At 38.5% G+C, this 143,089-nt stretch overlaps 8 protein-coding genes and 1 long non-coding RNA gene across 19 annotated transcripts in view; 6 read left to right on the top strand and 3 right to left on the bottom strand.

Moving 5' to 3' along the window:
• The window catches only part of LOC148853846 (protein CLAVATA3 INSENSITIVE RECEPTOR KINASE 1-like), a 6,469-nt gene extending 642 nt beyond the window's left edge, over positions 1 to 5,827 (top strand). Inside the window, exons 1-11 of one of the 2 annotated variants that reach the window (XM_088986818.1) lie at positions 1 to 607; positions 983 to 1,115; positions 1,244 to 1,315; positions 1,494 to 1,637; positions 1,910 to 1,981; positions 2,091 to 2,150; positions 2,241 to 2,338; positions 2,458 to 2,607; positions 3,364 to 3,705; positions 4,201 to 4,592; positions 5,334 to 5,827. The exon at positions 1 to 607 is cut by the window's left edge and continues 642 nt beyond it. In XM_088986818.1, the coding sequence (XP_088842944.1) occupies positions 508 to 607; positions 983 to 1,115; positions 1,244 to 1,315; positions 1,494 to 1,637; positions 1,910 to 1,981; positions 2,091 to 2,150; positions 2,241 to 2,338; positions 2,458 to 2,607; positions 3,364 to 3,705; positions 4,201 to 4,592; positions 5,334 to 5,651 (1,881 nt within the window). In that variant the 5' untranslated portion in view covers positions 1 to 507 and the 3' untranslated portion in view covers positions 5,652 to 5,827. The remainder of the gene's footprint in view (positions 608 to 982; positions 1,116 to 1,243; positions 1,316 to 1,493; positions 1,638 to 1,909; positions 1,982 to 2,090; positions 2,151 to 2,240; positions 2,339 to 2,457; positions 2,608 to 3,363; positions 3,706 to 4,200; positions 4,593 to 5,333) is intronic. The other variant, XM_088986820.1, reaches the window with a different exon arrangement.
• A 12,485-nt stretch (positions 5,828 to 18,312) lies between these two features.
• On the bottom strand, positions 18,313 to 19,599 carry LOC148853845 (uncharacterized). Its single transcript, XR_016112909.1, has 2 exons — positions 19,303 to 19,599; positions 18,313 to 19,097 (listed from the first exon to the last, which is right to left on the bottom strand). It is a non-coding gene; the product is annotated as an uncharacterized LOC148853845 (long non-coding RNA).
• Positions 19,600 to 33,929: 14,330 nt separating this feature from the next.
• LOC148853844 (homeobox protein knotted-1-like 6) lies at positions 33,930 to 44,100 on the top strand. The gene is made up of 5 exons (XM_088982642.1): positions 33,930 to 34,638; positions 35,488 to 35,607; positions 35,701 to 35,836; positions 42,901 to 43,139; positions 43,693 to 44,100. The coding sequence occupies exons 1-5, from the start codon at positions 34,303 to 34,305 to the stop codon at positions 43,849 to 43,851; spliced, it is 990 nt and encodes a 329-aa protein (XP_088838768.1). The 5' UTR covers positions 33,930 to 34,302; the 3' UTR covers positions 43,852 to 44,100.
• An 11,902-nt stretch (positions 44,101 to 56,002) lies between these two features.
• On the bottom strand, positions 56,003 to 58,787 carry LOC148853843 (lanC-like protein GCL1). The gene is made up of 4 exons (XM_088984495.1): positions 58,666 to 58,787; positions 58,360 to 58,565; positions 58,150 to 58,262; positions 56,003 to 56,483 (listed from the first exon to the last, which is right to left on the bottom strand). Exons 2-4 carry the CDS (start codon positions 58,483 to 58,485, stop codon positions 56,363 to 56,365), a joined length of 360 nt encoding a protein of 119 aa, XP_088840621.1. The 5' UTR covers positions 58,486 to 58,565; positions 58,666 to 58,787; the 3' UTR covers positions 56,003 to 56,362.
• An 895-nt stretch (positions 58,788 to 59,682) lies between these two features.
• LOC148853842 (polyribonucleotide nucleotidyltransferase) lies at positions 59,683 to 84,618 on the top strand. 4 transcript variants are annotated; one of them, XM_088941964.1, is made up of 17 exons: positions 59,683 to 60,009; positions 60,097 to 60,445; positions 62,657 to 62,812; positions 63,129 to 63,299; positions 64,241 to 64,366; positions 64,448 to 64,609; positions 64,786 to 64,905; positions 69,347 to 69,484; positions 69,626 to 69,788; positions 73,072 to 73,197; positions 73,648 to 73,778; positions 74,659 to 74,878; positions 75,654 to 75,737; positions 77,707 to 77,786; positions 81,357 to 81,500; positions 83,060 to 83,776; positions 84,131 to 84,618. In XM_088941964.1, the coding sequence occupies exons 2-17, from the start codon at positions 60,113 to 60,115 to the stop codon at positions 84,233 to 84,235; spliced, it is 2,976 nt and encodes a 991-aa protein (XP_088798090.1). In that variant the 5' UTR covers positions 59,683 to 60,009; positions 60,097 to 60,112; the 3' UTR covers positions 84,236 to 84,618. The 4 variants fall into 4 exon arrangements, with proteins under 4 accessions (XP_088798090.1, XP_088798088.1, XP_088798089.1 ...); XM_088941962.1 differs by having other exon boundaries at positions 59,685 to 60,009; positions 84,118 to 84,618; XM_088941963.1 differs by lacking the exon at positions 59,683 to 60,009 and having other exon boundaries at positions 60,016 to 60,445.
• Positions 84,619 to 90,443: 5,825 nt separating this feature from the next.
• On the top strand, positions 90,444 to 95,713 carry LOC148853841 (cysteine-rich receptor-like protein kinase 46). Its single transcript, XM_088940884.1, has 8 exons — positions 90,444 to 90,974; positions 91,081 to 91,414; positions 91,541 to 91,669; positions 92,572 to 92,696; positions 92,814 to 93,024; positions 93,818 to 94,052; positions 94,147 to 94,297; positions 95,322 to 95,713. The coding sequence occupies exons 1-8, from the start codon at positions 90,564 to 90,566 to the stop codon at positions 95,649 to 95,651; spliced, it is 1,926 nt and encodes a 641-aa protein (XP_088797010.1). The 5' UTR covers positions 90,444 to 90,563; the 3' UTR covers positions 95,652 to 95,713.
• A 17,234-nt stretch (positions 95,714 to 112,947) lies between these two features.
• LOC148853840 (cysteine-rich receptor-like protein kinase 42) lies at positions 112,948 to 120,920 on the top strand. Of its 2 annotated transcripts, XM_088984221.1 has the most exons (8): positions 112,948 to 113,431; positions 113,940 to 115,688; positions 118,480 to 118,497; positions 118,656 to 118,769; positions 118,901 to 119,245; positions 119,529 to 119,763; positions 120,065 to 120,209; positions 120,333 to 120,920. In XM_088984221.1, exons 2-8 carry the CDS (start codon positions 114,914 to 114,916, stop codon positions 120,639 to 120,641), a joined length of 1,941 nt encoding a protein of 646 aa, XP_088840347.1. In that variant the 5' UTR covers positions 112,948 to 113,431; positions 113,940 to 114,913; the 3' UTR covers positions 120,642 to 120,920. The 2 variants fall into 2 exon arrangements, with proteins under 2 accessions (XP_088840347.1, XP_088840346.1); XM_088984220.1 differs by having other exon boundaries at positions 112,964 to 115,688.
• Positions 120,921 to 125,795: 4,875 nt separating this feature from the next.
• Positions 125,796 to 128,049, bottom strand: LOC148853839 (uncharacterized). Its single transcript, XM_088983484.1, has 5 exons — positions 128,012 to 128,049; positions 127,017 to 127,075; positions 126,751 to 126,885; positions 126,379 to 126,596; positions 125,796 to 126,232 (listed from the first exon to the last, which is right to left on the bottom strand). The coding sequence occupies exons 1-5, from the start codon at positions 128,047 to 128,049 to the stop codon at positions 126,020 to 126,022; spliced, it is 663 nt and encodes a 220-aa protein (XP_088839610.1). The 3' UTR covers positions 125,796 to 126,019.
• Position 128,050: 1 nt separating this feature from the next.
• Positions 128,051 to 137,696, top strand: LOC148853838 (serine/threonine protein phosphatase 2A 55 kDa regulatory subunit B beta isoform-like). 6 transcript variants are annotated; one of them, XM_088984223.1, is made up of 15 exons: positions 128,051 to 128,229; positions 128,320 to 128,433; positions 128,870 to 128,973; positions 129,157 to 129,252; positions 129,338 to 129,457; positions 129,667 to 129,861; positions 129,965 to 130,056; positions 130,321 to 130,439; positions 133,348 to 133,471; positions 133,646 to 133,769; positions 134,752 to 134,820; positions 136,279 to 136,370; positions 136,516 to 136,593; positions 137,236 to 137,309; positions 137,389 to 137,696. In XM_088984223.1, the coding sequence occupies exons 2-15, from the start codon at positions 128,349 to 128,351 to the stop codon at positions 137,520 to 137,522; spliced, it is 1,506 nt and encodes a 501-aa protein (XP_088840349.1). In that variant the 5' UTR covers positions 128,051 to 128,229; positions 128,320 to 128,348; the 3' UTR covers positions 137,523 to 137,696. The 6 variants fall into 6 exon arrangements, with proteins under 6 accessions (XP_088840349.1, XP_088840348.1, XP_088840353.1 ...); XM_088984225.1 differs by having other exon boundaries at positions 128,081 to 128,229; positions 134,735 to 134,820; XM_088984222.1 differs by having other exon boundaries at positions 128,052 to 128,433.
• The last annotated feature ends 5,393 nt before the right edge of the window (positions 137,697 to 143,089 follow it).

The following is a 143,089-nucleotide window of genomic DNA, read 5'->3' as shown; positions in this document are numbered from 1 at the left end:
TTTCTCTTTCTTTTCGGTCCAAAAGGTGCTGACATTAAGGAGTTTGATTGAAACCATTGTTCTTTACTTGCTTCTTTGTAGCTGAGCACGGGATTTCTTGGGATTGCCTTTTGAATCTCAACTTTGATCTGGAGAGCTTTATGAAAGAGTTCTTTGGGAATGTTGTTTTCTTTCTGTTAGTTTCCCGCTCAAATGGTGGTTATGGGAGTGAATTTCGTCTGGTTGCTTTTCCTACGGAGTAGCGGCGGTTCTGGCACGCGTTCATGGACAGTGATAGACTGTTGATTGGGTTCGTTTCAAGAAATAAGAAGGCGAAAGTACTATTTCCATTTTATGGTAATCTGGTTGGGCTTGTGAGAGCTCTTTCATAAGGTTGGTTTGAATTAAGCAATATTTCCAATTGCTTTATTCTGTTGTTATGGTGGTTGCCTGGATCTGATTTCATGCCAGAATGTCGGTTCTGGTTGTGAGAAGGCTGTAAGTAGAGTTCTGCACTGAAAACAGAGCATGGAAGGGAGTTTAGCTTTCTGGGGAGTTGGTTTACTAGTTCTGTCTTGGATAGAGGAGTCCTCTGCTACTCTTTCACCTTCTGGAATAAATTATGAAGGTCTGTATTATCTTTCTTATTTAAATTTTGTATTATTTCCCCCCTCTCTCTTCTTTCTCTCTCTCTCTCTCTCTCTCTCGATGTACTTCTCTTTTTGATAGCTCTTTGACAAGCAAACCAATCTGGATTCTAGAGTAATCGTTTCCTTGGTATGAGATTCCAGTTTTAAGTCATCGGACGTTTTACCGGGAAACTGCAACCAAGGCTTTTCCCGCTTTAATACTGCTTGAGCTTTATGTTATGTAATGTGCAATTCCGATTTAGTCTTTTACCCGCATCTGGTCAGCCTGTAAAAATGGATCTAAAAGAAAAGAAGACGACTATACGAGTCACCCTATCTGTTCTTACACTTTTCTTCGTTTCATTCAAATGCAGTTGAAGCCTTGGTGAACATAAAAACTGGTCTAAGAGACCCGCATAACGTATTGGATAATTGGGATAGTACTTCCGTCGATCCTTGTGGCTGGAGGATGATTACCTGCTCCCCTGATGGCTATGTGTCTTCTCTGTAAGATGCTATAACATTTCATCTCCTATATGGTTCAAATGCATGACTAAGAAGAAAATAACCATTGATTTTTAGCCAGATTTTTGCTCGGAACCCATTTGTTTTTTTACTCCAATTTTTTTCATCAGAGGATTGGCTAGACAGAGTTTGTCCGGGACATTATCTCCAGGAATTGGAAACCTCAGTAACCTGCAATCGGTGTAAGTTAGAGCTACCCTTTTTTTTTTTCTGTTGCATCCTCTTAATCATATGCTTCAAGTTAGTTGCCTTGGTTTCAGACTTGGAGGCTGATTTGTTTGTGTTTCTTTATTATGTTTGGGAAATTTAGGAAACATCCTTGCTAAGCACCACTCTTGAAAGCCTTGTATTTTGATGCAGGTCGCTGCAGAACAATGCCTTATCTGGCCCCATTCCTGCTGAGATAGGAAAGCTGGAGAAGCTACAGAAACTTGACCTCTCAAACAATAGGTTCAGTGGTGTGATACCAAGTTCTCTGGGGGACCTTAAGAACCTTGATTATCTGTAAGTTAGGAGAACGTTTTCACTTTTAATTTTTTAACAATACAAGTCTAAACCTTAAGGTGCTTTTAGTAATCCATTGCATATTGAGAAAATAAAGTGGCTAAAGAATTTCTTTTACTCTTAATCAAGGAACATAATGAAATGTTTCTTTGCTTACAAGCAGACTACCTTGGATAGTTATTTTCTTCATGCTAAACTCACTCTTATCCAAAAGCTAACTGTTATTACTTCTTCCCCCTCTTCCTCTTCTTTTTGACTTTTGAACAAGTCAGGCGACTAAGTAACAACAGCCTTACTGGACCCTGCCCTGAGTCTCTGTCCAATGTTGAAGGTCTCACCCTGGTGTATGTCTATATCATTGGCTCACTCTTTTGATATTTAACTTTACAATCGTTTTTTTTTATATATCCATAAACTTGTGAATTCACCATTTTAAGTTAACTTTGCTTGTAGGGATCTTTCTTATAACAATTTAAATGGTTCCTTGCCAAAAATATCTGCCAGAACTTTCAAGTACCCCTTTTTCTCAGTCTTATAATGTTTTTGTTTTCTTTTCAAGTTACGTTGATTCTTAACATTATATATCTTTATTTCCTACTACAGGATTATTGGGAACCCTTTGCTTTGTGGGCCAAATACTAAAATTAACTGTTCTGCCATGTCTCCAGAGCCACTTTCTTTCCCACCAGATGTTCCAAGAGGTAGCACCTACAAATCCACAATTAGCACATATACATTTGTATTGCACAATTAAATAATTGTAAAGATTACTTACTTGAGTATGCCAATATGTAAGCTATAAATAACTTTGGCTTTCCAGATCAGTCAGATTCTGGAGGAGCAAAAAGCCACCGTCTTGCTATTGGATTTGGGGTAAGTGCTGTGTTAATTTCTTTCATCATTGTTGCTGTTGGGCTGCTTCTCTGGTGGCGACACAGATACAACAAGCAGATTTTCTTTGATGTTAATGGTCAGTACCTATTTCTATTGTAGTTTTTTTTTTTTCGTGGATCACATCTTGTACTAGTATGTGAACACATGCAGTCTTTCCAGATCTATCTTCCTTGCTAGATTCTACTGTTTCAACTGGTGCCCGCATTACTGATTGGGTATCCTTAGATATGCTTTGACTGACTTATATCTGAACCCATGTCCTGATCATTGGCTGCACATTTTGTGAGCTGTATGACTGTAAAAATGGCAAATTGAGGTCTTCTGATTGGTTGGCTATTTAGCTATATATTTCTACCTATGAGGTAGTTGATCAATTGTATATTGAGCCATGGTTGCATAATATCGTGGAGTCCAGTAAGAATACTGGCCCTTAATGTGCCACATATCTGGTTCAGAAGGTGTGCATGGAAGTGTTCATGTGAATGCCTGGGACAACTTGTAGAGCAAAAAGTATGTTTGAGCAAGATCTAACAAATAAATTACGGGCAATTTAAAGCCATTATTTTTGCTTTCTTAATTTGTTAAATGAATATGATGGATTGGATTGTGATGACTATGTACATGACTTATAATGCCCCTCCTAAATAAGATTTTTTTTTGTGCATTCTGTTTAACTCCTTTTTTTTATTTGGTTAAATTAGTTTGTTTATGTTTAACAATACTGAATCACTGATAAGATTTCATTTATTGCAAGGAGTTATTTTCCTCTGCACATATCAGTGTATTGTTGTATAATGTGCCTTAGTTTCTCAGTTTAAATGTTCCATGGCAGACCAGTGTGATCCAGAGGTGTGCTTGGGCCACTTGAAGAAGTACTCATTTAAGGAACTCCGATCAGCCACTAACCATTTCAACTCAAAGAACATTTTAGGAAGTGGTGGCTCTGGAATTGTTTACAAGGGTTGTTTGCCAGATGGGAGTCTGGTGGCTGTTAAAAGGTTGAAAGATTATAATGCAGCTGGTGGTGAAGTCCAATTCCAGACAGAAGTTGAGACAATAAGCTTGGCTGTCCATCGGAATCTCCTCCGACTTCGTGGGTTCTGCATGACAGAGAATGAACGGCTCCTGGTTTACCCTTATATGTCAAATGGAAGTGTAGCATCTCGATTAAGAGGTGAGTGGTTTGGTTAGATTAAAAACTACACTATTGGGGACTCAACTTTCAAGAACTTCTTTTCAACATCTGATAACATCAGATATTTTTCCATTTGTTGATTTTGTCCTCTGCTATCATGGGACCTGTTTTAATGTGCCATAACCATAATAGTAAAACTTGGCTCTGAAACATGTCATTTAGTGACTCATTGAAGCCAGGATTTTCTTTATTTAAGGGAGTACCTCTCTGTAATTTTACACCGTTTTGTTCTATAAACAGCACAGCTATTTTAGTAAATTCTAAACTACATTTGTGACTTGTAACTGAGTTGGCTCGGTGAAGTTTTGTAGCAGAAGATTGCGTCATCTAGGTCTGCATTATTTCATAATTTTATTGTTTGAATTGATTTTTCAATTCCTCAACTACCAAGTCAGAACAGATTATTGAGATAGTATTTTTTGGTGGTTTATTCCAATAGCCAATGATTGTTTGAAACATGTTTTTCCATACCAGATCATATTCATGGAAAGGCAGCTCTAGATTGGTCAAGACGAAAGAGTATAGCTTTAGGGACTGCTAGAGGTCTACTTTATTTGCACGAACAGTGTGACCCCAAAATTATTCACCGTGATGTGAAAGCAGCCAACATTCTGCTTGATGAAGATTTTGAAGCGGTTGTTGGAGATTTTGGATTGGCAAAGCTCTTGGATCACAGGGATTCTCATGTCACCACAGCTATCCGTGGGACTGTTGGCCACATAGCTCCTGAGTACTTATCAACAGGTCAATCATCAGAAAAGACAGATGTATTTGGTTTTGGTATCTTGCTTCTTGAACTGATTACAGGTCAGAAGGCTCTGGATTTTGGACGGGCAGTGAACCAGAAAGGTGTAATGCTTGATTGGGTACTCTCTCTCTCTCTATATATATATGTGTGTGTGTGTGTGTGTGCATGAGATCATGGAGGAATGCCCATTGTCCACAGGGAAGGTTTCTCAGATACGTATTAAGGGTGCGGCCAACTTATTTGTTGGTTTAAAGTTTCCATTCTCATATTCCATGTTCTTGGCACTTGTCTTCCTGGGCTGAAATTTGATCCAATTGGATGATTTTTCCATACAATGTACTTTATTCTTCTTGGTTTGCAATCTTTGACTGTTTATGGATTGGTTGATCCGACTTCCATACCATGTGTGCCCTTCTGAACTCTTGTTCTAGCTCTGGTGGTAGACTTGAGCTTTAAGGGAAATCGAAATTTCCCCAGATTAAATGTAAAGCATAGTTATGATGGTGGAAATCCAGATATCCAGTGCTGTGGATTTTTTGTTGGATCAGGTTTTAGCATCTAAACCATCCAAAACTGTGCCACAGGTTGGTATGGTGGTTCACCAATCTCAGAGGAACCAATTTGGATAAGCCCCAAGTGATGCTCCTTGGGACTGGCCTTGTGCACTCTTAATGATGGGGCTCCTTGATCTTGGATTTAACTATGAAGATATACTTCTGCACTAGAAGAACTCCAAGAAAGAACTCTAAAGAATACTTTACAACCGAAAAAGAATTTTATGCCAGGACTTTAGAACGAGCCAATATACAAAGTTGATATCTTTCTAGTGTCTCTGATGTTGTTACTTTATTTTGTGCAGGTGAAGAAGCTTCATCAGGAGGGAAAGCTCAATCTCATGGTGGATAAATGTCTGAATAACAACTTTGATAGAGTTGAGTTAGAGGAGATGGTTAAGGTTGCTCTTTTGTGTACACAATTCCTTCCTTCTCAGCGTCCAAAAATGTCGGAGGTCTTACGGATGTTGGAAGGTGATGGTTTAGCTGAGAAGTGGGAGGCCTCACAGAGGGCTGAAACACCAAGATTGAGATCATCTGAAAACCTGCCTCAGAGATATTCAGACTATATAGAGGAATCTTCGCTTGTGGTAGAAGCAATGGAACTCTCTGGCCCGAGGTAATCTAATCTTATGATAAAAAAAGATGGAACTCTCTGGGCTTAGAGACACGGCTTTGGTTCTTATGACCAAATTGAAGAGTTTTTGAACTGCAATTATATGATTGAGTTCATAATCCTAGCAACTGAATGTGTGTATTCATCTGTACAAAAAGGAAAGTAATCTCTTCTGTTGTGTAATTACCCATCTCAAATTGGTTGGCCTGATTGAGCTTTTGCTTGATTTTTTTTTGGGGGAAATAGTCAAGGAATGCCAAGTTTATCTGCTTGTCATTGAACAAGTTAATCTGGTTAGATCCCAATGCAGATCATTATCATTTGATCTCACCGTGCAATCAGAAGTTCAATATCTAAATTTGATATTTTAACGGCTAAGATCGTCGATGATGCACTGCTTTTTCTTACGTGCTTAAAAAAGAAGTTTGATTGCCACCTGGATTGCTGCTGGTAAGGCAAGTCATTAAGTTTAGTCAGCTGCCAACCGGATCTCCTAAATCCTAACCACAAAAATTCTACCTACAGCCGTGCAAAAAGACATGATCTGAAAATTTTGCATGGTTTTCAAAACCGGACCGGACTGGACGGGACTGGGAAAACTAGTAACCGGTCACGTCCTGGTAAGGCAAGTCATTAAGTTTAGTCAGCTGCCCAAAAACATTGATTTGGTTAGTAAACCGGTGATCCAGGCGTTTGAATCGTTCAGCAGTTTTGGTGTTTTTTATTTTTTTCAGAACGAACTGTCCATTTGGTTCAAACGGTCGGACTGGTGGACCCAGGAACTGGACTCCTGACCAATTCGTTGTCCAGTTCAGTTTTAAAAACCTTGAAATTTTATAACCAATCAACAGGTATCATAAATGTGTTTAACCAATCAGGTGGATTTTGTTAAAATTCATGGGTTATTTACATGTGTATCTACTCTCAAAGCTATCTCTTGCTTTCGTTATTTGTTGCAAGTTGGAAGTAGGATTCATTAGTGAAACCATGGTTTTTAGAAAATGACATGGAAATGGAACCGTTTTGGCCACTAGTTTTCAGGTCAATAGTTCGACCGTCTAATTCGAATAGATGGCTTGTTTTGATACAAAATAAAAAATAATTAAAAATAAAAATGTCAAAAACCATTGAACGGATCGAGGGGTTGATGGTTTGACCACCTGAATCAATGGGTCTTTGACTAATTCAACGGTTTTTTACCAGAGACCTTGTTTGGGGTAAAACGGAATCGGTTGCTTAAACAGTAAATAGTCTGACCGTTTGAGTCAATGGTGGTTCAAAAACTGAATGAAACTGCACCACAAACATTGAACCCCTCAGCTGTAAGTCATTAATATTTCATCAACCAATAGAAGCTTGACACACGTAGTTAAATTGTATCGGCATTTACTTTAGATTTGGAAGGAGTACAAATACTAATATATAGAATGCAAAACCTTATATTTTGTATTATTTTGTATGTATTTACATTTGCACTCTTTCCAAACTAAGTCTTATTGTCAAACCAATTTTGTTGTAATGGGTGCAAATATGAACCCCAATATTGAAATACACCTTTTTAACATTAACTAACTTTGAGTGCAAAGTTCATATGCTCTCGGTTTGGATGCTATACTGAACCAAAGTGCGTATGTGCACTCACTCATAGATCTAGCAAAAAGTTGATCCAACCCGCGAACCTGACCCAACCCAGCCCAAAAGAACAGGATTAGGGTCTCATATTTAGCTGCATGAATGGGAGAATGACTTGACCCGACCCAACCCGAAAAAAAATTGGGTTGCGTTAGGTCATGGGTCAGCGATCAGGTCTAATTGGGACTAATTATGCATTGTTAGAAGCTTCCACTCTTTAATTTTTCTATTTAGTCTTTAGTCATTATTGTTTATTCTTTGAATTGTTAAATATTCTAGCTTTTTTTTCTTATATTTGGAATTTTAAAGTTAATTCCTTTAATTTTGGAAAATTTCATGTATTTTTTCTTTATGTTTTTAAATTTCAATATGACCTGAATTGACCCATAGGTCAACCCTAACCTGAACATTTTGGGTTAGGGTCTAGCATTAGACAACCCAACCCGAAATTCAACCTGAAGTGTCTTGACCCAATCCGAACCCGACCCACCCAACCCAATTGCCATGTCTACTCACTCGCATTTGTAATCTTTCAAATGGAGCATTAGGGTCATTTCTTTAGACACCCCTTATAGTTTCATATATTTTTTTAAACTTACCCTACTAAAACACCCCTATAGTTTGCATGTATTTTACTTAATTGACCCTCCATTGGAAACCATTTGTATTTCCACATAGGACTGATCACATGACCCTTTAAGTTAAGGGTGTCAATGGACCAGTTTTGGATTGAACCCCATCTAGTTCAGAGTCAATTTGTACGGATTGGATGGACCAACAAGACATATTGGATTGGACTTGTCAATCCGTAACAAATTTATATTGGATTGGGTTGGATTAAGCGAATATCTGATCTATTGATATATGATAAGAATATATGTGTCAATGGATTGGATTTGGGTTGAAATCAATCTAAATCAAAATGAATTTAAACAGATTGGACGGTCTAGACATTGAATTGGACCGATCCAAATTAGTCCAAAACATTCATTGGATTGGATTGGATTGGACCTGATCCATTTATAATGAATTCACATTGGACTGGATCGGATTGGACCAAATCCTTTCCAATTGGCACCCCTACTTTAAGGCATGCCAAAAACATGAAGAGCTATTAGTCCAAGGCTTTTATTACAAAAAATAGCCCTAATAATTCTTTTATTAACCTTTTAGGAAACAGATGAATCCTCTCCCCACATTATAACTTTGTTTGGAAAAGGGATGAACTACAAAAATTATGGCATTTTTGAAATAAAAAATCTTGCGTTCATACCTTTTCACATTTTCCACTTGCTCAAGGAGTCATGTGGACGTTTCCAAAGGGTAACAAGTCATCGCAAACTATAAGGATTGTTTTAATAAAATACAAACTAGAAGATAGATTGTAAGAAATATGTAAAACTACGAGGGGGTGTCTAAATAAATAGACCCTTTTTATGATCTCGCTGCATTCAAACGAATCTGCTGCGAACACAAGCGTCTAGTGGTGAATAACTAGTTGCGAGTGAACAGGAGTTATTTACCTGGCCCAGATTTTTCCAAAAATCATTGAATTAGTTAACAAACCACGGATCAAAACGTTTGAACTGTTAAACCATTTAACTCGGAGAACAGTTTTTAGGTTATATTTATTTTAATTATTTTATTTTTTTAATTTCAAAATGTCATGGGCTGATTGTTTGGACTAAATGGCCAAACTGTTTGACCTAAAGCCGATGGTCAAAGTGGTTCTATTTTTGGATTGGTTTTTAAAACCTTATCAAAAAAGGGTCCGGATATTCTACCCACATAAACTCTGTCACGTTTATCCATATAACATTGCAATCATGCATGGAGAACATCTCATCTTCCTACATAATATTATTGCATGGGGAGAGTGGGAAGAGTTAGAGTGGGCAAGAGATCCCAAATGAAATTGCCAAAAACCACCTAAGCTTCATAGTTGATTTTTTTTATTGGTTTCATGTAGAAATGAGAACGGGGTAGGTTCTGAGTGGAAACCATACTTTTCCTCCCTAATCTTGACTTTGAAACAAATCTCTATCCTCAATCGAGTTCACATCTGCCCCCACAGAATGTGCCTAAAAACGTCCCGCATGCATATCTCAGCGTGTACTGAAAACATCTTCGTACTTGTCATTAGAAGATGTCCCCAATACACAATTGGGATGTGCTGTGGAACGTTTTTGGGACGCATTCTGTGGGGGGGGACAGATTTGAAGTTTCCTCGATCCTAATCCCACTAGCGATAAAAATGACCTTTCATCCTTGGGGAATTAGATCCTATTGAGGGCTTAAAATAAAATTATTTTTAGAAAACAAAATTTACTTAATTAAAAGAATGGGGAAAATTATTATCCCTAATTCAAGGGATGGAATTCTTTGGAGTTTCTTACCAACTCATTGTCTAAGAAGTTTTCTATTTGCATACCATCCTGCACTGTTAAGCTACACAATCTTTCTTAAATCTGTTTTGCGTGCTGTTATAGCTATATCACAGCTTGAATGCAACTCATATTCTCGAAAGAATGAGAGGGAAGAGTGGTTTTTGTGGGGAACTCTCTGAATAGGAATATGTGGGAGTCTCTTGTATGTACTCTTCGTCATAGTCTCCCAGACGAGCCGACTGTATGAGATCTTAGGGAAAATTTTCGAAACAGAAGGCTTCTATGCATTCAGATATGAGGCAAGTTTTCCAGATTTTGTTTCCACATTAGCAAGAATCTTTTTTAACATACTTGGTATTTCTACTTCTAATTAGTTTATTTTTGTATGAATTTTCTGTACTGAAGGACTATATAACTAACTGTTCCTCGGATTTTCTGAGGATTCCATTTCTGGATTTGATGGATCGGACAATATCAATGTACCATGAAGCCGGTGTTGTAGTTTTCAATACAGGCCACTAATGGAGTCATTAAAAGACATCTTGAGGGTGAATTCAATTGCTCTGTTTATTATAAATATGATTTTCCGGATTGTTACAAACTGTCACAGCACTATCTTTCTATCTTTAATTTTATTGAAAGTTCACATTGAGCTAAAGCTTTATGGAAACCAATGATGAGGGCGGATTTGTCCCTCCAATGATTATTATGACATCCTGTCACTTATAGGCAGTTCGCCATCAAGCAGTTTGGCACTTACAGGCAGCTTGCCATTAGGCAGTTCGCCACCAAGCAGCCTGTCATTTACAGGTAGCTCGCCACCAAGCAGCCTGACACTTATAGACAACCCGACACCTCATAGGCAGCCTAGCACTTACAGACAGCCCAACACCTCACAGGCAGCTCGGCACCTGGCCAGCCTGGCACCTCACAGGCAGCTCGCCACCAGGCAGCCTGGCACCTTACGGGCAGCTCGCCTCCTAGTCAGACCGACCACCGCATGGCAACCCCGAGGATCTCATCACCGTACTCCGTCTCTTCCGGGGTCGTACCTTGTAACGGCTATCTTAGCTCACCCACTCCCTGATTCAGACAGAGATGAGCAACCTTACCGGTTGGTGGTATTATCCCCACCTAACATGGAAACAGATCCCATCACAGTGGGAATCCAGGAACTGTTCCACCAAACCCACAAGGACTCCAGTATATAAAGGGCTCACTCCCCAGGGGCAAAAAGAAGGAGATGGGTAATCTCTGCTCTCTAGCTCTCTCATTTTCTAATATCATTTTCAAGCTCGCAACTAAGTGCTAACTTAAGCATCGGAGCGACCCCGCCGGGTAAACACCTCCAGGTTCTCTGATTCATCTTTTGCAGATCAACCAGGTCCGCCGTCTACAAAGATGAGTAGATCATCTCCTGCAGGGAGCAGCCGGGTTGCATTACACTAGAGAGATCTACTTCAGCCTTTGAGTCATCGGCCACTTGGGAGCAGACGAGATGACGAGGTAATTAGCCAAAATATGATACGTAACCAAAAATCGGTACAACGATTGGCGCCATATGTGGGAATTATGCTACAAAAAGCTAAGTTCTCATCCTACAAAAAGCTAAGTCCTCACTTTTTAGAAAATATAACTCTCGTTTTATAGTTTCCATTTTTTATGAAATCAAAGACTATGTAGGGAGCTAACAGACTAAACAGCTCTACCAATTTTACTTTCAATTTTGATAAAACCTCATGAGTCCTCTTCGCGAGGTCCCCTTTACAAAGATGAGCTCTTCGTGGCTTCTATGGGAGTTGGCGGCCAACAGACTACATGGGCGCCCTTGCTAGTCGAGCCTTCCAAGGCTCCCGTGTGAGCTGACGACCTAAAGTTAGTAGTGCTGCCTTCGAAGGTTGAGCTCCTAGTAGCTTCTTGTAGGAGTGGATGACCGGCATTACAAGGCTGATGCAGCGCAATCATAGCTCTAAGGCGCCCACCTGGCGGCCTAGCGACCTGCGTGCGGCCTGGCGCGACCTAGTGACCTGCGCGCGGCCTGACAGCCCAACACTTGCGCTGACTTGGCGTGGGCGTCAATCTGGCGGCTTGGCCTAGGCGCGAACTGACGAACTAATAAAAGACTTCCTTATCACAGACCCAGTCGCCTCTTCGGCATGAGTGAGCTAGTCTCAGTCGCCTCCTTGGCATGGGCACTTAAGACCGAGTCGCCTCTTCGGCATGGGTGAGCTAGTCCCAATCGCCTCCTTGGCATGGGCACATAAGACATAATCATCTCTTTGGCATGGACAAAATCAACAAAAGTGGACTATAAGTCGCTCACAGAGTCTAAGGGCTAAAGTACCAAATTGGCAGAGACCTCGGCACCTTGCAGGTAGCTCGCTTTCAAGTAGCTCCCAGAGCCTAGGGAATTGAATCGGCGCTTATGACTCATCGAATTCCGGGCCAAAAGGAGAAATCTACTCCCTTTGCCGAGTTATTTTCAGCTCGGGAGTGGGGGAAAAATGATGAGGGCGGATTTGGCCCTCCAATGACATTATGATAGTCTAGAACTTACAGGTAGCTCACCACTAGGAAGCTTGCCATGAAGCAGCCTAGCACTTACAGGCAGCTCGCCACGAAGCAGCCTGGCACTTACAGACAACCCGACACCTCACAGGCAGCTCGACACCTGGTTGGCCCGGCACCTTACAAGTAGCTCGACACCTCACAGGCAGCTCGACACCTGGTCAGCTCGACACCTGGTCAGCCCGGCACCTAACAGGCAGCTAGACACCTAGGCGGCTTGGCACCTCACAGGCAGCTCGCCACCAGGCAGCCTGACACCTTACGGGCAGCTCGCCTCCTAGTCAGACCGACTACCGCATGGCAACCCCGAGGATCTCGTCACCATACTCTGTGTCTTCAGAGATCGTACCTTGTAACGGCTATATTAGCTCACCCACTTCCCGATTTAGGCAGAGATGGGCAACCTTACCGGTTGGTGGCATTATCCCCACCTAACACTAAAACGGATCCCATCACAACGGGAATCCAGGAACTGCTCCACCAAACCCATGAGGACTCCAGTATATAAAGGCCTCACCCCCCAAGGGCAAAAAGAAGGAGATGGGTAATCTCTGCTCTCTAGGTCTCTCATTCTATAATATCATCTTCAAGTTCGCAACTAAGTGTTAACTTAAGCATCGGAGCGACCCCGCTGGGTAAACACCCCCGGGTTCTTTGATTCATCTCTTGTAGAACAACCAGGTCCGTCGTCTACAAAGATGAGCAGATATCTCCTGTAGGGAGCAGCTGGGTTGCGCTACACTAGGGAGCTCTACTTCAGTCTCTGAGTCATCAACCACTTGGGAGCAGACAAGATGACGATGTACTTAGCCAAAAAATGATACTGACCAGAAATAGGTACATCAAAAACCTATCGAGGAAAAGAAATTACATAAAATTAACTTCTTTAGTTGACTATCAGGAAAAAGCAAAAGGTATAAAAAGAACTTCAGAATTTATCTGCGTCTTATTTGGAAGCAAAAGGTTTGTACAGGGAAGATTATTACCAAGAGCGTAAGTATGTATACCCCAAACTCAAGGCCATGGAAGCATACAAGAAGGCATTTACCACTTGGGCAAGTTGGGTTACCATGAATATTGATGCCAACAGAACTCAGGTTTTCTTGAGAGGATATTAAGTCACCCATTTCAGGTAAAGGACTGAGATATAAGGGGGTATGTGTGTGTATTCAATCAGTAATTTACATGTAAAATCTCTTATTCAATTGATCATTTCCATGCTTGAAATATAACATTGGACCAGATTTTGGTCTTATTGGGGATCTCACCTTTCGATGGGAAACAGGGTTTAGGGATGTAGGTTATATTTGGTAATATACCTCATGGTATTATGGTAGTCTTATATATTGAATGGCTAGAACAGGGTTTAGGGATACTTTAATGACTAAAGATTAGATGGGGTTGAAAAAGGTTTTGTGTAAAACCAGTAATTCTCCTAAGAATGTGGAAAATTTAAAAAATCAAAAGAAATAATTATGTGGAGATTGATTGTTTTTTTCAAATGAAAATTTGTGGGCGAATTTATAATGGTGGATGTTATAGATTGATCTAATTGGAAGTCATCTTGAGCATATTTTTCACGAACGGACAGAAAATTCCCTATTAAGAAAAAATTGCCAAATTTCCTAGAACTAGGTTTTTGAATGGAGTTTTGGGATGAACTTGGTAGGATGAAAGATGATGAAAAGTTATGGGAGGCCACCAAATATAAGAACAATTGGAGATTGTTTGGCAAAAAGGATGAAATGGAAATTTTCAATTTTAGATCTAAACCATAAAAAAAAAAAAAACATGCTTGGATTAATTTCAGTAGAAATTGTGGATTGTTAATAGTTGTAATAGTTGCTTGCAAAAGTTGAGAGAAGATACACAGAGAAAGGAAAAGAAAGCTGGATGTGCAAAATCCTTGGCGAGGCTGAAGCTGAGGTAACCTTGTTGAAGGGGCTGAGATGTGTAAAATCCTTGAACATCTCTTCGGTTATGGTGGAAGGTGATTCAAAGGTGGTCATAAGCTGGATGTTAAATCAGCAGGAGGGGCCATGGAGATTCTCTCATCAGATCAATGAAATCAGGGTTATTGAATCTCAGATCCATTGTGTCTTCAGGTGGATTCCAAGGAATTTGAACTCAGTAGCAGATGCTCTTGCGAAATCTGGGGTGGGGTGGGCAGGGACTTTTTGTACAGCAATATAGAGCTTCCTCTGTAATGGGTTGAGAAGGCTTTTTGTTTCGTTTTTTTGTTTTGCTTCTGATTGATCATTCTCATATTCATCTTATATATCCTTCCCTCTTTTAATGAAAGTTTCCTTTTCTCAAAAAAAAAAAAAAAAGAAAGAAAATTTGGAATCACTCAACAGGCACCCATATATAACCACTCTAGGGTTTATGGGAATCACTCACAATAAGCATAATATGCAGACAAGTTAACTCAAATATCATTCACTATGTTTTTCACTCAAAAAAAAAAAAATAATAATAAAATACATACACCTGCAAGAATCACCCTTCACATTGGAGTGGTCAATTCTACCGCTAGAAATAAGAAAAACAAAAATTACAACCATGTTACATATTTCAATGAAGCAGTGTGGAAGCAATAAACCGGGCTGGCTATGCAAGCATCGGGCAAAGCGAGCTTCTAGCGAAGCAAGAAAAAAAGAAAACTCTAGAGGAGAGAGAAAAGGTGGCTAAGATTGATGAATAATTCTGAAGTGTCCATTAATTGAAAGCAATAGCAGTATTTACAATACATCTTGAAATCATAGAATAACTAGGAAAGAACAACTAAAATAGACATCAAAACATCTAATCTGGATAGGATCGGATTCTTTGCCATGATCTTCACCGTCCGATCTCCATGCATGAATCTAGGAAGTCTGGATTATCTTGATCTCTGGAATTCTTGATTATCTTGAATTCTTGAGTTCTTGATGGATCTTGAATCCCTTCTTTACTTATCTCTTTCTTGGATCTTGACTTATCCTTATCTTAGGAGCTGCCGCCCCTAAGGTGATGTGGGCATTGGGATGGCATCAATCAACAAAGGTAACTAAATAACTCTTAAACTACTTTTTTTTTTGGTTTTGTATTCTATACACATCTTCTTCAAGGGAATCAGAGGTGGGGCAGAGAAGGATGCACGTGAGAGCCTGTGTTCCATTGGTTTGATCCTGCACCACCGAGTGTTTTTTCTTTGGTCACCCATGAACCATCCCCCATCCCCTTTAATCCCCTTTACTCCCCATTCCTGGTGGCAGCAGGATTTGATCCCAGGTCTCTTCCATGAGTCATAATCCACCCTACCGAGTCACCATCAGTTGGTCTGTGCCTCCTAGTTGAAGGGGTGCCAAGGGACCATCCCAACTACTGCGTCATCAGCCTAAACTACTTATTTAATGAAGAAGAAATTTTAGACAACTAAACTATATTAAACTAATCAAATTACTATGCCAAATAGCACAAATGATCATAAAATGGCCAAAATACTGTTACTGTGCAAAAAGATAACAATGCATAAAAATTTCAGAAATTTTTGTTTGAATCTTTGACTCCTGCATCAACAATCCAAACTGGTTAACCACCATATTTGTGCCAAGGATTTGCGGAATAATAAAAGAACACCCTTTTAGACTTAGATCATTAGATGTATGTGTGTAGAGGTGCTGTCAAAATGATCTTGTGGTCAGTTTATCATGGAATTACTTTCTATGTTGATTGAAGTTTGAATACTCTTTTGTTCCAAACGTGGGCTGCGGGCTCTTGGATGCTAGAAGACTAGGAAAAGCAATGGCATGGTTGTCTTTTTAGAATGGCTTTCTGGCTGAACTATAAATTCTAGTTGGATGATTAGGTTTTACCATCGCCCAAATTCAGAAAAGGTCATACTTCAAAGGTGTTCCATTATTAGGGCATCTCCACATGGTTTTCTATGATATATTTTATTTAATGAACCCTGTGGTTTCTGAATTGAACTATGCTGCTGCATATTCTATGTTGCAACGACTCCTAAAAATTCTAGAAGTTGGAAATCTAAAATAACTATTACTGAAGAGTCAAGACCCTTTTATATTCAAGATAAGATGTTGTTTCCTCAAAAGTTTTATCTGTTGTGTTCATTTTCTAAGTAACATATTTTGTATACCTATAGAAGATGAAGAAAAAGGGAATTCTTGTTCCTTGTTATCTATATTTACACAATAAATAAACTAAGTTTATTCTGTTTGTAGAGGTGGGCAATGGAATTCAGTAGGGCATCACCATAAGGAAAGCGAGCCAATATTCAAAGATACATACCTAAGAAAGTACCCATCAAAGATGAAATGAGTTGCTACAATAAATGAGAACTCTTGCGATTTATCTGAATATCAGTAGATTTACAGGTTACAGAAAGGATGGTCACCCTTCTATATAAAGAATGGAACGGGTTACAGCAAGAGATATCAAGATTGCTGTCACTGGCGGCTGCATGAGTACTTGATATATGGAATTTGTTGCTGTATGTTTCTCTTCTCAAGGCAGGACGAGGATCATGGAGAACATGAATACTGTGATCACACCTTGTCTATGAATCCCCATCCTGATGCATAAATTTGTTCTTTTATTTATCTTTTATTTTTTCCCCTTTATGTTTCCTTATCAATCACAGCATGTGTAAAACAGTGTCTTTGTTTACCTACCAAGCTATTAGATTGATTCAGATGCAGAGTTTTAATCTTTTTTAATTACTCTCTGTAAGTTGGCCTATAACATTGTGGTGAAAAAATATTTGCTCTCACTTCACGCCGATGTATGGTGTGGTATAAACTTGTCTGAGCGATTAGCTTGTTGACTGGGAAAGGAGGATGCAAGCACTCCACTTTCTAACGTTTGAGGACTTTTCTGATCAATGTCTTGTTCTCATAGTGAAGTTAAACGCCTTTTATTTACTCAAGTAAACCATTTTTCTTCAACAGGGAAACCAAATCATTACTCAAAACTTGCTAAGGTGAAAAGCAATCTGTGCTTCTTTAGACTTGTTTTTTTTTTCATTTCTTTTCGTGCCACTGATAGCTTTTATGATCCACAAGGAATGATACCAGTGCTTGCGTCACTACAGCATCGAAATTGGAACGTGGCTTAAGATCCTATCTCGTCCCCACTGGTTGTGTCGATGATAGAAGGGGAGGGCTGAGGAGGAGTCCAAAATTATTAAATTAGAAAGAAAAGTGCAAAGCTTTATTCCAACTGCGTTTACTGCTAAATATTTTATCATCAAATAAATTTTTCTAATCGGAAAAAAAAAAAAAAGAAGAAACCAAATCAAATCAAAATGAAGATAAAAGCCACGAACAAATTCAATCCGGATATTTTGCCAGTTGCTACTAATCACTATCATCAAAACACCATTGCCCATGTCCATGGCGGACTGAGAAATTAATCTATGGAGAACGACACTTGCTGAAACTCTTGAAGTAGAAGTTACCCTTGATTCACCTTGGCATATATACATAGCAAATGACGAGAGCTAGCTGTTTGATAACAGCAACCAACCCGGCAAACAGAATCCCAGACCCAGAGGTATTGAAAGCATATGCTTTAGGAAATGCATGCTGGTTGTGTTGGGATTTCGGAAGCTGAATAACAAGCAAGAAGCAACGTTTATAAATTGGGCGTTTGCAGAAATTTTCATGGATTTCGATTCCAGTAGTGAAAATGAAAACACTGGCCAGACCTAGGACTTTGTCACGTGTTATAAATTGGGGAGCCAACCAAGGAGTAGGATGAATATAGCGCTGCGGGCCAGCCGGTGATTCCACACTTCCTTCTTCAATTCTTCTGCCATGTCTAGTGTGTGTATTAGATCCCAGCTGCCAACCAGACTGAACTGGGTTGCTGAATCCCTTGATTTTATAATGTTTTCATGTGGCTTTATTATTGCATTCTTACCTGCAATTTCCAGCACACCACTTCACTTCCCAGTTCAGTTCCCAACTCTTATGGGTTGCCTTCTGCATGCAGTTAGAGAGAGAGAGAGAGAGAGAGAGAGAGAGAGAGAGAGAGGTATCAGTTTGAAGGTTCCATTCATAGGCTACTGGATTATAATTTATAGCAGAGAAAGGATGACCAGAAAACATATATGCTGGCCGAGTTATTATTTCACACACATAACACGTCAAACACCATATCAATCTGGAGTGAGGCTCCAAAAGAGCAAGAAAATAATCTCTTATTACTTCCTCGTACAAGAACTACATCAAGCAGTAAATGCAAAATAGAAAGAGAAAAAGGAAACCAGAGCGACCCGTTTCATGGAGTCATCTGAGCCGCCATTGCCGTTTCGTGACTTGCCGGTTTGTGCTATGCCTCAAGCCAATAAAGCTGCTGCTCTAGTCTCTAGACACCTTCATCCTAAGTTTGATTTGACGATGGTCGATGGTGTTCTTGAGGAAATCAAGGGAATAGAGTGCAGGAGCTGATGGCCCAGAAACATATACAAATTGACAGAAGATTGGAGGAGGGTGTATTTGAATTCCCCTCAGTACTCCAACCTCCATCATCCTTTTCATCAAGACCCATGTATAGATTCCTGCCAGCACAAGAATTCCATTGCTTCCCAGAAGCCAAGAACACACTAACTGTTCAGATTTGTATGCTGAGATGAACCCCCCCCCCCCCTCTCTTACTTCAATAAGAGAATGATCCAGCGCAAATACAAGTTGGAGAAGTTGGATTCTGGTTATGGGTTTTAAATAGCTGATAGATCGTAGATGTTGGAACTGTAGATCGGAATGGGCATCAACTTAACAACTTGATATCCCCATAATGCCCCTCATTTTGCAGCTCTAGACTGGAGCACCCTTCAATTCCATGTTCATTCTGGATCATATCTGGCGAAAGATTTGAGAGCAGAGATTAATCCCAGAACAGCAGTTTTTCCAAATTTACCTTCACGTACCTCTGATTTGCATCAAACAAAGTAAATCTACGATGAATTCATAAAAAGGGCAATGTGGTAATGTTAAACATAAGATGGTGCATACAAAATCTCATTCTGTGACATCAATTTAAAAAAGAAGGGAGTGCAGGAGCTACTTTTCTCCTGGTGCATTTCTTTTTTAGTGTGGTTGGGAGTCTTCTCTTCTTTTGGCGTTGCATCAGTCATCAGTGGATCCACATCCACTAACTCGTTCTTATCAACAACCTTTTCTCTACTCCTTATTCTGCACTAATCCCGTCTACCCTCCTACAGATTACAGTCAGAGCTAGGCCCTGTTGATAGTTGATACATGATACTTGATACTCCACCTTCATTCGGATCGAACTGGGTGCCCGGAACCAAGCCCCAGTTGTACAGTATAATTATTATCTCTCTACAGAAATACAGAATCCTCTCCATTCATGTCCTATTGCCATTATCTACAGATAGAATAAGGAAAGAAAAAGAAAAGGTAGAAAAGCGTGCCACCAAGCCAAGTTGCTGGCTACTTGTCGTGAAGTGAGGGGATGGTAGTTCATGATTTGATGTGTTGGGTTTGAATTTGAATTTTTAAACGATTACTGTCAATTCTCTTTCATTCTTTCTTTCAACCATTCAAGTCTCTAATGGATTCTTGGCAAATGGCGGTGGCCTCCTCCTCATAAATGCACCCAACTGTTTACACTTGAACCATCCACTACTCATGTTTTCCTTTTCTTTCTTTAATGGAAACAGACAAACAATCAAACACCCATCACTTCCATGTTTCTGAGAATCTCACTTTTCCCAGCCCAGTTGCTTTACTTGTTCATGTCATCCTCCTGTTAACAACGATGAGGAAAAAGAGCTTTTTATATTTGTAAGGTTGATGTAGGAACTGGGAGCAGATCGGTTCAAAGAAAATTTTTATGTTGTAATAATTAGTCAAATATACGCTGATAGCCTGATATCAATTGAATCGGATCGGTCTTGAATCAATTATCCAGGTCTTCTGGTCGCTCTGCTCAGAACCATAACCATATTCATCATTAATTACTCGTCTTTTTACAACTCTAAGTTAGTATTCTCTTTGGATGTGTCAACTGTAAATACTGTACCTCCGAGCTTCGATATGGGATTTTCAGACAAAAAGCTTTATAAAATATAAATAAATAAATAAACGAGAAGCAGAAAGGAAGATCGATTATTCGGGAGAATCTGGAATCATTCCCAATATAGAATGATGGATGCTCTCCCTTTCATGCTAACGAATCCGCTAATCCCATATAAAGAATTTGCAGAAGAGCGAATGCGAATCTTGAATGTTGGCGATTATATTCCCAAAGAAATCGATTTCAGAGATTCGTCTTAAGCTATCGAGATAAGACCAACTACCCGAATCTTTTCGCAACTTTATGAGGAAGGTCCATCACCTTTTTTTTTCTTTAACTTCAAACCAGAAGAGCTATCAGAATATTATTGCTAGCATGACATCAAGCTTCATTCTACATTACTACAGCTGTGCTGACCTCTAAATTAAATTAAATCACTAATCCATCTCCTCAGCATGGCTTATTATGGAATGCCACCAAGATGTCTGTTTCTCTAACCCTCTCTAGCAACCTTATTACATAGAGTCCATGCACACCCACTCACCCATCAATCCCGAACTCTATAAGAACAATTTAGGTAGTGGGAATTCAAACTTTGGCACATAAAAATGCAAAATCCCCCCTGACCTTATCCTCTTTGCTCACATGGATAGTGCGGAATGAGTTTAAAATCTGTTGTTGTTAAATACAGAGTCGAGGGTAACAACGTAATTTTCTAGTGTTCGAGTCCAGTAGGTCATAAAGATGATGGTGTCAGAGGCCGTAAGAGCTATCCTAAGGGCAAAGACTCCGATAGTCAAATTAGAGGAGGGCTGTGAGGAATCTAACCAAGCAAATTTATATTTATACTCCTTCCAAGGTGAGCGTCAAACAGAAACCCATCCTCGATGGGACCGATAGGGGCGGATACCTACACTGGATGATTGCCATCCCTATGAGCATTGATCTACCAGGCCTCATTTTTTCCAAAGGTTATATCCACTTTATTATGCTTTTGCTGCTGCTCTGATTAGTTAGTGGACCTTCTTTTCTAAGAATTTTAGGTATTGAAGTGACAGCATGTTTGTCGTAATCATTCTTCAATTGCATGCATGGACCATTCATTTATTTACTTATTTATTTTTTAATTAGAGTAAATTACAGCTTATAGATAGATACTCTGGTCGGGTCATACCGGCCTCACCCGTTTCAGGCCAGTTTTGAGGCCTGTAAATATTAGGCCCGTCGACCCGATAATAACTTATTACCATTTTGTTTTTTGTATTTTGTGTGTTATTTCTTTTGCTTGAATTATATGTTCGATATCAAAATAGAACAAAGACCCTTTTGAACTTGTAGATGTTAGTACTTTGCTCCATTCAAGATTATATGGGTTGATAATAACAAATATCAAATAGATGAAATGCCGTTCAAAGTGTTAGTGAATTGGTCATTTTGGAGACATTCTCAAGGTAAACCTTGTTGAAAGAAGGTTGTGAAAACATGTGAGATTTCATAAATATATATATATTAAACTAAAAGGGTAAAATGGTCTCAAAAGTGGTTTACAATTTTAGAAATGATTAATGGAAGGATCGGGGACAGTTTATCACCAAACAAAGTTCAGGTGGGCTAAGGAGTATTACAGTTGAAACCAAAAATTTTGATTTTGATTATTTCAGTTTTAGGGTAATCCAGTTATCGGTTTTGGTTCTCATATTTGAAATTTTGATTATTTCGAAATTTCCTTAATTAGGTTTACTCCATAAATACAGAATAGCTGTCTTCAATGTATTCGGTTCTAGACCTCTAAATTAATTAAATTATTTTACTACATTAAATTGATCACCATATATATTTATATAGCAATTCCAATTCCAATTCCACCAAATAAAATCTAGTCTAACATTGTTTTGGGATGCAAGGAATTTAAATTTCAATATGGCTGCAGTACCATAGAATTTTCGAGAAATCAATGAAGCGCTTCAATTTCATTCCATCTAGCAAAAATGCAAAATAGACCCCGTCGAACATAGCGTGCTTGTAGGAGATCCCACCTACAACTCTACAAGCTTAAAGCGCGTGGGTTGTATCTATCCGATCAGACCTGCACCATCGAATAACACTATAACAGAACCATTGACTTCTATGATTCGCCATAATGGGCTGCTCCACTGATGGGCCACAATAGTCGCATTCTTTTTTTTTTTAATTGGCTTCTTTCAGAGACCTCCCAATAACAAATAAACTGCTACTGCTAATAAATGATTTTTGAGTTGGAGTGGACTAAAGAAAGGCCTTATTTCTTCAGTTGGTGCATTAGCTGAAGGGCACCCGAAAACTTCCAAAGTCGAAGCGTCATGGTGATCCACTTACTCTTAGTGGGTTCTGAATGTGGGTCTAGAATTGGCTCAATACAGAGCATGGCCCCGGTGGGGACCCAACCCAAGTTCATTACTTGGGCTCTCAGCATCAGTTCCATGAAAATCAGCCTATCATTGTTTGCTACTGTGCCTGTGGGATTTATTATTGGATCTAAGGGACCAAAGAAGATTCATGGCTGTGTCAAGCGAGAACAGCTGGGAAGTGGGTAAAGGGTAGGTTTGGGATTTCACTTTCAAACCTAGAGGGTGAATTTGGGCCAATTTTAGAGCCCATTTCTTAACCATCCAGATCTGGATATAGAACCACCCAACTCAAGATTGGCCAATGCTCACCCCTAAAATAAAAGGATATGAAGTTCTTTGTTGAATGGTGGAATCGGGTTAAAGATAGATGGATACATATATGTGGGGCTCAGCTTGCTGATCATGCCTTTTCTATTGTCCATTGAAGAAACCTAAACAACCCTGAATCTTTCACATGGCAAGTTCGTTTCGGGCCCACTGGGGCCCAACTTATTTGTACAGGTAGGTTTTATTTACATGGCAACGGTGTGTTGGATCTCAGATCCCAATTCGTGTTTCAGACTAGATCTTACATCAGAGTTCATGCGCTTCTTTCTTCTTTGCAATTTTTTTAAACTATGAATCGATGATTCAACCGTTCAAATCAAATTTTTTTTTTTAGAATTCAACGATTTTTTACTCAAAAACAAATTAAGAGTAAAGCGAAATCGATTGCTTAGACGATTTTCAAACTGAACGATCTGACCATTTGGATCGAAGATGATTCAAAAACATTGGTTAAAAGGGTGTGGGCACAGATTTGCCCTGAGCCGATCTCGCCTACAAGGTACAGAATGGGCCCGGTACCGAATTTTGGTGTTTCATACTTTCATTGTTGTATTGTCTAAATGTCTAGAGACTAGAGTGTTACTGGAAACAGTAGACCAATCATGATATAACACGTCAATTTGCTGTCACGTGATACTGGCGATTTGTGTCGATCGGTTTATCCTCACGAGGAACTAAATGACGTGTCAGGTACTTAATGTTGACGAGGATAGCTGTACAGTGTATACGGTTTTTGGGGGTTGTTTTTTAGGCATAATTTGTTGTTTTTCTATGCTTAAGGTAAGACAAAGTATATATGATTTAGGGTTCATTGTGTTAAGTGCAAACTGCAAAAGGAGATCCAATTGTTGTTGTACGTGCATTATTCTCCAGTACTGGGTCTAAGGCTGAGGGTGATGGTTGATGGAGTGATGACAATAGGCAACATCTTTGGCGGATTGAGAATCTGATTCTTTCTTTTTTCTTCTTATTTATTAATTCATTAATTTATTAATTTGATTTTGGAATGGGATTTAGCAAGGCTCGAGTCGAATCCATGAATTGGGAGCTTGGGACCCTTATGCAGTATTCCAATTTCCAACAAATAATTCAGTTGCCTACGGACAGGAAATTATACGTCTTTCACATGTAATCAGCAATCCTATTACTTTTCCTTACACACTAATAAAAGCAAAGGTTATGGTTCAAGGTTGTGCATGCGAGCTTCATAGATCTTGTAACAATTTTATTTATTTATTTTTTTTTTTTTGGGTGTGGGGGCGGAAGTAAATTACAAAGAATCCCTTGTATTATGGGGTTAATTACAATTATCTCTGAATTTTTCATTTTGTGATAAATATCCCTTTCTAAGGAGTTTCGTTAGTTAAGTTGAAAAAAAAAAAATCTCATTCAACTATATAAATTTTTTTCAATTCCTAAACTATCATTTTTCTATTTATTTGTATGGTTTATGATTTGGTTAAATTTCTAAAAATGATATTGAAGTCCTCTTGATTGTTCTAATAGATCCTTGTAAATTTATGGTTAGATTCAATATTCAAATGAAATGGTAGTGGTTTTTTCTGATGGATATAAATTCAAGGTTTTGTTTTTTGTTTTTTTTTTTCTTGATTTATTGGAGAAAGGAGTGGATAAGTTTTATATTTTAAGATGAAGAGAGACATTCATATCAATGAAGTGAAACAAGAATTTAAGAAGCTTGTTTTTCTATGTCAGTGAAATAATTCTTGTTATTTTAACTGGTTTCATTTGTAGAAAATGGAGGTATTTTGAGGTCAATTAGGGTTTAAGAGAAAATAGCCAAATAAGAAGATAAGAAAACAAGAAAACATTTAGGCAGGTATTTTGGTAATTTAATGCATTCAATCATTTGACTTAACAACTAGGCGTATTTGTCACAAAATGAAAGTTTAGGTGGGCCTTTGATGCACATAAATGTTCATGGGGATAATTGTCATTAACCCTATACTACCATGGCGGGGCGTTGTAATTTACCCTGTTTTGGTAAATAAACATCTCAGAACAATTATTTTGGTTTTATTTAGTATCATTGTTGTTTATGCATTGGTTGAGAAATACAAATAAATAAATAAATAAAAAATATGTATTGTCACATGGGATATGAGAATAATTTTAGCAAGAAAAATGCATGAATTGGATTGATCATCGAGACTTGGTTTGGAAGGAGTAGAAATAAAAATATATACAGTACAAGTACATACAAAATATTAGGAAAAAAAATCTCTCACAGTAATTTATATTGATCAATCCAAAACATTTCAACTAAAAAACGTCCCACAGCACATTTAAGCTGTTTATTGGGAATATCTCCTGATGATGGTACCAGAAGTGATGATGCCATCATCAGGAGATATTCACAATACACAGTGGGAATCTGCTGTGGGACGTTGTTGGGGGTAATCTGGTGGGAACTGATTTGAACTCCTAAAAAACAGCAATAATGCCAAACACAACATTACTTTTTCAAGGACTAGCAGATCTGGAGTACTCCAGAGAAGTACCATGAAGGTGTCAACATACATGACTTGTGTTCGGATGGTTTTCACTTTAGTCTCAGCAGAACCGAACTCGCAGCCCAGACCCAGCAGAAACTCCACTAACGGGCCGTGTTGAACAAGTGCATCCGTTGGGCTTCTAACGGTACCCTAGCCCAGTTCAATACACAGAAATGGTCCGCTGATGCAATTCCAGCCTCTCGTCCACTCTCTTGGTTTGGCTGTTGCAGAAACAGAAAATAACAGAAAGTTAAAGGAAAGCGGCCTGATGTTTACTCCACGTGCACAATAAAGAGGCCCATTTTGTACTTCACAAAGCGGTTGGGTACAATTTGGTTTTTATTGTTCTTTCTTCGGATGGGTCAACTGTTGGATACCCCAAAAAAACAACAATTACCATTACTTTGACGATCCAAATTTGCCTTGTTGAGGCAAAATCTCTTGAGCCTAGCCACCCTGGTTGGGCTCTTTTCCCGTGTCAGGACTCAGGACTGCCCAATCTCTTTTGGGTTGGGTGTGGCTGGTTTCTCATGTCTCTGACCCGCAGGAGACAAACTATCTGTAACTTCTTTTGGTCCTCTCGCATATGTGCTTTTTATGTTTTGATATGATATCTTTAGCCATCTCGTCTCAAAGATTTTTTTTTTTCCTTTCAAATTTCAGATTCTATATAACCTTCTCCCAAAAGATATGTCATTATTAGAACTGCAGCCCAATAGTTATGAGCAAACACACTAGCTAGTTGTTTTACTGTTGCTTTTCTGTTTTGCTTACTGTTCTTATATTGTATTTGCCAAAATTCAACCTTATCGGATGACTATAGTCTATGGCAGCGGAATTTAATGCAAAGATTTCTTTTTTGCTTTTGTTATATCTTTCCAAAATTTCTTTTTATGATCTCACCAAGATTTCTGACCTTTCTTTTAACTTACTCAAGAATATCATGTTAAGTATGTATACTTTTGTAGTTTTAAGCAGAAGATAAGGGCATTTACGTAACATTAAATACATGAATTAAGTAAAGGTAACTGTATAAATATTACAAGGGTCTTCTAGGAATTAAGATATCGTGTTCCTAGCTGGCGTTGGTAGAGAAAAATCATAAAACACTGATTTTATGGATTAAATAACAAACTAAGAAAGGGAGAATAAATGAATTCATATTAAGGTGTGAACACACAATGCCAATAACAACTTCGGTGTGTAATGAATGACTAATGACTGCCCGAAGGAGATCGGATTTGGTTCTTTCAGGACCGCTCTCATATTGCTTCGCAGCCGTGCATTGGGAAACCGTATAATTGGTTTGGCTTTGATAAGTTAAATTTATATTTGTTTATAGTAGAAGTAATAATTAAAAAAGTTTTTTGATTAGGAGTTTTTTATCTTAATTTGCAAAGAGTATAAATATAAATATGTATAGTTTAAATACATACAAAATAGAAGAATTTACACTCTATATATTTGTATTTGTGTTCCTTACAAACTGAGTCTTAGGTTGTATTTAGTTAGAATACAATTTTATTTGTACTAGTGCAAATGTATGAGGAGTGTAAATGAAAAAAAAAATATAAATTCTTATTTAATTTTGTTTTAAGTTTTACTTTTATTTATTTATTTTGTTTCATATCTTAATTTACTTAATTTATACTACAATCAAACTAGATAAGCTAAAATTTGAAACAAAAATAAATTAAAATTTACATTAAAATCGTTTGCACTGTCATAGTTTTGCACCAGTGGAAATTTATTGAGCTCCCCAGCTAACTACGTACCATCCGTTGGAGCTGGTGATGACTTTGTGATCCAAGACCACCATAGTAATGACATGTTTTCTACGGGCAATCCCTTTCCTGTTTGTTCATCTATTGAAGCAGACTGCAAGTTGCTATAGATCTATCACTGCAACAGGATATTTTAGAAGGTAACGCGATGATAGTTACAAAGCTTTTATTGGTGACTCAGGCTGAGCTGCTGTGCATTATCGATACTATTGTAGCTGACTGCAGAAGACTCATATCTAGCCTTTCTTTCGTCTCGGGACCGGAAAATTTGGGAACCGATCACTTAATCAATTTCGTTTTACCCAAAATCGTTTTTGACCAAAAACCATTGATTTGATTAAAAAATTATTAATTCATGAAGTCGAACCATTGAATCGTCAAATCGGACAGCAATTTTTTACCTTTTTTTTTTTTTGTATTTTCTGTGAAAGCAAGTCATTCATTCGAACCAAAGATCAAACGGTTGAACCTGGAAACGGTCTATTCTACACCTTTTACATGGTCAATTTGTCCTAATTCTCTTGTCTCTGTTGTATCAACTAACAAAAAATTCAGAAATTCATACTTCTTATGGCAATATAAATATAGATATACGTATTAAAAAAAGTAATTTATTATAAATTGAAAGGCCGAAAAATATATGAATAAGCAAGAAGGGACTTAGAAATAATAAAATTTGTTTTTAAGTGCCCATATCAATTTAATGATGAAATGACAAAATAGGATTAAGGTCGATGTCGTATAGTTGGAATAAGGCTTAATTGATTATGATGATGATTCTCTTCTTGATAGTTTCTATGATAATAATGTTTTATCAACAAAACAATATTAAAATGTTTTCGTTTCCTTTTACAAAGTTGTAGATCTAGTTGTGACAGTCTTAATTTCGAAAAATGTTAACTTTAAAAGTGAACGATTTCTAAATCGATTTCCACGTTTTTTTTTTTCAGTCGACCGATAGACTGTTGGCTGTGGGTCTTGTGGCCTCCCAAGGCAATTGATTTTAAGGAATTCCCGTGGGTTCTCCACACACTGCAGTCCATACGTGCCCAGCATGCACATCCAATCGTGCATTAGGAAACATCTCCTCATCACAGGTATATATGGGGCGTGTGTGAAGTGGAACAGAGGTGGATTCAAGTCAAGTTGAGTCAAATAGTTTGAGATTTGAGTTTGGTTCGAGTTTGAATTCGAGCTCAGTTCAAGGAAGAACCTTGAACTTAAGTTCGTTTGAATAAAAAATGTATAAGTTTGAATTCGATTTTGAGAAAAAATATTTTATAAAAAAAAAATTATAATATTTTTATTTTATATATATATATATATATATATATATATATATATATATATATATATATTCGAGCCAGCTCGCGAGCCTCACGAATTGAGTTCTAGTAGGCTTAAGCTTGGCTCATTTCATAATTGAACCAGTGAATTAGATTCAAGCTTGGCTCAAAACTTGATTGAAACCAAACTGAACCGAACAACTCGTAAAAAGCTCTGTTTGTTACCACCCCTAAGATTCAGGAATCGGTTTATTGACTATTTTCTTTTTTTTCTTTTTGTTTGGATTCTAAACTCGAACCCCCAAAGGCCCAAACCCATACCCCCACCTCACACAGAGACACTGGTGCAGAAGCGATTCGCTTGGGGAAATGTTTCCATGGTGGGATGTGCATGTGGGGCGTACTCTGTGGAAAGCCCATCTAAGCTCGGTTTCAAGCCTGACTATCTTTTTTCCTTTTTTATTGAACTCCATAGGTCTATACAATGGGATAGCCCCAAACCCATGCCCCCACGGCCCACCTCAGACACTGACACACTGGAGCAGATGCGATTATCTCCCAAACCTCTGCTACAGTCAACACAAGATTTTATCAACGAATCCACATGACGCCTCATATGGTGTGCCCCACAGTATCCCATAACACATTAGTATGGAGCATGCTCTGGAGATATATATGTAATGCGCCTGTGATGCGCTGATGTTATCTCCTCGTTTAACTAGACAGTTGGCAATTTACATTTTAAAGCCAGGCTTAAGACAGCAGCACGCAAGGGAAAGATTTTGGGCCTGTTTGACATGTCTTTCCGTGCGTTTTTTCAGCTATTTACAGGTTGAAAAGATTGAAAATCGGTCTATTTCGGTTTAGTATGTAAAAAATTTAGTCGCTAAAAGATGAAACATCCAAAATATTCAATAAACCTATTTTGGGCTGATTTCGGAAAGCTTTAAATGAAACTTCTCGCATCTTCCATGTTTTAATCTTGTGTGAAAAGATCCAAAATAATACACGAAAAGATGTTTATCTGCCAAACGACCTTTGAACTGTCTAAATCTTATGTTGAAAGCTCAATATGTCTTATAATTGTCAGAACTATAAGAAGATATTCTTAAAAAAAACTTGCCAAACGAGCCCTTTATTTGTCAAATTCCCCATTCGTTGAATTAGGAAAACATGGTAGTTTCCTGATCAACACCTTGTTATTTGGGCCAGCCCAATTTGGTTCATTGTGTATGGTTTCGCTCTCCTTGAAGTGTCCACGAACACAAATAAATTATGATATTTCTTATTTCTTGTAGTGGGACCATTCAAAATCCGGGGGGAAATACTGTTCTTCTCCACGGTTATTTCTGAAATTTATTTGATAATCCCATTGATCTCAAATGATGAATACCCCCACGAGTAAAAAAATATCAAAACAACTTTCCGGTGTATCTGGGAATCTGTTGAATTCAATATATGTGGATGCCACTATTATTTTCCCTTGCTGACCTTCACATAGCTGGCGTGAAAAATACAATTTGTCTTATATTAGAAAGAATCCTATTGATTTTCACAGATTCTCTCATGGGACCCAAATATCTTGAATTCGAGCCTCCCAACATAATCGCGTCCTCACAAAATTGATTCTCACATCGTTTCACACTTTTTAGCCTGTATGAAAAAAATCTCCCCAAAAAATGAAATATGCAAGTATGGAGATATTTTCAATACACCGTTGAAATTGTTGTAAAAAAAATTATGTGAGTACGAAATCTCTCCAACATGTTCACGTTAGCAAACATCCCTTTGATTTTATCGTGGAAGGGAACTTGACCATAAAAAGAAAAAAAACCGATTCCGAAGACATTGCAGCATTTTAGTATTTTATGCAGCTTTTTCTTTTTCTTCTTTTATTTTATTTATTTATTTATTTAGCCTAACGCATTAGGCATACTACAGCAAATCACTCTTTTGTGACCTTCTAATTGCACCATAAGTCATTTAACAGCCAAAAGTCAAAAAGCCCAAAAACCAAGTGACAGGATTCTCCATTTTTCCGTTTGAAAAGGCTTAGCTTAAGTAGCTGTTTTTGAAGAAGTTGCTGAATGAGGGTTAATGGAAGAACGGAAGAAGGTAGGGATTATTCAATCGGATGTCTAACTCTAACTGAGAAAATCGAACCGAAAACCAAATAAGCTAAAATCGAAAATCAATTAGGTAACTGGTTCCCGTTTTTTACGATCCAGTTCGATTTTTAAAATCATGGGTGGGAGTCTTCTTCAATTAGTTCTCGTGCGGTCGTGCCAAGTCAACCTTGGTAGCTGAAGCCCAGGCATATCGCATATCGCATCTCTCGTTCGAGTCGGATTGCAAGCCTTTGATTGGAATATCGCATCCCTCATTCGAATAGGATTGCAAGCCTTTGATTGGCATATCGCATATCTCATTCGAGTAGGATTGCATGCCTTTGATTGGCTACCTCAAGGGTATTGAGTATTGACTGTTCCATATCTTGGGAAATCTGTTTTTTGTATGCAGACATTAATGCTATATTTGGTTTGAAAGAAAAGATAAACAAAGAAGGGAAAAGTAAAAGAAACGTTTTTCAAAATTTGTATAGATTTTCCTATCTTTCTATATCTTTTCCTTCAATCCAACCATAGCCTAAAAGTGAAGTCTAAACTCTTAGCGTTCTATCGTGGTCGTTTATTGATAGAACTCTAAACTCTCAAGCCCATCAGTTGGCTAGCTGCTCGTGGCCCATTAGAACGTCGTGGATAAGGGATTTCCCTTCCTGTGTTTTGTGTTTTAGGTCTGTTTTCGTCCTTCCCATGGGCCTTTTAATGATATTCTCTGGGCTGCAAAAAAAGTTTTAAAACGATACTGCTCTCACAGTCTCACCCCTAGAGGAACGTAACGGCTGTTGAAAACAACCATCCAAATTCCAACTTTTGAACATGAGAATTGAAGTGACCCACCCCATGTCCCATACTCCCATACTCCCATACTCCCATGATCATGGTCCATGATCCGTTTCCCCGAGTCACAGTGGTATGAATTGTAATTTCAGGTTGAGAGTGGTCCTATTGTTATTTTACATTCCCGTAAGAATAGAAAGATTAAAGATACATATATTTTTAGGGGAACTTGTAAAAGTTCTTCTCCGCCTGAAGGCCCTGCATTCCTCTTTTTCAGTCTTCCCCCGTCAATCAATCAATCAACGAACGAATTTGACACAGTGAGAAAAGAAGCCCTCAAGGAACATGACGACGAAACGTATCCCTCCGGTCTCACCTTCCCGGCTACACTGTACGGCCCAGGCCCAATAACCACTGTGGCCGTAACACGTTAGTAAATGGATTTCGTGTTCTCCTTCCCCCTACCACTGCAACCCTACTCCCTCCCCTTCCCTCGCCACAACTCATTCAATATGACACGGTGCACCCAAAGGTTTCAGAATAGCCCTTCGATCGATAACTATACTAGCATATGAGCATATCCCATTGTTTTAACCACCATAGATTGAAGTTCACGTTAATATCGTAAGTTGAAAGATATAATGTATTTCCCCATTCCTCAGCGTAACAAAAGTATATATATATATATATATTTTTTTTTTTTTTGTTTAAAAATAAAAACAGTTAGAACTTATTACTTAGCATTTACGCGTAATTAAGAGTTAAAGTTGGCCTGAATGCACGTTATACCTAGGAGCAAATGGAAAACAAAAAAGCTGTGTATTGTGTAGTGTGTACAACAAACAACGCGATGAAAATTCATTTTGGGATCCTTTTTTTAGTAATTTTTTTTAATAAATATAAATAAAGTCCGACAAATAACATGATGACATGAGACCGAGACCATGTTCTTTCTTTCTTATCTTTCTAATTTCAATGTGGCCGTGATGGAAGATTTTTGGTTCAGAATCTCTACGGGAATCCGTTGGATTGGAATCTTTTTCATTATAGAGGGTGCTGATAGCCCTCTAGGCAGCAAGTGCATTTTAGAGCTTGAGCTGTTATGCACCGATTTGAAAAGACTACGCCACTATTGAGTTTTTTCTTTCTTTCTTTATTTCCCTCTTCCTTTTCACGTTTTAGACAACCATGGTGCGGATTCTTACTTCTACACAATAGTACGAGCATGCAAAATGATTCCAATCCATCGTTGCTTGTTCCGATCAATGGAGGGGAGTCTGCCCTGCCTACATCAACATCACTGCTATTGGAGCCTGGTGAGTGGCGAATCGGCCTGAATGGTTGAGTCTTGAATGAGTGATAATGCTGCAGGCCAGAGCCAGAGGCCAGAGCTCTGGGCTCATGTTTATACATGAAAGAAAGCTTGAGTATAAGAAAGAAGAAACGTTTATTATGAACAAGTTGAGTTGGATGCGAGGAACATCAAGAATCGTGTCGGCCACCGGAAAAGTCTCAGGTATTGTCCAATCATCGCCCTCGTAGGGCCCCACGCCTGTGTGGTTCCTCAACGTTTTTTTTTTTTTACATTAAACCCTTGTTTTTTTTTTTTTAATAAATAAAATTGTTTCCCCGAGGTTAAATGGCGGGACCCGCAATTCACATATTCCAAGCCGGCGGTTGTAAAATGCGATGCTAGATGACTCCGGTGCGGTTCACTTATTTATTTATTTCCACTTTCTTATTTCTATTACACCATTGGATGTTAATATGTTATGTTTCTCTCCGTGCACGTGAAGTATATAATCTTGATTCTTGACTATAGAATGCGTTGAAGGATTTCTTTTCGGTCCATTGGACAGTTTATATTGTGGGAAAAAAAGAAACGATTCGAGGCTCATGTTAGGAATGCAATTGGATTCATAAATGATAATTGGAATTTGAATCTCATAAGGATGTATTCGATCCATTCGAAATTTGAAAATTTTAATAAATTATTAAAAATACAATATTTTATATAAAAAATAGCATAAATAAATATTTATTAGATCGGATCGAATCATTTTGGATTCTCTCCAAAATTTAGACAAAAATAGGATCCGAGCCGATACATTTGCACCAGTAACCTTGGTGGGCAGGGGAAATAAAAACGGAGAGGGAACCGCGAACCGGGAGGGGAACCGAGTTTGAATCCTCTATGGTCCTGCTCGTAATACAGGGCTAATCACATGAGACCACGTCATCTCCGTACATGTGGGGCCATTAGATGATGACATGGCATATAATGATTAGCCTAGCTACGTCCAGTTCCTCAGCGGAATCGCACACAAGTGAGAGAACCAAAAGCCGGGAGAAAAACTTGAGGGATGGAAGGGTAATTCCGTAACTGGAGAAAGATATCCGTGCGTTATGTTTCTATTTTATTGCTTTTTTATATATTTTGTCATAAGCGAAAATATTGGGGGACTTTTTTTTTATTCTTCAGAAATCATAACTCTTCAAAAGACAAATAAAGAACAACGAAAAGAGGAGCGGAAAACTGGTTGGGGCCTGCCGGCCTGGGGAGTGGAGAGAGAGAGAGAGAGAGAGAGAGAAAGAGACTTAGCATCACCAGTTCTTCAGCTTCTCCTTGTTTGTACGCTAAAATCACACTCTCCAAGAACACTTGCAGTTCCTCTCTGCAACTCCATTTTCAGAAACGAGATCGAACATAGAACTGAGAAAAGGAAGAGATAAATATTCACGACATATAGCGACCTTTGAGAAAATCCATCCGTTCATAACCTATATAGAAAGTTTGCCCTTCTCTCCAGAGAATTTGAAAGTTAATGGAGGAAATGTATGGACTGTATCCTTCTATCGAATACTCGGAGCAAGTTTCAATGTCGTCCGGCAATCTGGTTTCCCCCGTGGACTACCAGAGCTTACTTGCCGCGGGATCTTTTCGCGATCGGATTCCGATCTTCCCTCCGGATCAGTTGTTACCTGCAGCTTCGGTGATTTCGGAGGCTGCCTCTATTGCCCCTGAAATTCAAGGAAGACGGGAGGATGGTGGTGGCGGTGTTGGAAGTGTATTAGAAGATGAGCTATGTGAGATTAAAGCAAAAATCGCTTCTCATCCTCGTTATCCAAGACTTCTTGAAGCTTACATCGATTGCCAGAAGGTAAATAGTCTTTTCCCGGCAACGATAAAGCTTCTATATTGTGCAAGATCACCAGATAAAAGAGGAAGGATTAATGGAAATGAAATTTCTTAATGGAATTTTAATGTTGTTGAATTTTGTTTCTTATTATCTCTTGTTCCACAGAAACAAGAAGACCGAATTTGCTTCCTGTCCACGTGGGTTGTAGTTTTTACGGTTGTTTTAGCCTAGAAGTTTCACGTAGACTCCAAGTTTAGTTTACAAGCCTTGTGTAGTGATATATACTGCGAGTCGATCGAATATCTTGGTCGATGAAAGTTTCGGTTCTATTTGTTGTCCGATCGTTCTTTTCTTCCATTTCCTTTTAGCAAATTAACGACGTCTTGGCAGTCATTTTGCCAAAAATCGGTATCGTCATTTTGTATGTAGTAGCTTTAAACTTTGTTCTTCGTTATTTATTTTTTTCTTTTCCTTCTGTGCACTGGAATGAACGCGAGAGCGATATGTGCTTCAACCTTCAGTGATCGTAAGAGAAAGACAAAGAAACGAAATTTCAGTTTGCCTGCTCTCCTCTTCTTTGACAAATGCCTTCTCGCACGGCACTATCAGTACAAGTCCAAACAAGGATGGCTTTCGTGGTTTCAGGCACTAAAAGATGTGGAAATCGTTGAAACTTTCTTGCTTATAACCAGTTGCTATTGTGTACTCTATAGTAATTTATATTTTTCAACTCTTTTTACGAATCTATTATGTTTCACCGGAGATTGTTTATTTTCCGCGGTCTTTCTACTGATTAGTTTACTAACTTGGTTTCTCTTTAACTTTTAGTAGGGTTTTCAAGGTTTTCATTCTATCCGTTGCTGATTTCAGGTCGGTGCTCCTGAAGACATAGCACTTCTGTTGGATGAAATCCGGCGAGAATACATCGTCTGTAAGAGAGACGCAGTATCATCGCGCTTAGGCGCTGATCCCGAGCTCGACCAATTCATGGTCTCCATCCCTCCCTCCCTCTCATTACATACACAGCTAGTTTGAGTTCTTATACTTAAAATTCCCTATTTTCTTCTTACTTTGTTTTATTAGGAAACCTACTGTGATATGTTGGTTAAGTATAAAACAGATCTCGCAAGGCCGTTTGATGAAGCAACTACGTTCTTGACCGAGATACAGATGCAGCTCAGCAATCTCTGCAAAGGTCCTTCCAGAAGCTCCATTTCGGGTCTCTCTCCCTCTGTCTCTCTGATAATCCTTTTACTTTATTTAGATATCGATATCTGTGCAATATGTGTTTCCTTTTCTCCCTTAATGTGCATTCAATATCTTGTTTCTGCGAATTCTGTTGCCATGTGTGGGCATTTATTTCTCGTAGCTTTTAATAGCACGCTTCTTGATTTTGTTAGCTTGCACCTAATAATGTTTCTATGTTACCTGAATGACGAGCTGAGCAGATTAGCTCTTCACTTCGGGGCATGGTCTTCCGGCGCACGTTAGCAGGATAACGAAGTCACTGTTGTTACTTTCATCAGTCCAAGTCGTGTGGTCTCTGAACAAAATCAACACTTTTGCACTGAAAGAACAACAGTTTCACATATAGCACTAATGGCTAGTAAACCTTGAAATTAAAGATATCCTATCCTATGTTTTTCTACTTTAGTTGCAGTATGGAAATTTTAAATTTAGAAATGCTGTTTTGCTGTTTCTGGTCGGAGGGTTTGGTTGGACTTTGGAGTCGTACATGCATCTATTTCTTGGCTGCTGGGATAGAAGTTTGTAATTGTCTATGAAAATAACCCTAACGACTAGGTCTATGGGCAGTAATGAGCCTTGTAACGGAACAAACTTTTTCCTTTTTTTCCATCACTTCTGATATATATTAATTTGAGTCTGTTTCTTTCTTCTTCTTGTTCTTAGTTGTGTGTGTTTCTACTGCTGACATAACCAACTATTTCATTCGAGAACTTGAACACTAGGATGCTTGTATTTTTGGTCCGCCAACCCTAAGATGCGTTCAAACAAAATAAATAAATAAACTAAGACGCGTGAGGAAACAAAGAATAAGCACAGATCTGTAATAAATAACTTCCCTGGGATTAGAAGACTGTTATTGCATGGTCATAGATGCGCAGGGTGGAAAGGGCTAGTCCAAAATTGAATTTTACGGCCTTTCATCCTTCAGAAGAATGCAAAGATAAGTTCTTGTTTTAAGGAGACATTGGTGGTTGGAGTGGGCATAAGTTGGTTCTGTGGTATCAGATATACATTTTTTTATAGTTAAGAAAAAATTATTCTCTATTTAATATCAGAATTAATCTGGAATACTTTTACAGCATGTCCCTATAAATGATTTCCCTTGTATACATACTTGTCTGTTTACATTTTTAAATTTCATTTCTGTTAGTTCACACATTGTCCTTTTTTATTTTCATTTTTTTCTTGTGCATGCTCGTTTTTGCTTTTGTAAAAATGAATCTTTGTATTGAATTTGGTGGCAACTGGGTAATAGTGTTCTCCTTGTTTGTTTGTCTTTGCGATAAAGTGCTTCTTCTGAACAGATATTTCTTTCGGACTAATTAGCAAACTTAATACAAAGTTATGTTGTTTATCGTCTGGCAGACTATTTCTCTTTCAGAAACTCCAGCTTTAAGATGCATTAGTACATCTCTTGTGTTAGTAGACATCCTTTAATTTTTTATTAAAAAAATTATACACGAAACTACACTCTATGATTGCATTATCAGAAATTATGTCTAGTGATTTTATGTTTCTAGTAAACATTCTTACTAGGTGTTAGAAGATGTAAATAATGAGCTGTTGTTAGTGTAAGCTTTCTTTCCTGAATGACCCTGATTACAACCAAATAAATTGTGGAATTTTGTGATAAGCAGCAATGTTTTTACAAGTTATTCATTTCAAGAGTTTCAAGTTTGAACATTGCTTGACTTTTGGTGCAATCCTAGGGGCAATGGGAAATTACCCTTGAGGAAGTTCCAATGCCTTGGTTTGTGATGCCAGCCAGCCATTAAAATTATTTGAAAATACTTTTTTTCCTTGGCACAGGAGAAGGTCTCCTTGGAAGTCGTTATGGGCACAGTATATATGTTTATAAGAAAACATGCAGAGAATGAAAACTTTCTTTTGTATTTTGCCTCCCCCTCATTAGCAAGAGGAATACACTTCTGAGAGAATCTCTCTACTCACACATGCTCTCATTGCACATTCAAGTACTGAAATCTCTTCTTTCAAAAGGATTGTTGGTTGTGTTTCTTCTGCAATCTTTTGTTACTTTGTTTTTTTTTTTTTTTTTTCTTTTATGGATCTGTTGCTTTGTTGGCTGTTTAAAACCTTAAAATAATTTATAAGGTTATTAGAATATAGATTTAGTACAGATGCATTTTTCCTACAATATTGTTGTTTTAGTGCTGCTTATTTATAAGGTCAAGACCAAGGGACTTAAATTATGGTACTATAAAAGTTTTATATTATAAGAATCTCTTTTGGTGAAAGGCTGCATAATCCTCTGTTGCTTCTGGGTCCTTAATTATAACTTTTGGAACTGAGGTGTGAATAACAGCCTTAACTAGGTGGTGTGCAATGTTATATTGGATTATCAAATCATGTCAAAACTCAAAAGAGAACATGTCACGGTAAGCTGGTTTGCTACATTCTGCCCACTGTATTTTTCTAATTCCTAAAATACACATCCTCTTTTTAGCGGAGTTGCTTCGTTAACTTGTATGCAGGATTCTTTTTTGCATAGGTCCACTTAGTTTTATGTTAGATCTTGTAACATCTGCTTTGTGATAGCTGTAATCTTGCTTCGTGGACTTCTTTCTTCATTTATTTTATCAATACTTCCAGGTGTTTGCTTATCATACCCTCTTCTATTTAGTAATGATGTTATATGCTGGTTCTAATCGATTACTTCCAGGTCTTTTGTCGTACCTAGATCTCTAAAGTCTGGTCACGATAATCCTCCTTAAAACTTGTGTTTGTTTTTGGGTTGCATAATTGGGGGTAAATTTGTGTGAAGGCTAGCTTAAATTAAAGTTGAACTACTCCATTGTTGTCATTTATATATATATGGGTGATGAAATGACCATGGGGAGGTGGGGGTGTTAATATCTCATGTTTTTGGTCATTTCCATTGCGTGGCCCCTATTCAATGTTACATTGTAAGGGGGAAAAGGGCGTAAATTGTGTTATATTTTGTATAAATATGGGTAAATGGGTGCTTATAGTCTGGCTATTGTAAAAGACAAATTATCAATTTAAAGGGGAAGATGTGTCTGGGTAACATAAGACAATAGTGATAGGTAGGCATCATGTTCAATGTTATAACTTGAACCAGTGGCTTTCATCCTACATTCTCTCTTTTTGTGCCTAGAAACTGTAATAATGTAGCCCATACCACTTCCAAAATTTATTGATTAAAAGAAAATACTACCAAAATCGCCGTGACTGTACAAAGATCTGTTACTGCTTTACCACATCCTACTCTTTTTTGTTGCTATTATTTTCAGGAAAGACCTTATTTGAATGAATAAAAATTCTGAGTCTTTGCCATACAAAAAAGAAAAAAAGGAATTACTTTGTCCTTTCTCATTTTCTATCAGTACGTGGCATCATAACTCTATCTAGGCTGGTTAATGGCTTTGCTCCTAGATTTTTTTTTCCTCAACTGTGAGCTTGTGGTCACTCCATTTGTCTTTCTAATCTGAAATAGGGACTTATCACTCAGGCACACAAACCCCCATTGAGTTTCTTTTTAACCTGCAGTTGGCACCTCTGAGCACATTTTTCTTTTGTATTATCTCCGGTGCATTCAAAATGACTGCAAGTCTGTTCCTTGGTTTCTCTCAATCCTCTGCTTTACCACATGCACATAGTGGCTCCTTTCCCCGGTTCTTTTTATAGGCTATAGAGTTGAAGGCTGGTTGGTATTAGATTAAGGGGCTGAACTGTTGGATGATATGTTCTCTCTCTCTCTCTCTCTCTCTCTCTCTCTCAGTGAATAATCTATTAGGGATTTTGTGTGTTTTTTCTAATAGTTTAAGATTTAAGAAGAAGTTGGATTAACCATCATACACTGTAATATTTTCTTAATTATTTTATCTACTAACAGACATAGCAACTAATGATTAAGTTCAGCCGTTATCAGACAGTACCTTATTTTGTTATTTGGCATTGTGTTGTTGTTGTTTGATTTCTGCCATGCTGGTTTCTACTTGAAGTAGGAAAACAAGTCCATTCATAGAAATAATAGGGAAACAAGATAAAATGTTATACCTCTTTCATACAAGAAATTATCGCCCAAGTAATGCCTGGTTAGGTGCCGGGTTATGGCAAGGTGCTGTTCTATCCCCTTACTTGACTACTATAAATAGATGTAATTGGTTGAGTATGAATTTTGCTGTGTGAAGCCGATCAAGGAAAAACAATAGAATTGGAGTTAATGCCTTCGATATAAAGATCTAATTAGGGGTAAATGAATCTGGTTAAGCTGCATTTGGCATTCCTTATTTCAAGGACTTTTCTTTTTGCAATTAAATCTCAGTGTTCAAAAGGACATTTTAACCGTGAATTGGAGACAAATCCTTAGAGTAAGGAATTCCAAATGCACCCTAATTAGCGGTTTAAATTACTTTTTTCTACCCTTGCTAATAGGGAGGGCCTAAATTCCTAAAACCGGGATATCAATCTTTTGTAACCTAAAGATTAGGTTAAATAGGAATTATCGTTCATATTCATGTCGTAATTTTCTTCTAGGAATCATGCAAGCAAAACAGAAGGCTTGACTACCGTACTCTAAGGATTGTGAGGGATGTGGATGGAGGCTGTGTGACGTTTCTGGGTGTAGTATTTCGTTGTCCAGGACCTCCAGGTTAGTAGTCATCATCACAAATGAATTCCGAACTGCTGGCTCTCAATACATTGCTAGCCAAGGTCATCCAACAACACATTGGGACATGTCATGCACTTTATTATTGCCAATTTGCCCAAAGCGTGACTGGGGTAATCGGGGCTGGCAATGTGTTGTGTTGTGATCAGCAGATCCGGGCTTAATGTCATTTAAAGCTAGTACGGAGAGGGTAATGCATGGATCTGGATATTGTTATTTGATATGTTTTCTTGGGAGACAGCAAGAGAAGTTAAATACTTAAATTTATGAGGTTTATCCTCACTGTTTCCTTAATCCTACCCATCCAGGCATCCACTACTCCCCGTCCTTTTTTCCAATATTGCTTCTTTTATGGAAGCTGGATCATTGTAAGATATTTGGTTTTATGACCAATTTATACTATTTTTTTCACGTTTCTTGAGTTTTCGAAGCTTCTTATTGAAGCATAAAAATATGTTAGTTGCACTGTTCTAAAGAATGTCAATCCACTCGTATTGGGTGGGAAGCCATTCCTCGTTTTGAGAATTGGCTGTGTCCTCCGTGCTCGTTCGCTGGCCCAGTTAATAAGAGGAAACCCTTCCTTTTTCACAGTTTTGACTTGCGCCTCAAAACGAGGTCTAGCTCTTTTGAGAGGGGGTTATTTATATTTTCTTCCTTCAAAGTTCTGAGTCTTCCAACTTGATTGTTTGTTCTGGATGCCCTAGTATATAGAGGAACTGATGGACTAGGGTTTACTTTACACTAATTTTAATTAGATCATTTTTCTGCATACTCGAATAAACATATGCTGGGTTGCTGATTCGCCGACTTGTCAAATAAACATCGACTGTAGATTGACGGAATGATCTTCATTTAATATTCCGACGTTTTTTGTCATAGAATTGCTAGGATAAGACTTTTAGTCGGCGACTTCTAGAATGCTGATGTTGAGAAATATAATGGGTTGTTAGTTACAATGAAATTCGTATGCGTATTTTCGTCAACCGAATAATTGGTCTTCTCTGGCCCTATGTTTGGTCAATGGCCGTATAGGTCGTGATTATTAAATGGCTAGAGTCCTTTGTCTTTCATTAACAAACACGTCCAATTCGTTGGGTCGCTCCTGGTCCCAGGAGTACAACTCGTATTTGACTCCCCGGGGTTTCCGCTGCCACAAGTCTTTTTATTGGAGAACTTGGCTCCCGTGTTACTTCTACAGCCTAAGGGCTGTGTCCGTTGAATGGCTGTTTATGACATTTATGTTTTCATCGGGGGCTTTATTGTCCATTGGTTTTCCTCTTACGCGTTATATTTGCCGAAATCGCTAACCAGGTGACTGATATTTCTTGCTTCATCTGTACCTGGTTGATTTATTGCCCACCTTGGTTTGCACCCTCAAACCACCTTTTCATGTTTAGTTCTTTTTGGTGGATTTTCATGTCTAATTCAGTTTCTCGTTCAAGAGTGTTACCCAGAAAAGAACTCAAGCAAGCGTTGGTTTCTTGTTTCTTGTTTCTTGTTTCTATTTCTGCCGTTTATTTCTAATTGCTGGTTGTTGTCATTTACATTGTTCTGAGGCAACTTAAATATCTTTTCCGATAAATCCTTTGATTTTTTGTATCGGAAATCCCTGCCAAAGGATTTCCATTAGTGCAATGTATCTGGTTCGACTCGGAGATAATTTCTAGTTGCAGGTACTTGTAATCTGCTTTGCATGCTTTCAGTAACTTTTTCCTAAAGACAAGGTGCGCTTCATTCATTTACACCAAAAATCACAGTTGCATTTGTTTAAGTGCCTGTAACACCCTTTCAAACTGCCGGTACACTATCTGAAAATTTATCTCGAACTGCCAATCTGCATTCTGCGCTAATTTTTAGCTTAATTTAATTTCCAAGGATTATAACACCAAGCATTTTGGGGGTTTTCAAATGCGGGAATCAAAATATTTATAACAATATTTATAGAGAAGAGGGAAAGGAATCTGCTAGTGATCTCGATTCTCTTATTGCTAAATTATGCAATGACAAATTGACTTTGTATCATTTATGTGAACTCTTGATTTCCAGTAATCAGTTTCATTTGCCCTGGATTATATGAACCCCCTAAAACTTAATACATGCGTCTATACAGTCTGATGGCTGTATTTATGTGAACTCTTGATTCCCTTTTGTGGTTGAAAATGATTAAACATGTGCTTTATTCTTGTGTTGCTTTGAAGGATTTCTTGCATGTACAAATTATGCTTTTGTAATACATTGTTGTTCATTTTGCTTTCCTTTATTTGCTACATACTGATGGTCTTGTGGATGGAGAGAAATCATGCACTTTCTATCTGTTGGCTGTATGTTTTGAAATTCCAATTTGCATTGGCTGGATCAATAGCTTATAATGAGTTTATGGTCAGACGACGCTGCTGGATCATCGGACGATGAATTTAGTGGAGGAGAAATCGAGGTCCCAGAGGTTCATACTGGAGCTGAAGAACGAGAGCTGAAGGACAAGCTCTTGCGTAAATATAGTGGGTATATTAGTAGCCTGAAGCAGGAATTTTCAAAGAAAAAGAAGAAGGGTAAATTACCGAAAGATGCGAGGCAGAAACTACTTGACTGGTGGAACATTCACTACAAATGGCCATATCCAACGGTAATGCTTCAAGCTTACCTTTGTAAAGTATCTCCTAGTATGTGTTATTTCTTTCTATGTTTTTTTTTTTTTGGAAATATTTTTCATTTATCAACGTTGTCATTTTCTGTGGCAACATATTTCATTATGTTTATGACCAACTAGACTTTTATATGTTCATCTACAAGTTTTATGTATTTTGTGTTGGAGAGTGAAAACCTGTTCATGGACCTCACCAAACAGCCTAAGTATGAGAGTTTGTTTAACTAAGTGGTTTAGTGTGTGATCCTGATTGCCCCTATTATAATTAATTAAATTTCAGAACAAGGTATAGATGGACCCGTTCTTTTCCGCGCTTCAAGCCCCTTGAGATTTCGCGTGAGGGGCATGTTAAGAGAATAAAAACCTGTTCAGAGACCTCACCTAACAGGTTAAGATTTTAGGTTGAATGGTTAATTGAGATTTTGTTCCTCCCATAACACGTGTTTGGTGTTGTCCACTTTAAAGTGAATTGCGTGGACATTACATTGCCTGGAGTTCTATGTCCTTAAATATACATTTGTTATTCTTCCAGGAAGCTGATAAGATTGCACTAGCTGAATCAACGGGCCTGGATCAGAAACAAATAAACAATTGGTTCATAAACCAAAGGAAACGTCATTGGAAGCCATCTGAGAATATGCAGTTCGCTGTTATGGAGAATCTTTCTGGACCCTTCTTCATGGGTGATTGAGATGGGCGGCTCTTACCCTAACTGAACATGTACATTCTTAAATGTAACTTTTCGCTGATACTAAATGTAACGCCCATTGTTATGTTGTTTCATCTATTTCTTTTTTGCCTTCGTTTGCTTGTCTGCTTGGAGACATCTACGCACATTTACTCTAATTCTTAAAAAAAGGTTTACTGATTTACTCTAGCGTAGATATAAAACATTTTCTAAAAGTTAAAATTTTATGCAAATTTTTGTAGTCTGTGCATATCAAATTTCATCTGTATTATGTGATTTAAGCTCCCATAATTTATCCGGCTATTCTCTTCTTTTGTTTGGCTATTTTTTAGTCAATACGGAAACCATTGAAATATAATCTGAATACATTGATTATATATTTTGTTGTCATCTTCGACGTTTTATTTCCGGGGGTCGAGGCTTTCTATTTCAAATTTTTTGTTTTCATTGTCGGTTGGCTATTTTGCTCTTGATAATTTCTTTTGCTTTTCTTGTTTGTTTATTCATATCTAGAATCATTCTCTCTCCCATCAAGGTTCAAAATATCAATATGTATCAGCCCATTGTTCCGGTACTCTTTCGATATGCCCCTATAGTGGTGTACCGGTGATTTGACCAGTTTGGGGGTGGAGGCCTAAACCGGCTCCCCTGAACCGGTTTCAGAAAATAAATAAATAAAAACTAAAAAAAGCGTATCAATAAGCCCATGGCGTATCGGGCTATAAATATTTTTAAGTTTGCTCCCAATTGCTCTTACATCGGTCTACTACTGGTTGTATAGGCCCTTGAAGCAAGAAACAAAAGACCTGGCTCTGGGATCATGTGTGATTCGTCTTACATGTTGTCCATGTCTTGTGTTCGTGCCTTCTGATCTAGTGTTCAGTTGTTCAATTTTTTTGTGGTGGTGCTATATTTGGCCTATTCTCCCACTTCACATTCTCCACATCTGCCATTCACCAACTCAAAACCGAACGATCACTCTTGGTGCCCCTCTCGGGGGAATTTTTGTTCAGATATTTGGTGTGTTGCGATATGAGCTCCTTTGGCGCTGGTTTAAAAACCATTTGTTTTCTGTGTCCAACCCTACCTAGGTCTCTGATTGAATGCAACACAAAAGTTGATTTGATGCTGGAGTTTCTGGAATAACGGAGCTTCTTTTCCAATCATTCATAACATGTCCCCATAAATAAGAACATACAAGTACTGAATTGAAAAGACTGATCACAGTGTAAGAACGGTTCTGTATGGACTAAATCCGCTGTAGGTTCTTTTATGTAATTTGGCCCATCTAGTGCCCATGCTCAAAGTACTACTTGAGAGGGGTGGGTTTCTGTTTGTAATAGCTCGGTTTGACATCGGGGCCCATTCTATCCATTGGTTTTGTGCAAATTGTACACGTGGCCAGTTGAGGCTCACTCTGACTAATGGTCCCTATTCAGCCCCATCTCTTTCCGTACGGCGAAGGTGGTGAGGTATACATGGGAAGGTAAGCGGGACCGTCTTGCACTACCCCCTTCCCAAATACTTAATTTATATTTTAAAATTTTCAGTAATTATTTATTGTTTTTTTATAAATATGTTTTCAATAATTATTTATAAATGTATTTTTATTTTTATTATTTAATAGAAAATTATCAATAATTATTAGAGATTAAACAATTATTATTTAACTTTTAAAATTTAATTTATTATATTTATTGTATTTTTGTTATAAATTTATTTTTAGTAATTATATATTTTTTATAATTTATAGATTAAACTATTGTTGAAGATTACAATATTTATTGACTAATTTAGGATATTTTCAGTATTTATTACATTTTTTGCAATTATTGTACTTTTTATTATATTTTTATTATAAACTTATTTTCAATGATTGTGTACGTTTGTTATAAATTTTCAATAATTATTGAAGATTAAACTATTGTTATTTATTAGAGATTAGACTATAAATTTAGTTGAAATTGGCCAACTCCACAGTTTGACATTCGAAACCGATTGACCATTAGCGAAAATCCACCAACTTGGGTTGTATTGATTTGGGTCTATTTTTTGTTTAGTTTGTTTTTTTCAAAAATTTAAACTTAAAAATTAACTTTAAGTTTCATAAATTATAATGATATTATTAAAAATAAATTACAAAAATTAAATCTATGGTATAAAATATTTTAGACTAACAAATATGGGAATTTTCCCTTTTCCATATTAAAACATGAAATATTAATATATATTTATTCAACCAAAGTTGATATGAAATACTAGAAAATCGACCAACTCGGGTTGAGTTTGATCGGATTGTTTATTCAAAAATTAAAATATAAAACAATTATATACTTTTATGTATTTCTATTGTTTAATTTTCGCTTAGCAAAGCAAGGGTCCTCGTCAGCATGCCTCTCCTTGCTCCATTATCCCAACCCTGCATTCTCTTTGACTTTCTCTCCCCTCCCCTTCCCAATACTCCCATTAAGTCATGTCACCCAACTACCTAAAAATATTCCTATAATCCTTCTCTTGAGCTTTTTCATTTAAACCAATTGGAAATTATCATTGTTGCCCCACTCCCTAATCAATTCCTAAAATGTATCCCTCCCCCCCAATCTATGTCCACTCTCCTCATTTAAAATAATCATATTAATTAATAAATAGTTAAGCATGGTTAATATTTATCTCCACCCATACTCAATGAGTATTGAATAATATTATTACCAAAAGTTAATACATACAATTAGTAAATTATGAAAAATTAAATATTCTTTTTAGTATGGTTAGTAAAATACCAAAAATTAAAAAATTTTGTTATCAATTAATTCATTAACAACATTTTATAGAAATTGAAAACTCTTTAACTAATTTCTATAAATTTGAGAATTATTTATAATAATTATCAAAAAGTAGAAAATTTTGGTTATTGTTATTATTATGATTAATAACCAAATACAAATGAGGGAACAAAATATTATAATGTTAGAAAATGAAATTATTAATTATTTTATATTAAAAATAAAAGGTAAAATAGTGTAATTTTGTTAGTAAACTACCAAATAAATAAATATATATATATTTAATAACAATTTAAAAAATCAATAAATCCCCATAATTACACGAATGTAATAAATTTTTCATAAAACTACATTTTTGTATAGTAACATTTTTGAAAAAGGAAATCATTTGTTAGTTTATATTAGAAATTATAAGATAAATTGGTATAATTATGTAAGTAAACCATTTAGAAATAAAATAATTTATTTAATAAAAATTTAAATAATTTTGAATAAATTTGCAAAATTACACAAGTATAACAAATTTTCCAAAACTTTCACAAAATTACATTTTTAATATTAAAGATAAATTAGTGTACTCAATATATCATTTTGATCATTTCTATCATCAAATTGAATATTGGGTTGACAGGGATAGTGTTTTCAAAACTGGATCAAACCATATGGTTAGACCGGAAAAATTGGGAACCAGACACTGTTTCACCTCAAAATCGCTTTGTCCAAAAACCGTTTATATTTGGTTAATGAACTGTTGACCTGGGCGGTCAAAATATGAACCCGGATAAAAGTTTTTGGCCTATTTTGTTTTTCTAATTTTTTATTTTTTTTTGTTAGAGCGGGTCAACCAGAACGGTTCCCTATCCGATCCAATTTAAAAAACCTTGGACGAGGAGTGAGTGCCTTGCCTTGAACTTGGCTTGGTGTAACGCATGGCCTGGCCTAAGGCCCGACCCACGGCACAACACAAGCCCATGCGGGCTCGAGCAGTGGACCATGCCAAACCGACCCCCCAAATTATCCTAGAGGAGGGAGGCACAGCCTGGGATGCCTCATGCCAGCCCAGCATGACCCAATTTACACTTCTAATTGAACCCATCCAATATCGGGGACGGGGCAGGAAAATTTGATGATTCTCTATCCTTGATGAGGAGTGGGGTGCCTTCCCCTTGAACTCACCCGACATTGAAGAGTGGTTACCTTGCCCTGAACCCGTGTAATACTAGCGACGGGGCGGGTTGGGGTAGAGTGTCTTGAATATGGGGCAGAGAAAGGGATGGGGTGCCCTGCTTTGACCCCACCCTATTGTCATTCTTATATAATTGTTAATTATTAATGGAATTAATAAAAATGTTAGCTTTTATAACTATTTTTATTTATTTAAAGTAAATCAAATTTTCATTTAAAAATAATAAAAATTAGTACAAATTATTAATAAACTAAATTTAGTAAAATTTGTTGTTCATATTCAATTAACAATAATTACTTTTTATAAATCATTAAATGAAAAATAAAATTATTAAATCTTTCAGATTTTTCGATGCATCGCACGGGTCCCTACTAGTATATATAGCAAGACAATACACGTCACCATGCCTCTCCTTGCTCTATTACTCCCACCCTCCATTCTCCTTGACTCTCTGGTCTCTCCTTCCCACCATTCACATATTGCCAATTCAGCACGCTTTCTCTCAATTTCTTAATTAATTCAATATATTACCTATAATATCTCCCCTTTCTCTCCCCACAATTATTCACGTCTCACAATCTCTTTACCCACATAACTAATCTCCTTATTTAACTCATCTCTCTCTCTCTCTCTCTCTCTCTCTCCATGTAAGCACTCTCATTAATTAGCTCAATTCTCTCTCATGATGCCATGTCACCACCCTTTTAATATTGGCAATCAATTACATTTCCATATTTGGATACTTTATCTCATTAGTGAGATATGCATCTCACAGACCATAACCAATTACTATACCTTACAGAATTGGATAAAGTATTTTGGGAAGATTTTGAACAGTCTTCCATTTTCATATATTCCTCTTCCATTGACAAGAACAATATGAACTTCATTAAAATCTTGAGTCAAAACCTTCCAGACCTCATTCTTGGTTGTATAACACCATTGATTTATATAATTAACACTAATTAATGTAATTAGCTTTATTTACATAATTAACACTTTAAACCTTTACTTTATTATGTTGCTTAATAAAACTTAGTTAGATTATTTAATTAACAAAATTACTAGGGGATGACAATTTTCCCCATCTTTGGTGGGTACTCAACCTCCCCGACCTATTGGGGAGGGTGGGGATGTGGATTAATAGGGGATGAGGATGGAGTGTGAAGTCCCTGCCTTGCCCTACCCCAACCCTAATTATACATATTATACATTATTTACATTATATATACATCCAAATATATTAAATATATTATTTACATTTAAAAAATGTCCTCTGTTTATGTGAATCTATTTTTCTAAAATACTTTTAATTAACTTTAATTACATAATTAACAGTAATATGGTTAATTTCATTATTTTACTTAATTAAGAAATGAAGAGAAAGAGTGTTGAATTAGCAAAATGGGAGTGGTGGGAAGGGGAAAGGAAGGGGAGTTAGGGAGGAAGGGGATTTGGAGAAAGGAGAGGGTAATTGACGTGGACTGCTTTTCTTTATGTATATTATAGATTATTTACAATATATATATATATCAATATATATTTAAGATATAATTTATATTTCAAATTATTCTTTATTTTAAGTAAACTTATTTTCCAAAAGATACTTTTAATTCAAAAAAATGGGTGATTCGGGTCCTACGGAAAACTTGTCTTCATCAGGGATCAAGGATGGAGGGTAACTTTGTATCTCTAGCAGCGGTCGGGGTTGGGGTTGGGGATTCGTTTCATAATTGGGGTTGGGGTTGGGGATGGGGAATATGGTCTTTGTCCCGAAGCCGCTCTGCCGCCATTCAATTATTTAACATAAAACAATAATTTACTTATTTTAATATTAACTAACGACAATCATTTAAATTTAATTACAAATTAATAATGACTTATTAACAATAATTATGGTTTAAATAACCTTTAATTAACAGTAATGATGCATTTATTATTTTACTGTGAATTACTTCCCTTCGATCTTATTATTTGGTTTTAAAATTTTACCTCGCATGGGGCCTTGCTAGTACTATATTATAAAGTGATTAGGTTCCATGTCAGCAGTCCTCTCCTCTCTCCTTTCTCCCTTAGCCCTTCCATGTAGCCACGTGGCAGCCTTCTCTTCTACAATATAGTGTCACTCCAAATCTCTCTCTGATGTTCTTAGTCAAGTAGCCAATCCCCTCATAAAATTTCTCCTAAACGATCTCTCCCACCTAAAATTCTTCCTAAAACACCCCTTAATCTATATTTCCACATGGCAGCCTCTCTTATTCACTAGGGTTCCACTCCCTCTCTCTCTCTCTCATGTTACCAATTGGCTTAATCCCCTCATAAAATTTCTCCTAAACAATCTCTCCCACCTAAAATTCTTCCTAAAACACCCCTTAATCTATATTTCCACATGGCAGCCTCTCTTATTCACTAGGGTTGAACTCCCTCTCTCTCTCTCATGTTACCAATTGGCTCAATCCCCTCCTAAAATTTCTCCTAAACAATATCTCCCATCTAAAATTCCTCCTAAGACACCTCTTAATCTATATCATAAAAAAAAACGTGGATAAATTAATTTGTGAATTTTTTATATTTTCAATAATTACTGATATTATTGAATATTCTTTTGTAAATATCAACATCTAAACTATACTTTTTCGTAATTTTGGTAAATTTAAAATTTTAATTACTAAGAATTACTTGCTCAAAATTACTGATTTTGGTAATTTAATTTCTGATTTTTTTGAAAATTAATTATTAAAATCAATAGTTTCTAAAAATTAATAATTAATTTAAGTATTGATAAATACAAATCTAATAATTAAAAAAAATCGATAATGTTTAGCAATAAGTATTTATTGCTATTTTCATAATTTTGGCCAATTTATTAATATTTAATGATATTATCAGGCTAAAATTAAAAATTCTCAGTAATTTTTTAGTTAAAATTAACTTCAATAAATATAAATTTGTTTTTTATATTTTCAGTAATATTGATATTTACTATATCTTTCGAGCAATAATTAATGATTTTATTAATTTAGTGAAACTTAAATTGTAAAACTTCTTATTTTTCAAATAAATAATTGGAAAGTTTTAATAATTTTCATAAGTATTTGGATACTACATTTATAATTACCATAATTAATGGAACTATATTTATGGGTTGGGGGGTGTTATAGGTTTAGGGGATGACCCCAGGGTAGGAATGACAATGGGTGGGTTCAGGGCGGGGATCATACTCTCTATCCCAACCTCAAGTTTTAAATTAATCATTGTCAAAAATTTTAGCCTATGTCCCCAATCCTTAATAGAGAGGGCTTCTCCATCGGGGACCTAAATCCCTGATTTAATTAAATGTTTGTTACTTATTTAAAATAAAGGCAAAATTAAATTTTAAATAATATTTTTAATGTATTTTGATATGTATAATATACATAATATTATAAATAACATAAACAATATTATATTTAATATAATATATACACATATATTTAATATATATATATATATATATAATTGGGGTTGGGGCAGGGTGTGGACTTCACTCCCCTTCCCGGCGTCCCCAATCCGGCATTCCTATTAATTCCATTCCCCACGCTATATCCACCAAGGCAATTCTCCATCACATTCATGCCTAATCGAGGAGGTTGGGTACTTGGTAGAGATGGAGAAAATTGCCATCCCTACCCCTGGATTGTGTAACTCCATAGAACAATAAGTTTTAAGTCAAATTCTATCATTTAGTACATTGCACGGGGCCTCACTTGTAAATAATATTAGAGTTGTAAAATGGGTCGTCCCAGACCGTGCCTCCTCCTTTGGGATATTTTGGGGGTCGGCCCAGCACAGCCCACGGCTCGAGCCCATGCGGACCCATGCCTTGTGGGTCCATGCCATGGGTTGGGCTAGTTCGTTGCCAAGTCTTAGGTCTGATCAGGCCAAAGCTATTTATTTAAAAAAATTAAAAATCTTAACATTTTTATTTTATATGAATTTTGATGTATATAATTGTTCATATATACAATAATTAAATAAAATTGAAAACAATTATTTATTTTATTAATATTATATATATATAGAGAGAGAGAGAGAGAGATAGATAGATAGATAGATATAGATAGAGAGAGAGATGGGTCATGTCACAAACCGACTGGCCAGGTTTGTGAAACTGAAATCCCAAACCCAACATGACCCATACAATTGTAACGTACCACAGCAAAGCCTATAAACCATCAGGCCAAACTAAATTGGGCCAGTTCAAAATCATACCAGGTGATAGATGGCATCGCCCGATTTACACTTCTAATTATATATATCATTTAGCGCGAGGCCTATCTAGTCATGTGCATCTCTTAATACTTTCGTTATTCCGATATATGATTTGATTGAACTGTTGACCCCGGAAGTTAGCAAATTTTGGAAAGGTTCACAGACTCACAAGTCGTCATTCGCCATCAGGTTTGATGGACGAAAATGACCAAGTAGTAAGGACCAAGGACGCGCCATGATGATCCGAACTCCCAAGTTTCAAGATTAACCCCAAAACGTCTAACAGCACATCCCTGTATTAAGAACATTTGCTGCTGATGATATTATCATTTCTCAGTATTAGATATTCTCAATACACGGCGAGATGTGATGTGGGACGTTGTGGGGCTCTGATTTTGAATGGATAAAAGAATAAAGACGATGGAGATCTACTTTCTAGTTTCTACTAATATTGCTTTCTTTTTTTTTAAATCTCAAACATACATAAAGGCCAAATGGAGATGTTTCAGTCGAGCTATCAATGAATTTGAACACTCACTCTATCATCTCCGTTGGTTCATTTCATTTTCATTTTTTATGAAGTTATAATATTTTTTATTTTCATTTGAATATTGAAATCAGCAAAAAATCTGCAAGGATTTATTGGAGAAATTGAGATGGATTTAATGCAATATTTAGAAAACCAATCAAATCATAAATCATTCAAAAAAATAAGGAAAAGGTAATCTGTTGATTTAAAAAATTTAAAGACCTTAATGTGAATCTTTATCAAAAAGTAACTAATGAAATTATAATAGATGGGGGTACTTGTCGAGATCGGCTTTAGTCAGTGCAAGGCCCGTTCGAATACTATTTCGAACAGCCTTTATAGTCTTGCATTTGGGAAGAAATGGGATTCAGTCGGTGCAAAGCCCGTTCAAACAACCATCATAGTCTTGCATTAGGAATATCTCCCCATGAAATAAAGCATAGAAGTGCAGAGATGTTCCTGATGCAAGGCTGTAAAAGCTGTTCAAACAGTGTTCAAACGGGCCTTACACTGACTGAAGCCGATCTCCATAGAGAACATCTCTGTACTTTTGTGCTTTATTTTATGGGGAGATATCTGTTGGAATGGATTTTGCACTGACTGAATCCGGTTTCACTTATTGCATAGTGAAATTTCATCAAAGTGGAAGCTCAGGGAGTATTTGTCACTAATCCCATAGCACAAGGAGTATTTATAATTTACTCATTTATCTATTATTTTGGCCTTCGGTGTTTTAGTTGCAGTCTCTTCCCATGTTGGTTTTTATGCTAAAGACACTTTTTATCGACAAAAAAAAGGAGACAACGGTTGGAGGACAAGCAAATACTTGCACGATCAAGTTGGTTTTTGGGAGAGAAGTTTAGATACACTTGGGCAACGATGAGTTATATTCCTTGCTATTTACATCGAAGCAAGAGAGAGAAAGAGAAAGAGAACTGAATATTTCAGTTCAGAAAATTTGACCTAATTGGAATGGGATTTATCAATTCCTTGAATCTCTAGATCCTTTGTTTGGCTTGGATTATTTATAAACGGTTTATCTAAATGGTCAGACCAATTGATTGTGGATCAATACTTTGGCTCGGATATATAGTTGGCTGGTTGCATGGTTTAAACAAAACGGCATATGAATCTTACTTGTAATGGTATTGTTTAGGCTCAATTTGGGGAAGAATGCAAATACAAACATATACAATACAAAAAATAAGGTTTAGAAGTACCATATACAAGGTTTTGCATTATACATATATGTATTTGCATTATTCCGAAACTGAACCTTAGGGCCCAAACGATAACTTATGTCCTTTGTCTTGTCATCATACAAGTTTCTGCCAAAAATGTCATGCCACATGTCTAAAACAAGCCCTTATATGAGTTGATTTTAAATCAATAAATTTAATATTAATTGGCTAATATCATCTATTTATTCTATACTATTTACAAGGCGGATACTTGTCTTTAAATCATAAAAATTGAATTTAACTTTTTATAATGACTTCAATTTTTATTTGTACACATGCATGATACGTACCTTTTATACTAATATTATATAAAGCTAATATTTACCTTCCATTCTAACTTCCATACCATTTATAACATTAAAATCCAAATAACATATATTATATATGATTAGTGCTTATGTGCACATATTCTATGCACGCGCTTTTACACTAGTTCAACAATGGTGTTAAGACTAAACTAAATTGGTTGATGTTAGGGCTGTTCATAAGAAGGCCCACCCGATCAAACCGATTAATTTGGATTGATTCAGTCTAAGTCGATCGGGTTTTCGTTAGCATCGATCGATTTCAGGTTGTATAAATTCATAAATCGATGATTTGGGTTGGTTTTGGTTTTCACACAATAAAATCGAAATCGATTCGAACAAAACCGACTTAGTTCCTACTTAATTAAAAACTGAAATATCTAAAAATATATATTCCAATATATTTGTATGTATATTTTTGTTTATATATATATATATATATATATATATATTCTAAAATATATATTTCAGTTTTAAATATATTTCCAGAAAACTAGGTGACCATGGGGGGCATGGATGAACTTAGAGCCGAAACTGACTCAAACCAACTCAAACCGACTAGGTCGATTTTGCTTAACACTAGGTCCGTTTTGATTTCTATCTCAGATAACCCGATCAAGTCGGATCAGTTTTTCTAACTACAGTAAACTAATCCAATCCGACCCGTGAACAACCCTAATTGATGTGATTACCGAAAAGGGCATGGGTGAGTGGTTGATCCTTGCAATTATACATCTCAGTCATTTAATCCTCTATGTTGTGGAAATAAGAGACTGACTGCTAGAAATAAGACTCAACGTTGGCTAATTACAAGTAAACACTTTAGCAATCTAGGTAGTTATGGCAACCGATAGTGATACGTCAGCAATTTGTTGGGTTCGCATCTAGACCCCACATACTTGCCCCCAAAAACGTCCCATTCATGGCCCCCTTTCGTAACCCACTCACCATAGATTAACCCGGTTGAGTTCCGCCAGCCGACGCCGACAGTTATATCGGTAGAAGGTAAGTACTCCGTAAAATTTTTCTCATTCGTTTTCTAACATTCACAAATCTGAACCCGCTCAGAAGACAAAATTATAGTGTTGCTGCTGCACCACCAGTACGGGCTTTTGATCCAGTGGGGGAGCAGAGGGAGCGGAAGAAGAGGACGCTGCTGAAGCTGAGAGATTAGTACCAGAAAGAGATCGTGTTGGATTGATCAATTACATGAGAAATTGCACCTGTACATTTGATTGAAAAAATCAGTTTTTCTCTTATAAAATCCGATTTTGAATTTGTCCCATATTGGAAAATTATAAGTTTTGTTTTCAGTATTTTCAATAGAAGTTGATTTACACTCTTTAGAATTAGTAGAGGAGAGTATGGAGATTCGATACCGCGCAATGTGCGCGGACGCGTGTATGCGACCCAATGAGTTGCTTTAGAGTCGCACTTTGCTCGCACCCGCATGGCTCGCGATGAGCGGCTTTGATTTTGGTGCGTTGTTGACCATTGATCACCGTTGATGAGATCAATGGTCACGATTCAATCGGGTGTTATCAAAAGGCATAATTCAAAGTTAACAGTCACCAACTGTCAACTACTTTTTAAACAATCATAATTCAAGAGACTCTTCAATTTTGTTGGTTGCAGATTATCGCCCAAGGCACTGTTGTATCATGGGAATGAATTTGCTTGTAACCCAACAGCAAATTCAGTAAAACTGAGTGGGAGCAAATAACGTTCTAAAGACAGTGTCTTCAGAAGTGCCTCAGAGCTTCTCCTCCAAAGTTACAGTGACGCCATCTTCTTCGCAACAAATTGACCACTGGGAACGCTTGTCAATCATATAACAGGAGATGGAGAAAAGCACACACTAGCAACAACAGCAACAAACTTTGTTGAATTTCCTTTGTAGTCATTGCAGACCTCAAGTTCCGTTTGCCAGCCATTGATCGATGACCTCTTATTACAGGCACTCTTTCCATATTTTTCTATCTAGGGAAAAGTTTTAAAATGTATGTTATCCCTCTCTCTCTCTCATTGTTCGGCAGTTCTTAAGCTCTTGAACAAGACTCCACAAAAGTAGAAAAAACCTAAACCCAGTGGGAGCAAATAAAAAAAATCGATTTTCTGAAACATACTTTTTCTTTTTGGGAATTTTAAACTTTCAATTGTATTGCAAATTTTACATGCAGGCGGAAGCCCAAGAAGCTATTATTCAGAATCTTGCGAACCTATGTGATGTGGCCGAGGCTATGTGCAAGGCGTCTGATGAAGGCTTGAAGCAATCTTTCTTCGAACTTCCGATATGGAGCACTCCCTGTGGCCTCATGGCCTCTCTGTCCGACGAGTGGTCTGTTGCATAAATGAATTTGATCATAATTCTTTGTAATGATTGCCATGTATTCTCTCATGAAATATTCAAATTAAAGGTTCTCTGTCAACATTCCATCTTTCTTTATTAGTATCTACACTGTAATACCATTTCTCTCTCCCTCTCGGAAGAGGCAGTTGGTTTCAGCAATGGTAAAAATTTTTAAGTCTTAGACTGCATTTGTCTCTCCTTATTTTACGGACTTACCTCTTTTTGCAGTTAAAAACTCCGCCTTTAGCCATTTTAACCGCAAAAAGGAGATACATGAATGTTAGAATTTTGGAGGGATTTGGAATTCCAATTCCAGGGGTGTTAAGGGTTTGAAACCGCATCAGGGGGCTCCCACTTTGGCAGGTTCAGATATGTGAATGTTAGAAAACGAATGAGAAAAAACAATAAAAAATATATATAAGAAATGAAAAAAAACTTACAAAATACTTACCTCCTGCAGGTATGACCATCGGCATCGGCCGGCAGAAATCGACCGGATTAATCTCCAGTGAGTGGGTTAAGAAAGGGGGCCGGCGCCAAGGATTTCAATTCGAAGTAGAACGGAATATGGGAGAATAAACACTTTTGGGCAAGGGAGAAATTAATGGAGGTACATTTCACGGCGTGAAATGAGTTTCGCACGCATCTCGCTTAATGCGCGGGTGTCATGACATGCGTCGCGTTCCAATTTTGTGAAACGTTTTTGGGGGGCAAGTATGTGGGGGTCAGATGCGAACCCCAATTTGTTTCTCTCTCTATACGTTAATTGGCTTCTAATTTTTGGGCCAGCCTAATCTTTATGAGCCTAAAATTTTCAGATACTCGACCTGGTCCATATTATGTGCGGTCTCGATGCAGGCCCAAACCGGTTGGAAGAAAAAGCTTTAGCATGAATATATCTGGGCAGCAGGGCAGGGGCCAGGCAGACAGTGCATTTTTTTCACGATCTCTTGAAGCTTTGCATTGGGAATATCGCTATGAAAAAAAGTATATGAATAATTTTCAATGCACCGCTGTAAAAGACTTTGCAAATAGTGTGAACTCAACTTGTGAGCATTAAGTCGGTCTCAGTCAAGAGCCCGTCATTCATTTCTCCAAAGAGGGAAATGGAAGAGGGTGGTAAGTGGTAACCCGTATCGGATGACTTCAAATCTGCGCCCCACTGACTCTCGCCCCACAAATGCCCCACACGCCCGTTCGACGCCATCTGTCCCTTTGCACGATATTCACTTATCCCGCGTGAAACTTCCAAAACATATGAGTTCAAATCTCAAAACACTATTCCCACTCCCTCTCGAGTTCGTGCATCTGGTCCCCTGATCCCTCGTTCTTCTCCCGTTATCCGAGTTCTCTTCTCCTTCTCCGGCACCGGCGATCATTTGGAGGTACTCTCCAGTTCTCGTATTTGAACTTTTTCACACATTTCTTATTGTTTTATATTTTGGTTTTTCAGAAACCAGAGAAACCGGCGGCAACAGTGCCTTACCGGAAAAGTCAATTATCAGAGGCAATAGCATCCATTACCAGAAAAATCGATTCAAATAAGGATGCTTATTACTCAAGTGGCTGACCAGATACAAAGATGAGTATTAGCAATTGAGGCACATAAATCAAATGCTCATGCATGTCAATAAAATATCAGAAAGGAAGGCATACGCATTGCCGCTAACTCCGTCGGAAAGCCCCACTTTTCTCGCCAACCCATTCTTCCATACAACTTCCCCTGCCTCCATTGCTGCATCACGGAATTCCCTGTCACACGAGAACACCTACAAACCACACAGTACACATGAACGAGTCAGTCTGGTCTCAAGTCTCTGAACCACAAAAACAAAAATCGTTGCCTTTTGAATTAGCGGTACATACCCAGGCTGCATTGCATAGGGTGATGGCCATGCCGGTGGCACCATGTGACCACTGCACCAACTTGTCCCCTGAGTTGTCTTCACTAGATGGGTAATTGCCGCTGTGGGGAAATCTGTTCTTCCTCATGTACCTAAAGGTGTCCTTAACATCCTCAGCGTCTTGCACAGGCACATCCTTGTTACCCGGATTATCCCAGAGAAAAAGCACTGTTGCCGATGTTTTATTTTATTTGACATAAAAAACAAAATATTAGAAAAAAAAAAGAAAAATGTGTGAAAGAGCGATGATATGAGAGATGGAGAGTACCTCTGACAATGAAATGGTTGGATGATCGATGGTGGTCGTTGTAGATGGCCAGTGGTTTCTCTAATTTGAAACGAGAAAATGAAGTATCAGAGAACAGAGGTTTAGCTGATTTGAAATGAAAAAACAAAATAGCAAAACAAAATATGAGTATTGAAGAATACCTGGTCAAGGTGAACTCACTAGAGCGGTCGCCAATGCCGGAGAAGGAGAGCTTGGGTGGAGGGGAGAAAAACAGGGTTAGGGGACGACCAATTCAAGTAGAGTTATCGATTGAAGGAGTGGGAGTGTAGAAATGAGGGTTTTGCCCTTTTGGACTAATGGGACAAACTAATGGCTGTTCCATTAGCCCCGCATGTGGGAAGCATTCTCACATGTGAATGAACTCGTATCAGATATCTAACTATTCATGACTGCACCTTTGATCGCTTTAACATATAACTTAACACTTTAATACCATATATCAGCATACACCATATCATCTAGATGTGCTAATAAAGAAAATGCTTATTACACAGTGAGGAGATCACGAGCCTAATTGGCATGTCTTTTTGGAAACATCTTTTAGTAGTTATAACAGTCAAATGATGCATTGAGCTTTTGCATGGAGATTTGAGTAGTTTGAAGTACATTTGGTAGATGTGCATATTTCCATGTTTTTTTTTTTGCATGATAACAAAACATAAAAGACTTGAGAAGCTTCATTTGAATTGAAGTTTCTTGAAATCAGTCCAAAATGGGCTTTTGGTGCATTTTTGGCATTTCGTCTTTTAACAGGTAGATTTTCCATGTACCAAATAAAAATTTATCGAAAATCAATATTTCCAACTTATAAATAGCCGAAAGACAAAAGACACGTCAAAAGAACCCCATATCTATGGAGGGCACCCCACAACATATCCATGTATTAGGAACATTTACCCACCACCTGTTCTCATATCTCTACTAATGATACACAGCTGTGTATTAAGAATATTTCCCCTTATCATTTATTCATTTATGGGGATATTTTCAATACATGATGGTGGTGCTCTACGGGCAGGGATGTGGAAGAACTAGTGCGTAGCAGATTCGGAGTGACCTTTGGCGTTTCCTCATATCGAAACCCCATAAAGCTATTTTCAAACGGGCGCCAAAAATAGCTTCACCAGCTCACTGCAAAGTCGATTTCTCGGCTCACGTAAGCTTAAGTATAGCTCTCCGAAATTTTCACCAAATACGGTTTCACAGCTTTCCGTGGGAGGCTTTACCAACGCCAGAAGCCGCTGCGTTATTAACACACTTGACAGTTTTGTATCGCAATTTTTTCATTTTTTTCAACGCGCTCCTTTAATTCGCGCTAAATCGGTAAAAACCCTTAAACCCTAAACCCTCGAATCGTCTGCGACCTCCTTGCACCAGTCCCCTCTCTCTCACTCCTTTCTGTTTTCTCAGGTTCAGAGCTGTTTTCATGGCAACTCTAGCAAGCAGGAGCAACCCTCTCCTCACATCCATACCAGCCTATCTCACTTGGAGAAGGTTTGGGTTCCGTAGCATCTGTAGTGGCCGTCTTGGATTCCTCTCTTCGTCTCCTACCGACGCAGAAACCCCGTCTGCCGGCACGAAATTACTAGAAACGTTTAAAGAGGAGTTTGAGATCGGTTCGCACTTAATTACTTTCGAAACTGGGAAGATTGCTCGATTCGCTAATGGTGCTGTTGTCATGGCAATGGACAAAACCAAGGTCCTTTCCACCGTTGCCTCATCCAAGGGAGACAATGTCAAGGATTTCTTGCCCCTCACGGTATGCGTCAATTTCCTTGCTTTCACTCTTCTTCTCCTTTTTCTTTATTCCTCTACTTCGTTACCATTTATTTGTTGCTTATCAACGCATTTTATCTTCCATCTGGGCCATTATTAGTTCGATGCAAAAGGGCTGAAAATTAGCTAAAATATTTCACGGCGCCTTAACTACAAAATACACATAAAGAAATTGAGTTCTCCCCTTTCCTGCATTCTCCTGCAAGTTATGTAGCAAGTTTTCAGATAACGAGAAAGAATTAGCTTAAATAAGTAAAGGAACAACTGCCATACAGCGAACTGCTACTAAATAGTATTATGAACGCCAAATTGATGCAATAGCAATGCTACGAAGTCAGCTAGCATGCAAAATGATACAGTTAAACAAGTATTGTACAAAAAAATTATTAAGAGAAGTAGCCCACAGAAGCAGCACATAGAACCGAGAAATCTGAAAACCACAATTGATTAACATTAAGAAGCTGCATGCATATGCCAAATATGCACTAGTGTTGTTCATGTTATAATATGTGATTGCCTAGGTGGTTGGCAGTTGCCTTGACTAAAAAACAAGGTGATCATGCCTTTTTAGATTACCTAGGGATTTTTGCCTAGCCTTCATTGGGTTGTAATGCATTGCTGACTATGGATGTCATTTTTCTTTGATGAACTATGTTGCCTGTGCACCTCAAATGGGGCCACATCTATATCTGATACTTAAAATTTTAAGTAGAAAAACGCCCTACTGTCCTGGATTGTACACGATTGATGACCTAAACGTCAGGGTCAGTGAGAAGTTTGACTCATCTGTTAGAGAGAATGGAGATAAGAAATGAAAAAGAGTAGGAAGTAAGGTTAGTAACGTTTGGTAATAAAAAAAAAAGAGAAGAATGGTTGATGCATAGAATCATGCCAGTGATCAAAATCACCAAGACAAATGAAAAATACCAATGGTCATTAGATGAGTAAGAAACTGCACAATCAATATCTTTTCATTCAATATTCATAAAAAAAAAATTCATTCACTATACTTGAATCTTGAGACATAATACAATGGGCAACCCCATTGAATTCTTGCTCTATTTAGAAGGGGACTTGAATAGAAGGTATCTAAAATTTGTTATGATCCAATTTTTTCATCAATCAACTAAACCAACCAGTATTTAGTTAATTGCAACAAAGATCAGAGCCACTTCACGCATATTGGTGGCTTACATTGATTCCCTTATTCTAAATTGTAAAAGTGATCAGTTGATGGAATGGATTGGAGGGGCAGACTGGCAGAGGGATTCCTTGCTGAAGGTGTCTGCTTAACAAATGGGATTGTCTATCTTGTATGGTTGTTATGATGTGACCCCTGGTGCCCATAATTATTACCAAGATGGTTTTTAACATTCTATTTCCTATCCTTTAAGAATTTTTTGTATGAGGTTATTTGTTAATAACCTTTGGTTTCTAGCCTCAAAGAGAACCCTAAATGCAACTAAATAATTCATTTCTTCTCTAAGGAAAGATACATTTTTTTCCTTGCAACTTTGTTTTCTCTTGAGAAGTGACTTTACAGCTGATTTTTTTTTTTTTTTTTGCCTTTTATTTGTCCTTCTCTTTTCATATCTTATTTCCATATCTTGTCAAATATCCTTTAGAGCTTCAGTGACCTATGTTACATGTGATCTTCTTTGTCATTGGATTGTCCTGTAGTACCATATCTTCTTCATAGATAAATCCATAACATATTGTACAACAAGGTAATTTTAGAGTTTGGGCATCATTTTGGTTCTCTCACTTTTTTTGCAAATTCGACCACTTGTTATTTTTGCTGTCAATGGGTCGGGGCTAGGTAGAACCAATCATGAGCCTAATTAATCAGTACAACATCACACAGGATCGTCCTGGTTAGTAGTTGGGTCTATTGGGTCCAGACCCGATTATACTGAAAACTATATTTGCTTATTTAAATAATAACTTAAAATTCAAGAACAAGAACTGACCCAATTATTAATTGGGATAAAATCATGGAACCAAAACCATTATAATCAGTTTGGTCAGTTTGGGCCCATCGGGTAGACCTGACCCATTGACAGCCCTAATTCAGAGAATCTTTTACATTGACTATGTTTGTAACTATTCCCTGTTATTTTTCTTGGTTTGTTAAGCTCTTTTACGTTGACTATGTTCACATGGCTAATTCAGAGAATCTCTTTCTTTTCATCAGGTTGAATATCAAGAAAAACAATTTGCCCAGGGGCTGATTCCTCATACATTCATGCGGAGGGAGGGTGCTCCGCAGGAACGTGAACTTCTGTGTGGTCGTCTCATAGATCGACCAATACGACCTTTGTTTCCTGCTGGATTTTACAATGATGTTCAGGTGTTTTTTATTGTCTAGGTTTTGATAATTGGTTTTTCCAGTATATTTTTGTCAAGCACTTTTTTCTTTTCGTTATCATCTTGTTTTTACTATTCCTTGATCAAGATCACTGGTTTTATAGGTAATGGCAAGTGTTCTTTGTTCTGATGGGAAGCAAGATCCAGATGTAATGGCAGCTAATGCCACATCTGCTGCTCTTATGTTATCAGATATATATATTGATAATTGGTTTTTCCAGTATATTTTTGTCAAGCACTTTTTTTTTTGTCATCATCTTGTTTTTACTGTTCCTTGATCAAGATCACTGGTTTTATAGGTAATGTCAAGTGTTCTTTGTTCTGATGGGAAGCAAGATCCAGATGTAATGGCAGCTAATGCCACATCTGCTGCTCTTATGTTATCAGATATTCCTTGGGGTGGTCCCATTGGAGTGATACGTATAGGAAGGGTATGCGGGGAATTTATTGTTAATCCAAGCATGGATGAGGTAATACATAAATCTTTTCCTAGTTTACTTGGCTTTTAGTGATCCTGCTAATAAAGTGATGTAAATAAATTATAAAATTATAATAAAGCGGTCCCATTATCATTGGACACAAAAAGGAATAATCAGAATTACAAAGCTAGCCATGTTGACCAAAGTAGTGGTAGCATCAGACTTACAAGGCCAGGTTATCAAAAGTATTGGTAGACATTGATTATCTCAAAAAATGTGTCTGTATTTGGAAGGGGGGGGGGGATTATTCGATCTTATTCAGTTTTATGTTACCATTGAGGCTCTCCTAAGAGGTGACAGCCATTTGCCTTTACTGCAAAATAACCAGAAGAGGGTAATCACAAAAAAAACCCCAAAAGAGGGGTCTTTTTCTCCTCTCCTCTTCTTCCATAATCTATAGATTTATAACTGGGAGGTGTTGGGATCTGCTGGGTTATGCTGAGCTCTGTCAAAGACCTACTGTGATGTTGGAAGATCCGGGGTTTGAAGTAAAAAGGAAAGCTGGTGTGGAAAACCATTCCTGCGGCTGTCCTTTGGTCTGAAAGAAACAATATAATCTTCTGTAACAAAATGAAAAACTCAGATGAGTTAGTGCAGTGTGTGGTTAGCAAGCTGATTTCTTGGGTGTCTGTAAACTCTGAATTTAAGCACCTGAATGTCCCTCAGTTGCTCAGTCTGTAATCTGAGTCGATCCTTGGCTAGTCCTCTTCTGGCTAGGATTCTGTTGTATCTTTTTCTTCTATTATTAATAAACTTTTGCCTTACGTTTCAAAAAAAAAAAAAAAAAAAAACTGGGAGGTGAGCATGAACTTAACCTAAGTAGGTTTAGAATTATTGGAAAATTGCATCAGTATCCTGAAGGTGTAGTCAGCCTCAGATATGCCTTCTGTTTGCCCTGTGTAAAGTTGATACTAATTTCAGCTATAATGCAGCTTAACTTAAGTGATCTCAACTTGGTTTATGCCTGCACACGAGATAAAACTTTGATGATAGATGTACAAGCCCGGGAAATCACAGAGAGAGATCTAGAAGCAGCATTTCGACTAGCACATCCTGAGGTGGGTAATAAGACAACTTGTCAATAGTGTCTCTTGCATTTGAAAGATCCTACTGAGATCTTTTTTTTTTTCTTTGTTTAGGCAGTAAAATACCTTGAACCTCAAATCCGATTGGCTGCAAAAGCGGGAAAGCACAAGAGGGATTATAAAGTATTCCTTGTCTCAGATATGACACTGCAGAAAGTCAAGGACTTTTCAGAGGCACCTATAGAAGCTGTTTTTACAGATCCCACGTATGGCAAGGTGCACCATAACCATTTTATTAATACTTTTTTACAACTCTTTCTCTCTCTTTCTCTCTCTCTCTCTCTTGTTTTCTGTTTTCTTCTTATCCATATGTTATTGTATCTTTGATAGTTTGCAATTTATGCATCTCCTGTCAAGTGTCAATTACTCTTTTATGTATAATGTGCTTTCAGTTTGAACGTGGAGAAGCCTTGGATAAAATTACACAAGATGTAAAGAGAATACTTGAGGAGGAATGTGACGAAGACAGCTTAAAAGTTCTACCAAAGGCAGTTGATGCAGTTAGGAAAAAGGTAACCTCTGCTGGTCATTTTATGGTAGTATCCATATTCTCAAATATATATGAGTTATTTATTTGTTTATTTTTTTTTATCTCATCTGGGTTCTAGTTTGCAACGTTGCATTTTGTTTTAATTTCTTAAATTATGACCGTATGTAAACCATGAAATATTCCACTCATTGTTGAGAATCGAGTTGGAAATTTTAGCATTGGTTAAGAATGACTCTCTTCAACCAGAATGAATTAAGAACTGATCTGCATCACCAAATCTATTTTGTTCATGGAGGTTTTTTGACACAAAGTATCATAGAACCTGCATGGCTTTTGTAGCTTTAATATTCTGCACTTAAGTTTTGCTATGAGGTCACTGTTTTACATGGGAAGAGAGTTGGGTGAATGCTATAGATTTATTGACTTTTCTCACATGGCTCAGATAATCTATTGGCTTTTGTTATTACCAATAAAAAAACTCATGGCTTTTCTTTGTAGTCATATGGGTAATTTGGTCAATTTACATATTTGATTGGAGGGGGGGTTGTCTGGTCATTATTTGGGTTCATTTAACATTTCAAAGTCATTGGATCAGTAGCAATTCCATAGTGATGCTGATTGCTGAAGGATATTCTGAGCTACAGTTGTCATAATCTTACAATTTACAACATCATTCATGATTCAAATCATGAATCCCAAGTGCTCCAATTCAAAACTCATGTCTAAATAATTTTCTGCAAAAGTTTCATGGTTACTGCTTGAAATCCTAATATTCGATTGTAAATCTTACTATTTATGTGATTCATGTAATCGAAATCAATTAAACTAAAGTTCTCTATTTTGTCATTTCTCTGTTTCTTTTAATTTTTTTGAAAGGGGTTTTTATGTTAAAATGCTTACTACAATATAATTTATTTAAGTTATTCAGGACCTATGTAGAAACCATATTGAATTTATTTCCATTCATGTGAAGTTAATGAACCATTGTATGTGGATTTGTTGACATTCAAGTTGATGTTGATTATATCATATTAGGATTCTAGTGTAATCAGAGGTGGGAGGAAGAGGTGATGACTCTTAGTTTTGATGGAAGTGCTTTTGGAAATTTGGGTGTGGCTGGAACTGGAGGTGTAATCAGAGGCGGGGATGGTGATGTCTATTGGTCTCACAGTGGACTAATTGGGATTGCCAACTCCACAAGGTAGGAATTTTGGCTGCTCTCATTGGACTTCTTAAGTGGCTAGGAAATTTTGCTAATACTATCAAGTGGCTAGGGGAAAAGGAGGATGGTCCTTGGAAACTAGCTCACTACCTGACTGAAGCTAGCGACATTCTGAATTCTATGGTTGTAAGTCTGTATTGGATGCCTAAGCAAAACACAATTGTTGATGGTCTAGCAAAGTCTGGTGCTAATCTGGAGTGTTTATGTAGTGATAGCTCTCTACATGTGCAGCCTTTAGTGGCTGGTGTCTTTTTGTTTCCCCGTGTACATCATATTATGTACTATTCCCTTTTAATGAATTTTAGTTATCTTTTTTCAAAAAAAATCCATGTTATATACATATATAGTTTTTAGGGAGGCTAATAAGTTGGAGGGATTAATGAGAAATTTTCTTTGGGAGCCAGGGGAAGAAAAAAGGATCATTTAATTAATTGAGAAATAGTTTATAGGAGTAAAGAGGAAGGTGGACTGGGTTTAGGAAATCTAGTTCTTAAGAATAAAGCTCTTAGGAAAATGGCTGTGGAGGTGGCCCATAGACAGGGAAAGGCTATGGCATGAAGTGATAACTAGTATACATGGCAGATTGCAAAATGGATGGGATGCTGGTGTATCGTGTCGAGCTATATTGGCAACTCCTTGGAAAGCAATTTAGAATGTCCTCCCTCAATTCCTCAATTTTGTCAGGTATGATGTTTGCTTTGGTAACTCTGTTTTGTTTTCGGATGACATTTGGGTGGGTAGCTTTGCTCTTAATGAGCGTTTTCCGTCCCTTTATTCATTTTCCCTCTAGAAGGAAAAAAAGTTGTCTCTCATTTTCTTTCAACACCTATCTCTTCCTTGAGCTGGGACTTTGAATTTCGTAGGGGATTAAGGGATCATGAGCTTATTTGTGTTTCAGACCTTTTGTCGCTTCTTGGCAGTGTTTTTTTGGGCCCTCTTTGATCAGATGTGAGATTATGGTCCCCTCATCCAAAAGGTTACTTCACTTGTGCCTCCTTTTTTAAGACCCTTTGCTCTTCCCCGGGACTGTTGGGTTTTCCAACTAAGGAGATACTATACCTGTTCCACCTAAAATTTATTATTTTCTGTTGGAAGGTGTTTTATAGAAAGATCAATACCTTGGACTGCTTCTAGAAGAAAATGCCTTTCATGTGTTTGTCCCCTAATTGGTGTGTACTTTGCAAGGCTACTGTTGAGGATTGCTCCAACTTACTTTTATCCTGTTCTTTTTCTGTTGCTCTTTGGGGTTGGATTTTGGCTTTGTTTGGGTGTAGGTGGAATCTGACCACAAATGTAAGTCAGCTATTTGATCCTTCCTTTTTTGTGTGGTCTACATAAAAGGTAGAACTATGTCGAGATGTGTTAGAGTGGCTGCCTTGTGGACAATTTGGGAAGAAAGAAATGCAAGGTAACTCCAAGAGAAGGAAAGAAGCGTTCAGGCTGTAGAGGAATGCATTTTGACTAGGGCAATCCACTGGTTGAGAACTCTGGACTCCTTTAACAATTGACACCTTTTCTTTTGATGATATTTGCAGAAACTGGATAGTTGTGGATAACAGCCATACCAGGAAGGACAGGATACCGGCAGTGTGGGTGCCTCCTTCTGAAGGTTGGGTAAAGCTGAATTTTAAGTAGCTAAGGCAATCTGGGCCCTTTGGGGATAGGAGGGGTTTGAGAGATAAGGACAACAGCATTTTAGCCTTGTTTTCAGGCCCCATGGGAATAGGAGACTCTAACAGAGCCGAGTTATTAGCGGTTGTACAAGGTATTCAGATTGCAGACCAACTAGGGGTTCATAATCTGGTAATTGAAGGAGACTCCAAAGTTGTTGTGGGATGGTTGACAAATCCAGGCTCAGTTATATGGTGATATAGGGACTTTTTAAGGAATGTTAATTGGTTTCAAAGGAGTATGACTATTACCTCACTTTGGGTGGGCAGAACAACAAATACTTTAGCGGATGGGTTAGCTAAGCAAGGGGCCTCAGGGGAACATTTATTTTGGGCAGCCCTGTAATTTTTTCTTTTAGTTTGATGTAAAACTTTGTTAGGAGAGGTAACAGCTCTTGCCTCTCTGTGGGTAGTCTGTAATGTTTTAACCTCTTGATCTGTTCATTAATAAAATTATCTTCATTTATCAAAAAAATATAAAGTTTTTAGTATATCTGTTTTTAATTTTCTGGCAATTTAATAAAAACAGAGATAACCTTATGATTTGTGATATACTTCATTATTCAATTTGATTTAATTCAACCTTCTTTACAATTTTTATATGCTTACAATTTTCAGAAGGCTCCCCGATTAATTATGTATTTTTGTTATATTTTTACTTTGAAGCTGAGTTGAACGAGTAAAGGAAAGTTGAAGTGGGATTTTTATTTCTCAAATTCTGAATTGCTTTTCCGTTTATCTTATTACTATCTTTTTTTTTTTTGAAAAAGGTGAAGTATAAGTGTATTACTTCCTCAAAGAATCGGCTGATTTACAAGTGTTGCTATTAGTTTTATACAGTAATAAAAAACCCATAGAGAGCATAATCAGGTAATATGTAGCTCTTTTTTAAACAACAGCCATGGGTAAGCATTTGCACTATTGCACAACATCCCTTGTTACTTCCGAAGTGTCTGCCTCCTTTTTGTCAAAAATTCTTTTATTGATAAAAAAATTCTTTTATTTCTCTCACCCCAAACTACCCAACAAATGGCTGAAGGGATGACATTTTAAATCCATTTTTTGTTTCTTGCTGAGGCCCTTCACTTGCCAGCTTTGAACACTTGCCTGCAATTTTTTTTTTGGGAAACCCCACATGATGTTAAGTCCTTTCAGAAAGTGTTAACACACCTTTGCACTAAATGGGCAGTGTATGGATAGATGATCCACCTGCGCCACCTCTTTGTGAAACAATACACAGTCATACACTCATACTGGGGTAATGCCATTTCTCTTCTTAAGAGTTGTCATCTGTTTATGCTTCTGTTCATTATTTCTGACCACAACATAAAGGCAACTTTTGATGGAATAGGGACCTGTCATTGCTTGTCCTGTCTGTGCCACAAGCCATCAGCTGTTTTGTGAATGATTTTACTAAAAAAACCTTAGTCTTATTCCATTTCCATTCCTCATATCCTTAAGGTTATCTTATTAGGTTGTTTTTTTTGAGCTAAAAGAAAACAGATTTCATTAAAAAAAGAAAGGGGGACATGAGAGTATGTGTAATCTGTGTGAGTGCCTCTTCTTATTAGGTTGTTCGTAGAAGGATTATTGAAGAAGGGATTAGAGTTGATGGGAGACGCCTTGATGAAGTTAGGCCATTATACTGTGAAGCTGGTCATCTGCCAATGTTGCATGGATCATCACTTTTTTCACGTGGAGATACTCAGGTTGATCTCTCTCTCTCTCTCTCTCTTTCCTTCCCCCCTCCACTCCCCCTTCCCACTTGGGTTTCTTTTGTTAGTGGAAAATTCAACTATGCAGTAGTGCTCTATCTTGCTGTATTAACCTTTGTGAAATTACATTTATAGGTATTGTGCACTGTTACACTTGGAGCACCGGAAGATGCACAACGGTTGGTTTCCTTGGTGGGTCCTCCAACAAAGCGCTTCATGCTTCACTATAGTTTCCCACCATTTTCAATTAATGAAGTTGGTAAACGTGTTGGCTTGAATAGACGTGAAGTAGGACATGGTGAGTTATTTTTTCTGTTGTCTTTTACAGAGCAATGCAAAGTAAAAAAACTGAATAATTGAGATTTTTTTTTGATAAAATGGGAAAGGGAATAGTTGAGATTGATAAATCAAGGATGCTTCCTATGATGGGTTTATTCTCTCCACGAATTTATGAGTTGATATTACAACTTGTACTGTCAATATATATGGCGCCAAACTTATTTGCAGCTCTATTCTGATTTGTAATGCCGTTTTTGGAAAAATACCAGTATCTCCTTTTGTTTACTTCATGGTTTTAAACTTCCACCAAAACTGAATTAATTCCATCAATTCCACTAGGGATGCAAATTAGGTTGGGCCAACCTGAACCAAGCCCAAGAAAGTAGTGCTTGTTTGAAGAATGGATTAGGGTTAGGATTGGAAAATGCAACCCAATGTAAAGGTGGGGTTGGGTTGAGGTTGATGCCTTGGGCAATTTCATTCAACCAAACCCAATGTATTACACTTGATATATTCTTTTTGGTTTTGTATGATGCATGTACTGATTTGTGTCTATAAATATATGTGAGAGGGGAAGGAGAGGATGCTGATGAAAGGTGGTATATTGTACTATAGTATTTTGTTTGCATCATTTGCACCGATAATTTCTGTACTTGCATGAGTATGGAGTCTGTGTCATGCATGTTATTGTACTGAACTCAATCTAATCTCATGGTTAGGTTGGTTTGCAGTTAGGAACCTTGGGTTGAAGATAGGATTGTGTTAGGGTTGAGGTTTTAGCCCACTGGGTTGGGCTAGTTTGACCACAGCCTGAGCGGCTGAGCCAATCTGGCCTGTGTTGCACAATTAACTTCCACCTTTATGGCTGTAGAAGTGAAACTTACCCCATAAAGCAGCATTCACCCATTTGCTATTCTTCTCACCCATTTAAAAGTTTTCACTCCTCATTGAGAGTCCTAACTCCAAACTGTGGTTGTCAAGGCGTATAGGCGATAATGGACTGCCTAGCATAGGAGTTACCTAGGTGAAAACTTGGGTTCCTGAATTTGCTCTACTACTATCCAAAACCGAAAGTGTCCAGTACTTCAGTCTTCATTGATAGTCATAGCTGTGGTTGTCAAGGCATGTAGGCAACAATGGAATACATGACCTAGGAATTACCTAGGTGATAGAATTTGACAGAGAAAAACAAACTAAGTTCTAGTTTATTCGCTAATTTTATATACCAATCAACATGCATATAAATTAAAAAACAACAATTCTTTTAACTAAATAACACTGAAATTTATTTAAAAATGACATAGTAACATTTTATATTTATTAGTTTCAATGTTTAAAAAGCAAAATTATAATACATACAACAAGTGTTAATAGAAAATTTGCAGGTAACAAAAGCTATTAGCAACTAAAGAAGGCAATAATTTTATACCAATAAAAGATGTAATAGAGAGAGTGAGTGTTATGAATTGCAGAAAGAGTGGGTGTTATGATTTCTGTGGACATGCTACCCCCCGTCTTGTGTAGCACCTTTTCCGTTTTGACTCCGGATTTCCTACCCACTACAATTCCACCCATACCTACCCACATACATCTTAGCCACATATGGGGAACATCTCATGCTCTTACATATTATTATGCATGAGATGTTCCCAATGCATGGAGGTAATGTTTTGTGAGTAGGTGTGGGCAGAGTTCTTGTGGGTAGGCAATCCAAAGTCTTCCGTTTTATCAAAATAAGAAAAAAAAACAAAGCTGATTAAAATAGCGGAAAGCAAACTAAGGAGTCCCCCTTGTTCTATTTCATGTGTGTATTTTTTTTTGATGAATCTATTTCATGAGTGTACAAGACACAGAAACTGCAGAAACAAGAAAAAAAGACGAACTCTCCTTCTCTTATTTTCCTTTCTTTGTTTAGAAAATCCTTGGATATTTTATTTTTCAACAGTAAATCCTAAAATACAATAAGGTGTTTGTCTTGTAATTTATGTTGCATAGGCAGGCTCTTGGTTGTCTAGATAGATGCCCATTTTATATAACTCATGGCATTTTGGCTAGGCACCACACAGGGTGCCTTGTCGCTTAGGTAATGTGTTGATAACTATGGTCTTAGGTGATTCAGCTAATGCTTTGATGTAGGAATCTGGATCTGGACCTTGGAGATTGGAGGCATTTTCACTTTCTTATAAGTTCTGTCATATTTATCCCATATTCCTAGGGAGCTGTGGCCTGTGTGTGGTAGCAGATGGTTTGATTGGGGCCAGTTTGGGAACTGGGAAGAACCTTTTTTGTCTAGTGAAAGTTCTATGTCTAGCTAATTCTTTTGCTTCAAGGATGGGGCTGCATAATACATTTTGCACTCATGTACATCTTCCCATTTACATCTCTTTAAGGGATGGTCCTTGGGAGGGTCAGACTGGATATGGACCAAACCCTCAACATTTTCTTTTCTTTTTTTTTTTTTTTTTCCTAACCACACAGTGGCTGTTCTCAGACTTGCATTCTCATGCTTGTCAGCCCAAATTTTACTATTGCACCAGGCAATAAGCCCTGTAGTTTAACATCTTTCTGACATATCTAATTTGATTTCTTGGTTACATTATTAAAATGTAATAATCTATGGTGATGTCTGATTTCCATGTTGACTATATGAAAACCAGACGTTGAATGCAAAGTTCAAAATTTTGACATGATACACCCCATATTGGGTGTATTGTATCGTCTTGGCAGGTGGCCAATACAGCCTTTTCAAAGCATTTTAAGGAAATTAAATAACATTAAAAGAAGCCTCTTCTGAAATTTTGAAAAGAAAACTAAATAAAATGATGTGTTAGGTACAAAGTACCGATACACCTTCCGGCGTATTGGGGTGTATCGATACTTTGAGCCTTTGGTTGAATGCAAGGTTCAATGTATTCTCGGTTATATTACTTTAAACCTTTGTTATATTACTGATTTAGTTGCCCTGTTTATTTTCAGTTATACTGATTGTTATTCTACAAAAAGCTGTTTTACTTTCAACTATATATTACTTGATATTAAGTTCAAAAGGAAGAGCTACGTCCTAGTTTCCATAAGAGGCTTAGAGGCCTGCATTTTTCATGCATGAACAAACATCACATTGAGAGAAACATTAGCAAATTTATGTGCTTTGATGGCTCAGAGATATTGAAACATCTTCTTTTGTTTAAGCATTTACACTATTTAATAGTTGTGCTTATATGCTGCCCATAATTTCTGAGCATTGTGGAGTATGTTTTTAGATTTTTGATAACTGTTAAATTTCGTTTTTTCATTTAATTTAGGAACCCTTGCGGAGAAAGCATTGCTTGCTGTTTTACCTCCTGAAGATGATTTCCCATATACTGTTCGTGTCAATTCTGAGGTCATGGCTTCTGATGGCTCTACCTCAATGGCAACTGTCTGTGGAGGTATCCTGTTAAATTGCTCTCTTGTGAGCTTCCATCAGATGTTCAACGTTTCATTGTTATGTATTTGCTTATTTATCTTTGTTATTAAATAGATTCGTTCTGTTTGCTCTTCCATTGGTTGTTAAAATTTTATGGTGGGATCTCTAAGAATTATAACATGGATGATGTGATTTCTCTAGTGATTCACTGAAGAGAATATGGGATAATGTGCATGTTTTCGTCGGTGGCCAATAAAACAAATATTTTTGTCGGTGCTGAGAAATGATTTATGCAAAATGTCAGGTTGCTGAGATATTTTCTAGGGCTCTTATCACTGGATGACTTTAGATATATCTCATACACCTGTTTTTTTGGTTTCAATTCTAGTTGTGCTTCTGTTTTCCTGATCATTTATTGATGTAAATATTTGAGATGCGGAAATTTGGCTTACAGTTATTATGTCCTTTGTAGGGAGTATGGCTTTGATGGATGCTGGTATTCCATTACGAGAACATGTTGCAGGCGTTTCAGTGGGTCTTGTTAGTGAGGTTGACCCATCTACTGGTGAGATTAAGGATTATCGTATACTAACGGATATTTTGGTAAGTCTTTTCTGAGCTAGTTTGAATTAATGTTAAAAAGAAAACCCAATTTAAACCTTCGTCTGCATAGGCTGTTACAACAAAAACAAGTGCATCTACCAGACTCTTCCAATCAAGAATTAGCACCCGTTTAACTTCAGCACCAAAAACCACTCAAATGTTGCCTGACCTGTGAATCCAAGATGTGTTTGAGAGGGCATCTTGAAATTAGAGAGGCGTACCTATTCATCACTGAAAGTGAAATATGACAAGATTGACAATAAAAACCTCCAAAATCCAAAGAATGACTGGCAAATAACAGTAACCAAAAGCCTCTTCAGTCATTCAAAGCATGTTCTTTACCCCCTAGAAGTATTTCCCTTACTGTTACTAACTCTTCCAGTTAGGATCTCGAGGGAAAACTATCTATATTGTGAGATTCATCCATCTTAGCTGAAGGTTAGACTCTTCTGTTAAAGACAATGGATGAGCAAAATTTTCTGCTATCAAGTATGTATGTTATTGGTGTTAGAATAGAAGTTTCAAGACATTTATACTGAGCACTGTTATTTTTGTTTTTTCTATTTGAAATTTTAATACCATCTTTTGTATGGAGAAACATTTGAAACTATGTTAACTGGACAAGTCAAGCTCATCACTGAACAAGGTTATAGACGTGGAATTTGTTCTAAAAAATTGGGATGTCCAACATGGCACTGAAAAAAAACACGACACTCATGTAAAGGTATCTGGGTTAGCTTAGTTTGCAACACACACTAGGCATAAAATTGGTCCTTAAGTTTTGAGTCATGCTTTTTTGTTTCCAATGAGCTTGTAAATGATATGTCTTGTAATTCCTGTTATTAGATGCTATGTGACTTTTTGCATATGAATTCTATAGGGTCTGGAAGATCATCTGGGAGACATGGATTTCAAAATTGCAGGCACAAGGAAAGGAATAACAGCAATTCAGTTGGATATTAAACCTGCTGGAATACCCTTGGATATCATCTGTGAGAGCTTAGAAGCTGCACGCAAGGGACGCCTTCAAATCCTTCAACACATGGAGCGAGAAATAAATGCACCCCGTACTCAAGATGATAGGAACTCTCCCAGATTAGGTTGAAAGCTTCCATTTAATTGGAATTTGAAATTGGTACTGATGTGTATTAGATGGAACAGCAACTAGGGTGGGCCAACTCAAGCCTGAGCTTTTGCACTGGCTGGGCTTGGAAAATTGGGTGTGATCTCAACCTGAGGGTTGGGCTTGGGTTGAGGAATTCGGTAGGCTACTATGACCAAGCCTGGCACCATGCCAACCTGAACCTGCTTGACCTTCTATAATAGATTTATCTAATCGACATCTAAATTGTGTATCAAAGCCAAGCATGTATGTGTAAATCATATATTTACACTATTATGTACACTGTAGAGTACTCATGCACACACATGTGCAAACACATGCGCATGTTATGCATGCTATGTGTATTCTTATATATTTTTTTTGTGACTATACATAATACATATACACGAGTTCCTGTGTTATGTAGTAATATTTATATTAGTTTTTGTTTTTATTTTTCTGATTTGGAGTATAAAGTCCCAAATGAAAGGTAGAGGTGCACAACACAAGTGAGAAAACTTTCAAATCCAATCAACCTGCTCAGGTCTGAGCCCAATCTAAGCTCTATTGTGCTTAGCTTAGCATGGGCTTTGGTTGTCCGACTTGGTCTTTTATCTTGGGTTGGGCCTGATCCAGGTCTTAGGGTTGGGCCTGTATTCAACGTTAAACCTGACCCAACCTGCCCAAGTTGCACTCCTAGTTTTTGACCCCACAACTTGGCTCTCTAAGTTTGCACTTTGATTGACATATTGACAATGTCTATTCTTCTGCAGCTACACTGAAGTTCAGCAATGATTCAATCCGGCGCTTTCTTGGGCCTCAAGGTGTTCAAAAGAGAAAGATTGAACAAGAAACAGGTCTACTATAAACTTGATCAGGCTTCTTATATGTTTCCAAAATTCTGAAACAATTCAAAAGAGTTCCAAACTGCTTATTGAACTTCAAAAGGCATTGGTTTTTGGGTCAGTGGTCGCAATGATGTGCTGAGTGTACTTGCTCATTGACCCTTGTATATAGGAAATCCTAAAGGCATAAAAATAGAAAAACGGAAAAAGAAAAACAGGGCAGATTGTTTTGCTTTGATTTCTCAGTTTGTTTTGTATTTGGGTGATGACTTGTCACCCTTCAAATTGTAAACCTCATTTGCTTTAATAAAAAAATTTCTTCACTTATCAAAAAAAGCAGGGCAGACTGTATAATAAAAAAAGAAAAAGTAGTAGTGGAGAAGGGGTTTGGTGGAAGATGCCAGTCTAAGTTGATGGATGCCTAGCATGTCTGTATGTAATTCATTCTTTGTTCTTTTTCATATTGAAAAAAAGTTATCCATCAAAAATAAAATAAGGAAAATGGGGAAGGCTGTACTTATCATGAAACTATGTGTAGCTATGCAAACAGAGAAGGAAAACAAGGAAAAAAGGGAGGTATGACTAAGGGGCTGTTTGATAATTGCTGATCTGGTTGAACTGAATTGCTATTTTCTTGTCTTTTAGTGGACAAAATATTCATATGTAGGGTTAAAGTAGTCATGCTGACATGCCTTTCAGCTCAACCTACCTAGTGTTATAAGGAAGCAAATGTCCCCCTAATCCTATCTAAAAGAGGAAAGAAAACTAAGCAATTGAACAAGAAAGCTTCAGGGAAACTGTCAAAAAAATACCAAGAGATTGCTAATAATGATATTTTTTTATGGGTTTCTTCATTTGCATCTCTGTTCTATATTGGAACTTCTTAAAGGTCTCAAGGTTTTGGTTCTTGATACCTATGTTCTAAATTGCTCCAATGACGAGCAACACCTTTGCATTGTCATCTTCTTTCTGTCTTCAGGTATATTCATGTCATTACTATTGATTAACCCATTCACACAATTAAAGCTCTCAATCCAGTAGAGCACTCATTAGAAGGCTTACTTGTTCTGGTGGTTCAGCTGTTCATTCCAGTCATGGCCTCTTAATATTTGTTCAAGGATCTCTAAGGCAGATTGCAGCAGCTTTTTTTTTTGGTGCATCTGGCAGGAGAGAAATGCAAGTTTATTCAAGAACAAAAGTAGTGGCTCTACCAGCATGGTGTATCAGAAAATTTTGACAAAAAATCTCTTGGCTTGCTAGTTGCTATGGGCAGTGTGTTTAAGGATAGAAATTAAAATTCTTTTTTGTTTATGATAACCATTTTGTAAAGCAGGGTTTAGGGGTATAGGATTGCATTGTCAGTGTTAGTAGATCCCTGTGTACCTCAACTTGTTGTACATGCTCTTTGTCTATTTAGTGATACTATATTATGTCTTGGAGAGTTTTCACCTGTATGTTGATTGTGATTTTTGATAGCTTCCAATCCTTTTGATCTATAAAATTTCTTGTTATTTCTTTTAATCTTGTCATTACTGACATATGTATGTTAATGCTTCTTAATACAGTTTATTGTGCTTTTCCTGTGTATTTTGTAAAATAGAATGGTTCTTTGTTTTTTATCATGAATATATGTCTGATTTAGTTTTTCATTTATCATGTCTTTAGCACCTGCTTTCATATCAAGTACTGTACGTTAGACTTTTACCTCATGGTGGCACTGTCAGACAAAACCACTTTTAATGCTTGCTACATGCCAACATTTATGGAATGCCTACATAAGTATATTATTCAAGTTTATTCTCATGTAATTATGTATGCATGTTCTTTAGTCATAGCTACAACTTCCTGATTGCGCACAATTGGGTGAAGAATCAACATGCTGAATTGCTGATGCGGTTTTATATTTATAGGTCATTGCAGTGATTGGGTTATTTTAATTACCACTTTTGCGGTTCCTTTAATGTATGCTTTTCGAATTTAGGTGCAAAGATTTCTGTGAGTGATGGAACACTAACCATACTTGCTAAGAATCAAGCTGTCATGGAAAAGGCACAAGAAAAGGTATTTTAGTATTTATTTATTTTATTTTCAGAAAAATTATCTAAGTTTTGGTAAAATTTGTTTAATTTTTCCTAAATGAAACTAAAAAATAACATCCGTTTAAAAATATCAATAGTAATTCTGCATTTCTTTTGGACACTACTTATTTTCTTCTTTTCCTCAATTTTTTTTTTTGCATGCTTTCGTTAGATTTATTTGCATCATTGTAGATTTGTTCCTTTATAAATATATTAATTATTGATTAGAAAAGTATCCACGCTGAATATTGATAAAAAAATCTCCATGCTGAATTTATCCATTTGTTCTTATTCTGGTAATACATATTGACAATTGATGATTGTACTAGTGAGGAGTGAATTCGTATATATAATTCCCCAATGATTCAGCTGAAGACATGGTCCTAGGCAGCATGAAATGGCGAAGAAGTTTTCGTGTAGCTGTTGGGATGAGGCTTAGTTAACTCATTTTAGTTAAGCATTATACTGTTAGCCGATTCCACTGGTTTGGACAACTAAGAATGCTGTGTATGAAAAAGGTATTGCAAGGAAGGATTTTGAGATTGATGAATAGAGAAAAACCATGAGAATATTGATGCTTATAGTATTTTAAAGTCAACCTTAGCCATGCCTAGGCTCACAGGTGATACTAATTTTGTGCAGTGTTTTCAAACTACTGTTAACCCAGACAATCAGGCTGTTTAACCTGCCACTTGGCAAAAATACTGGTTCTGTGTTCTGCTCAAACCTACTAGAAGCCCAAAAGCTATTGGCTTCGCCAAAAAATCGCTGACCCAGGCTGGGCTAAATGCCAAGAGTTCAACACCAGAGCTGGGCTAAATGTTCATTATGATCATGTTTTTAGAGAAGCCAACACTTCAGCAGACTGGCTTGCTAACCTTGGTCATGAGGGTAGGGAAGAAGTTTCTAGTTTGTTGAGCTGGTTTTTTGATTACATCTATTTCTGTGATTTCTGGGGAAGGGCTACTCCCCAGTTTGTGTAGCCTGATTTTTGCCCATCTTACCAAAAAATGATCACTGAACGAGACTGTTAACGAATTGGTCAAACCAGCCAATGTGTCAAACAGAGCAATCCCTTTCTTAATCCCTCCATGAAAGTTCTTGTGAATGTAAATGAGAGGGGTGGGGCCGGTTGGCCCATTTTGGCATGCTTGGCACTCATTTTGTATATACCATATTCTCTATTCATATTCATAAAAGTCACAATGATAGTAGCGGAAAAAAAAAACTTGAATAGGTAATTTACCATATTATAGGTTGTAGCTATGGTTGTTATTTTAAACAGTTTAGCCTATGTAGAACTTGTGTCTACATGACTGCAACCTGTGTTGATAAAAGATGCTCTAACCAGTTGATCCAACAGAGTTTTATTTCTTTTAGAATTAAATTTGCATGTTGTGTATATTCTATTTATTTCTTTTCATAGGTGTCACTTCTTTTCGTTTATACATATTGCCTTGTTCATCATTCGTTAGGCTCTAGTAATCCCCTATGCTTTGGCAGTACTGTAACTTTTAAAACACTAGATGAAGATTTGATGAACATCACATGTTTGGTGGTACTTGGTAGCAACTGTAGCATGCTCAATATTCTGTTCTTGTCAAAAGAAGAATATGCAGTTTTTCAGTGGAAGCTACAATAAGAGCATGTCATGAGATCTCTAGGTGTGCTGCTATAAGATAGATTTGAGTGTGAACATGGTGCTCTTCATCCCAAGTAGCAAGTAGTTCAAATTTTGATGATGTTCTTTGAGAAATACAGGGAATTCAGCTATAGATGGAACTTTTGGAGATTCATAAGTTGTATCAGATGAACAAATTCTTGTTGTCTTCTTCTGCAAAGAAGGAAAGAAACTAAGAAAGAAGGAAAACAGATATATTAATGGTGGAGATGAATAATTTTGGCAGGTGACGTGAGACATTCTTTTGGAGAAGGGCTAGGGGTAGAGTAAAAAGCATATGGGTAGAAGTAGTAAGAATGGACATGACATTAAACAGAATGGAATGGTGAAACAAGATTCATGTGGCCGACCCCTTATAGTTCGGACAATGCTTGGATGATGATGATGACATTCCATTGGAGAAGTTTGAGATCTTGCATATCTGGTGGATATCTCAATTCACTTGGATCAGAAGTTTCACAAATACATCAACTGAAAGCTTTAGTGTGGCCTCGAGGGGGCACCCATTCATTACTCAACATGATGGATTAAGGGTCTAGTGTACATTTAAGGGTTTCTTTCTTTTTTTTTTTTTTTCTTTTTTATGAGAGGAAGGAGGACCTTTAGACTAGGTACTGGTATACATGTATGTCTGGCCACTTTTTTTGTCATCTTTTTCTTTTTTACGTAACATTTCTTGTTTTCATTTTTATTTATCATTTGTAAAGAGTTAATGTTACTGATATAAAGAAGAGAGAAAAAACAATAGGTTCATAAAACTGATGTTAACAATGCAATGAAGTGATGATTAGTCATTTGTCTCTAGTCAATGCAACGACTAATTGGTATTCGGTGCCTAGGTGCTGACTAGTTGATGAAAAAAATATGTTCTAAATTTAAGATATTGATGCAATCTTATAAATAAGTTGTTTCGGACTACAATTATGCAATAAAAGAATGATATCAAACATTTATTTTATGGTCTTTTTTTCGCAAACATAAGAAAGCTAGATTGGATAGGCTAGGATAAAGAATTACAATTTTTGTTTTCCAAAGAAAGACTGCAACCATAACTATTCAATGAGCCCTTTGTTTGTGGCAATTTTGTACCAGCACACCATTGATAGAAAGAAAACTTGAAAGAAGTCTTCCATTGCCTTCTTTTATTTTATGTCTTTCTCTAATTTATATCCCATTGGCCAATCATGTTCCAGCAGAAATACTCACAAATGTATAAGGCAACAGCATGGATATACCGAAGTATAAGCATATTCCATATTATTTAAAATATTGCCTGTGGTTATCAGGTTGATCGGTTGACCTAGTTGATGCTTAGTTGTGCTAAGTGACTGAGTCATGAGTATTGACCTGTTAGTTTGTGATGTAGTTAGTCTGTCCCTCAACTGACTAGTAGGTTGATTGTTTGATGACTAGTTTACGCTTTGATAACACTGAATGAAACCAGAAATGAGTGCTTGCTAAGGAATCTAGGGTATCTTAAGCTGACTATAGAAAATGATGAGGATGGCTTAGATGTTAGGGTTATTTGCAAACAAGAAACTAATGAACATGCGTTAGAACTTAGAAATGAACTGCTGCAAGTAGAATTCTTAGGACAAAGGGGAAGGGCCAAAGCGACATTATGGAAGTTGCTGGATATTTCATGGTGTTTGCATCATGTTGTGTCTTTGGTAGCATTTTATTTTGATACTTCGAGATGGTATACTCTATTGTGTGGCATTATACTGTCTTTGAATACTCTGGTAGTATGCCCTTGATAACATTTATCAGTGCTTTTCAAGGAATATAATTGTAGATAGGTTTTCAGGGAATATAGTTGCATCTTATTTTTTGTTATTTAAGTAATAATTTATATGAACATTTCTTGCTCAGATTGATTTTATCATTGGACGTGAGATTGAAGTCGGAGGAATTTACAAAGGTGTTGTGTCCTCCATCAAGGAATATGGTGCTTTTGTGGAGTTTAATGGTGGCCAACAAGGGCTCTTGCATATCTCTGAATTGTCACATGAGCAGGCATGTAAATCAGGTGCTCCTTTTAGGAGCAGATACCTGTTACTTCTTTTCATAAATTTGTTTTCTTGGATATTTCTTATTGCATTCATTAAGTTATGACAGGAGAATAGTGGATTTGTAGTGTCATTTTTTGCCATTTCGGTGGATTGTGGAATGGAAGATGTTCTCTGTAGTTTGATTTTCTATTCATTCCATCTTTCAGTTCTGTGTTTCCACTTCCACCCCTGAATACAAACACAGCGAAGGGAAGAGGTGGCACTTTGCTGAATTCTTTGCATATATAGCTATCCATGTTTGGACCATGCCAATATGTGGACTGCTTCCTCAGGTGGATGCTGGTTCTTAAATAAGGACTGCTTCCTCAAGTGGGTATTGGCTCTTAAATATTCTGGCATTCTACACTCGCCTCCTTAAGCCAAAATGTGGCAAAAAAGAAGCATCACTGAAGGATTATTTGTTTTTCTGTTAAGCCACTTCATCTACCATAAGATAAAATAATTCCGTGATAGGAGAAGGAAAGAATAAGCTACCTCCAATGGAGGTTGTGAACTTTCTGAATGGGAAAAGGTGGTTTCCTGCTCTGTTCATTTCTGAAGAAAGAACAAAAAAGGTTCAAATGTCAAGCACCTGTTGAGTGAAGCAGTACAAATTAGAAAAAACATCTTGGCTGTCACAGGTGCATCTGAAATCTGATAGCATGGGAGATTCTTTGACCATCCAATCTCTAACCTTTTTATAGTATTACTGAACTGAGTGTGCCTGATAGTCCCAAATTTGGGTTTTAGAACCTGACTCATTAAGAGGTTGGAATGCCTCTTTGATTACAAGAATGTGAGGGAATCTTTTTTCCAGTCACTGAGGTGACTCCTAAATCTCAGATAAAAAGCTGCTTTGTTGGGCCTTTCAACATAGTAGCTTCTGATCCTTGTCTTCCTGTTTTCAGCTTAGTGTACAAGTCAGGGACAGGTCAAGAAGTGGTCTCTTGTTTCAACATGGTTTACAACAAATGTGAATATCATCCAGTTTGTATTTTATTCCTTTTATAAAAGAGATGTTTTCTATTCCTTCCTAATAGCATGTTGTTGTGGCTGCTTCGTTCTTTTAAGCTATTAGTTTCCTCATAACACTTCAGGCTTTGAGTTGAACTGCCACCACTCTTTCCCTACTAGAGATGTGTTGACTAGCATTAAGTGCCATATGTGCAAGCACCCGTCAATTGGAACTTAGAAGAGAGCATAACCTTTTCCATAGTGATGGGATGATCCTTTATTCATCCTTCCATCCCTTCTCCAAGAGGTTTCTCTGTAGCTCTTCTATATGCAGCTGACCCAATATAGTTGGGATAAGGCTTGGATGATATACACACAGACATACACTTACACATGTTAGTTTGAGATATTGCATCTTAATAACAATACTTCTAAGTGATTCTTCATTTTCATTGTGCTTGTTTATGTATTCAAGTTGTCTTTTGACAATTTTGTTATGATGATAAATACCTTCTTTCAGATGATAATATAAACTTCTTACAAATTTCATTTCTATTGTCTTTTCTTCAGGTCTCTCGTGTTTCTGATGTAGTATCTGTAGGCCAACAGCTGTCACTTATGTGCATTGGGCAGGATGTGCGGGGTAATATTAAATTATCTCTTAAAGCCATTAAACCCCAACCTGAATCTGATATGAAGACTTCCCCCAAGGAATCTGCCCCCTCTTCAAAGCAAACATCTAATATTTGGGCACCATTAGAAGGCATGCCTAGCTGCCAAGAAATCCAGAATTCTACTGCAGAAGAGATTCCGGTCAACAAAGATGAGATTAGAGAAGAAAATTGCACCTCTCTCTCTCCACCATCAATTCTAATTAGGAGTGCAGCAGAGTGTGATGAAGAGGAAAGATCTGGGCTTAATCAGAATTTCCCCCTGAAAAATGGGATGACTACCTATAGACTTGTAAGTAATTTGGAAAAGGATCATCAGTCAAAACCATTTCCACCTCTCCAAAATGGCAAATCACCTGTTTCACTTTTCTCTAGTCTTTTTTCCCAAAGAAACGTCAAGTCAGAACATGCCAAACAAAAACAGGCAGGGACAGAGTCTGATCATACTCATGCACCAGTGCAAAAGAATGTATCTAAGGAGGCTGTTGACACTGCTCGTAAGACAGCAAAAACTATAAAGCTCAGTGACAAATTTACTGCCAAGGTTTATCAGATACGTGTCCATGGGTTAGTCCTTGACTTGGGTGGTGGAATCCGTGGAATGTATAAATTTGAGGTATGCATTATCTGACCATGTAATCTTATTAAAAAAACTTTTCTTGCTATAGTTTTGCACGGGAGGATGAACTTGCTAATTGGGTTGTTTAGATAAGAATTCTAGATGTCCTGCTCATCTTCACATAGCAAATTGCTATGGAACCTGATAAGGCATGTGTTTCTTTTGTCCATTTATACCTGGAAAAAGTTTCAGTGCATAAATATGCGGCTTTGATGCTCGTGGATATTAATTTTCTTAATATCTGTGGGGCTGAAATGTTTGTTTACATTTTCAAGTTAATGCCTTCCAATTCCTTTTGTGTGTGTTCTTTGCATGATCAGAACATCTGTTTCTCACAGCTAATGAATGCAGGAAAATGGCAAGAAGAATTACAAGGTTGGGGAGGAATTGCGAGTTCAGTGTTCAAGTTTCTCTACAAAGGGAATTCCAGTGATGTCTTTATTGGTAGATGAATAATAGACCTTTTGAAATTTGAATATTGCTTCATGGATGGTATTCGACAAGAGAAAACCAGTGGAAAAGAGTCCCATGGTTTGCTTAGTTGCCAATCAGTGGCAGAAATTTTGCAGATAATTGGCGGAGTTCAAGCTTGTACATATTCATAGATCTTCAAATAAATTAGGGTTTTGTTAGTTTCTCTTTCTCCTGTTCTTTGGAGAAAATATATCTTGGTACGGTTGGTAGCTTTGCTAGATTTTCTAGCTCCTTATTCTCAAAAATATTTTTCTAGCAAGTTTGAAACGGCAAGGAACTTGTTTGCCTTGCTTGGTTGTCATGTAGGTTTGTTGTACATTTTGCTTCTAATTGATAATTAATGAATTATCAATGAGTTTTTGGCTTGGGGGTGCAGTTTCCTTCCATTACTTTACACAATAGTTTCAGTGTTTATTTTAGATTCAACTTGTAAGAGTGATACGGTATTTTCTTGAACCTTTGGGAATTTGGTGTTAGCCATTTACCCTAACATTTGTTATGTGATGCTATAAATGTTTTTTTTTTCGAATGGATTTTCCAACTGGATACAGTACTGATCTTAGGCCCCAAAATGCCATTCATTCATTTTTTTGTGGTCTATCAACATGGACAAATGAACTGCGTCACTGGAATCATACTTCACAGTTCTAAGGAGCTTTATACCCCCCAAGTACAAATTTAATTAAATATTTGAATGTTAAAGGTTTTTGACCTTTTTTCCCATTTGTTCCAGTCAAGTGTTTCCTGGGTATGTGTGGCCGCCTTACTGCTTGGGAGAAGCTGTAGCTGCGATTGGGCTTTACTGGGCAAAAGGCAAGATTTAATTGAAAGTAAATTCGGCTTTGAAACTTTGCAAGCATTCTTGTCAATTATCTGTTGTCTTAGATTCGGTCTATTTATGAAACCTCATGTATGTTTAAGACTTTTACCAGTTAAATTATCAGTTGCGATGATATATATCATATTGATTCTAGTGTGCGCCTATTGCCCCAAATTGTCTTACAGATGGGCACAATCCAGCTAACTTTTGGCATTTTAGATTATGTGCGCCTGCTAGCAGATCTCAGCAGAGTTCTGCCCGAAGTAGAACTCTTGCTACCAAGGTTCAAAATATCGAGTATCGGGCGTTTCGATACTTTGTTTTATACTTATTTTTTTTAATTTTTTTTTTCAAAACTGATTCAGGGGAGCCGGTATAGGACCCCTCCATCCCCTGAGCCAGTCAGACCCCCGATACACCCATTGTAGTGGCGTATTGGAAGGGTCCCGGAATGATACATATCGATTGATACGTAACGATGCTTTGAACCTTGCTTGCAACCGCTCAAACCAAGAATAGCTAAATTAGCTATACATAACTATGGCTGAAAATAGTATCTATGTTTCAAAATTCAAATTTAAATTTTATCCAGTTAAGGGTGAATTGGGATTTGCTCCTCAGAGCGCACCTTGCACCAACCTCACAGAAGATCTCATCGTGTATTGGGAACATCTTTGATCTCCACATGAATAACAATACAAGCATGAGAGATGTTTCCGGTTAGGACATTTAGGTTTGCACTGGGAGGACACTGAGGAGCAGATCCGGGCTCGTTAAGGGTGATCATAATTTGTTTTCTTTATAACTGCATAGCATATAGATCTATCTCTGTTCCATTGTTGCTAGAAAGACATGATATGGAAAGGGCATGCCGGCATGGTTTTGAAAACCGAACTGGATGGACCGGTTGACTTAGGAACCGATTTTGTTTCACCCTAAAACTGTTATTGGGAGAAAATATGTTGAATTGGTCAGCAACCAGCAGATGGGGGTGGTTGACCCGTTGACTCGGATAATGATTTTGGCCATTTTTATTTTAATTACTTTTTAAATCAGAATAAGCCACCCATTTGAGAGACGGTCAGACCATTTGACTCAGAAACCAGTGGCCAGAACGGTTCTATGTCTGGTCCGAATTTTAAAACCTTTCTAAAGGATTTTGACCATTCAAAAAGTCTTCATGAATTTTGTTAGATTTTACCTGATTGGTTACCGATGAGGGTAGATTTGGCCCTCTAGTGAAATTGTGACACGCGGCACCTCGTGACAAGTAGGCAACACCCAAGCAACAACTTATCAAGTCGGTGTCCCATTGGGGCACCGACCTGGCCGGCCTGGCGCGCGACCTGCATGCGGCCTGTGCGTGGCCTGCGCAACCTGGCCGACTTGGATCAGCCCGAGACATGATCCGACCTGGCCGATCTGGCAACCCATAAGACGCCCACCGATGAACCATAACGGCATACCCTGTGAGCTTACCAAGGAGCTAAGTAGCTCTCCAAAGAGCTTGCCACCAAGGAGCCAAGCAGCTCGGCAAAGCTCACCACAAGCAGCTCGGTATAACCCAAGGAGCTTGGCATAGCTCCCCTGGGCAGCTCGCCACTTGTAGGGTAGCTCGGTACAGAAGAGTAGTTTGGCGTATCGCAGGAAGATCTCCTGCCTGACAACCTGGCCCAAACATCGACCCGCCGACTTACACAGGCGTCGACTTGACAATTTGGCCCAGACATCGACCCGCCGACTAACACTGGTGCAGGCGCTGACCTGACAACCTCGCCCAGACACCGACCCGCCGACTGATACAGGAGCCGACCTGATAACCTAGCCCAGGCGCCGACATGGCCTCCTAACACAAGCGCCAGCCTGACAACCTCGAGGAGTTCACCACCGTACCCCAATTCTGACGGGATATGACGAGTCTTACCGTTTGAAGGCTTTTCACCCACCTAACACGCGAGGACACCACTATATAAGGACTCCGACCCCCAAAGCTAGGGAGAGGGAAAAAAAAGGATGGTAACCCCTGCTCTCTAGCTCTCTCATTTCTCTCCAAGCTCTCTGTAATCAGGATGCTAACTTAGGCATCGGAGAGTCCCCGTTGGGAAAATACCCCCGGGTCCTCTGATTTAGTTATCGCAGGTCCCTCAGCTCCCGCTGCATACAAAGGAGAGGAAATCACCTCATGCAGAGGGTAGTCGGGTTGCGCTGCACCAGGGAGCTCACCACCAGGCAGTTCGCCACCAAGCAGCTCTCCTTTAGGGAGCTTGCCACTAGAAAATTCACCACTAGGGAGCTCACCACCAAGCAGTTCGCCACCAAGTAGCTCTCCACCAGGGAGCTCGCCACCAAGCAGTTCGCCACCAGGGAGCTCACCACCAAGCAGTTTGCCACCAGGGAGCTCACCACCAGGCAGTTCTCCACCAAGCAGTTCGTCACCAAGTAGCTCTCCACCAAGGAGCTCGCCACCAGGTAGTTCTCAACCAAGGAGTTCGCCACCAAGGCACGTCACCATCGGGTCAAATACGAGGTACTTAGCCAAAAAAAATTAAATCACCAAAAAATGGTACGTGAACAAAAACGGTTACATTAGTTACCACTTTTATGATATCGGTTGATTGGTTATACCTAAAATTTATGTTCTATGTATTAGTAATTGATTTGGATGTTAGTATCGTTTTGACAAGTAATTGATTTGAATGCCATATTTATGGTGAAGAGTCCTAGGTTCAAATTTTACAAAAGGTCATTTACTAAAACACGCCTATAATTTTGTGGATATACTAAAACACCCCTATAATTGACAATTAATTTACTTAATTGACCTTGCATTAGACAAAAGTGGAAAATGATGTTTTTGATTGTAATACCCATTCGAGTAAGTTTAATTTGTACCATTTATAAAAATGAGAATGGTAACAATTGTTTATGAGAATGGTAACAATTGTTTAGTAAAAAAATCTGATTTTACTTTCCCTTTTTACCCTATCTTATTATTTTTTCAGTATTTAACTATCACGAGGCCATATACTGTCCATCAAAGATTTTCCAATGGTAAAAAAAAAAAAGGAGAATGCAAACTGTTAACATGGTTGTAGATCCCATAACCAATAATTTATCATTATTTATGTTTTTGCTAAAATCATATATCAATCAATTATTCTAGTAAATTCACCCTGATATTTAGAATAAAAATAAAAAATGCATGAACCTCACTTACGAATAACATAGTGCATGTGAAATCATCTAAACACCAAGACTTGAGAAGAATACAAAAGGCACCTCTTATTGAATTAATATTAATTTTAGTTAGATAATAAGAATCCTATTATGGGCTTAATATTAATTTAGGTTTTGTTTGGATACTTTTTTTTAGGTATGGGTGAATTAGACTCAATAAGAAAGATTCAATTATATATTATAGCCATGTTATGGTTTTATAGAAAGGGGTTTCACATTCAGTGGACCATAAGAAATATATCTTCTCCAAAGAAGAAAACATAATTAAAATTATATGAATGTTTAATTTTTGATCAAAAGCGAAATATAGAAAAGAAAAGCAAGGACTGCTTACTGGAAGAAACTTTCATATGCTTTTGGAAGAAAATAAAATAATTTAAAAATCTTAAAAACAGGACCTATCCCTCTCCCTCTCTTTACCATGGTAGCAGAATCATGTTGATGAAGTGGAAGATAACCAACAACTAAGAAGACAAAGGCGAATAGTGTGGCTGGATGGTTTTGGAGTAAAAAGCAAGATTAAATTTTGGTATGTTGTTTAGTTACCAAAAAGAATAAAAGCTCTCATGTATTTTATGATCCATTGTAAAAAAAATAAAATCATTTTATTAAACTGGTGATATCTTAGAAGATGAATACTATGCCTAATCAGTGGTATAAATTGGAAAGACATACCCCATTTCATCACCTAAACCCAAAAGGTCTAAGTTATAATCTGTTAGGAGCATTCACCATTAACATGTTGGTCTTGAAGATAGAAACAAACTAATCAAAGGCATTTTCGCTTGAGTGAGGGAAAGAGATAAACAGAGAAGTGAATTTGAAAGTGAAGATCATAACTAATCTTTGCAGGGAGAGGAATGATGATGAGGGTTTTGATGAAGAGGACAAAAGATATTCCGAAGACCATAGCTACTACAATTCAATAGCCTAGGCATTGTATTAACTATTAAGGTTGGTTTTTTTTTTTTTCAACTTGACATATAAATTTATTACATGTTTATAAGTTGAATACTGAGAAAGTGAACTCCCATAACAATAGTCCACATTAAAAATGGTTAAGTAGAATAAAGAATTGTTTTTGCCCTCTAATAGTATCAACTTAAACATAGATGGGGGAAGAAAGTTTTCATGAGGTTAAAAGTTCCATAATGCCCCAATCAAATGTAAAAATATTATATTTACTAAAAAAGTCTAAAGATTATTATACTATAGTGTCTCCATCTTGTTACCAACTCCATTAATTAAAAGTTTTTATTCCTTTTTTGTTTTTGTTTTTTTTTTTCTCTTATGTTTCATGGGGATACACAAGTGGGGGTAGTCCATCTCTCATCCCCTTAACCCCCTAACCCTAGTGGCAGTGGGATATGATCATCAACAAGTGAGACAATTGACAAGGTATAGGATGCCAAATGCCATAATGGGTTTGGATTAGATTGTAGCTACTAAAGACCTAAATCCAAGTCCTTCCGAAGTTGAGGTCAATACCATATTTTCATCCCAAATTAGATTTTTATTATCATACTCGATTTTCATTAGTGAATTTAATTATATTTTTACTTATTGATTTTTGCATTTATTTTCACCCGTGCATCACACGGGCTTCTCAACTAGTATAAAAAAGGGAAATGTTGTTCTTGCCCTTAGTAAAACGCATGCAACCACTCTTTTTCTTTTCTTTTTCTTTGAAAAAGAAGTGCAATGGATACTTTCAAAATAAACATGCCCTTACTTGACCATTTTCAAATGACAGTACAAATAATTCTTAAATAAAATAAAATGGTTGCAAAATATAAGGAATGTTTCAATAATATAAGATCCATTTTAAATTCAATAAGAATAAAGTTGGAATCTGATATACATCCTACATATAGACTTTGAAGAATCAAATTTGGACTTAAAGCATACATTGGTCAACGAAATTCAAATGTTTACCATGATTCTAAGAGAAAAACTGAAAAAACAATTCTTAAGACTCGAGGAGTCAACGTATAGGCGGAGCACAAAAATGAATCCAGATTATCTATACGAGCCGGATTCTGAGATTACACCACAACAACATATATAGAGGGCGCAGAAGTGGTTTGTATATAGATGGGATAAATAAACACCACGAGTACGTAGACTAAAAATAAAACAAAACTATAATCAATGACAGAAAAACAAAAGGAAAGATGAGAGACGATAGTCTCCATTTCTTCTCCTTTCCTTCTCTCTCTCTCTCTATGATGTTCTGTGTTATGGTCTCCTGCAATGGAAAATCGCCGGGTCTACATCGTCCTCTTGGTATGGCTGTTGGTGCAGGTAACGGAGGCAAGCCCACGGACTGATATTGTGGCGAGAATATGCGGGAAAAAACATGCAAAGAATTCTAAGGTTTACATTAAGAACTTCTCAAAGGTTACACGTATGATTAGAGATGACATCCGTGACAACGGTTATGCGACAGCGTCTACAGGGCATCCTCCCAACCAGCTCCACCTCATGGCTCAGTGCTTTTATGATCTCTCCACCGATGACTGCCTTCTCTGCTTGGATCGATGCCTCGCCCTCCTCCCTGGATGCTTTCCCAAAGTCTCCGGCCGTATTTACCTTGACGGTTGTTTCATGAGAGTTGACAATTATACCTTCTACAACGAGACCCTCCTATCTTCAGACAAAACCGTAATTTTTCCTTTTCCTTGACGGTTGTTTCTCATTCATTAACGACGCCGACGCCGACGTCGACGACGATGATGAGTTTATTATTGATTATTGAATAAAAAAACAGGTATGCGGGGCAGTGGATATGGATACATCACCGGATTTTATATCCATAACGCAGCGGGTGATCAGAAATGTGGCGTCGGAAGCGCCGAGAAACGATGGGTTTGCCGGAGGTGGATACGATGGATCACCCCTCTGTTCCACATACGCATATGCAAATTGCTGGAATACGCTGGACGAGGAGTCGTGTAAGTCTTGCCTGAGAAACGCCTCGTATTCCATTCTCAATTGCCTGCCGTCGACGGAAGGCCGTGTGGCTAATGCTGGCTGCTTCTTAAGATACTCCAACTACCGTTTCTTCAACGACCCACAGTACTGGTATTTCCCCTTCCTACACGGTAATTACCAAAACCTCCTCCTCCCTCTCAACCCTCAAATTCTGATCTGATTCGGGACTCGGGAGTCATCAAATTATTCATCTACAAATTTTAATACAATTCCCCTTCTAATCCTTTGTAGACCAGACCTATCCCTTTTTGCATTCAGCACCATCACTGCTGCTACTGCCGTCATCTGCGTCATAACTGTCCTCATCGGCCTCTGCATGGGTAAAATCGTCTACAAAGTCGTACATAGGCATAAATCTCTTAAAGGTATCTTTTTTCAAGCATGTTTAACTTCAGATTTCTGATTGCATCCCATTTGATTTATTAATACTGGTATGAATTATGATCGCATTTAAAGATACTTCCGATGACTGACCAACACACCCGCCCCCGTCGTTTGAAATGAAGCCGATCGGATCGGATTCCAATATCCGATACTGTTTATGTCCAATCCGATCCGATTCGAAAATATAGTCGTATCTGATAACACTCAACTTGAATTCGAATCTTATCCGATAAGTTGTTGGATCTTCGGGTTTGATCTGATCTGATTTATTTTCTTTAAAACTTAATAATTTATTAAAAAAATAAAATATATTAATTTAAATAAAATAAAAACAAAAAAATATAAGTATTTTTAATTATTTTCATCATATATATACATGTTTTTTATAAAACATAAATAATATAATAAATTTATAAAAATATAATATAAAAAATATGTTTATAAATAAATAAATAAATAGTGTGTATATATATATATATGCATTATATATATTTATATTTATAAATATATAATTTATATCAGATCAGATCTTCTTGGATAGGATAGGGGATGACATGAATCCGATCTAATTTCTGATGGAATCCTATGTGATCCAAATTCCACCATTCGACCAAATAAGATTGGATTGGATCTATTTGCACTTGAATTGGATTGGGTTTGGAAATTTTTAAATTTTTAATGAGCCCAAACCCTAAACCCTAAATTTTCAAGTTGGGCCAATTGAATTGCAACCCTAATTTAAGCTGGTGTGCTTTGCTATTCATTGGGTACCTCATGCAACCACGGTGCAGAAGATTTCGTCTCCTTTTTAGAAAGAATGAAATTGTGGCTGTAGGTTTGGTTTATGATTGGTTTTGTGTGTTGTTGTTTTGTTATAAAAAAGTGGACATAGAGTCTTCAATGTTGACGAAGAGCTCCACTTTTAAGTACTCGACATTGGAGAAGGCCTCAGACAACTTCAGTGAAGCTAACAAGCTTGGTTTTGGAGCATATGGCGACGTATTCAAGGTAAAAAGCTTCCTTAATTAATCAATTTTTTTGGTTCCAAACACATGTTAAGTAATAGTGGTAGTTAGTGTTTATAAGCTGTAATGTGTTTTTGTCGCTTCCCTTTGCATGCATCAGGGAACATTGGCAGATGGTCGGGAAATTGCGATAAAGAGGCTGCATATAAGCCATAAGCATCAAATGAAAGAAATCCAAAACGAGATGAAGATCATAACTGGTGTCCAGCACAAGAATTTGGCTCGTTTCCTAGGCTGTTGCCTCACTACCCAACTTAGCCTTCTTATTTATGAATTTGCCCCTAACAAAAGCCTTGATTATCTTCTATTTGGTAAGCGGCCTCATTACACACACTTTAGTTGATCATTAGTCCAAATTACTCACCTTAACAAACAAATGGACCCTACAAACCATATATGTAGGGCTGCATCATGGATGGATCTCAATCCTAACTTGACCCCAATATTGTTGAATCATGAATGAAAATATTTCAATTGGAACTACAATTTTAGGGGGTGTTTGCTAATGTATGATAAAAAAACCATTCATATTGTACAAGTTTGAGAGGACTTTGATGGGGCGGCTTCTAGTGTTCCAAGCTGGGCCCTATATGGAAATTTCTGAAGATGTATTTGATGAAAATCTGAAAATCCAATATGGGTGTTTTAAATCCATCCTGATCAGGTAAACCACAGTATTGTAAGCACGTTCGATGAGCATTTGAAAATTTTTTTGACACCTGTCCCTTAAAATGACCCCAGCATACCCTTGAAAAAAAAAAACTTCATTAAAGGTGCTTAGTTGTGCCTATTAGATCCAATCCCGTTTCAAACACCAGAAAGCTACTTAAATGACTTATGGGGAACACTGATGGTCAACCAAAGCAACTCAGTTAATGCAGCTTGTCCCAAATGGGATTATTGACGAAAACCTCCTTCCCCTTAATTAACAATCCAAAAGCAAAAAGAAAACTGCAATCTTGTAAGGGTTGACCAAGAGTAATATGGTTAGTTTCTCAAAACAAAAGCAACTCTTGCCAAAAGCATATGAAGTTTGAAATTATTGTCCAGTTAAATGGGTATTAATGGTCCTAATTTTGAACCTCTATTGTCCATGGGAGGCAGATCCTGAGAGGAAGAAAGAATTGGACTGGCCAAAAAGGCTGAATGTAATTATAGGAACAGCAGAGGGTCTAGAATACCTTCACACCAATGATGGCGTAACGATTGTTCACAGGGACATCAAGGCAAGTAATATCTTATTAGACTTGCGTTACAGACCCAAGATTGCAGATTTCGGTCTGGCCAAGTTTTGTTACGGTGATGGAATCAACGCGTGCCCTCTTATTGAAGGCACATTGTAAGTCATAACTTAATATCTGCGAGATGAGATATTCTTTCAACTTTTTTATTTTTATTTTGGGTTGGGGTTAATTGTGCGTTTGCAATCGCAGAGGGTATATGGCTCCCGAGTACCTTGCTCATGGTCGTTTAACCGAGAAAGTAGATGTTTACAGCTACGGAGTTTTGGTGCTTGAAATTGTCAGCGGAGCGAGGAATGGCAGTTTCCAGGCAGATGATCCCCTGCATACTCTAGTTACCTCTGTAAATTCTCACTACCATTTCTTTTTCTTTTCTTCTCTTCTTTTACTTGCATCATTTTACATATTGACCTGAGGAACCCAGATTTCCTACTCACTTCTTCTACCCGTACCTTATCACTGTAGCCGCACATCTCAATATGGCAATCTATACCTGCAATTCAAGGTCGATAGAGTCTATATAATGACCAGGAAATTCCCTTACAAACTTGACATACATACATAAATACATACATGCATGCTAGCTACAAATTGGGCTGGGTTAACCATTAATTCAAAGTTTTTGAGTTCGTTTGGGATCAGGTTGGCCCAACTTCTTTATCTCTTTTAACCAATCAGGTGGGTTTTCATCACATGGGAGGTTTTGATTGGTCAAAGGCTTTGAGCCTACCGGCATTATAGATTTTTCTTATAGAAGGACATAGTTATCATATTTTATAGAAATTTTGCCTTAAATAATCAGGTTGGCTCAACTTCTCTACCTCCTTTTGTCAAGTGGTAACCAACCAGGTGGATTTTCATCAAAATTATGGGGACCTGCATCATAGATTTTTCCTATAGAAGGACATAGTTAGCTTGTTTTAGAGAAATTTTGCCTCATAAATAATCAGGGATGGGATCAAGTTAGCCCAACTTTTTTTCTCTTTTTGTCAAGTAGTAACCTATCAGGTGAATTTTCATCAAAATTTATAAGGGGGTTTTGATTGGTCAAAACCTTTCCGTCACCATAGATTTTTCTTATAGAAAGACATAGTTATCATGTTTTAAAGAAATTTTACATTACATATAATCAGGTTTGGATTGACCAAGACTCAATCCTAACCCAACCTGAAATTAAGTCGAATTCATAGCTTTCAATGATAAGCCTAATCTGAACTTCAATCCAACCCAACCCAATCTTACATTTTCAAACTGGATTTGGACTAATCCAGCCCAAATCGCAGCATTAACCTCAATAATCAGTTGATAAAACATATATGGACTATTTGTGTATTAACCAATCAACAATGTTATATATAATTTAACAGACATGGAATCACTATCAGTCGAATACGGTATGGGAAATAGTAGATGAAAGCTTGAAGGGTGAGGAGAATATAAAGGAGCAAGTGCAAAAGGTGGTTCAAGTGGGACTGCTGTGTACTCAAGAATCTCCTGCATTACGGCCTACCATGACCAAGGTAACCCGCATGCTTAAAGGCTTAGAGTTGGATATTCCTACGCCCTCCAAGCCTCCTTTTGTATATGAATTCTCCCACGTTGTAACAGTCAGCCCAGACAGTCCTCACCAATTATCTAATAATTCTTTGTCTCATTGTAATCCTCCACCTCCACCACCACCTCCTCCTCCTTCATAACAATGATGGTCATAACAATGATGGAGATAATAGTAATATTAGCTAGTTCAATTTTACTGTTATTCTGATTGTGCATTAGGTTCAATTTCCATAGTGTACAAGTAGAAATATGTATGGTGCAGTTATAGGTTTAGTAATACAAAATATAAGGTTTTTTTGCACTCTACATATTTATATTTGTACTCTTTCCGAATTAAGCCTTGCGTTAGCTAAAAATGTCACCAGAGCAGTACTTGAACCAATTAAACCAATTCAAAATGGATTATGCAGATTCCTGGAAGTATTATTACATGAACATGGGCTAATGTGCCACAGAACTATGAATTGCAATTTGGGTGATGGAATCAATTCCTTACAAAACACGCACTCCTCACAATCACATCCCACCATATATTGGTAACATCTCCCATGGATGAATAATAACATATAAATACATGAGATATTCCTGATATGCGATTAGAACATGTTATGAGGTTGGTGTGAAGAACTCACAACTTGGGTGGAGAATTTGTTAATTTCCATTTGGCGAGCTCAAAACTCACACAGTACACCCATTCATTGTTGCTTCTGCCATTAACAATATACAATTTTAGGAAATCATCATCATCATACAAACCTTGTTCTACCATTCTATTCATCATTATGATTATTAATTAAATTGTGGACCCTGAAATCATTTTTACCACTTATTCATATCCTTCTTGTCCTGTCCTAATTAGCTTTTCTAAGCCCTTTCAGCTTATAATAGATCATGTAAAATATTAACCAAGACATCAGGGGAGACTCCTCCCATAAACATTCAAAGGAAACCTCACGGTAAAAAGTAGCAAGACGATGGACCAACACATTCACAGGCTCACAGCCCGAGGAACATGATAGAAAGGGAGATTGATGTAAACGAGGGGACCATCTGAAGTATTCTATCATGCAAAACCATTTGAATTAACCAAGAAAAGGAGCCTAAAGCACCGTTGAGCCCACGAAACAACAATCAATCAATCATGTTGTGAGACATGACTTGAATGTTAGAAGCCTTGTTCTACTTAGATCCAACCCAGACTGGACCTATTTGACAGCCGTAAGGAAAAAAAAGGAAGAGCTAAGGAGATGGCCATATCTTCACAGTTTTCAACATTTTATGCATGAATTGAAACAATACCAACCCGTAAAAATAATATCGGATTCAGTCATCACAACAACGATGCTCACACTGTACTCTCAACCACTTTCAGTTGTGCTTTGAAAATATATTCTCATGAATTAAAATGTACAATATATGAAGGTATTCTCAATATACGGGGCTGTGTTTATGAGGATGGTGTGAACGGTACTGAATCCGAGTTCTGCAAAAACCTCCTCAAACCAATTCATTCACCATTATCCATGCAACCGCAGTCTAAACTACCGCTGCACCATCCATGTATATGATAATATATCAGTTGGATAATGAATGATTTACCCAATTTGAAGCTGCCATAGAATTATAAGAGCACTGCAGTTTGTTAGCTGGCTGATTGAGCCACCCATCATTCACTACAGTATACAGAGAGTAAAATATGGATGGGATCATCAACAAAATTTTGAAATTGGCATGGTTCCTGGCTTCCCTTATGTTCCATAGGAAAACAGTCAAACACATAAACTTTCTAAAATCCTCCTCAACCCTAACTTTCACTGACAGAATAATATTATAGAGCATGATGGAGCGCGATCCGGCCGGTCTTAGCTATTCGCGGCCTTGCTTCTGAACGGGGTAGTAGGGAACTTGAAATGGAGGAGATGGGGAAGCTCCAGGGGGAACCCGGTGTAGAGGCTCCGAAGCTCAAGTTAGAATCCTTCAAAAGCAAGTTAATACCAGATAGCGCAAAGTTTGCATACCTCATTTGTCGAGGGGCAGGGGGCTCTTATAATCATTTCGTGCACTCGTCCCGAGGCCCTTGTCAGGTCGGGTATGATTACCCTTGTGCTTGTCAATTCGGCCGTCGTCCTTTCTGCTGAGACAGAACCGTCACTGCCTAACCGTCTTTCTAACTGGAGATGGCGGTGTCAGTGGCGGTGGCAGGTGGCCGTTTAGAGTGCTGCCGCCAAACGTCAGATCCCAAGTTAGTCAGGCGCGACGCCCTCGGGCACGGACTTCCTTAATGTCAGGCATGGTACGACTTGTTTGGTTTTGGTGCCCAGAAGGTGATGCGAAGTGCTGAGCGAGGCGAAGTCTTGAGCTCGGAGGTATCTATAGGGCAGGTCAGTTTGGCGAGGTGTACCCCGAACTGTTACAAGGTGGATCAGTTCGGCGAAGTGTATCCCGAGCTGTTACAAAATTGGCCAGTTCGGCGAGTGTATCCCGAGCTGTTACAAAGTGGGTCAGTTCGGCGAAGTGTATCCCAAGTTGTTACAAGGTGGGTCAGTTTGGCGAGGTATATCCCGAGCTGTTACAAAGGGTGAGTTCGGGCCCCCGGTAGAGAGTTCAGTCCGCTCGTGTCCCCTTGTTCCCGCCTAGGCTTGGCCCCTTTTGCCGAGCTGTTGTTTCTGCCACGTGTCACGTAATAGAGAGGTCGGGCCAAATCTTCCTTCATCAATTGCCCCCCACTCCTTGCGCCGGGGGTCTTGCCATGGTGCGGGGAGTTTCGCGAGGTAGCAGGTGGATTTGTCCCGTCCTTCGAATCTTCACTGCGCGAATTGCTTTTGCTAGGGTTCTTTCGGTTTCCGAGAAGGCTGGAAACGTGCTTAAGAATGCTGGTGGTTGCGACAACGCGCGTTTTAAATTTCAAACCAATTCGCGTCGCTGGGACGTGACAGCGGGTCATTTCAAAAAGGCGCGCAACTGCTGTACGTGCGCGGGCGACTGTCAGGGAGACGTGTAGCGCGTTAGTTTCGGAAAGACGCATGTCAAGGCGACGTTGGTTTCGAAAAGACATGCGCTGACGTTTCGTTTTTTTTTGAAAGACGTGCGCCAATCATGTCACGACCTTAAGGGTCGTGCGGTCAGCATGAACGTAGGCCGTCGGATCGTCTTCGATCTGCACGGTCGATTCTTGGTTACTGTAGCTATAAATAGTGGGGGACCCCAGTCGGTTTGTCACTTCTGCGGTTTGTCTACTGAGCTCACGCCCAACCGTTCAGCTCGCGTCCAAGTCTTTTCCAGCTCGCGTCAAGGCTGGTTATATAGCCTTCACGGTTCTTTGGCTTGTTCTTCAAACTTTCTAGTGAGTACTTTCCTGAATCCATCTTTTTCCCCAATGTCTAGCTTTGATAGCTCAGACGATTCTTCGAGTAGGGCCGACGTAGGTTCCACCAACCGAGCCGTGTCCCTCGATTGCCTCAGTGATCCTGAGGTGGAGCTTGAGGACTATGAACCAGCAGGCCGAGTCGCTTCGGGCAGTTTGGCGTCTACCTCCCGCCGAGGTCGGATGCTAGACAGGTTTGGTCCTTCGACCATAATGCCTGAGGGGCTTCAATCCATACTTATGTCTTACAACCTTCCTGGGGGGTATACATATTTTATTCCTTCGGGCAGCTTTCCTTGGGAACACGGTCCTGACGAGATCGTGATTTTTCGGGAGCAGCTCGCTGCGGGGTTGCGACTTCCTTTCCATCCCCTTCTCGTCGAAGTCATAAACCACTTCGGTGTCACCATTGGCCAACTTCATCCGAAATATATTCGGAACCTGGTGGGGACGGTTTCTCTTTTTTGCGAGCAGAACTTCCCCTTAGACTTGGAGATATTCTCCTCCATCTTGATGCTCAAGAGACAGGCGGGTTCTCTTCCTGGGGGGAGACGAACATATTACCTTTCTCCTCGCCAGGGTTTTAAGCTTCTGCACGATCTTCCTAATAAGGTCCTGGCGTGGAAACGAGACTACTTTGGCGTGCGAAGTGCACAAGGATGGCCCTTTCAGACCAGGTGGGGTGAGGCTGCTCCTGATTCAGGCGTGACTCTCGATAAAGAGACGGTGAAGGGCCTCCGGCAATGGGCACGACAAGGTTTTAAGTGCCACCACTACTTAACGGAGGCCAAGCTTATTGCAGTCGACCTGAGTTCGGGTAGGTTTCTAGCTATGCGGTTTTCTTGCTCTGTTCTTTTCATTTTTTCTGATGTCGAACTCGTTTTTGCAGGTGTGATGGATGCGGAGAGAACTCGCGGGGGGCGTTTGTGCCAAGGTATGAAGAGGAGGAAGCGGGTCGCCAAGCGAACTCGTATCGAGCTGCCCCTGGATGAGGAGCCCCAAGTTCCAGACCATACGTCGGAGGATCTGCCCAGGGAGCCCGAAGTGACTCCACCGATGCACGAAACTGCCGGGGCTCCTTACACCGAGACAACTCATACGGGCGCTCCTGCATACTCAAGTGCTCCTGCTCACTCCGGGTCCGCTCATACGCGGGCTGGGCCCTCGGGCTCGGGAGCTCAAGGGGAGTTTAGGAGCGTGTTGATGCCGAACTACGCTCTTCAGAAGAGTAGGGACGCTACTTTCCCAGAGGAGGTCGCAGCGTGGACTGATCTTCCCTTGAATCAGGTCGCTTGCCGCGCCGTAACACATGCCATGGTGGTAAGTTAGATTATGTCTTCCTTTTTTATTGTTGCTTCTGCTGTTATTGCTCACTTGTTTCTTTTGGTAGGTGAATTCTTTGATTCTGGCCTTGGCGGCCCAAGTGGAGAGGAACTCGCGACAGGCGCGAGCTGCTAAGGCTGCCGCTCATGCTGCTGAAGAAGCTTTTCGCGCTGTAGAGGCAAATACCCGGGCTGCTGAGGCGGCTGCTTACGCTGCTGAAGAAGATGCTCGCGTCGCGATGGCCAGGCAGGCAAGGTCTCAACGTGACGCCGAAGCCATGGGGGTAGTTGTCAAGCATATGGCGGACTTGAAGTTGGATTTGCAGCATCAAGTTGAATATTTTCAGGAGGACATCAGGGAGATAACACAGATTTTTTCCCAAGGCATTGAAGACGCCAAGAAGAAGGCAGTTGAGGACTATATTGCCTCTCCGCGTTTTGACGATCTGATGGTGGATTCTTACAGGAGGGGGTTCAAATTGAGCAGGTGGATGATCCGGAATACGTACTCCGACCTCGATGTAAGTGCCATATCCACTTCGCGTATAACTCAGGAGATGGCCAATGCTGCCGATGGCGAGCCGGACTCTAAAGGAGAGGCAGGGTCTTCAGGTGTTGTTGAAGTGCCTTCTGATGGCGAAGAGGTGGCTCCGGGCATGTAATTTTTTTTTGTAAGTCCTTTCTGATGGCCACTGTACTCATGTTTCTTGCAATGGAATAAATAGTCTTTTTGCTCGTGTTCTTTTTTCCCCGAACTGATTCTTTGTCGGTCACTTTGTCCGGGTTATTATACTTCTGTGACCTGTTCTGCCGCGAACTGGTTTTTTGCCAAGCTGATAATATGCTCGACTTCTTTGCGTGTTTACGCCGAGGTTTCTCTTGGCTTGCATCGTGGCACATAGGACCTGATTTCGTCCTCTTCGCTTGGTGGTTTATAAGTAGTACCGCCTTAAGTTCACGATGTTCCACGCTCGAAGTACTTGTTTGCCTTCCAAGGTTTTGAGTTCGTATGCCCCCCCCCCCACCGAGCACTCTTTCTACTTTATAGGGCCCTTCCCAGTTAGGTCCGAGCTTGCCCACGCCGGGTTCAGGCGCCATAATCTTACGAAGGACCAGGTCACCGACTCGGAAGCTTCGTTGCTTTACTTTGCTATTGTAGTAGCGAGCTACCTGCTGTTGGTATGCCGCCGTTCAGATGTGCGTGAGGTCCCTTACCTCGTCCAAAGGTCGAGGTTGGTACATAACTCATCTCCGTTTGTCCGATCGTCGTATGTTTCTAATCGTAATGTTGGTACTTCGATTTCCGCCGGGATTACTGCTTCAGTGCCATAGGTGAGGTTGAAGGGGGTTTCTCCCGTGGTGGTTTTTTTGGTAGTTCGGTGAGCCCACAAGACACTTGGTAGCTCTTCGGCCCACAATCCCTTAGCTCGATCCAGACATGCTTTCAGTCCGTGCAAGATGGCTCTGTTCATTACTTCCGTCTGACCGTTTGCCTACGAGTGTGCGATAGACGTGAAGTTTTGCCGAATCCCCATGTTCTGGCACCACTCTTGGAACTTGATATCTTCGAACTGCTTGCCATTGTCAGAGATTAGTACCCGAGGTAACCCGAATCAACATACTATGTTCTTCCAAAAGAAGTTCTGTATGTTTCGAGCTGTAACAATTGCCAGAGGTTCGGCTTCTATCCACTTCGTAAAGTAATCTACTGCAACAACTAGGAATTTTCTTCCACCTGTTGCTGGTGGAAATGACCCCAGGAGGTCGATGCCCCATTGTGCAAAGGGCCACGGGCTGGCGAGGTATTTGAGGTCGGAGGCAGGTTGATGGTGGATACTGGCGTGCTTCTGACACCTGCCGCATTTTTTTACGAGCTCGACAGCTTCTGCCTTCATCGTTGGCCAGTAGTATCCTTGTCGAAGTGCTTTTTGGGCGAGTGCTCTGCCCCCCAAGTGTCCGTCGCACAGGCCTTCATGAGTGTCGTGGAGTACAAACTCGGCTTCGGCAGATCGCAGGCAACGCAAGTAGGGGAGCGTGTAGGACCGTCGGTATAACCGTTCATCTATTATGACGTATTTGGCTGCCTGGCGCTGCACCCTCTTGGCCGCATTACGTTCAGCAGGGAGGGTTCCGTCTATCAAGAAGCTCGCGAGTGGGTCGATCCAGCTCGGCTCTGCCTCCAAGACGGGAGCGACCTCCTCTGTCCTCCCGAGAATACTAGGCTGAGGTGAGTCCTCTATGTAAACAGTTCTCATGTTGTTGTGACTTGTACTGGCTAACCAGGACAGGGCGTTGGTCTCAGTGTTCTCTGACCTCGGGATTTGCCTGATGAAGTGTGACTGGAAGTTGAGCAGGGCTTCTTTTACTTTGGCCAAGTATGCGATCATGGAGAGCTCGCGTGCTTCGTACTCGCCTGTAACTTGGTTGACCACGAGCTGAGAATCGCTGCAGATGACCAAGTGTTTTGCCTTTACCTTTCGCGCTAGGTCCAGCCCGGCGATCAGTGCTTCGTACTGTGCCTCATTGTTGGATGCCGCAAACTCAAAGCGTAGTGCGTATTCTAATTTTGTGCCGCCCAGGCCGCACAAGACTATTCCAGATCTGCTGCCTTGCCGGTTCGAGGAACCATCCACGTGAAGGATCCAGGGCTCCTCATCCCAATTTGCGCTTCGCCTAACCAGGAGAGATGCCACACTGGTTGCTACTTCACGGGGTTCAGACTCTATGGGCTCGGGGTCTCCGGGTTCGCCCGAACTGGGGACCTCGGGCTCGACCTTTGGGGCTTCGTGGCTGAAAGTGCACTCGGCGATAAAATCTGCCAAAGCTTGGGCCTTAATAGCGGTTCTCAGTTTGTACTGGAGGTCATACTCGCTGAGTTCGATGGCCCATTTCGTCAGTCGACCAAAAACCTCGGGTTTGAGTAAAACTTGTCTCAGAGGTTTGTCAGTTAGGACGATGACGGTGTGAGCCTGGAAGTAAGGGCGGAGTTTCCGAGCTGCTATCACTAGGGCGTATGCTAGTTTTTCTATCTGCGGGTCGTTGCAAAATTTTACTAACATAATAGATGGGTCGTTGGACCCGGTCTGTTTCTTTTATTAGTACCGAACTGACCACCTCGTCGCTTCCGGGCTAAGGTTGGCACGCTAGTGAGGTAATCTTTTAGCTCGTCGAATGCGAGCTGGCAGTCCTGGGTCCAATCGAACCTTTTGCCTTTGACTGCTTTGAAGAAAGGTAGGCAGCGGTCTGCTGACTTGGACATAAAGCGGCTTAGAGCGGCAATGCGACCGTTTAGCCTCTGAACTTCTTTTACTTTCCGAGGTGGTCTCATATCTAGAATGGCTTTTATTTTGTCCAGGTTGGCCTCAATACCGCGCCGATTGACAATGTATCCTAGGAACTTGCCCGAGGTGACGCCGAAGACACATTTGTTGGGGTTCAATTTCATGCTAAACTGACGCAGGATTTGGAAGACAGAGTCTAAGTCTTGTATTAATTCTTGTGAAAACTGAGTCTTGACGACCATGTCGTCTATATAGCACTCTATCTTCGTGCCAATTAGGGGCCGAAATAGCCTATTTACAAGTCTTTGGAAAGTCGCCCCGGCATTTTTTAGTCCGAAGGGAATGACCTTGTAGCAATACAGGCCGAACTCGGTTATGAAGCTGGTTTTTTTCTCATCGGATGGGTTCATCCTGACTTGGTTGTAGCCCGAGTAGGCGTCCAGGAAGCTTAACAACTCGTTTGCCGAGGTCGCGTCCACTAGGCGGTCAATTCTGGGGAGGGGGAAGCAATCTTTCGGGCAAGCCCAGTTCAGGTCGGTGTAGTCGACGCACATGCGCCACTTGCCGTTTGCCTTTTTTACCAACACCGGGTTGGCCACCCAGCTCGGGTAATGGGCTTCCCTTATGAAGTTTGCTGCGAGGAGCTTCTCGACTTCCTCGTCGGCCGCCCTCCAGCGTTCCGGGGCTAAGTTGAGTTTCTTCTGTCTAACGGGTCTGACTACAGGGTCAGTATTAAGTTTGTGAGTTATCAGTCCGGGGCTAATTCCGGGCATGTCGGCCGCTGACCAGGCAAAAATATCTAAATTTTGAAGTAAAAAACTCACCAGTTCGGTTCGTAGAGTGTCCTTGATGGAAGCTCTCATCTGAAGTGTGCGAGCTGGGTCTGTAGCCAAAGTTGGGATTGCAACCGTTTCCTCCGTGGGCGAAGCTCGCTCCTTACCTTGCTCCGCAGGCCGCTCCAGTTCGAGGTCATCGGCCACCTTGGTTTTTCCCTTCAGGGCAGCAACATAACACTTGCGGGACTCGAGCTGGTCGCCCCGTGCTACCCCTACACCGAAGTCCGTTGGGAACTTCATGGCCAAATAGTAGGTGGAGACTGCCGCCCGTAGGATATGCGTGATCGGCCGCCATATTATGGCATTGTATGGGGAGGGGGTCGCGACTACCAGGAAATCATGGTTGAGTCTGACTGCGCAAGGCCATGTGCCAACTTCCATAGGGACGGTTATTTTTTCGAGGTGCCTGACTTCCTCTCCGCTGAAACTCACCAGGGAAGTGTTCGCGGGCTTCAGCTCGCTCCTCTGTAACTGCAGCTGGTCAAATGCTGATTTGAAGAGGATGTCCGCTGAGCTGCCCGAATCTACGAGTACGCGCCTAACCTCGAAGTCGCTGATCCTTAGTTTAATGACAAGCGCGTCATCATGGGGGTAGTGGACCCCTCGCGCGTCGTCCTCCGTAAAGATGATTGGTTCTTCGGTCTTTGGTCTCTTTGGGGGGTTCCGTTCTTCGAGGGCCGCTTCGCGAACTGAAGTCCGGGCTGCTGCTGAGGTAAACCCCGCTACCACCGAACCTCCCACGATTACGTGGATGGTTCCCCGAACTGGCCTCTCTTCTGGAGGCTCCCGCTGCAATGGTTCGGCAAGTCTGTTGCTAGACCCGGGGGCATCTTTTTCATGCTCCCCTTGCCGACCTGCCTTATTGTTATTATTGTTGTGTTATACAAAGTTTCTCAAGTATCCGCGACGGATGAGCCCCTCTATCTCGTCCCGGAGGTTATTACACTGCTCGGTACTATGACCATGGTCTCTATGGAAACTACAATACAAATTCTTATTTCTCTCGTTCGGATTTACCTTTAGGCGAGGTGGCCACTTCACGTACGAGGCGTCTTTGATCGTCATTAAGATCTCGTCCACCTCGTGTTTAACGGCGTGTAGTTCGTCCGAACTGCTAGGGGATCCCGGAACGACTGGTTCGGGTTCGGCTCCCGGGTCAGGTTTTTTCTGTCCACCGGTTTGGAGAGCTCACCTTCTCTCTTTCTTTTCTCGTTCCCGCCTTCGGTCCGTTGGTTGATTTCTTCCTCTGTCCTCATGAACTTATCCGCGAGCTTGAGGAATTCGGCCACGGTTGCGGGCTGGTTGGCCACCATGTGCCATTTGAATTTTTTGTGCGTCACCCCTCTTTTGGCCGCCGCGAGCTGCACTGCGGGGTCCAACCGCGGTATCTGCAAACATGCTTCGTTGAATCGCTTGATGTAATGCCGGATGGATTCTCCTTCTCTCTGGACTACTCCGAAGATGCTTTCCTCTGTTTTGGGGCACCGTTGGCTGGTGACGAAGTGTGCGGTGAAGACCTGCATGAATTGGGCCCAACACTTTATCGACCCGGGGGCCATGTTCCTGTACCAAGTGTGGGCTACCCCCCTGAGGGTGGTGGTAAAGGCCACGCACATGCACGATTCGCTGGCCCTGGCGAGGTGCATTTAGGACTGAAAGGCGTCAACGTGGTCGTTGGGGTCGAAGGACCCGTCGTACTTGTCCAGAGGTGGGAGCTTGAAGTCTCTGGGTAAGGGGACCGCCAGGAGTTCTAATGCGAGAGGGGAAGGAACCGAGAGAATCGGGGCAGCCCCTACCTCGTCCGAGCTCGTGTCTTTGCCTCTGAATTCCGACAAGGCATGGGTTGTGGTTCGGCGACTTCGTCGGCGCCTTCGCTGCTGAGCGGGCCTTGTACTGGCGCTACTGGCCTCCGTGTTACCGAGCTCGATGGGCCCGGAATGCTGGTAGTTTGCCGCCAGGGCGCCGAAACGGTTTTCGGTGAGCGGGAGCTCGGGCTTGGAGCGCCGGGGTGCCGACCTCGCGGGCGATGTTCCCGACCCGCTTGCGGGTTGCGAGGCGGGGATGACATTTTTCTCCCTTCGGCCTGGGGACGAGGCCTGGCTGTTAGGGGGGTTCTGGGGCCGGGAGGCCTTCGCCTGGTGGGGGCGTCCATCCTGCGGGGAGGCCTTGACCGGCCTCGGGGCGGGGTGGTGAGGTGGAAGTAGTGGTTGGTTCAGTGGCAGTTGGGGGAACTGCTGTTGATAGTGATACTGGGAGATGTTGTGCAGTACTTGGTGCTGCTGGAAATATTGCATTTGGGCTTGCATTGCCCGCATGCACTGCATCAGGTCGTCCAACCGGTTTTGGCTGGCTGCTAGGGGGACGGCAGTCGGTTCAGTGAAGGTTGTCTCAATGGGGAGAGGAAAGGGGATGCTTGCGGTAGAAGGGTTTACGGGTGCCACTGCTTGTGGCGTGCTCAAGCTGGGGATCCCATCCATCGAAAGGGGGATGGTGAATTGTCCAATGCACACCACGGGGACTTGAAGTTGTTCCCTGGTGGTGTTTGTCTCCGTGCCACGTCCGGTGTTGCTGGAGGAGGCCATGAGTGTTGGGTTTTTTGAAGAAAAGGGGGTTATCGAAGTTTGGAGGGAGGCTTTTTGAAGCGAATTCCCATAGACGACGCCAATTGATGGAGCGCGATCCGACCGGTCTTAGCTGTATGCGGCCTTGCTTCTGAACGGGGTAGCAGGGAACCTGAAATGGAGGAGATGGGGAAGCTCCGGGGGGAACCCGGTGTAGAGGCTCCGAAGCTCAAGTTAGAATCCTTCAAAAGCAAGGTAATACCAGATAGCGCAAAGTTTTCATACCTCGTTTGTCGGGGGGCAGGGGGCTCTTATAATCATTTCATGCACTTGTCCCAAGGCCCTTGTCAGGTCGGGTATGATTACCCTTGTGCTTGTCAATTCGACCGTCGTCCTATCTGCTGAGACAGAACCGTCACTGCCTAATCGTCTTTCTAACTGGAGATGGCGGTGTCAGTGGCGGTGGCAGGTGGCCGTTTAGAGTGTTGCCGCCAAACGTCAGATCCCAAGTCAGTCAGGCGCGGCGCCCTCGGGCACGAACTTCCTTAGTGTCAGGCATGGTACGACTTGTTTGGTTTTGGTGCCCAGAAGGTGATGCGAAGTGCTGAGCGAGGCGAAGTCTTGAGCTCGGAGGTATCTATAAGGTAGGTTAGTTTGGCGAGGTGTACCCCGAACTGGTACAAGGTGGGTCAATTCGGCGAAGTGTATCCCGAGCTGTTACAAAATTGGCCAGTTCGGCGAGTGTATCCCGAGCTGTTACAAAGTGGATCAGTTTGGCGAAGTGCATCCCGAGTTGTTACAAGGTGGGTCAGTTTGGCGAGGTATATCCCGAGTTGTTACAAAGGGTGAATTCAGGCCCCCGGTAGGGAGTTCATTCCACTCGTGTCCCCTTGTTCCCGCCTAGGCTTGGCCCCTTTTGCTGAGCTGTTGTTTCTGCCACGTGTCACGTAATAGAGAGGTCGGGCCAAATGTTCCTTCATTAATGCTATTCATTAACAATCGCATAAGGCAATGCTTCTGGTCGAAGACAAAGAGGAGAGCCATAACAAATGGCCCTCGCAAGTGGACATAACCAGAATAGTAGATGCTCTGGGGTTTATAACACCAAGAATCCAAAAAAAAAAAAAGACACTAGGCCTCAGGGGCTGTAAATACTAAATAGTAAATAACCTATCCATTGTTCGAAGGAAGTCCACCTTGCAACACCTTCCATATATAAGAATAATTAATTGAACATGGGGATAATTTTGGGGTAGTGTCAAGTTAGTTTCCGGATTTTAAAATGTGTAAATGCAACCCAAATTTCTAAAAACTGTTAATTTAGTCTAAAACTGTTAACAGACTTTAAATAACATGTGAAATGATGCAAATGCCCTTTAAACGTTATTTAATTTTTTTTTACAATGCCTTTTGTAAAAAGGGAAATTATCCAAAATTCACCATAACTTTTTATGAATTTTCTTAAATTCACCATAATTTTTCAAAACGTCCAATACTCACCATGTCAATCAGTCTTTATTTTCCAAAAACTCACCATCCGTGAGAGCATTGTTAAAGTTCATTGACTCAAGTTGTCTACGTCAACCTAAATGCAAGTTTCATAACCAAACTGCCCCTAAATAGTGAGTCAGCTTGTTAAACAATTTTTAATTTTATTTTTTATTGAAGTTCCCTTAAGTGCCCAAACTTCTTTCATATATGAAATTTTTGGTTGTTGAGATGAGAGTCTTTCTTGCTCTCAACATCTAAGGATGAGTCTTCTTACTCTCAACGTCCAATGAACCTCTAACCGGTTATTTCACCTTCATTTTTTCATTTTTTTTTTCATTTTTGCTTAATTGGGGCACTCGTTTCTCATTGAGCGTGGATGTGGTTTTTTTTGTTCCAAAACCACATTTCCTAACCAGAAGCGGCTGATGAACACAGAGAAAAAACAAAATTTCTAGAGCACCTATCACCCACCAAATTCTAAAGAAAACAACTTAATTGATTGGGTCTCCATTAGAATATTTCTGTCATTTCTTCCTTTTGAAAAAATGTGATGGAGAAATTTCATGTTTCGGGATTGAGGAGTGAGTGGATTCCTTTTGGAATGAACATGAATTTGATGTTGTGGTGGGAGTTGTAACAATCATAGCAAATCGATCATTTATGTGGATTTTACATTGCCTTACACTGAATCAAGAGAAGCTATGGTGATGCCAATCAAAGATGATCATTTGAAGAGTACTTGGATTTTTTTTCAATCTGTAGCTGACGATTTGTAGCCTTCATTTTTATTGGCATTGTGGTTTGGGTTCTTGAGCACCGAATAAACACAGAGTTCAGGGATCACCTGGACAACAACTTGGAATGATATTCTGGTTCTCCTTCTCTCTCTCAGTAAAGATGCAAATTAACTATAAAATCTAAGGATGAAGTTGGGTCTAATATGCTGAAAAAATATGATCTAAAATTAACAGGTAAATAAAGAGTGTCTTTGTTCTTACCTATATTGGTTTGGCGACATCATCATTCCATGCGGATGAAGCAGGAAAAGTTTTCTAGAAAAGAAACTTAAGGTTACTAGATAATTCTTTTATCATCGTCTCTAACAGTATTAAACAAAGGAACTAAGATTGGTATGTTCCTGTAAATCTCTTTAACCAATCACTTCTACTAAAACCGTATTTAATAGTCTCATTCATACCCAAACACCGATCAGACAACCGTCGCCGGAGGTCTCAGCGGCAATGATTTTCCCTTTCTCAAACGGTGGAAAAGCGGTGGCAATCATTTTCACGTTCTCAAACTGTGGAAGAATCAGCGGCAATCGTTTTCTTTTTCTCGTACGGGAGAAGCTGTGGCAAATGGCAATATTTTCCCTTTCTCAAACGGTGGAAGAAGCAACGGTAGTGGTGTTCTTTTCCATTCAAACTATTAGGGTTTTGAGTTGAAAAATGATTGGGGTAATTTTGGAAATTAGCAATATTTATTTTGAAAAGTTATGATAAGTTTAAGAGAATTCATGAAAAGTTACGGTGAATTTTAGACAATTTCTCTTGTAAAAATGATACAAATGACATATTTTGAAGCTACGGGTGAATATTTAGGTCTTACTGAAAATCTGTTAGGAAGACTTCTTTATTGACGAGTTGCCACCACTCCTTTGTTTTCTGCAATTCGAATCAGTTCCAATTTTCCCTAATTTTCTTACTTAGATTTTTCTCCGTTGAAAGTTTTCTTGTATCTAAGTACCGGGAATCTATTTTCTTAGTTTGGTAATGCAAACGGGGTTTCAACAAAAGCGTTATCAGCTTCAGCAGTAGCTACCGATCCTGCTAGTGAGTATAAGCTTACTAAATTACTTGATACTTCTGGGCCACTAGCAAAGCTTTCTTTCTTTAGCAACGCAACTCATCAGAACCTGAATTTTCACACAACTTACAATCATTCTGCTTGTAAACCAGCGAATTTCCTTCACCTTATTGTGCTGACGCAAAATAAACCATTCCAATTTCTCCACTCAGTTGGCAGTTGCCCTACTTGAACCTTCTCTCACGAGCAGTACTTTTTGAGCAAAATTTCCCGCCAGCTTAGCTTTCCTGTTGCCCTGCTTTTAGCATAAACAACAAACATCAAACAGAAAATGTGCAATTTTTTTTTCTCTTTCCTGGGGAAGGAGGTACATTATTGAAGAAGCAGGGACGGTGCGGTGCAGTACTCCCAGAAAGGCCATAACCCCCTGGATTTATTTAGAGTTTCCAGAATCGAAGACCATCTTCCTGTACATTGCGCCAAACAAACCAAACGTATCGAAGCATCCGAAACAAAGGAGTCACGATCCACACGAAAAATCAAATCGAACGGCCATCAGCTTCAGCAGCTACCGATTGTGTGTCATTGATGCTCTTAGTTTAAAAGAATAATTTTGAAATTTCAGAATTATAACATTATGTGCTTCAGTTAAATAAATGACACGGTTTTAGATATTACACTGACACATTTTGAAGTTTGAATATAACGTTACCCGCAAAGTTCAGGCTACTTTGCCCTTTCTACAACTTATGCCACCACAGAGAACGATTAGACCGTTCGACCCAAGAACTAGACTCCTAATCGGTTCATTATTCAGGTGGTTTTAAAAACCTTGTACCAACTGATTGGTTATCACTTTTAAACTCAAGTAAAATAAATTAAAGGGCAGAGAGATTAATATACATTTATTTTAATTTTTTTACTATATTTCTTTTCAACAAAATATCTTAATTCAGTGATTAGATTAAGAGAGTAAAATATTTAAACAGTCAGAATTTTCAATGCATTTTATGATATTATTAAAAATAATTTGATTTAACTTTTATAGTCTGGAAATAAAGTCATGGCAAGTATTTCATTATATAGTAAAGATAACATAAACGATCTTCTACTTTCTTTTTGGTAATTATTGTGTTACGGGTGTTATATCTTCACACCTCTAGGAAGGGTGTAATCCTTCAAAAGTGGTTTTGGTGACCCTGAAAACATAGTTGTGATATTTTCAACCTTGCGCTTATGACACACACAGGTAGGGGTGATCGTGGGCCGCGCTCGGTTTGATTCTGGACCTATTAATTTATGTATAAATTATTAAATACATAGGGGTGTCAATTGGATTAGATTTGATCCAAGGTTTAAAATATCGATACATATTGGTATGTATCGTATCGGGAGCATCCCGATATGCTCTTATAGAGGGTGTATCGGGGTTCTAACCGGTTCGGGGGGTAGAGGAGCTGTAAACCGCCCCCTTAAATCGATTATGAAAAAAAATAAAAAAAGTAGAAAAAACAAATATCGATATTACCCGATATGCCCCTATTGGCGTCTCAATATTTAGAACCTTGATTTGGTCCAATCCGATTCAGTCCAATGTGAGTCCATTATAAATGGATCAGGTTCAATCCAATCCAATGAATGCTCTGGACCAATTTGGATCAGTCCAATTCAATGTTTGGACCGTCTAATCTGTTCAAATACATTTTGATTTAGATTGGTTTCAACCAAACCTGATCCATTGAATTGGCTTAATCCAACCCATATCCAATATAAATTTGTTATGGATGGACAAGGTCCGATCAAATCTAATAAATGTTTTGGACCAAATTGGTCCAATCCAATGTCTTATTGGTTCGTCCAATCCATCCAAATTGATTTTGGATTGGACGAGGTCCAAACCAAAACTAGTCTATTGACACCCTTAAAATACATATAATATGTGTATAAAATTATTTTATACATTTTGTAATATAGGCTGTATTTGGTTGAAGAGCAATTTTATTTGCATTATTACAAATGCATGGGAGTGCAAATGTAACAAAAAATGCAAATTCTAGTTTAATTTTATTTTGGATTTTAATTTATTCTGTTTCATGTCCTAATTTATTTCATTTGTCTCAATCAAACAAAGTAAGCTAAAATTTGAAACAAAAAATAGGTCAGGATTTACATTCAAATCATTTGCACTACCATGGTTTGCATCGATGCAAATTTATTTATATTGCAACCAAACACAATCATAAAATTAAATATATATGTATTAGAGGTGCCATTTTGTAATATTTATACGTAAATATAACATTAAATAATATGAATATAAATATTTGTGGGTCAAGTGGAGCCCAGGCCCATGTGGGGCCAAGCTAGAAATGACCACTCCTACTAAACATGGTTCTAAACAAGCATTTTGACATAAGTGATTATTTAGATAAGCACATTTGAAGCATTTGGTGTGACATTTTAAATAAGTTTTTAATTTTTTATTTTTTATAAAAGGGTTTCTCCAAAATGTATAAAGTAAGAAGGCCAAAAATATTTTGGCTTTGTTTGAGAACACTTAAAAGAAGTACTTATTTAAACAAGTACTTTTTTTGAGACATAGGACCATACATTAAGTGATTTTTAAGTACTTATGGATATTTGGTAAGAAAAAGGGTAAAAAATACTTATTATTAAAAAAAATACTTATTAAAAAAGTGATATGGATGTAGTTTTTTTTTCAACACTTTTTAAAGAATTACTTCTTCATTCCAATGAATAAATCTGTTCCTGTTTTTTTTTTTTTAATGATAAAACTAGCCTCACTCGAGTTTATCATCTTCTTCCATTTGAAACCCTACAGGCAATGACAGCGTTTGGTTGCAGGTCTACGAGCGACATTCGAGGTGAGCAAAAGCCAGCCGGCGGAATTGGATGTATAATACAGCCGTTCTTGTAGGTCCAACACCGTTCTCGGTATAATACACCTGTTCTTGCCGGCGGAGTTGGGTGTACAATACAGCCGACGGGGAGAGAGAGGGATGACTGATTCATTGCCGCAGTTTCTGAGCTGCTTCCTTGGACTTCATAGAAGAATAACCGAAGAATAACCGATCACTGCTGTAGCCTTTTTCGTCTGCTGTGTTTCCAAATGTTTTCAAGTAAATCTCATTTTGTTTTTTTCCTTGTTTTCCTGAATTCTAAAGTGAGATCCATTTGGTGAAGGAGATTTTGGTATTGTTGAGTAGAGATTTGCTGTTCCTTCTTCCTCAGAGCATCGGTGAGTTTTCAAATTTTTATTCAATTCCCTTTTTTTTATTTATGAAGAAAATAGGTTTGATTTTTTGTGCTGTTGTTGCTTTCAAGCTAGTATTTGTACAAGATTCTGCAGGAAATTTCGAGTTAGGGTTTATGTATTTATCTAAGTGTTTTATGTGTTCAATGTCTGATGGTTATACAAATCACGAGATTTAGGTGGAGAATAAGAGTTAGGTTTCTGTCATTTTCTTTTGCAGCTCCAACACTGTTTTTGCAAACTCCCATTTTTCTTTTTCTTTTTTTTTTTTTTAAAGAAAAGGGATTTTTTTTCGCTACACAGCTCTTCTTCCGGAAGTCGAATTTCCATGCTCTTCGGTCTTTTTTTATCGCCAATTGTTGGTTTTGTGAGTGGAATTTAGTTATCTAATAAGTAATTTCAGTGGCCTCATGTCTCAAAGAGCGGTGCTGATTTGGCTGTGTAGTTGTTGCTTCAATTGTTTGATCGTTGCTATCTATTGGTTTTGATGCAGAATCCGTAAGATCTACAAGGGAAAGTTGGTTAGAAATTATTTGATTTGCATTTATTATTATTGGTTTTGACTGTTCAAGGAGGATGGAATGGTGGAAGGTGGAGAATGAATTCACCGCCGCATTCTGTGTCATGAGGAATATGATGAATAGTGGATTTTTGGGATTATGAAGAAAAGAAGGGAAGAAGTATGAGATGGAGAGGGTTAAAATTATCATTTACATAAATATAAGTACTTATTGAAAAATAACTTACCAAATATTCTCATCCTATACTTAAAAACATAATAAGTGATTTGAAAAAATAGATTATTAAACAACCTTAAAGTTGTTAAAATAAGTACTTATAAAACAAATACTTCTTTTAATAAATACTTAATCATCAAAGAGGGTCTTTGCCTTTTTCTAAATGTGATTTTCAGGATGAAAAAGTGATTTTGGGATTTGTTTTTTATCAAACGCCAATTTGGGCTTTTTTGGGTGCTTTTGATTTCTAATAACTATAAACCCAATAAGCACTTAATATGAACCTTCCCAGCCGCAGCCTTAATAAAACCTGTCCGGCGTGTCCGCTAACAAAGGGATAAAAAACAAAAGGCTGCTAAACCAAACAAAATAGAAAATCAACTGACGACCAACAATAAGAATACAAATTTAGATCTATATTTATTCCAATTTCCAACTCACTCCATCTTCGTCCCTGCCACCTCAAGCTCGTTAAAGAGAATAAGAAAGAAAAAAGAAGGGAGGGAACGAATGCCAATGGCATCCTAGACAAATTATTCTTTCGAGAACCTCTCTTCTCTCTGTCTGAATCGTCCAAGGATAAGGGAGAGGAGGAGGAAGAGGAGGAGGAAGAGAAGGAAGCAACAAAAGGCAGCGATCAGAAGAAAAAGATAATACAAAAGAACCGGGTGACATATCCATTGTTCTCATCTTTTTCTCTTTCAATACAACGCCCGAAATAGAGAGTTCAATGCTTTCCCCAGTCGTAATTCTCCGATCTCTTCCTTGGGTCTTCCTCACCTTCTTTCTCTTCTTCCCGCCCTCCCTTTCTGATCCACGGATCACCACAATTGACCAACAATGTGGGTACACTTCTTTTCAAGGTAGCGTTGACGTTGATCACATTTCGAAAGTTGTCCAAGGAGAGAACGGCCTTGCCCAACTCCTCGGCGAGCAAGGTTGGGGAGCCCAAGTCTCCAACACCTATCCACCAGTATACATCCTAGCTCAATGCCAACAAGACCTATCGCCGGAAGACTGCCTTCTCTGCTTCAACGAGAGCCAGTCCAAGCTGAGCAACTGCCTTCCCGCCACTTCTGGTAGAGTATATTTGGACGGGTGCTTCATCCGTTATGATGATTACAACTTTTTCACCGAAGCCGTGGACCCTCGTTACGATATTGTGAAATGTAGTTCGTCCAAAGACGTGGCTGCCGAGGACTACATGAAATTGGAGTTTGCGAAGAAAGTTGGGGATGCGATCGTGAACGTGACGACGAGTGCAGTTTCGGAAGGGGGATTTGCGGTGACGGAAGTAAAAGGCGGAGTGGTTGCAATATATGCAATGGCGCAATGTTGGGGGAGTCTGGCCGAAGAGAGTTGTAGAGAATGCTTGCAGGAGGCAGGTAATTTAGTCAGAGGGTGTGCACCTGCCAAGGAAGGGAGGGGTTTGCTTTCTGGCTGCTATTTGCGGTATTCAACCGAGAGGTTTTTTGCCGAATACACAGAGGGTACTCGTCCCGGAGGTAACAACGGTTTCCATTCCTCTTTTATTTTTATTTTTTTTTTTCCTTTTTTTTCTTTTAAATTTTAAATTGTGGTAGTACGAAATATGAAATTAATTGAGTTGGGTGTGTCCACGGTTCGGTTAACCGAACCATGGCCCCTTTTTGTAAACCGAATCAGTGGAACCGGTTTTTTCATTTTATCAAACCGAAATCGAACCGGTACCACCAGTTAACCGATTCGTCAGTTTTGGTATTTGACCAGTTCAGCTCTTTGGTTCTTTGATTTTTCGGTTTTTTTATATTTATAATACATATTATATAAATATATGTATAATATTATATTATAAATAATAAATGATATATAATATATTATAAATATTTTAAAAATATATAATATATTTATAAATAGATCATTATAAATATAATATAGGTATATATTTATATATAATGAATATATATTTATATAAAATACATAGAAAATGTGACGTATATTAAAAATATATATAAAACATACATATAAATATATATACCGGTCAGTTCGGTTTACTATCAATTTTTTATAGGTTAACCGAAAACTAAACCGATCCTTCGGTTTTTCAAGAATTCCGAACCGACCGGTTCAGTTAACCGCATTTTGCGGTTCGATTCGGTTTTTCATGGACACCCCTAAATTGAGCCTCTCTCTCTCTCTCTATATGGGTACTACGTAAGGATGCCAACAGGTTGGCTTTAGTACGGGTTTGCCTCAATCCTAACCTGACACTACAGTGTCTCAACCCAAACTCGACCCGACCGGTCTTAAAATACATAATTTCCGAACCCAACCTGACCCTATAGGGTCTAACCCGGTATCGACTCAACTTGACCCGTAGCATTTTAATTGTATTTTTTTAACACGTTTTAAAGATCTAAAATCCATTAATTAAGTTAGGAAATTGTTTTGTAGAATCTAAGATGTCACTTTTCCATTTAAAGAAAGAAAAAAAAAATCAAAATCAACATGTAAATAAATCTTAAGCTTTAAAGCTATAGAAATAGAAGTCAAAAGTTACAAGAATACTTTGTATATATGTAGGGTATCAGGACTTGGTGGGGTGGGGTAGCCAAAACCCCGAACCTGACCCAAACCCGACTTGGGTTGAATAATCAAAACCCTAACCCGACCCATTGACATCCCTATGTATGGGATTGATTGCTCACCTTTCTTAGGTGATGTTTGGTAATGATTTCCCTTTATTTGAAAAACGTTCTATTGATTTATTTTTAAAATAAAAAAGTGATTAATAAACGTTTTTCTACAGTTAGGCACCATTAGGTGCCACATAAGCAGAATAGTAAATAGACACCTTGGTGTTTGGGAAAATATTAAAATGAAACTTCCCCAAACAGGTGACTTACCACTTTCAAATAAATGGAAGCCATACCAAACATGATGGTAGTTTTGGATTGGGACAGATTTCCAATTTGTCCTCATGTAGTAATTACCTTTGTCTCAATTTTTAGGGTAAATTCTAGAGACCCCTAATGTAGGGGAGCTCGGATCTCCTACCCACTAGAACCCTATTGGACATTGGGTTCCATTTGTTTGCAATACAAACATCAAACTAGAGTATTTATGTACTCTAGTTGGGATTTGTGAATATTTGTTTGATATGCAAAAATGCAACAATTAAGAGGTCAAAAATATATTTTCCAACAGTTTTGTGTTGTAAGGAGAGCACATTATTGTATTCATTTTTTGGATACATTTTTGTACTGTTCCGATAATTTACGCATTTGACCAAAAGTTTAAGGCATTTAATGATGGGCCCGTGCTTTGTACCAATTCCAAAAAAAAAAAAAAAAACAGAAAAAATGCAAAATAAATTATAGGTTACACAGTAAGCACACTTTGCATTCTTAAATCGAAAAGAAGGTATTTATATAGAGTATATATTTATGCTTGTATGGCAACCAAACGCAGCCTTGAAAACATCTCATGTGGGTAGGTGTGAGGTTAGTGACAATTATCTTGTGAACTTTCACTTTGCTACAAATAACAGAGGCATTAAATTATCGAAATACCCATTTGCCTCCATCACTTCTCCAACGCTTATGCCTTCTCACTGGCGAAGAAGCTCTTTGTTACGTCATTGCCAGAGAAGGAAAAAATCTTCAACAAGAAATTACTTTTTAACATTTGTTACACCATTGCCATAAAATAAAAAAGCAAACCGAAGCTTGTTGCTGTCATCAGAAAGAATGAACCAAAGCTTGTTTTTTTGTTGTCAGTAGAGAATAAGAATGATCCGAAACTTGTTGGTTGTTGCTGTGCCTCCATCACTAGAAAATACATACACAACAAAAAGATATCATGGGTTCTGAGGTCAAAGAATAAATCAACAAAATGGTTATGATATATCCTCAGTGTGGGGGTCCCTGTAATTTACCCTAATTTTTGTTTCTTTTTTTTTCTTCCGGAGGTTGAGTGAGTTCTCATTTGTTTCTTCTTCTGCGTTTATATTGTCTCATCTGTATAGGATTGAATTAATTTTTTTGCTCTAAATACCAGGTCTGATTTGTCCTTCTTATTTTTCTAATTTTTATGGGGATGTTGGTTTACTATGTGAGTTTTGTGTCTTGTTATTTACTGTCAATTCAATTACCTTTACATTATTATTGTTTTCTTCTTAATTATAATAATGAAGCAGGGCTCTTCCTGTATTGCTTCCATAATGCGGATTTCATGTCTTATTCTCTGTATGTTTAGTCCTTTGCTGTTATTGTGATCTTTTCTCTCTGACGAAGCATTATTGATTCTTATTGCCAGGTTACACTTCTATGCAAGGTAAGGCTGTTCGTTTTTCTCTCTTCTTTTTCCTCCCCCATTACCTGTTTTGATCCAGGATGATGGGATTGCAGCATAGTGGGCTACAGGGGTTAGGTTGCAGCTTGACATTATCAATAAGCTTATGTGATTTCCTTCTCTGTTTCGCGTTGTTCCAGACCTTTCTGAAACTGCGTTCGTTATAGCAATTGCTTTGGCATCACTTGCTTTTTCTCTACTTGCTCTTTTTGGTGCTTGTGTTGGCTACAAAAGACTATCAATGATTAAGAAAGGTAAAATTTCAATAGTAGCAATACCTGTAAAACCTGTAACAGAAGCAAAAATCCAATCAATTAGCTTTTACAATTTTTTCCTCATAGCTCTCAACGTTTCTGATATGGTTGTCTTTCCTTGTATCTTATAGAACGGAATAACCTTGGTCAGATATATTCATCCATGTCCCATTTGAATTTCAAATATGAGATACTGGAAAAGGCCACAGACTCTTTCAATGTCAATAACAAATTAGGCCAAGGAGGTGCTGGTTCAGTATTCAAGGGGACTCTACCTGATGGAAAGGCTGTAGCAGTCAAGAGGTTATTTTTTAACACCAGACAATGGGTGGATGAATTCTTTAATGAAGTAAACTTAATCAACGGAATTCAGCACAAAAACCTTGTTAAGCTTTTGGGTTGTAGCATTGAAGGCCCAGAGAGTCTTCTGATCTATGAGTATGTACCAAACAAAAGCCTTGACCAATTCCTTTTCGGTAAGTCCTTGGCAAAATCCAATTGCAAATCTCAATCTTTCTAATGCCCAATTTTGAGTTTCATCACTTATGCATATCTGGTTTTCTTTGCTACTGCTGAACTTGGAACAAATTACTAGCTTACACTGACAAACGAAAAAATTTTTATAATGAATATTTTCAATGCCCGAGATTGAAATTATTACAACCTGCATAAACATGAAGAATATAAGTTCATTGTGAATGGAAAAGAATGAGATATTTCTAGAGGTTAACCGCACTTAATTTTCATTCTTGCATACAGATAAATACAAGGTTCAAATTCTAACCTGGGAGCAGAGGTTTAACATCATTGTTGGAATAGCTGAGGGGATTGCATATCTTCATGGAGGTTCTGAAACAAGAATAATCCACAGGGACATTAAGAGCAGCAACGTTCTCCTTGATGAGGATCTAACTGCAAAGATTGCTGATTTTGGACTAGCTCGGTGCTTTACAGCCGATAAGACTCACCTTAGCACTGGAATTGCAGGAACACTGTAAGAGAAAAGAAGCTTATTTCTAAGTCAACTTTTGCTTCTCACTCTCATCATGTCCATGCTATTTATATAAACAAGGATATCTGTGTAGCTCTACAAGTGAACAGAGTAAGGATAATGGTTGTCATTCAACCATACGCTAGGAATATCACAAAACCTTGATTAGTAATTTATTTTCTTTTCCTTCTCTCCCTCTCTCTCTTGTGTTGGTGAGGAAATTTCTACGTCTTAATGATATCAGAAACCTGAAATTTGCTGATGCTATATCTCACATAGTATAATAAATTAATGTCTGTTTCAGAGGGTACATGGCTCCTGAATATCTGGTTCGAGGGCAACTAACCGAAAAAGCAGATGTTTACAGCTTTGGTGTGCTGGTTCTTGAGATTGTATGTGGTAGAAAGAACAGTGTCTTCACACAAGATACTGGTTCTGTTCTACAAACAGTAAGATTCTTTGCCCTGTTGTGCTACATATTAAGCAGTGACTGATGTGTTTAATTTCAACTGTTAAGCATAGATGTGTAAAGCATTCATTCCATTTGATAACGGCATTCATTCTGTCCACAGGTTTGGAATAATTTTAAGTCAAATACACTGCCAGAATCTGTAGACAAATGCCTGAAAGATGAATTTTCAGTGAAAGAAGCATCAAATGCGCTCCAAATTGGGCTTCTCTGCACACAGACTTCAGTTTCCTTAAGGCCATCCATGTCTGATGTTGTTCAAATGCTAACTAATGAAGATTTCCCTATTCCTTTGCCAGTGCAACCTCCCTTTCTGAATGCAAGTGTAATGGGTGCACCCATGTCTACTGAATCATATCGTGATCCCATATCAGATAAGCCTACAACAATTGAGATACTGGAACAGAGGTAGAAGCAGCTCAATTTTTTCAATTAGACCTGGAATGTTACAGAAAGCACCACTACCACTAGTATTGAATCTGAAGACACATCCGTCTTTGATGGAGAATTGGGATGAAATCCCGCTGTCACCAGGGTTTTTTTTTTTTTGGGGGGGGGGGTGATGGGTAGGGGGACGGGCTACGCCCATTGTGTAGCCCCATTATAAGATTTAGAGACGGTTTGATAATTGCATCGATCATTGAATTGAGAATTATAAAAATATATTAAGGCCCCATTCACTTTTGAGTAAGTTATAAGTTTTTTCTAGGAAACATTTACCCGGGTAAGTGCATTTACCCATGTATTTTTATTTTTTTTATTTCTCAGGTAAATAAGGTAATGACCATTTTAGTCATAAAAATCCATTATTGAAAGGGGCATTTTTGTCCCATTCAAGTGTTAGCAACCTTCCTCCTAGGTGGAAAAGTTATTTATCCACCGAGGAGATGGGTATCACTTACGTGGGTAAGTGGTATTCAGGAAAATAAACTTTCTCTGCTCCCCACATTAATCTGAAAAATGAACATGGGATTCTTGGTCAATGGGAATCAAGATCCCATTGACCAACTTTCCCCCCTCTCAAAGTCCATAAAAATAACTCTCCTAAATAGATGAAGAATTGAAGATTAAATACCCACTATAAATCAGTAACACAAACTTAGTTAAGTAAAATTGTAACTTATCCTAAACCACTAATCATTGTATCTCAATTCAAGATGATGAAAATGCCTGCCAATGTGATGGTGTCTCTGGGTTGTCCAGGACTGCGAGCCCTTTGTGATGATGACGTGGCCAATAGGTGATGATGTGTGGCAAGTAGACAATGGTATGCATGCTGCTTCTTCAAGAGACATGGGCTAGTTATTAAAATCACCAAAGGAACAGTATGGGCCACATTAAAAGGCAATGTCTATGATTAAAAAGAAGGGAGAAGTACACTGTAGTCCAATATAAAATTCTAAAATTACAGATCCCCATAGTCTATTAGTAGCCCCCTATAAATCGCATCAAAAGACAGTTAGGATTCATCCCCCTTATGACGGGACTAAGAATTCTGAACTGGGCTGATGGGACCGAATCAGCCCCCTATAAAACTGTCCCCCACAATGTTTCACAGCACATCCCCACTGTGTATTGAGAATATCTCCCGATGATGACATCATCATCCTAGATATTATCATCGGGAGATGTTCCCAATACATGACAGGGATGCGCTGTGGGACGTTGTGGGGGGCTAATTTGAACTCCTGGGCTGATTAGTCATTCTCCCTAAAAAGAAATAGGATGTAATTACTATTTTACCCATTTCAAAAAAATATTCCTAACAGTTAGGTTATTGGCCCCCAACAGCCAAAGTTTTTGCAGCAGAATGGGTTTCACTGGGACGAATGGAGAAGGGCAACAATACCAAACCACCAAAGTGATTTGAAACCGACCGGTCTGGAACGGTTCATCAATTTAACCACTTTCTTCTTGGCCAGAGGACAAAAACTGGGGAGTGCTTCATGTTTGGCGCATCATCAAATGGTTCTCGATCTCCACTCCAAGTCTCCATGGCTAGAAAGAGCCTCTGAAACGAACTAGTCTAGAACCAATCTTTGGACTGTGGGGTGTAGATCTGGAAGAGAAAGTATTGTTGGAGCCGATGCACACTCCCAACTCCCAAGAACTGCATAACCGTACGAGAATGAAGAAATAAAGCAGAGACTCCAACGAAGAGATGACAGCATCACTAGCTACGTGATTTGATCGGTAAAAATAACAAGCGATTATAACAAATTCGAACAATTTTAGGTCCCTATTATCAATAAAAATAATATTTAAAAAAAAAACTTAAAAATAGGTTAAATTTTTAAAAATAATATTAATTAAGGGTAAAAATATTGTTCATCTTCTTTCTCTTGCAATTCATTCATCAACGCCACCGGATGCTGCCGGTTCCGGCAACGTTGCTGGAGGTGAGCGGAGGCAAAAGCGGCGGTGCGGCACTGTTGGTCATTCCTCTGCCCAATGCTGCCACCTTCACCCACTAGCACCGCCTCGCTGCCTCTGCCTCCACCCACCTCTGGCAATGTTGTCGGAGGCAAAGGTGGTGGTGTTGGGCAAAGGAATGACCAGCACTGTCGCCGCTGCCTCTGCTTCCACCCACCTCCGGCAACATTATTGGAGGCGGAGGTGGCGGCGTTGGACAGAGGAATGACCACTAGTGCCGCCGTCGCTGCCTCTGCCTCTGCCCACCTCCGACAACGTTGCTGGAGGCAGGGGTAGAGGTGGGCGGAGATAGGTGGCGGCGATGGATGATGGCGCAAATGAATTGATTGAAAGAGGAAGAAGATGAATAGTATTTCTGCCTTAAATTGATATTATTTTAAAAAAGTTAACTTATTTTTTGATTTTTTTTAAATATCACTTTTATTGATATTAGGACCCAAAAATTGCCTTTATGCTATAATCCCAAAGAGAAATAGCCATAAGGACAAATTTGTATTTTTCTTACTAACAAACCCTTCCTTACTAAAATTAGAAAGTTTCTCACACGATGATTTAGGAACTTATGATAGATAGCTACAATTTTGATCTTGAAAACATGATCAAACTAATGAAAGGGAAAGGAAGAAGAAAATGAAAAGTAAGGCAGGAGAAAAGAGCATTTAGAGAGAGAGAGAGGGGATTGTTTGCTAGCTACTGGTTTGATCGTCAACAACGAAGGGAGAGATGAGACCCATCTCTCTCTCTCCTTCTTCTTCTTCCAACACCCCTTTGCCCCTGTTTTTCTCTCCTTTTATCCATCCAATCTTCATCTTCTGCAATTATTCCATGCATGTGATAAAATTCATGTTATCCTCGGAATGAAATATTACAAAAAGGTTACCGATGAGTTCAGTGGCATCAAAGCTTTCATGGTCTTTAAACAAAAATTCGACCACCGAGGTTTCAGATTACCACTGCTGTCGATGATAGCTTTCTACACAATCATATCTGATAAGCGTCACTCGGAACTTATCCCTGGTTCCCTCATTTTTTTTTTCAATGTATTTTAAATTTTGAAAATTTTGGAAAATATGGAAACAGAAATAATTTCATGCTGGTTAAATTGTTTTGCACGTACAAATTCTTCGACCCTTATGGCATTTGTTGTGCAAGAAAATGTATAAGAATAAATGTGCAGATATCCAGACTCATGGATGTATGTAAAATTGTGAATATTGTCCACGTCAACCAGCCTCCCCTTCGTCCCTTACCAATTCCTTACATTCTCCTTAAACAGCCTCTCCTTCCTCGTATGTTCTCTCATAAGCCACATCATCGGGTCCTAAACCATCTTCATTAGCCATGTCATCATTATCATGGTTATCAAGTTTCAGAATCTTGAGAGAGATGAAAATTTTCCAAAACCAACCAACATACAATTATAGGAAACCTGCCAAAATGGTTTCCTTCTCTTTCCCTTTCCTAAACCCAAGCTCCTACCTTTCTATTTATCACCGATCTTTCCCAAACAAAACACCCAAGCATCCCCTGTTTCATTTTTTGCACAATTCATCTGTTACTCTTACCCAATTTGTTTTTCAACCTGCAGATAGGGGTGTCAATTAGACTGGATTTGGTTCACTCTGATCCAATTCAATGTGAGTTCATTACAAATGGATCAGGCCCAATCTAATCCAATAGATATTTTGGACCATTTTGAACAAATCCAATTGAATATTTGAATTGTTCAATTACTTTTGGACCATTAAGTCTGAATTGGTCCAAATTTATTATTTTTTATTGATCAGTCCAATCTATCTAAATTAATTTTGGTTTGGACAGGGTCCAATCCAAAATCGGTCCATAGTAGGAAAATTCGCGCCTATATTCAGAAGTCTATATCTTCCACTCACGCAGAAAATTTTGAAATCTCAAATGGAAGTATGGAACCGAACTTGATAGATTAATTAAGCTCCATTTCGTCAATTTGCAAAACTAAAGCCTAATGGCATCGATCAAAGTAAAAAGCGGAAAAGGACAGGCTTCGGAAAAAGAAAAAGTAACAAATAAAGCAAAGAGATATAACAGTGAAGGGACCAAGTTTACCGTTTAATTAGCAACAGTCTGAGTTGAGATGATGGTATTTTCGGGTCGGACCTAGATCCGATCGGACCCTAAATACTTAAGTCATGTTTGGCCACTCCGGTCCGGTTGCAAATAGTAAACCAACTTCAATCAACTTGGTCTGCTTTACATGGGTCTGGTTTACTTAATTTTTACACCAACTATTTATTTATTCCGTTACTAATTAATGAGGAATTAATTAATTAATAGTTATATTAATAACAAATAATGAGTAATTAAAGGTAATAACTCTGTTAATTATTACATTAATCAATAGTAATTATAGGGACTTAATTTACAATTAATTAGTTAATTAACAGTAACTTAGATAAATTAATTGCCTTAATTAATTTAAATTAATAGTAGTTTACAGTATTTACTTTTTCCAATTATTCAAGTTAATTAATATTCAATTTGATTAATATAAAATAAAATAATTACTTAAACATTAATTTCTTTGCTTTAAACACTATTTTAATTAACAATAAAATGTTACATGATTTAGTAGTATTCAGTAATTTCTGAAGTACTATTAATTAAAAAATGCTAAACTTTTGTTACTTATTAAATATAATCAATAAATTCTAAAAATGATTGAATTACTATTAATTAAAAAATAATGAATTAATGTTAGTTATAGTTAATAAAATTTATATTTACCAGAAATTGCCATCATTTATAATTTCTATTAATTAAGTAACATAAAGTACTGTTTATTAATAAAATTACTAACTGGACCTCCTAGTATATATATAATCTAAGAAATAAGTACATTTGGCAAAAATGAAGCAGAAAAATCGGGTTAACCCAATCAACTCAAGACCAACCGACCCCAACCTAAACCTGAGCTGAATCCAAAGTTAGGTTAGGGTTAGACTCTTAGGGTTGGGAGTTCAACAATTGGGGTAGGATTAATGTTACATCAACCCGGCCTGACACGACTGGATTTGCACCCTTGTACCTAATTTGCTCTTGGGATTATAGCGTATAAGGATAATTTTTAGGCCCTAATATTCATAAAAGTAATAAATTTAATAAAATTTTAAAAATAAATTATTATTTTTTAAATAATATAAAAAAGGACATGATTACTGTTCATCTTTTTCTTATAGTTTATTCATTAAAGTCGCCCGCCGCTACCTCCTACACTCCTCCACCCACCTCCGGCGATATCGCCGCGAGGCAGAAGTAGCGGTGTTGGGCAAAGACACAAGCGAGAGGTGGACGGAGGTGCAAAACGTTGAAAACTCGTTCTCACCTTGCAAAACGTTGAAAACTCACTACTCTTCCGCCTCCGCCCACGACGAAAGGAAGCAGAGGGGCACAGCCAAATGCAAAGAACGCTGCCGATGTCACAACCCCGTTCTGCCATGCCTTTTCCTCATTGTCCGGTGATTGCATTCCTTTCTGGGTTGTCATCTTCTCGTCGATCAATATATCTTTGTACTTGGAAAACACGTTCACCACCTTGCAAAACAATATTATTTAAAACCCAACAAAATCAATTAATGGAATAACCAAATTAAAAGCTCTGGTTGTCGATCGATCGATTCCAGTAATTAACTTCATCAGAACCAGTGATGACTGGAGCTATCTGATTTAATTTTACTCACAGTCACAGTGGTGGCATCTTCGAGGCTCATCCCAAGTTGTTGATACCTCTGTATCAGTTCCATCTGCTGCTGCCGGCCATGGTTATTTACATCCCACTCTGTAACCAACCTCTCCTCTTCAATAGCGTCCTTCTTGGTGCCAATCGATATGAAATATGCGAATCCCGTTGATATCCCGTTGGCCACCAAATTCGCAAACCCCAACACTAACACGTCAACTGCACAACAAATTGAAGTACAAAAGAAAGATTTTCAGACCAATAAATTAAAAAAAAAAAGAAGACGCCGCTTTCAATAACAGCACGTTGACGACGTTGGGTACGTTGAATTCTACTGAGAAAGACGACGATGTGGATGTGGGTGTGGGCTCACCGGAAGAGTAGTGAACGGAGGCGTTGGGTAGAGGCGGCGGCGTCGGAAATGTGCGACGGAGGCCAGTGTCACCGCCGCCCACTTCCGAAGGTGGAGGCGTGTTGGAAGTGGGGGTGGGCGGTTCTGATGAATAATCTATAAAAAGAAAAAAATGAATAATAATTTTGTCCATTATTTAAAAAAAAAAAACTTATTTTTAAAAATTTATTAAATTTATTATTTTTATTAATATTAAAACCCATAAATTACCCTTATCTTATATAAACCCTTTGGTCTTCCACCTGGAGCAGCTTCAAAGCTAAGTTCCTTTTCCAAGCCCCTACACCTACAGTGTGGGGGATCATAAGGATAAGGGAAACCTTAGAAAAATGGTAGGAGCAATTTATTAGGGGTGAGAGCAACAGCAAAATTGCCTACAAGTCTACAACCACAAATTGGTTTGGGGTTTTCTTCGTCAGACTCGATTCTCTGTTGATTGCTTTGGCGACTGGCGTTGCAAACTCATGCAGTCGATTGAAAGATAAATATGGGGATAGAATATATATAAAATATGGGGATAGAATACATCAACGTTGGCGCCGACAGAAATCATTCCATCCAACAATTGATATGTTAGATGTTTTCATGCATGTTAGCCTGGTTATAAGGGAAGAGCAAACGCCGGTTAGTTCCGTTTGTTTGTCATACAAACGTTGAATCGATGTATTTATGCACTTGGTTCAGATTTATTTAAAATGCAAAAAAGTAATGATCATCAAAGCAATAATATATTCTAAAAAAAAATAATGTACATATTTTTTGGATATAATTTTATATTAATTTGATAATTAATTTTTTGATTAAAATTGAGGCATTGGAATATTTAATAATGGGCCTATACTTTTGCACCATTTCAAACAAAGAATATAAAACAATTTAAAATGTAAATTGTATTTACATTTATGAATAAAAAAATGGATAAATATGTAATGTACATATTTGCATTTGCATTGCAAACAATCGCAGTCAAGGAAAAATAAAAAATAGAACAAAGGTCAAATCAATAAATCAAATTAACGGATTGTAACGAAAAGGGTGTAATTGAAATAATGTGTAACTTTAAGGGAGTCTAATGCTATTAAGCAAAAGGAAAGAAAAGTTTCAGCCATTATCATAAATTACGGGGAGGTAATGGCCATTTACCTAAAATTAAAGGTTTAATTTTACTATTCAAGCCGGTTGCAGGTGATATCTAAACTGGAACTACGTGTCAGAAATTTACCGGACTCGAAGATAAAATCCCTGCGAGTCCAAACGCATTGTATCAGGAGTACGCTCTCTGATGTTTATCACTTTGCTTTGGCATTTCTTTCCGGGAGATTCCCGAGGTTATCACCGGATAAAACCATCACCTAGATACAATTTCTGAAGTTGATTGAGTTTCAGTTTCGCGTGGCCGACTACCAACTCCGAAGACTCACTACATTGGAAAAGAAAAGTGTACCTGGACGAAGCTTCTGATACCTCTTTTTTTTTTTTTCTTTCCGGAGAAAGCAGAGCTGCTGCTCTAATGGCGGCTTCTTGATATAGGTTGACACGTGGCACTAAAGTGAGGATCCATGAGTACAGCGTTCCCGACTGCTTTAGAATGGAAGTTCTCCCAGGTCTTCGGTGAACGGACACCAGGAGAGGATGTTCAAGACGGTTAGTTAGCCTTTCTGCTTTTGTTTGTTCTTATTGATTATTTTCTTCCCTTTTTTTTGTTGAATTTGTCTTCATGTTTTATGCAATCTTTACCTTTTTATCTTTTTATTGTGGTGAACTGTTCTTTTGTTGCTGGAATTCTTTACCTATTAGAGAGCTTATTCTGTTATATTTACATATTCCTTATGATTTTTCTGCTGTCAAAGGAGCTTTGCTTTTATATTCCATGTTTCTGTCTTTTGCGTTGTTATGTTGCCTAGGTAAGTTTAGGATTCATTGAACCTTTCCGGTAATATACTTGTAATCGCCTTATGGGCAGTCAGACGAATTATGCTATGAAGTTCATTTCATTTTGGTAGATATTTTCTAGCACTGATTATCATCCCTAAAAAATTTGATGGTCACTGATTGTGCAAAATTTTGGTGCCGTCTTCAGTTGATATTGTCTCAACAGTTGAGTTTGAGAAGAGAGGTGATTTTCTTGCCACCGGAGATCGAGGCGGCCGTATAGTCATTTTTGAAAGGACGGAAGGGAAAGATGTAACCATCCTTGTCTCTTGAGACTTTTGTTAAATTTTCTTTATGTATTTTTATCTGAATTTGAATTTTCTAGACTATGGCCTTCCTGCTGAAACTTATCATTTTGCAGTGAACATAAAATACTAAAATAGGTTGAGTTTACATCATTGTCCTCAATTATTCAATTCTTGGAATTTTAATTAGTGCCATTCTCGAAAAGAGTTGGAGATCTTGGATTATAGACCCCAAGGACATCCTGAATATCGCTACAAGACTGAATTCCAGAGCCATGAGCCAGAGGTATACCTTTTATTTGGTGGACCATTGTGTACATTGATGTTTATAATGTGTTTGCCGATCCTGACAATGTTACCATTTTCAATAGTTTGATTACCTGAGGAGTGTGGAAATTGAGGAAAGGATCAACAGAGTAAGATGGTGTGCAACACCAAATGGTTCACTGTTTATTCTCTCCACAAATGATAAGACAATTAAACTATGGAAGGTAATAATTTTTTTTTTTCATTTTGGAAAAAGGAATTCCACTCACTAAGATTATCAGCTGAAGGAAAAAAGGGGTCCTTTGTTCTCCTTGAATCATTTGACTGTCAACCTATTACAAGGGATGCATCAGTTTTCTTCAGTACTACACAATAGTTGTTTCATTCATTCACCATTAATTGCTCCTTTATTCTTTATGTCCCTGGAAGCTAGGTTAAGGACCACAAAGTGAAGAAAGTCAAACAAATGGAACTGAATCCATTTGTATGTTCAGAAAATTCGCTGCTGTCTAAAAAGAATTTTCTTATTGGGAAACATGAACCTTCTTTTATTAATGGTTATCATCTGGAGCGGAAAAATGAAATGCCAAGTAATGTATTCCCATCTTCCCATGAAGAGTTTGCCAAGGTATGTTTCTCTGCATTCTGCCAGATTCAAACATTTCTTCTCAGCTATATGGCTTTGGCAAAGAGTATCATACAAACTTATTCACTAGTTTTTTGTTGACTAGATAGCCAACAATAAAGAGGCTACTCTTGCAAGATGTCGGAAGATCTATGCTCATGCTCATGATTTTAATATTAACTCTATCTCAAACAATAGGTAAGTTCACACTTGGTTTTCTTTATCCCTTTCTGGAATTCTTTCAACTTCAAGTCTCGGTTTTTCGTGCTTTTCAGGCCATAAAAGAGGATACAAAATGCAAGTCTTTCTTAATTAATGCGGTTATCTCCAAATAATATTTTTTTAATTACTCTTCCTTCTCAATGATGAAAATAAAATATACAAGTTTAATTCAAATATTCAGTTTTCTTGAGTTCACTTATTGCCTCTAACATGGTACTCTGGTTTCATACCATCTTGCAGTGATGGTGAGACATTTGTTTCTGCTGATGACCTAAGGATAAACTTGTGGAACATGGAGGTCAGTAATCAGTGTTTCAATATCATTGACATGAAACCATCAAACATGGAGGATCTAACAGGTAAGCTGTAAAAAGTCCTCCTTTTGGCTTTTTAATTGAATAGACTGTGTAGCATTTCTATTTTGCACCCTTTCTGGAAGTAAAGCTAATGGAATTTCTAGGATAAAAATGGGAGAAGAATGAGAAATTATTAAGAGTGGAGAATCAACTAAAAATGCAGACAAATAGAGAATTTCATCTGTTCTTTCACAAGATAAGCCACAATCTCATAGATGCTCTTAACACCAGGATGGAATATTAAATGCAGGAGTCATGTGTTGATGTAATACCTGAAGAGTGATAAAAAAGCTTCAGCACTTGTGAATCACCATTGCCAGTCCCATAACTTGTCACCATCTTTGTCAATTTCCAGAAGCATCTAAAAGCATTGACATTACATTTTTAGAGATCTTAGTTGATTAACAAGACAAAAAAAAAAAAAACACAAAATTATGCAATTTGGAGATAATTTGAGCAATTGCTTGTCCATATCTACTTACAGGATATAAGTTCATTATCAGAAGAGTTCCTTACTTTATTGGATCTGTACTTGAAGTGGAGGGTAATGTATTAGATTTTAGATTTTAGTGACAGTAGAGTTTAATGACTGATTTGATAGTAAAGATCTTAGTACAGATGAACTTAAGTTCACTATTACCTTAGAACTTATTTAGATGATAGCAAGGGAGTTGAATGCAATTTTTGTTTGGGTACGTAAATCAGAAGATGGGATGATTATCACTCTGAGGACCAGTAGTAAACAAATGTTTTGGGGTGTCACAGACACTGATGGGCTGGCTACCACTTGTGCTCTTTGTAACTTATAGACTTTATTTTGTCATAATTTAATAAAATTGATGATAAGTTACCAATCAAATAAAATATATAAACCTTCACATTCTCTTGGGAGGACTTAGGCTGGAAAAGAAAGAATAATAAAGAATTCTCTGCAAGAAACAGGCTTATGTTTTTCTAGAAGAGGAGTGGAGATTCAAACTGAAATGATTTAGGCTGAAGGTGCAAGCCTAAATCTTTGTTAGTGTGAAGTTGTTGAGGGAAAGGTTGAAGGTGCAAGCCTTGGGATTGCTTGTTAGTGTGAAGTTGTTGAAGGTAACACTGGTGTTGACTCTGAGCATAGTGGAACCGAAATTGACCTTAGCCACAAATTTTGGACAAAGTGCAAGCTTAAACTTAGTTTGTCAAAACTGAAGGAGTCCAGAATATATCCATTTTTTCTCTAAATAGATGTACCAATCTATTGCAGAAGAGGTAACTAGGACCTTATTACTTCCCAGAAAGCTTCATTGAGCAAGCCAACATAATCTATGCATAAAAAGAAGACTGAAGATATGATAATGAGGACTGCAAGATGTTAACATGAATGAGAATTCTATATGCTTTAGATAATTTGAAGATACTTCTGTTCCTGTGGCACATATACGAAGAGGATCAAATGCCAATGTTGGAACTTACATAATTAATCTTTTTCTTGTTCTTTTTAATTTTGGGTTAGAGTTTATTGTAGAAACTATTAATTGGAATATTGTTAGGAAGCTTTTTCAATTTTCCTTTCTCTGTAATTCATTCCCTATGAGCCATAGACTGTGTTTGGACATGACTTGGGTATGATATGGCCAGATAACAATTAGCTGCCAATTAATGCCTTCTCTTCTTCTTTAATTATGTCCTTGTACTCTGATTTTGAATGTACAATTCTCGATTTAACTTTCATATTACATTCACAATTAATTTTAGAAATCGAGTCATGTTTCTTTGATAATGCTTTTTTCCAGTAGTTTCTTAAGTAGTTTTCTAGGTACTTGTAGAAGCTACGTTTGGCAACTGTTTCGGGAATTAGATACATGACCACAGAGTTTTGAATGCTGTCTATTTTGATAAAGGCTCTAAGATATCATTCCACAAGTTTTGAATTTGTGTGCACACTCTCATAATATAAACAATTTAATACTTGATTTTTTGTCCCAAGTTTTGAGTATGTGTATGTTGTGTGCATCTCATATCTTAAACAATTCAGTACTTCCTATTGCTCCTTCATTTGGTTTTTACTTCAACCCTAATTTCATCTTCCTTTTTCAGGCTTGTTCATGGTGCCATTTAGTTTCCAGCACAGTCAAATTAGTCATTTCATATATCAAATTTCTGATCCAAATGGCTGATCATTGTGTTTGACACCCTTTAGATGACATTTGTGGAGTTCCTCTCCTGCATGAAAAGAAATTATTGCATAATAGCTAACAATTTTAGGCTCATTATCTTCTACCCACCACTTCTAAGATAGTTTTATCCATGGGAGAACCATGCTTTTTTTATGAATTAATACTTGATAGAAGAATAAAAATAAGAAACACGACAAAGGTTACTTTCTAGAAACATCATTGCTCAACAGTTTTCTATTTACCTCTTGATTTCTTCAGTTTGATTTTTCTACTTTCAGGTCAAGAAAGTTCAAGAGAGAAGCCTAAAACCATTTAAAAAAGGAAGAAGAAAACAGAAGCTAGTGAATTACGGTATTATAACAGTTAGTTTGTATTTTGTCCAACATGGCTTTATCTTTTTTGAGTCTTCAATTTTCGTTGTAAGCAGTATGACTATCAAATCCTTTTGAGTTTGATCCAATTTGGATCAGAAATATGGGGTGTGAACTACAACAAAAACTTTGGAATTGCATTTAAGAAGTAATTCATAAAATTTGGATGGGAAGAAGAGTAGTACAAGTCCTTGGAGGTAGGTATTCACAATACTTAGAACTTAGTACCAATGGAGGAATAACACACTAAACCTATGCTCTTAGGACAATCTTAATGCAGGTTTGCTACTATTTGTGTACAATAAATTCATTTTGTCACCTATTCAATTTCTCTTCCTGATTGGCTGCCTTTTCCTAATGGATGTGTTGGCTTCTGTCCAGAGGTGATAACATCAGCTGAGTTTCATCCAGTTTACTGTAACCTCCTAGCATACAGCAGTTCAAGAGGTTTTATCCGGTTGATTGACATGCGGAAATCTGCATTGTGTGATCACGATGCTAGGATGTGAGTTTAATCTTGTTCCTGAACTTTACGCATGCTTGACTGGTCATATTTCTATTCCATTTTTCTGGTTTCTCTACAGAGTTCACTTCAATTTAGCTTGGTAACTCCACTTTTTACTTAGGACAATTCTTGGGGAAGTATAAGTAGCTTTTGACTTGAAATTTGTCTATACAGATTCCAAGATCGTGAAGTCCATGGACCTAAATCCTTTTTTACAGAGATAATTGCTTCTATCTCTGATATAAAGTTTGCAAGTGATGGAAGGCACATCTTGAGTCGTGACTACATGAACCTGAAGGTCTCTTAGCCATTGTGTTGAGCACAAAATTACCAATTGAGCCTGCTTCTTATCACAAATTTATTCATTCTATAATTTGCATCACCTTCTAGAAATTAAGCTGTGTTTGGTTTGGAGGAAAAAGTAGGGAAAGGTGGGGAAACCTTTACATACCTTGTATAGGTTTCCTTACATTTCCCTTCCTTTCCGTACATTTTCCTTCAAACCAAACTTAGCCTTAGGGGATCATTCTACATTTTCTGTGAATTTATCATTGGCATTTTCACAACTGTTCTGCTAGTATTGCAACTTCGTATTGTACTTTTATTTAGGTTAAGAAATTGTTTAATTCTGTGGGACCAATATTAGACTGGGGTTAGAACTAAGGGTGCAAATTGGTTAACATTATTTGAATAATATACACTGCATGTCTGTATCCAGCATGGGCCCTTGGTACACACCTCTTCATATTTTAGCAAATGTTCAATTCAGGCCGGGCCAAGTTGCACCCCTATCTGGAACCCTAATATTTTCTTCGTATCTGAGAAACTAAAACTTCACAATGGAATGAACATTTAAAACAACCAAATGCTGCAGTCAATAGTAATCAATGGTTGAGCCTGTATTATTTTATTATCAGTGTCCTCGTTTAATTCTTGATTTATTTCTATACAATTATGGTTGGCAGCTGGCATAAAATCCTTAGCGAATCCAATATGAATATGTTCAGAAATTGATTTAGACACTATATAAATGGATTATGGTTTAAAATAACAGGAAATAACAGGAAATAGTGACTTGAGTCTTGTCTAAGAAAATAAACCAAAATGTCTTGTGAAGATGTATCGGTTTCTAAAACTGTCAAATTTCACAAGTGCAGTAATCCTTTCTGAATAATTTACAGTTTACACTAAATTTTTTGTCACTTCACCATTTTTTGTCCCGGAAATAAACATTAAGTTCCACAATAATCTATGCTTATGCAGTCTGTCCCTTGTTGTAGCTATGGGACTTACACATGGAAGGCTCTCCTGTTGCAACTTTTAAGATTCACGAGTACCTACGCCCTAAGGTAAAGTCTCTTGTTTTTGTTTTCTGACTATTACCAGGAAAAATAAGCTCAATGTATTGTAATTACTTGTCAGGGATTTTTATAGTTAGATTTTTCTGTTTTGGAACACTAGAAATAGAAAAGACAATAATTTTCTGATAAAACTATCATGAAAGTCCATCCATCCATCTTAATTTTCACTTGCAAACCGTGAAGCAAGAAAGGGAATTCTCCAATGTAATATTTGCCCTCCCCTTTTGGTGCTTCTGTCATTGCTGGAAGAGACTGAGAGATGCCTTTCCAGAGTTTCCCTGTGACTTTGTTCACATTTACTTTCCTACATACATTGAATTAGGGTGGGCTAATCATAAGTCGACCTTAGCTCAGTTGGAAGAGCAGAGGACTGGTCCTCTAGGTTGCTGGTTCGATTCCAGCAGGTCGAGTTATCTAAATTTTACTCGGTAGTTTTATTTTTTGTACCTTTGAGTTCAGATGCGCCGAGAGCACCACTTATATCTGATTTGTTCAGATTTCCTCACAGAATCCTCATCACACCCATCTCATAGCACGTTGCGGCAGCACATTGAGAATATCTCCTGTACCTGTATGTTTTTCATTTCATAGGAAGATGTTCCTGCAAGGGCCGTGAGGAACATTCTGGGAGGAGGAAATCCGGATTCAGTGATTGCCCATTTGATTATTTAATATCACTAATTAATTAATCCATAATATTTATATAGTTATTTAACTAATTAATGATGCTTACTAATATTAAATATGTAATTATTTAATAATAATGATTAGTAAATTTGTAACTATCTATTTATTAATTATCAGAAACCAGTATTACAGAACAAACCCTGAATTGACTTTACTACGTTTTTATTCCAAAATTTCTTGTCTACCTTTCAAACCCATACATTTTACTTTGAACATAAAGCCATTATCAGTTGCAAACTTACGATTTTATATTTCTCCCTTACACCGTTATTTTTGATAATTCACACTTTGGGGACGTTATTCTTTTGGATTTTGAGAGCGGGGAAAGTTGGCAATGGGATTTTGGCTCCAATTGACCAAGAATACCATGTTATTTTTTCAGATTAATGTGGGGATCAGGGAAAGTTTATTTTTCTGGGTTTCACTTACCTGGGTAAGTAATACCCATCTCCTAGGTGGGTAAATAACTTTCAGTTGGGGGGAAAGATTTCAATACTTAAATGGGACAAAAATGCCCTATTTAATAATGAATTTTTATGGCTAAAATGGTCATTTTCTTTTTTACTTGGGAAATAAAAGAATATGGGTAAATACACTTACTTGGATAAGTGTTTTCCAATAAAAACTTACTCAGGTAATTGCATTTACCCGAATAAGTTACTTACCGAGGGCATTTGTTGCTAGAAAAGTAATTTATCTTATATACTCATGGTGTTTGCTGCCTTTATTGTTTGCTAACTTACCATGTTTTCTCTGCAGTTATCTGATTTATATAATAACGATTCAATTTTTGACAAATTTGACTGTTGCCTCAGTGGCGATGGGCTTCATTTTGCTACTGGATCATATAGGTTTGTGCTTTGGATAGAATGCTACTGTAGGTGCATGTTAGCTTCATTCAAGAGGGTGGCACAACCTACTGTAGGTTTATTTTTCCACTTCATCCAAACAAATGCATATGTGGTGACTCTTGGGTTTTCCTGTGTATGATTTTAGCAATGCTTTTCGAGTTTTTTCTAATGGGGATGGAAGCGAAGAAGGAACAATTCTGGAAGCTAGCAAAAATCCAAACAGGTGATTTTCATTTCATATTTAAATATCGGTTCAAACTTGCAACCCATTCATGAAAATTTTATTGAAGGAAGATCAAATGGATCAACTTCCAAGCCCTATCTAACATTTCCAATTTTCATGTTAGATACAGTTATCTATAAAAAAGAATGTCCTTGTTACTGATCAAAGAAAATAATCTATGCTTTACCAGCCACTTACCAAAAATACTGGTAAAGGGCTTAATTGGTGCTCCTGTTACGCAATTAAAGATTATTTGTATAAACAAGGTTTTAAAAACCGGACCGGACAGGGAATTGTTCTGGGTTTCAGTTTCTGGGTTGAATGGTCCGACTGTCCAGTCCAAATGGATGGCTCGCTGTGACAAAATAATAAAACAAAAAAAATCAAAAAATGACTAAAAACTGTTATCCAGGTCGACGGTTCACCGATTTGACCCTCCAGGTCAGCGATTTGCTGATCAAATCAACAGTTTTGGCCAAAAGATGGTTTTTGGGTGAAACAGAACCGGTCAGGTTACCAGTTCTTGGTTTTTTCAGCCCGACTGTTCAGTCCAATCTGCGCCCATGATACTTGTAAGGTTGCATTAGGATCAGTTGATTTGATTTTATCCACTTCTTTCTGATAAGCTTCAGTTGTAACCAGGAAGCAGTATCACCAAACTATTAGAACTAGACGGACATCACTGAGCAACCTCACACGTGGCTATCATAGACAAGGTTAGTCTGTTATCCTCCCTTCCATCTTTCTCATTTTATGTCAATTCTGTCGTAGATTTAGTCAGCTTTTTCTTCACAGGACATGAGAAGTCCAGTATTGATAGTCATGGACTCCCTGACCTGAACTCCAAACTGCTACATCTGGCCTGGCATCCAACGGCGAACTTAATTGCTTGCGCTGCTGCAAATAGCTTGTATATGTACTATGCGTAGCTCATTTGTATAATTTGTATAAATACACTGCATATAGTTCTTCGATACCTTCATCTCAGTGCCTAAAAGAGACCTGAGATAAACTATAAATTAAGAGGGTCTTGTTATGGCTTACTTAACGTTTCTTGTATGTATGTAATTTATTTATTTGTATATAAATCATGGTTTTTAAAACTGGACCGGGCAGTATGATTGGACCAGAAAAGGGAACCGGTCAGGTGACTGATTCCATTTTACCCCATAACCATTCTCTCTAAAAACCGTTGATTTGGTCAGTAAACCGTTGACCCGGGCAGTTGAACCGTTCAAACCATTTAATGATTTGGCTGGTTTTTATTTTTATTTTTTATGTTAGAATGGGCAATCCATTCAGTTTGATTGATTGGACCATTCTCAGGAACTGGGACCGGTTCATTGTCCGGTTAAATTTAAAAAACCTTGATATAAATAAACAGACCACCAAAAGTTTGTAATTTACCCTTAAAAAGAAGACAAATTACGAAAAGGCCTTGAATGCCCGAATGCCCATGAATGGAAAAACAGATACGCAATACCTAATACAGCAGCCCCTAATGTTATTCTTTCTACCCTTCATCATCTCAGTCAACTTCGGCTATTTGGGAGTGATTGGGAGCTTCCTGCACGTTACACGTTACACGTTACACCACCCAGTATGCCTTCTTGGCTAAAAGAAATAGATGATAAATACTCTTTTACCCCACACAAACGGCTACGTGTCATGTGCAGAAGGTCCCAAGCAGCCAAGTTTTGTACAGCCAGAAAAAATTGTTTGTAAAATAAATTTTAATATATTTACAAGAATTCTTGGTTACTTGTATCTTCATTAGAAAGGTAGTGATTGGTGAATTCCACGGTGATGTATTCGTTGTTGGTCGCTCAGAAGCACACACAAGATGACCAGACCATACCCTGGTAAATGATATTCTTTTTCGAAAAAAATAACACTTAGGATGGTGTCATGGGTTTGTAGTTCAGAATAACCAAAAGAAACATTGTAAAAATTGCATACTCCTCAGGTTTAGCAGTATTGGAACATTAAACAACTACTCATTATTCAGTGAATGTGTACGTACACCTACCTAAAGGTCGAGAAGTATTTGTGTCTAATAGTTCTGTTAGCGTGGAATAGTGTCTAACACTTCTCTTTCTGATGGATTAATAAAATCTAATGGTTGAGACCTGAGAAGTATTCGTGTCACTAGATTTGAACCGCAAGAACCAGCCTGACCTAGAAATAACTAAAAGAAAATTCAAAGGAATGCCATTCTCCAACATATATCTATCATTTTTTGAAGATGTTTGTTTCCGCAGGCATCCATTTTATGTACAAGCAAACACCATAGAGTGGCATTTCTTTGCAGACTCGTTTTCGTTACTTTCATAAGCAACCAAAAAGGAGCCTCGGAAAAAAGAAAAGAATAAAAAAGTTGGGATACGGAACAAAATCGAAGAGCTTTTTTACCATCACTAGTCGCTAGAGGTGTTTGGAATTTGGCTTGGCAAATCAGTGAATTTTCAGGTATGACTGGGGGCTAGTACAAAACAGTTCAGCTTGATAAAAATTGGTGAAACAAATTCAAATTGGTGAAGAGTTGAGACTGATCAAACGAAGGGAAAAGAAAATAGGATAACTGTGGAATTGTGCTGTGTTGGAAGAGCGACTTCATCAGCAGCCATTCCATGTCCATAAATCCCTGGACAGAAATCAAGGGGTAGAAAATCCGTCTTTCTTTTCAGAATTTAAGCCAGACAATGAATATTTTCCTAATGCCCCAAAAGTAGAAAAGGAATAAGCTTTTTTCTGTGTCCAGTATAGATTAAGAATCCCGACTGAAAAAAAAAAAAAAACATAGATTAAGATTTCCATTTTGGCAACAGCCATGTAAAAGCTTGCATTGATATGACAGAGATTTTTATAATTTGAAATGTAGAATAGATTATCAGAGTTTTGTTGATTTCTGGACCAATCTACAACCTAATTTCAATATGTAAACTGACAGTCTTCCTATTAAATAGAGAAATTGAAAACTTTACCTCTCTGCTCCTATCAAATGTTGAAAAGAATAATGCTGAATTCAAATTCATTTCGAAGTCCAGGAGAAATTGAGAACACGGATTTCAGAAAGTGGTCAAACAAATCATGGGGAAAAGTAAGAGTCTGGTCGCTTCAAAATTGTCGACTATCCATGGTTGACCTACAGAGTATATTCCCTGGATAAATGGTGATTATCAATTTAGCGTGATCACCAGACCACATTGGGTAGAATTCATATTATGCCTGTGCATGATATACATCTCATACTTAGAGGGTGAACCTGGGGGTTTGAGATGAGATAGCAGTTGGAGGCCTTGCCCTAGAGCCTAGGTGTGAGGCTCAAACACCCTCCTAAACACTTCTATAACAGTATATATCATATTATCTTCTTATCGCTGTAACTTATTAATACTTGAGATTAAGGCTGAGCTGAGTTGAATTTATCATTGTAACATTTAAACTATATTTACCATGGAGTAACACTATTAAGCAGGAGCTATCTTGAGAAGGTGTCAGGTGAGAGTTTATTATTTTGATACATGGGTGAGAGTTTATTATGTATACCAAATACTCTGGTGGTCAACTTAACAAGAGCTATTCTTGAGAAGGGGAGAGTTTATCATGTCTACCAACTACTCTAGTGTTCAACTTAATAGTAGGTGTGCAACTTGGGCAGGTTCGGGTTGAGCTTCTGTCAAAATTTGAATGGGCCCAGCCAAAAGCAGTGTAAAATGCAAAGTTGGGCCAACCTGAGTTGCACCCCTACTTAATAGGTGTCATTTCCTTTCAAATCTGTGAACAAATTTTAGAAGGATAAGATAAATCAACTCTTGATTGTTAGTTCCTGCATGATAGTACCAGGGGTACCTTTTTATCCCTTGAGCAGAATCCATAAGGTTGCATTTGGATGTGATGTAAATTTTACATCGATTTGGTTTTGTATGCGTTTGGAAAGAGGGTGTAATTATAATTGATGTAAAACTATATTTCGGTTTTGTGTGCGTTTAGATGGAGTGTAGTTTTACATCGATAATCGATGTAAAACCTCATCAACTCTAAAGTTTTACATCAACAATCGATGTAAAAACTACATCGATTTTATCAATGTAAAACTTTACGCTCTTTCACCCATCACTATTTTTAAAAAAGCAACGGTCACTTTCTTGTTCACTTTCTGATGACATTTTATACTATTCCAAACGCAACCTAAGCCATTTTGCTGCAAAAGTCAATGTCTTTTGAGACCACGAGAGAACAATTAAACCTTTAAGGATTTGTTATAATTGCATATCAAGTAATAAAATACATTAGTACTTGATGTAACGGTTTCTGGTCACGTATCATTTTTTTGGCTAAGTACCTCGTCACCTCGTTTGCTCCCAAGTGGCTGATGACTTAGAGGCTGAAGTGGAACTCGCTACATAGCGCAACCCGGCTGCTCCCTACAAGAGATGATCTGCTCATCTTTGTAGACGGCGGTAACTGAGGAACCTGCAAGAATTGAATCAGAGAACCCAGGGTGGCTTACCCGACGAGGTCACTCCAATGGCTAAGTTAGCACTTAGTGGTAAAGAGCTTGAAGATGATATCAGAGAATTAGAGAGCTAGAGATTAGGGGTTACCATCTCATCCCTCGCCCATGGGGGGTGAGGCCTTTATATACTAGAGTCCTTGTGGGATTGGTGGAGCAGTTCCTGGATTCCTGGTGTGATGGGACCTGCTTTTGTGTTAGGTGGGGATAAAGCCACCGATCGGTAAGAATGCCCATTTCCGCCTAAATCAGGGAGTGGGTGAGCTAATATAGCCGTTACAAGTCATGACCCGTAAAATGCGGTGTACGGTGGTGAGCTCCTCAGGGTTGTCATGTGGTGGTCAGTCTGACTAGGAAGCGAGTTGTCTATGAGGTGTCGAGCTGCTTGTGGTGAGCTGCTTATGGCGTGGCGAACTACTTGTGGCATGGCAAACTACCTATGGCGAGTTGCCTATGGTGTGGCAAACTACCTGTGGCGAGCTGCCTGTAAGTGTCGAGCTGTCTGTAAGTGCCAGGTGTCATAAATGTCATTGGAGGGCCAAATCCGCCCTCATCATTTGCCCCCACTCCCGAGCTGAAAGTAACTTAGAAAAGGGAGTAGATTTCTCCTTTTGGCCCAGAATTCGATGAGCTCATAAGCACTGATTCAGTTCCTTAGGCTCTGTGAGTGACTCGTTGTCCACTCTTGGATTTTGCCCATGCCGAAGAGGCGACTGAGTCTTATGTGGTGTCGAGGTCTCTGCCAGTTTGATACTTTAGCCCTTAGGCTCTGGGAGCGACTTATAGTCCACTCTTGTTGATTTTGTCCATGCCAAAGAGGCGATTGTGTCTTATGTGCCCATGCCAAGGAGGCGACTAGGACTAGCTCGCCCATGCCGAAGAAGCGACTAGGTCTTAAGTGCCCATGCTGAAGAAGCGACTAAGACATAGCTTGCCCATGCCAAAGAGGCGACTAGGACTTAGGTTGCCCATGCCGAAGAGGCGACTGGGACTTAGGTGCCCATGCCGAAGAGGCGACTGGGACTTAAGTGCCCATGCCGAAGAGGTGACTAGGACTTTGCTTGCCCATGCCGAAGAGGCAACTAGGACTTAGGTGCCCATGTTGGAGAGGCGACTGGGACTTAGGTACCCATGCTGGAGAGGCGACTGAGACTTAGCTGCCCATGCCGGAGAGGCGACTGGGACTTAGGTGCCCATGCCGAAGAGGCGACTGGGACTTGCTTGATGCAGGGGTCTTTTATCAGTTCGCGCCTGGGCCAGGCCGCCAGGTCGACTGTGCCTCGTCATTTGGTCTACTTCCAAGTGGCCTATGACTCAGAGGCCGAAGTGGAGCTGCCTAGGTGCCGATCTGCCTGTGAAGCATTGGGCTGACCAAGTGTCGAACTGCTTGTGAGGTGTCGAGCTGCCTGTGAGGTGCTGGGCTGACCAGGTGCCGAGTTGCCTAGTGGCGATCTGCCTAGTGGTGAGCTGCCTAGGTGCCGAGCTGCCTGTGAGGTGCAGGGCTGACCAGGTGTCGAGCTGCCTGTGAGGTGTTGGGTTGACCCGGTGCCGAGCTGCCTGTGACGTGTCAAACTGACCAGGTGCCAAGCTGGATTGATGAGCTTCATTGCTCTTTAGAGACCTACAAGGAACTAAATGTCAGAGGACCCGTGGTAGCTAACCCGGTGAGGTTGCTCTGATGCTTAAGTCAATACTCTCATAGTAGACTGCGAGCTAAAAATCACAGTCAGAGGACCCGTGGTAGCTAACCCGGTGAGGTTGCTCTGTTGCTTAAGTCAATACTCTCATAGTAGACTACGAGCTAAAAATCACAGTCTGAGAGATAGAACTTGCTTACTTGCTTTTGGGGTTGGTGCCTTTATACAATAATTGTCCGGCATGGGCTTCACGCACCATATCCGAGATTTCTACGAGGTCGTCTAAGTGGTTTGAGATTCTTGGAGGTAATCGCCATGCATGTTGATCACCCTCCAGATCGTT

Source organism: Nelumbo lutea, chromosome 4 (genome assembly GCF_056320005.1).
Source record: "Nelumbo lutea isolate HS-2025 chromosome 4, American lotus-T2T, whole genome shotgun sequence".
Lineage (NCBI taxonomy): Eukaryota > Viridiplantae > Streptophyta > Magnoliopsida > Proteales > Nelumbonaceae > Nelumbo > Nelumbo lutea.
This window is presented reverse-complemented; position numbering and strand designations above follow the sequence as displayed.

Coding starts and splice junctions, on each gene's coding strand:
- LOC148853844 (XM_088982642.1), top strand. CDS start 34,303: ATGGAGGAAATGTATGGACTGTATCCTTCTATCGAATACTCGGAGCAA. Junction 34,639..35,487: donor CTTACATCGATTGCCAGAAG/GTAAATAGTCTT, acceptor TGCTGATTTCAG/GTCGGTGCTCCTGAAGACAT. Junction 35,837..42,900: donor TTCCAGAAGCTCCATTTCGG/GTCTCTCTCCCT, acceptor GTTTATGGTCAG/ACGACGCTGCTGGATCATCG.
- LOC148853842 (XM_088941962.1), top strand. CDS start 60,113: ATGGCAACTCTAGCAAGCAGGAGCAACCCTCTCCTCACATCCATACCA. Junction 64,610..64,785: donor CAGATCCCACGTATGGCAAG/GTGCACCATAAC, acceptor ATGTGCTTTCAG/TTTGAACGTGGAGAAGCCTT. Junction 64,906..69,346: donor TTGATGCAGTTAGGAAAAAG/GTAACCTCTGCT, acceptor TCTTCTTATTAG/GTTGTTCGTAGAAGGATTAT.
- LOC148853840 (XM_088984221.1), top strand. CDS start 114,914: ATGCTTTCCCCAGTCGTAATTCTCCGATCTCTTCCTTGGGTCTTCCTC. Junction 119,764..120,064: donor ACTGGAATTGCAGGAACACT/GTAAGAGAAAAG, acceptor TGTCTGTTTCAG/AGGGTACATGGCTCCTGAAT. Junction 120,210..120,332: donor CTGGTTCTGTTCTACAAACA/GTAAGATTCTTT, acceptor TTCTGTCCACAG/GTTTGGAATAATTTTAAGTC.
- LOC148853839 (XM_088983484.1), bottom strand. CDS start 128,049: ATGCGTTTGGACTCGCAGGGATTTTATCTTCGAGTCCG. Junction 126,886..127,016: donor TCCAGGTGGAAGACCAAAGG/GTTTATATAAGA, acceptor TTCTTTTTATAG/ATTATTCATCAGAACCGCCC. Junction 126,597..126,750: donor CTCCGTTCACTACTCTTCCG/GTGAGCCCACAC, acceptor TTTGTTGTGCAG/TTGACGTGTTAGTGTTGGGG.
- LOC148853841 (XM_088940884.1), top strand. CDS start 90,564: ATGGAAAATCGCCGGGTCTACATCGTCCTCTTGGTATGGCTGTTGGTG. Junction 94,053..94,146: donor CCTCTTATTGAAGGCACATT/GTAAGTCATAAC, acceptor TTGCAATCGCAG/AGGGTATATGGCTCCCGAGT. Junction 94,298..95,321: donor TGCATACTCTAGTTACCTCT/GTAAATTCTCAC, acceptor ATAATTTAACAG/ACATGGAATCACTATCAGTC.
- LOC148853843 (XM_088984495.1), bottom strand. CDS start 58,485: ATGAGGAAGAACAGATTTCCCCACAGCGGCAATTACCCATCTAGTGAA. Junction 58,263..58,359: donor CCCTATGCAATGCAGCCTGG/GTATGTACCGCT, acceptor TGTGGTTTGTAG/GTGTTCTCGTGTGACAGGGA. Junction 56,484..58,149: donor GACGGAGTTAGCGGCAATGC/GTATGCCTTCCT, acceptor TTTATGCAACAG/ACCACTCGTCGGACAGAGAG.
- LOC148853838 (XM_088984223.1), top strand. CDS start 128,349: ATGAGTACAGCGTTCCCGACTGCTTTAGAATGGAAGTTCTCCCAGGTC. Junction 130,057..130,320: donor AACTCTATCTCAAACAATAG/GTAAGTTCACAC, acceptor ACCATCTTGCAG/TGATGGTGAGACATTTGTTT. Junction 136,594..137,235: donor GCTAGCAAAAATCCAAACAG/GTGATTTTCATT, acceptor AGTTGTAACCAG/GAAGCAGTATCACCAAACTA.